Source organism: Quercus robur, chromosome 6 (assembly GCF_932294415.1).
Source record: "Quercus robur chromosome 6, dhQueRobu3.1, whole genome shotgun sequence".
NCBI lineage: Eukaryota > Viridiplantae > Streptophyta > Magnoliopsida > Fagales > Fagaceae > Quercus > Quercus robur.
In genome coordinates this window covers 35,640,594-35,784,772 of record NC_065539.1, presented here as the reverse complement: position 1 = coordinate 35,784,772, position 144,179 = coordinate 35,640,594, and the positions used below count along the sequence as shown (strand labels likewise).

The window sequence follows — 144,179 nt, the reverse complement described above, 5'->3', positions numbered from 1 at the left end:
CAGCCACCTGAAGTGCTTTTCCGATCATCTACACTGCCAGCCCAGTCAGCATTCGAATACCCAGCAAGACACGCATTTGAGTCTTTTGAATACCACAAACCATAGTTTGCAGTACCATTCACATATCGAATGATTCGCTTAGCAGCAGTCAGATGAGATTCCTTCGGATTAGCTTGGTACCTGGCGCAAACGCCCACACTGAAAGCAAAGTCCGGTCTACTTGCTGTAAGGTAGAGCAAACTTCCTATGATGCTCCTATACAATGTAGGACTTACTTCAACTCCTGATGAATCCACATTCAGTTTAGTGGAAGAGCTCATGGGAGTGGAGGCATGTTTTTTGGAGTCTAGGCCAAACTTCTTGACAATATTTCTGGCATACTTCTCTTGAGATACAAATATACCCTCCTTCTGTTGTTTGACTTGAAGACCCAAAAAGAATGTGAGCTCCCCCACCATGCTCATCTCAAACTCCTTCTTCATCTCCTCAGAAAATTCAGTAGCACGATCTTCGATAGTTGCTCCAAACACTATGTCATCAACATAGACTTGTGCCACAAGGAGATAATCTTCATCATTTTTGACAAATAGAGTTCGATCGGCGTACCCTCTCTTGAAACCTTTATCTAGAAGATAATGTGTAAGACGATTGTACCAGGCTCTAGGCGCTTGTTTTAAACCATATAGTGCTTTCTTCAATCTTAATACATGATCTGGAAAATGAGGATCCTCAAATCCTTTTGGTTGCTCAACAAAAACCTCTTCATTTAGATATCCATTCAGAAAAGCACACTTAACATCCATTTGATAAAGTTTGAACTTCAAAGTGCACGCAATGGACATGAGGATTCGAATGGATTCGAGTCTTGCCACCTGAGCAAATGATTCATCAAAATCCACCCCTTCTACTTGTGTGTATCCTTGAGCCACCAACCGAGACTTGTTTCGAATTATCTCTCCATCTTCATCAGTTTTGTTTTTAAAAATCCACTTTGTGCCTATAACATGAACGTTCTCAGGCCGTGGAGCAAGTTCCCACACGTCATTCCTCACAAACTGATTCAGCTCTTCATGCATTGACTCAACCCAATTCTCATCTTGAAGAGCCTCTTCAACCCTTTTTATGAACAGCACATCTTTCAACAGAGGCAAACCGGGTATCTCAATGGTTCCTTTGCCTAGGACTTGAGCATGGCTTCCATCCCCAAAGGTCACATAGTCACCTACCTTTTCTTTGAGTGACTTAAACAGTGACTTATCCCCTGTCATATGGCGAGAACACCCACTATCAAGATACCACAAACATGCATTAAACACCTTTAATGAGGTATGCACAAATAGGTTCACATGTGACAGACAATCTTGACCTTCAAACACAAACTCATCATCAGGTTTCATGCTACTTTTAGATTGATTTTTCATTTTCAGATTCTCAATCATCTCACACAACATTCTATTCTTTCTTTTATATTTCTTAATCAATGATTTTGATTCAGATATGCTACTGTGTAAGACAAGATTCTGATTCTCAAGATATTTTAGCATGTGAACAAAAACTCTAGCATGTTTCTTAGTTTTTAATAACTCTACAAGATCATCAGTAAGACACCTTTCAGACATATGCATAGAGACATTTTCACAAACACTTGAGCTACAATTCATCATGGTATAAATGAAAACAACAACCACAGCTCAGGGGTCTAGGATCACACTGAGGTAATAAAACCAACAGCAGTGTACCCGCTCTGATACCAATTGAAAGTTCAAAAACGTGTACAAAAACACTTTTGAACGTTTAGACCCCCAAAAACCAACTTAACCAACACAAGCAATATGTCAAACAACAAGTGTGCGGAAACTTAACATATGCTATAATATGAAATTGGTTAAACAACTATCTAAGCCATAACAAAATAAATCACAGCAGATAATGTAAAGGCAGAGATAGAGAGGAAGGAAGATGCAAACACAAAGATAACACCCGATGTGTTATCGAAGAGGAAACCGAAGACCTCGGCGAAAAACCTCTCCGCCGCCCTCCAAGCGGTAATCAATCCACTAGAAAATACAGTTGGGATACAAGGACAGCAATAGACCCTCCAAGCCTAATCTACCCAGTGCACCTAAGCCCTCCAAGCTTCTTGCTCCAACGAGGTTGCGCCGAACCTTTTTCTTTTCTAGCTTCCCGGATTCCGCTACTAGACCGTAGCATCAACCAATGAATATTGGCTCCTTCCTAACTGCTTCCCAGAACTCCAAAGGACTGTCTCACTGAGATGATAATGGTGAGAACCAGGTTTGGTATAATGCCTCTCAAGGATTTGACAATGGAGAGGAAGAGAGTGAGGGAATTTGATGAGACTCTAAGGTAGGGATTGTGTGTGAAACAATCTTGTTTTTCTTTAGGGTTTCTCTCTCAAAATTCTCTCTGGAAGCTCTCTTTCAATCGTGGGTTAAAGGGGTATTTATACTGAAGTGGAGAGGAATGTGAAACGTCAGGTTTTTCCAAAACAGGGGTGGCTCGCGGCTTGACCTCGCGGCTTGACCAAGTCACGAGATCCAGTCGCGAGTTAACCGTATGGCCAGTTGTCCTGTTTTGTCCTGTAGTGCTCCAGCTAGCATGACTGTTCATCTTCCAGCATGCTTGGCACGTGTGCAGCTTCTGGCGACTTGCAGCCGCGAGTCCACCCGCGAGTCCCAGCCGCGACACTCTGTTTTCTTGCACACTCTTGAGCAATCTTCACTCTATCTCACTCACTACCCTTACAACAATCCCACCTAAATACAGGGTTACTAAATGCTGAATTACAAGCAAATTTGGCACGGAATAAAGCCAATTAGATGGTTGAATAAATTCAACCTTACAGTTGTGTTCTTTATTTTCCACACTGTTTCAATGATATGATTTATTTGTGTTAACCTAGATCTGTTTGTGTTTAAGGGGTCTAAAAACGTACAAGTGGTATCAGAGCGGGTTAACTCTAGTATTTAGATCCTTTGATCTAAGAGTTGATCCTTGACCCCTGTTGTCATGGAACATGGTCACTTTCTTGTGATCTCACCTCACTTTGACAGGAACAACTATGCCTACTGGAAAGTAAGGAAGAAAACATTCCTGAAATCTATTGATGAGAGAGTTTGGAATTCCGTCGAATATGGATGGGAGAAGCCCACTACTCCAGTTAGTGAGTGGCAAACTTTTCAGAAAGAAGCAGCCGCTTTTAATAGCAAAGCCATAAATGTTGATTTTAATATTGTTTCTATGGAGGAATTCAAGAGTGTCTCTAATGTTGAGGTTACTCATACTACATGGAATATTCTCCAAACTGTCCATGAAGGCACAAAGGCAGTTAAGATTAACAAACTGCAACAGCTAACTACTAGATTTGAGAGTATTAGAATGTCTAATAATGAATGTTTTGATGAATTCTATGCTAAATTGAATGATATTGTTAACTCTACTTATAATTTGGGTGAAATCTATGATCAACCTAAGATTGTTAGGAAGATACTTAGATCTTTGACTGAGGATTTTAGATCCAAAGTGGCAGCCATCACTAAAAGCAAAGATATGGACTCCATCCCTGTTGATGAACTTGTAAGATCTCTTCAGTCTTATGAGTTGGACCTACCTAAGACAAAAAAATTCAAATCAATGGCTCTTAAGTCTGTTGATGATGTTGATAGGAATGGATTTGATGATGAGCTCTCTACTACAAAGATTGCATATCTTGCCAAGAATTTTAGAAACTTTCTTAAGAACAATAACTAAAGGGCAAGAGGTAAAAACAATGCTGAACCTAGAAATTTTAGGAGGAATGACCCCACTAAGGTGAATAATACTGAAAAACCTAAAGAGAAAGTAGATCAAACCTTTAATAATTCTATAGGTCAACAATGTTTTGGTTGTCAAGGGTATGGTCATGTGAAATCAAGAATGTCCTACATTCTTGAGATCAAAGGGTAAGGCTATGGCTGTAACCCTTAGTGATGGTGAAGTTTCTGATAATGAGTCTGGTAGTGATGAGGATGGAAACTTCATTGCTTTCACAGCTACTGCTGTAGTTGATGAAAGTGTTGTGGTTGATGAGAACCCTTCTGATGGGGAACTCTCTGAGAATGCTGATTTGCAAGAAGCCTATAATAAGCTTTGCAAGGTTACTGCAAAGGATGCCATGAATGTTGATTTAGACTTACAGAAAATTGTTTCTCTTGAACTTGATAAGAAGAATTTGCTCTTGAAATAGTTTGATGCTAATGAATTGCTTGATAAGGTGAAGATTGAGAAAATGTTGTTGCTTGACAAAGTTAAAAATTTGGAACTTGAATTATCTGTTGCTAGAAAACAAAAAAATAGGTCTACTAGTTCTAAACTTGAACACATGTTGAGTATTCAAAAGTCTCCATTAGACAAAACTAATCTAGGTTTTGAAGATAGCATCTCTGTACCTAAGAATCATTCCACAAACATTGTTTCTTCTTCTAAGCCTCCCGTGAGTGAGATTGTCAAACCAGCAAAAGTTACACCTCCTAGGAAGATTAGGGCTGATCTCAAAGAGTCTAAACCTAAGACTCCTAACCCTCCTAAGGACAAGTTGCATGATAGACCTGTATGGGTTTGTCATTTTTGTCGAAAGTCTGGGCACATTCGTCCAAACTGTTTTAAGTTGCAAGCTACTAAGCGAGCAAATAAGCCAAAAGTACCTGTGCCTCAAGCACAAGATCCTACGGTACTTATTGGTGAATTGGTAAAGGCTTTAAACCTTTATTCCAATCCAGGAGTTGCTTAGCATTCTAATATGAATAATAACTCCAATGCAAAAGTTGCATCTAAAAAGTTTTGGATGCAAAAAGCTCGATCTAATTGAGTCTTTCTGACAAGGTCCTTGTGCTTTATCTCTCTATTCTTTGTGACCATTCCTCTTTGTTATTTTGCTTTCTATGTTTTCTTCTAGGATTTGCATTGCATAACATTCATGCATTCCATACTAGGTTGTCTTTATTATTCCTTTTTATAATAATAATAAAAAATAGGAAAAGGGAAGAAAAATGTGTTTTTGCGTTATTTTTCTTAGATTTTAAATTAAGGTTGGTCATATTATCTTTACATAACATGTTTATGTACCTTGTTTAGCTTGGATGAGCTTATTTTATTGCACTTTACTAGTTTGAGCTTTGTAGTGCATGTTGTGTGGGAGTTGTTTATAGTTTTTGATCACATGATCTTGATTTTGAAGTCACATGCCTTTGATTGTTGGACTTGAACTTAATGAGAAAGGCTTAAATAACCATCTCACCACTGTTTACTAGCCAATCATGAACACCTTAGTGCATATCATAAGATTTTGTGCTCAAAAAATTGTAGCACATGCACAAAAAGAATATAAGGTGTAGCCTCGGATTAAATGCTAAAATTGGTGTGTACATTATTGGGCTATAATTACTTCACAATCAAATAAAATTGGTGTGTACATTATCTTGGCTATTTTAATAAGTTTCAAATCAAATAAAATTGGTATGTTCATTATGAGGCAAATCAAGAAACTTACATAATTGCAAGCTTTTATTCTAGGAGATGTGAGAGTTATATGATGTACCTCTTTAGGTGATAGTCTCTTTCAAATTTATGTGATGAATTTTGTAGAAATTGTGATTGATCACTATTTACTTATCACCTCACATGTATCTCAAGTTTTTGCTAGTTGCACACACTACGTAAGTTACTCTTTGCTAAACTTGGTACATTATATTGTGTGATCTTGTTGTGGTCATCCAAGATTAAAAGTTCCTTGATTTTAATGTAAAATGTGTTTAAAGTTTGAGATTTGAGGACAAATTAATTGAAAATCTTGTTTTTGGAAGATCTGGATTAAATTCAAGGGTTTTTGAAAAACTTTTTATCTCATACTCATGCATTTTATTTATAAAACATTGTACTTTGAGGAGTTTCTGCATTAAAATGCTCTATTTTTCAAAATTTTGATTTTTCCATATTTTCAATTGATCGAACCTGTTGCTCGATCGATCGAAATTGCGATTAAAAATTTGGTTTGAATCTGCCTGGCTCGATCGCTGCTCGATTGATGCTGGATTGATCGAATGTGATTTTCGATCAATCGAACCTATTTTTTGACCGAACGAAAATCATTCAGAGAGTTTTTTAAAAACATAAGCTTTTCACATGTTCTTCACTATTTCAAAACTTCTCAAAAAGCTTTTTGGCTCTCTCTCTTCGACTGATTCAAGTCAAGCAAATTTTTGTCGTTTTCCCTCAATTTTTTCTCAAGGTTTTTGTCGTCTAGCACTGGTAAGACCTTTTTAGCCTTTCCTTTTTAGTTTAATTTCATTTTTCATGCATTTAAGGGAAAATTTCGAACCTATAGGAATTTGGGGTTTTTTATTTTTGAGATGTTTTTTGTCCAAATTGATCAATGGGTTTTTGTTCTAAAATGATGAAAACAGGTTTTTAATGGTTTAATTTGATCAATTTGATGAATTGGGAAGTTTTGAAATTCTAGGGCTTGAAACAACCCAAATTGGGGATTTTGTTCAATTAAGCTTAATATGGTGAAATTGGCTTGTGTTATTGATTCATTTTGTCATTATATACTGCTATCTAACTTGAATAATGATAAATGGATCAATTTGTTGGTTTTTTTTTTTTTTTTTTAAGTGGGTTTTCAAAATTTGGGGGTTTTGTTATAAACTCTATGTTCAAGCCAATTCTTTGTTTTTAAAGTCTAATTGAGCTATTCTCAATGCATTAGAGCATGCATTATGTGGTTATTCTGTTCATGCATCATATAGATTGTTCGTTTCTATTTGTTTTGTTCTCTAACCATGTCTGATGCAGTCTGCCCTTGGTTTTTTCTTTTTTTCTTTTGTCTCTTTTCTGTCTACCCTTTCCAATCCTTAGCATTATGGTTAGGAAGACTAGATCCCATAGGACATCCACCTCCTCTTCTACTCCAGCTTTTGATAGTGAGAGATTTCTCAATGAGAAAAACCAGGAGACATGAGAAGTTGAACATTCTTAGATCTGTGTGGGCTAAGAGAAAAGTTGTTTTAGATGAGCTTGACCCGGAAATTAGGAGAAATTTTGAGCATAGGGGCTTATTGCCTTTGATGGATATAGACCATCGTCCTCCTACTACCTTGATTAGAGAGTTCTTCTCAAACCTCTTTGTCCACTCCAATGATTCCAACACTCAGTTTGTGAAAAGTTGGATACGGGGTGAAGAGTATGTCATTACTCCTCCAGTAGTGGCCTCTGCTCTTGGGGTGCCTAAGGTACAGCAGCCTGTGTATCCTTATGATAAGTCACCTCCACTTGATGACATTATGTCATATCTGACTGGTACTTCCATTCAGTGGGGTACTGATCCTCAAATCACTTCTCATGAGTTGACCGAAATTCATTACTTGTTTTTTCAGATTTCTTGTCATTCTCTCTGGCCCATCTCTCACTTGCACACCATTCCTATCGAGAGATGTGAATTTTTGTATGCCCTTGTCACTGATGCTCCTATAAGTTTTCCTCATCTTTTCATTTGATCCTTGGTTGAGGTTCATAGGAGTAGTTCTTCTGCTCATGCTCTTTTCTTCCCAGTTTTTATTCATCGGATTTTATTGCATTTAGGTTTAAATGTGTTTCTTGCTTCTGAGCCTGTACACATTATAGCTCCTATAGGTGCCACATTCCTTAAGCAGAGAGCTACTCATATGCGAGCTAGCTCTAAATGCCCTAGAGTTGAGTCTTCTTTGGGTGTTGCACCTCCTCCTCCTCCTTCTTCAGGTGATCCGACTACTGATGAGTATGTTGATCCGACTACTGCTACTGCTCCTCCACCTTCTACTTCAGATGATTCTAGCATTTGTCGTATGTTGGACACTGTCATGACCGTTCAAGCGGCTCATGGTCAACTTTTGGTGGACGTACTCACGGAGCTTCAAGCTTTGCATGCAGATTTAGCGAGCTTTAGACGGTCACCTCCGCCACCTCCTTTTGATGATGAGTCTTGATTTCCCTTTGGCAATTCATCACAAAAAGGGAGATTACATATGGATGGAGATAGGGGGAAGATATATATATATATATATATATATTTTTTTTTTTTTTTGAGCTTTGGAGCTTTAGATTGTATCTAGGTGCTTCACTTTGTACTTACTTTTTTGACTCATGATGTATTTATTTTGATGTCTTTATTTTTTTATGAGTTGTATATGATAGGGGGAGACATTATGTCTTATTTCTGTTTCTTGTTTCACATTGTGCTACATTGGCTATTGATTTATATTTATGAGGTTATTCATGATATATGTTTTTTATTTTATGTTATGTGAAATCAAGAATTTATTTTGTTTTACTTGTATTTTCCACACATGAGTTTATGTGTTTGTTGAGTGTTTCAGGAATATACAGGTTGATTCAGTCGTGCTGCTGTCTACACTTGCAACTGATAGATAGTAGTTAGGCTAAATTGTTTTTGGTTGGGCAATTATATTGTAATGGGCTGTTTTTGTAACTTTGAGCATTTTATTTTATTTTGTGTTTTGTCACGGATTGCCAAAGGAGGAGTTTGTTAGGTTCTAAGGATTTAGGATCTAAATGTATTAGAACTTCAATGTGTAATGTTAACAAACCATGATCAAAACTTAGAGTCTAGAATTAAGTTGCTCAAAGTATGTTTATTGTAAAGTTGGAATCAAGTAATTGTAGAAAATTACTGTTCACTTTCTGCAAGGCTCGATCGATCGAAAATTAGACTCAATCGATCGAAGCTCGTGTAGATTGTTTTTCTGCAGATTTTTCCAACTCAGCCCAAGCCCATATGACGTGTAGGATTTTATATTTTGCCTTAAGTATAAAAGGAAAAACCCTAGCCACGTTTTATTATTGTTGTTTATGCTGTGTGTATGAATCTCTTGTGAGATCTAGAGGTGTTTGCAATCATACATACTTAGGATTATCAAGATTAAGATTGATGTCGAGAGCTTGGTGATCGTTTCAATTGCTGCATAAAGAGCCTAAAGAGAAACAGAAATGGGAGTACTTGTGGTTGCTGTGAATCCAAGAAAGAAGTAGTCTATGGACTCGAAGCTGTCACGTGGTCATGGTAGTAAGTTTTCTACTCGAGGTAGCAATAGGATGTTAATGGTCTAAGTCGCTATTGTAAAACTTCAATTCTTTCATAGTGGATCTGTTTTACTTTGAGGATTGCTAGGTTAAATCCTCCCCAGGTTTTTTACCAATTTGGTTTTCCTAGGTTATCATATCATTGTGTTCTTTATTTTCCGCACTGTTTCAATGATATGATTTATTTGTATTAACCTAGATCTGTATAATTTACCTATGTTAATCACTTGGCTAAATAACTAGGTTAATTTGTTTGTGTTTAAGGGGTCTAAAAACGTACAAAGGTGATACGTAGATAGTAATCAATCACAATTTCTACAAAATTCATCACATAAGTTTGAAAGAGACTATCACCTAAAGAGCTACATCATATAACTCTCACATCTCCTAGAAAACAAGCTTGCAATCATGGATATTTCTTGTTTTGCCTCATAATGTACACACCAATTTTATTTCATTGTGAATTTATTGTAGCCCAATAATATACACACCAATTTTAGCATTAATCTAAGGCTACACTTTATGTTCTTTTTGTGCATGTGCTACACTTTCTCGAGCATAAATCTTATGATATGCACTAAGGTGTTCATGATTAGCTAGTAAACAGTGGTGAGATGGTTATTTATGCCTTTATCTTAAGATTTTTTAGTCCTTACAATCAAAAGCATGCGACTTTAAAATTAAGATCATGTGATCAAAAACTATAAACAATTCCCACACAACATGCACTATATAGCCAAAACTAGCAAAGTACAGTAAAATAAGTTCATCCAAGCTAAACAAGGTACATAAGCATGTTATGTAAAGATAATATGGCCAGCCTTGATTACAAGTCCAAGAGAAATAATGCAAAACACATTTTTCCTTCCTTTCTCCTTTTTTTTTTTTTTTTTAATTTATAAAAGGAATAACAAAAACAACCTATCATGAAATGCATGAATGTTATGCAATGCAAATCCTAAAAACAAAAACCAAAACAACAAAAAGATAATGGTCACACAGAATATAGATATGAAGAACAAGGACCATGTCAGAAAAACTCAATTAGATTGAGCTTTTTGCATCCAAAACCTTTTAGATGTAACTCTTGCATTGAATTTATTATTCATATTAGAATGATGAGCAACTCCAGGATTGGAATAAAGGTTCAACGCCTTTACCAACTCACCAATAAGTACCATAGGATCTTGTACTTGAGGCGCAGGTACTTTTGGCTTAAAGCAGTATAGCACACAAAATTATCATCACAAGGACCATGTCAAAGAAATTCAATTAGATTGAGCTTTTTGCATCCAAAACCTTTTAGATGTAACTCTTGCATTGAAGTTATTATTCATATTAGAATGATGAGCAACTCTAGGATTGGAATAAAGGTTTAACGCCTTTACCAACTCACCAATAAGTACCATAGGGTCTTGTGCTTGAGGCACAGGTACTTTTGGCTTAAAGCAGTATAGCACATAAAATTATCATCACATGTAATTATACCAAGATACTCAAGGAAAGACTTAACACATGCAACAAGAGACACAAACCAAAAATAGACAAGTTGGAGTTTTAGCGATAAGAACTTCAAAGAATCTATGACAACAGGGGTCAAGGATCTAAATACAAGAGCTAACCTGTTCTGATACCACTTATACGTTTTTAAACCCCTTAAAACACAAGTTGATTAACCAAGCTATTTAGCCAAGTGATTACATAAATAAATTATTCAAATATAGTTTAACACATTCAAATCATATCTTGTAAATAATGCGAAAATATAAAGAACACATGATAAGGTAACCCAGTAAAACCAAACCGGTAAAAAACTTGGAAATGATTTAACCTAACTATCCTGAAGGTAAAATAGATCCACTATGAAAGAATTGAAGTTTCTACAATAGAACTTAGACCACTAACATCCTATTACTACCTCGTGTAGAAAACTTACTGCCACGACCACATGACAACTCCGAGTCCACGGACTACTTCTTTCTTTGATCCATTGCAACCACAAGCACTCCCACTTGTGACCTTGAGACTTCACTTAAAGGTTTCAAATATTCTTTAAATTCTTTATGCAGCAACTGAAGCGATCACCAAGTTCTTTACATAATCTTGATCTTGATAACCCTAAATGTTTATGAAGGTAAACACATCTAGATCTCACAAGAGATTCAACACAGAGCACATCAAAGACTTCTAAAACGTAGCTAGGATTTTTCTTTTTATACTTGGAGTAAAAAATAAAACTCAACACGTTAGACCAGGCTTGGCCTGAGTTGGAAATTCTGCAAAAAAAAATAATCTGCACAAGGATCGATCAATCGAGTCTAATTTTTTATCGATCAAGCCTTGTAGATTTAGTCCAATAAATCCTGCATTCACTCGATTCCAACTTTACAAATAAATACACTTTGAGCAGCCCAAATCTAAACTCTAAGTTTTGATCATGGTTTGCCAACACATTACAAATTGAAGTTCTAATACATTTAGTTCCTAAAGTCTTAGAACCTAACATGAATTCTTTGAAATTGAAATTCCCAGCGTGTAACTTTAGACAGAGAGATGTGGAAAATAAATTAGTTTTTATTTTAATTGATTTGAAGAAGGTATTTTAGTCTTTTAAGTTTGTTACACCTAAGCAAAAAATATGTGCTTGTCATATGCAATAGAATTATGTCAAACATAATAGAAAAAGTAATACTGGAGTGCAAAGTGTAATAAGTGTGATAGTTTAGAGTGCAAAGTGTGCATTCGGATAATTTAGGATGCAAAATGTAATCTGGTGCATAGTTAAAGGTGATAAAATGTAATTTCCCCTAATTTTAAAGTTTTAAACAAACTCAACTTTTACTTTTAAAAAAGACACTAACAAGACAAACTTAATTATTAACTTTAAACAAATTTCAAATCCTATTTGCACAAAAAGACAAAATTCAATTCATAGAGCATAACACATGGTTGGATATCAAGTTATCAATCCACCACTAGTCACTTCTACTATTTTTTTTTTTTTTAAGTTATTGTTTAAGTCTCTTAAAAGAGAAAGAACTCTCTGTCTCTCTTTGTCTTTTATTTCAGACAGTTTAAGAGACTCTTTTTTTTGCTCGTTGCTCACTTGCTCATATGAGAGAGAGAGAGATACTAGATTTGGTGAGTCTGGGCTAGGGGCAGGGTTCGCTGCTCTGCTGCTGCCATGTTGTTGCTGCCTCTCCCTTCACTGTTTCAGTTTAGCCATTCAACCTCTGAGTCTCTTGGTTAGGCTTAGGGTTTTGTTTATCTGTGTGGTTTTTTTTTTTTTTTTTTTTTTTTTTTTTTTTTTTTTTTTTTTTCTCCTTAGCTAGAAAGATATGTGGCCATGAAACAGAGATTAAGCAATACAAAATTGATTGGAAATGATAGATTAGTTTTGTTTTAAAATTTTGAAAGGTCGGCTTTTTTTTTTTTTTTTTTTTTATAGAATTTGGTTGATTGGGTTAAATTTTCTTTAGCTTTGATATTTATGATTTTTGTTGTTGTGCTAAATTTTTTGGGCTTGCTAAATTTTCTTTTAGGTTAGATCCATAAATTGTTTTCTGTTGCCTTTTAGAGTGCCAATAATATTGTTAAGAGGGATAAGTGTAATTTTATTGAACTAAATTGGTAAAATTAATACATAAATATATATATATATATATATGAATTTTTTTTTTTTAATTTTGGTGGGGGGGGGGGGGGGGGGGGGCACTGCCCCCCGCGTCTAACAATAGCTCCATCCCTGGTTCGTGTCATATTCAGGCTGACATGATTGACCCATTTAATAAACGAGTTAAGTTAGTGCCCATCACATAGAACCTGTTTGACCCGTTTAATTAAATGACATTTTACCAATGTACCCTTCAAACACTAAATTTATAAACTTATTAGCTGTTGTAGTTTATTTTCTTTGACACATTATGATTGATTATTTGTGATGCAGTTACTTGTTAGTTCTGAATTTTATATTAAAAATATTTTTTTTATTTGGTTTTTCATAATTCATATCAATTTGGTTAATACTAATTTTTTTTTTTTAAGATAAAATCTGATAAACAAGTCGATATGACTGACCCGTTTAATAGATGGTTTGTGTTAGGATTAAAGAATCTTGACCTGTTTAATAAATATGCCAAGTTAGTGTTGACCTATAAAGTCGAAAACTTATGAGTCAACACAACACTCGAATACGAATTGCCACGACCACCTATATATTAGGATACTTTCAAATTGTTCCCATGTTTCCTTAGTGGTCAAGTTAGTCCTCATATTTTTAAACTTGCAGTCAAGCTGGCATTTTTTTGTTATTGAAATGATGACATGAACTAAAGTGACTGCAAGTTAAAAAAATAGGAGGACCAACTAAACTGTGAGAAAACACGAAATCAATTTGAAAGTACCCCAAAATATAGGAACAAAAAAGATATTTATGCTTTTTTGTTTTCTAAGTTATGTGGTGGAACGTGTGTGAGCTGGCAGCAGCACCAGGTAGACCTCGTTGTAAATTGTTTCAAAATGTGTTATGTCACTAGCTTTAGTGTTCTAAGAAATGCGTAGTTAATATAAAAAAAATGAAGAATTACTATTACAACATGAAGAAAAATATAAACAACCGTTAATTTCTCCTGTGAGTACGTAAAAACTTTATTTTGTCTCTTGCACCCAATCTCAGTCCCTTTTTCATAATATATGGCCCAATAATCCTAGTGTCGTGCATGCATTGCACTTTAATTTAATAGTACATGACAAATGTCTTATTCTCTCCAACCACTAAAATTGAAGATTTCAAATCCTTGCACTTTCAAAAATTATATAAGGCTTTAATGCCGTCAATATCATCCTTATGCAAACCTTGGATCACTCCTGAACGTACTTTAGGCCACATGATGGCCCCTTCAATTGAGCTATGCTCAAGCCCAAGAAGGTGCCCAATTTCATGCAAGGCAACCGTCTCGTAGCTAACAACACCTGGAGTTGCTTCGACACTCCATTGTTCATCTGCATCATAATGGAATCTCCCATCAGTTGGTGAGAAAGCATGGGCGATGCTCCCACCAGCTCCATTGAAAGGATAGCCGTCTCCGTGATCCCCCTTATGGAAACTAATTTTGAGATCTGCATTTGTGTAATCTTGAGTTCGCGAGAAAGTGAAGTGTGTGTTGGCAGTCCATGTTTGGAAAGCTTGTGCAACGGGGTTCATGGCTTCAACAGGGGTGCTAGGGAGAAATCCATAGGTGAGGTGGTACTTAGAAGCTGGCCACTTGGGATTTCCTTGGAAGAAAGAATAGTGAGAGACGGTCCGAAAAGAACCATGGTGGTGGTGATGTTTCCTCTTGCTTGAGTGCATCCAATTCGTCCCGTTGGCGATATCTGCCACCCCACAACGAGGCATCATCATTGATGATACTGTTTTGGCATCCATAGTCCCAGTGGCGTTGAGATGGTAGTTTAGTTGGTAAGTTTTAATGGCGGATTCCAAGAATTCATCGAAATCATCACCATTGGTATGAGTTTGATTTTTGGACTGGCTATAGCTCAAGTAACCAAAATTTTCAAGGTAGGCTTTGAGGTTATGGATACCTTTGACCTTGTCTCCCTTATGACATCCCTGAAGGTGTTTGAGAAACTCAAAGGGTGACAATTTCTTTTCATGGGAATTTTGTGAAGTTGCATGAGAATGGAGAGGAAGGAGGAGGAGAAGCAGGAGAGTGAATGAAAATAGAGAAAAGGAAGCCATAACTGAGAAAGTATGAAGTTAGGCTAGAACTTTTTTTTTTTTTTTTTTTTTTTTTGGGAGAAAAAAAAGTTAGGGTAGAACTTAATGCTGCAAAAGTGTTATAGTTTGGTTACTATTTATAGATTATGAGGTAAAGTCTATAACTTACGTTATGTAAGTCATCTGTAAAGCTGGCTGACAATTCTTTTGCCAAGTCTTTAAGCTTTTTTGAGAAGGTTCTTTAGCCAAGTCAGTGGTATGTGTGTACATTCATACATTGTATATGGCTATTTTTTTTTTTCTTTCTGAAAATTAATGTACATGACTTTTAAGTTTTACCATATTAGAGTACACGTTATTCAGCATTAGATTATAGACCGATTCTCCACGCGAATATAAGTTAACGAGCATTACATACATGACTTTAAGTTTTACCATATGAGAGTATACGTTATTCAGCATTAGATTATAGACCGATTCTCCACGCGAATATATGTTAATGAGTATGAGAATATTAAAAGGAAACCAGGAGTTTAGCAAAAAATTTAAAAAAATGGAGACCAGGAGACTTATTCTTTACTTTGATCTTAATGTAATACTCTTGGTCTTACCTCTTTTCTTATTTACATGATAGTTTCCAAATTTGCATCTCAAAAAATAAAAAGGAAAAATTACATTTCAAATTTTCCACCTTAAACTATAGTTCATATTACACTTTGCTATTTTTTGTACCATAAACTATAACCCTTATTACACTTTGTACCCTGATGTTAAGTTTGCTATTAATTTGGATAGAAAAATATGACACTACGTGAAAAGACCTAATTGCCCCTCTTCTCAACGCTTTAAAAACAAAAGATAAATTACACTTTACTACCCTAAACTATACTCCTTATTACACTTTGCACCCTAAACTTTGAATTTTCATCCAAGTTAACTGTAAACTTAACAGCAAGGTGCAAAGTGTAATAGGAGTCATAATTTAGGGTGCAAAACGTGTATTCAAAAAGTTTAAGGTGTAAAGTGTAACATGAGGTATAGTTTATGGTAGTAAAATGTAATTTCGAAAAAAAAAAAAAAAAATCAGTTTCCAAATATAGGACAAAATGATTAGCGGAAATTGCCAGTTGGGAGAAGGTGTGTAAAGTATGCAATGTGGCTACCACGGAAACAAATATAATTTGGCTCCAAATATATTTAGAGCTATATTTTCCAACTGTAACAATTTATAAACTATTCATGAAGAGTATAGAAAAAAAGAAAAAAAAGGATATGATATCATGTTGCACAATTGTCAAAAAATTTAAGCTGGGCTTCGGTATTTCAGGTGATTTCAAAAATTGACAAATCTAAACCACATATATATAATACTAGCCTCATCACACGCATTTTGTGCGTGCAATGAGACACTTCTTTATTTTTTATTTTGGGTTTAGTATTATAATGTTTAAAAGTGGGATTGAGATAGTTTCATAATTTTTAGGATTTTTCTCTACATAAGAGTTGATAAAAGTTTGAAAATTTAAATTTAAAATAAAAAGTGGTAATTCAAATTGGAGAAGAGAAAGGAAAAGACCTAAAACTTAGGATCTTCTTAAAAAAAATTAAATTACTCTTTTAACCAGCCCGTGTTTTTAGATTTAAAACTATTTAAATAAAAGATAGGGGTATTATAGAGAGTTTAAAAATTTGTATGAGAATATTTTAGTAAGTAAAATAATAAAACCTAAACAGAAAATCCTGTTATTAGTAGCATGGACAAGAAGACTACGAACTTTTTTTTTTTTTTTAAAAGAGAAATAAGACTGTGAACGTGACTTGCAATAACTACTATCTAGCTGCATCAGCTTTTCACTTCACTCCATAATGGGTCAAAAAAAATTTCCTTTGACCCATTAGTTAGGTTCAAGCTGGGGCTGTAGTGAAACGATTCACTCAAATCCGGGCCTGTAATTGTACAAAAGCCCAATATAGCTCATGATCCCTCTTCCCCACTGGACCCTTTTTTTAGTTGGATCTTATTGGACTTCCTCAACTAATTGTTTGAAGTGAACACACTGGTAAAGTGGAAGAGAATAATTACAGAGAGAGAGAGAGGCTAATCTGTTGTCTTTTAAAGCAATGGTTGACGTTGCACCACCAAAGCTACACTTGCACAACACTACATTTAGTTACTACTTTTTTTTTTTTGGGTCAAGCTCATGTAGGGCTGTAAATGAACCAAACCGTTCATAAACAGTTCGGGTTTGAACAAGCCAAGTTTAAGCTTTAGTTTTAGGCTTGTTTATTAAATGAGCCAAGCCCAAGTAATAAGTATTGTTTATGAACAAGTTCGTGAACACCAAGACTCGATACAAAAGTAACAAAATAAATTGAACATAAGCTTATTTATGAGTTTGGTAATAAAATTGATATGAGCTTGTCAAGTAAACTCTTTTATATCCTTCTAAGACTTTAATTAATTTTAAGTTGAGACCACTCATCCAAACCAAATAGGCTAGATAATAAACTTGATATATGCTTGATATTATACTTGTGTTGAATCTCAAGTTCAAAAGCATGATATTGAACTTAAGTTTGGGCTTGATATTGAGCTCAACTTGGCTTGACTAATGAATCAAGCCAAGCCAAGCTGAGCTCAAGCTTTTATACTTTATAACGAGCTCAAGCTTGAACAATATTTTTAGGCTCGTATCAAACTAACCAGGCTTGAACATTCTACTTTTGCTGTCAAGCCAAGATTGAACATTCACTACTCAACAAAACTCGACTCGTTTACAGCCCTAGGCCCAAGCCGTTTTGGACCCTCCCTTGGCTCTGTATCTACATTCATGTGTATTATTTAAATAAGACTTGTTAACAAAGTCATATTACTAAAATTATATATGAATGGTATCTCCAATGACCACTTAGTAAGATGGAAAAAGATACCTCCAAAGATATTTGGAGTCAAAAGTTCTACCATATAAAGTGCTAAATGTGAGAAAATAGCTTATCAACATTAACTTTGTACAACTCTTGAGCTGGTGCCCTCCATTTTGTATCCAACATCCTCTCTTGGTTAGGAAGTTCCTATGAGTAGCTTGGAATGACTCATGAGCACTCCTTAGAATCTCCTCATAGATCTCACTAGACATGGAAAAACGGGTCATAATTTATTGACCCGACCTGAAAATACCCATCCAAACTCAAATTTTCTTAACCCAAAGTAAAAATAGGCTGACTCGTGACCTGACACTTTTTTTTGCAGTCAACTCAAGACTCGAACCATTTTTTAAAAACTTTTGATTTAGTAAAAAAAATAATAAAATTAAGACAATATTGGTTTAATCATTTGTTGTGAGTTTTAAGGAAACAATTGAGACATTTACATAACTGTATGCAAATAAATTGAAAGATGAATGGTTGAGGCATTCTGTAATGAGTAAAGATTTTAAATATCAAATAACAATGTACATTCTAAGATAATCTGGTTACAGTAGAGTTAAAAACATATATTTAAAATTATAGATATGTATGAGAAATATTCATAAGTGTGAAAAGAGTGAAACCAAAGTATCAATGAAATTAGCATAAATTATGAATGCTTAGGCCTATTTTTTAACAATTCATGTCCAAAATAAATGACTTTTTAAAATAAATTATGATATTTCCTAGAGTATGTATTACTTAACAATGACATGATTTTCATAAAAGAGACTATGTATAAAATAAAGTGTCAACCACAATTGATAATAGATTATAAAATTAGTTTTTAAGATTGTAATTTCTTATATGTTTTTATTCTTTGTCAAATTATTTATCCAATAAGGGATTTGTAAATTTGTTTTATGTTTTGGAATGTTGATATTGTGTAGAAATCAAACTTTTTTATTTGTTATACTTATCCTTTGTGCTATTTTGTTTTAGTTAGAGCATTCATAGCGAAGTTCTCAAAAAATATAGCTTTTAGCAACTCAAAAACCTACTTTATCTATTTTAACAACTCACTTTACAATACATCCAACATCAAATGTTCTATTTTAACATACAACACATTAAAATAATATAAACAATACAATATAATAATACATCCCAATACAATATACAATAGCCACATCCAATTTCAATTTAAAAAAAAAAAAAGAAAAGAAAAAGAAAAAAGGCCACAACCAGCCAGGGTCAGCCGCAACAACCACCACCTTTACCACCGCTCCATCAACCACAATCACCACTATGGCAACCACAACCTACTACAGAAAAACAAAAAATAAAAAATAAAACCTCAACCCAGCCACCGCTAACAACCAGTCAATCACCATCACAATCACAAAATCCAACAACTTCCTCTTCCACCACCATATAAAATAAAAAAATTAAAAAAAATCCCACCACCTTCCTCTTCCACTACCATCACAAAACCCAACCACCTTGCTCTTCCACAACCATTACAAAACCCAAACCACTGTCACAAGCACAAGCACCACCATCTTCAACAATTCACAGCAAACCCATTAAAATCCACACAACCACTGCCACAACCCCAACATACTCACAACGAAAATGATAGTGAAGACAACCCACAACTATACAACCCAACAAAGCTAGAGATCTCACTCACACAAACCCACACCGGCGGCGGCAACAACACCCAACCCGCAACTTGATTGCCACGTCTAGACCTCACTCCACCATGGTGCACTCCAAATAGCCCAGTAAATTGTTAGGAATAGCTCCAACTCCATCTCTGTCGAATCACCTCAAAGGAAAAACCCTCATACCAAATCAACAAAATCCCCACTGTGAAGGATATGCCCCATCCACCTAGACCCAAGTGTCCTCCACATTTTCTTGGCCCAGTTACATCCCATAGTACATGTAATGTTGTTTCCGGCTCATCTCCACATTCTTCACATATAACATCCTGTATTATGTGTCGCCACACCAAATTGGTTTTGTGGGGAGAATATTTTTACATGCTCTCCAAGTGAAGCTTTTGATTTTATTTGGAAATGGGCATTTGGAGTTTCCACAATGTCTTCCATAACTGTCTTCATGGCTTTGAAAGTTTTGGTTCACAAGCTCTGTTTTCTATAAGCATATATTAGAATCTGTTAGTTTACTAAACTTCAACATATGGGTCACACCCCTGAACTTTTTCTTTTAGCCAATTTGCTCCTTAAACTTTACACATTTGCCAAATCAGTAATTCTGCTAGACAGCTACTAAAAAACTAACGCCCCCCGCATGGAAAACAAAATTACCAAGATCAATTCACTAAAAAGTAAACAACAAGGAGAGAAGAGAGAGAAATTGTCATCCCAGTCACAATAGTTACCATTGGTCAACATCCATCACCGGAGTTTTAAGCTTTTCATGCCCTTGGAACATATGCTAGTAAGCACGACACACCTAAAAGAAAAAAGTTATTTTCTTGCTTTGATGGGTTTAATTTATAAAAAATTTAGTAGAAAATAACGTAGCTTTGTCCTTGCATTTGTTGCAAATATCATATTCTTAGTCCACTGGTGTAATTCAAGTCTGTAACGGCACTATTCATATAAATTCAACCACTCGATGATTAAAATTGTGAAACTTTGTTATTTATTTGATAAAGTAAAAAACTTGTTTACAAGGTGGATACACAATACACAGCAACTCTGACCCCAACCCCGACCCCAAGCCCTATCCTCCATGTTCTTTAACACTTCCAAACCATATTCAATGCCCAGAAAAAGTAGTGAGGAAAAAAAAAAAAAAAAAAAGCTCAACGGAGGCAAGAACCCACACACGGCTATTTCGTGATGAAAACTGAATCCACAGCTAGACTGAGAACGATGGTGGCGAGTTCAAGCAATGGTCGACGACTCCAAAACCTAGATTCGCGACAAATCTATGAGTTACGGTGATGTTGCAGCTACATGTCTTTTTCAAAATTGAACCTATCTAGGGATTCCGTTATTTTCTTTTGAATTTTCTCTACATCAGTTATTTATTATAAATTGGTTTTGGTAATTTTGTTTTCCACGTGAGAGTCATTTGTTTTTTAACGAAAAACTAGCAGAAATACTGATTTGGCACATAATAAAGTTTAAGTAAATTGACTAAAATAAAAGTTTAGGGGGGTGTGATGGAATTTTTCCATATTTGTAAATTGGCATTTGGAGTTTCCATAATGTCTTCCATAACCTAGAATGCACGGACGCGGCTGGGAGGGTGCCGCACCCGAGTCCGACGCGGCGCGACGCGGGACGCGGCGTCCAACGCGGTTGACTGCATGTCGGTGCCGCGTCTGTGTTTTTTTTTTTTTTTTTTTCTCAGATTCGCGCTGACACGGCTCGATTCGCGCCGAATCGGCTTCGATTCGCGCCGAATCGGCTTCGATTCGCGCCGAACCGGGCTGATTCGGCCAGAATCGGGCCGCATCGGCCATATCGACTGACGACCGATACGGCCGAAATAGGCCGGAAACAGTCGAAACAAGCCGAAATCGGCCTTGAAACTCGCCGGAGAAGCCGAAATTCTGACCTCAGATGCGTTTCTTGCCTTATTCTTTCTTTGTTTTGTGAATCAAATATATTAATATGTTTTTTAAGAATATTTTAATAGTAAAAATATATAGAAAATATAAATAAAAATATTTTTAATAATTTTTTAATCGCCGAGTCCCGCCACATCCGCACCCTACTTTTTCAAAAATTGCTGAGTCCCGCACCCGCACCCGAGTCCCGAAACGCACCCGTGCTTCATAGTCCATAACTGTCTTCGTGGCTTTGAAAATTTTGGTTCATAAGCTCTGTTTTCCATAAGCTTGTATCAGAATCTATTAATTCACATGACATATGCTTCCTTATGCAAGGTATTCTAAAGTGAGACTACTCGGTACGCAGATGGAGTGGGAGTCCACTTGTCTTGCCAAAGTTTAATGCTTTCTCATTGTCTAGTCACATTTCATGCCCCATGACACTATCTCTAGGGTAGCCATTACACTTCTACAAGCATATGATGGTTTATACCCTAACAACAAACAAAAACACACAGGAACAAATTTAATTAATGATAACAAAGAGGGGAGGAGGAACAATTTCAATGTGAGATGGGTTTTGTTCCTGTGAATAAAGATGTAGATCGTTGAAGATTACTTGATATTTTCAACGTTAAGTTCTTAAGGGATTGAACGAGAGTGGAAAATTTGGGGCTTTTTGATTTTCACAGTGAGAGGATAGGTAGAGAGAGATGAATTTGATTTTTAGGTTGGGGAGAGTGAAAGAGAGTAGTAGGTTGAGAGAGAGAGACCATATTATGTTTCTGGGTTTTAGTCATTTAGTTTCTGTGGAACTCGATGATTAGCATATCGAGTTTCACTTTATTTAAAAAAAAAATTTGCAAAGAACTCAATTTTCAATATATTAAGTTTTACATCGTATTTTTTAATTGAAAAAAGCCACATCATCAAGAGCTACCATGGAAATTTACTAATGGAACTCAATATCTGTAAAATCAAGTTCTATGTAGAACTTATTTTCATAAAATTGAGTTCCAAAAGGGTGGCATTCTACTACATATTTTGCAAATAATGCTATTTTGCTTAAAATTTTGGTCATGTGTGATACTAGTAGTTAACCCGTGCAATGCACGGAAGAGTTGAGCAAAAATTTTAAATTTTCACTTTGCTTAAAGTTATGATCACTTGTGGGCACAACGCGCGGTTAGGCCTTTTTGGGGGGAGTACGTCTCAATCGAGTGGACCGGGTGGAGAAAACACAAGGAGTTTCCACATAGTTTTATAGTCTAAGAACCATGAATATAGCGCTCTTACATGAAAGGACTAGTCTTGGGAAAGTGTTAGACACCCAAAACCGCCCAACCCGTGGGTCAACTTTCACTCATTATGTCCTATTTTTTAATCCTATTAAAGGCACATTCAACATTGCATCTTAACACGCATATACACACACACACTAACATACATCTAAGCATACAACATGGCATTTCATCCTAAACCTAACATTCATCTATTATGCTCATCAACCAACCCTAGCATTCATCTATCATGGCATTTCATATCACATCATCCAAGGTAGCAAAACAAATCATGGCAGGAAGGTAGGCATGGCAATATTCAAATAAACATATGATTGTATCCAAAGTAAATTATTCAAATGAACATGGTCATATTTATCATCAAACGTGTGTTCATGTGAATGCATGACTTACCTCACTTACCTTACTGCATCTCAGTACCTATGCATCAATGAATGGACATATGAATGTATGTTCATGGTATTAAAGCAAGGAAAGGAAAGAAACCCTAATCTAGCATTTTAAAGCAAATGAACATACAAACAAAGAAGCAGAGACTCAAACAGCATAAAAAGAAATCAAATAAAGGTATATCATATGAAAGGAACAAGGAAACATTAGCAAAAAACTCAGATTAGGGTTTTTGGGCTTAAGTACGTGTACGCATACATAGGCCCGCGTACACAGGCCAGTTGTATGCATATGCATACTTCGAGCCTGCATACACATGCAGAAGCATGCGCACGCAAACACACCCTGAAGAACCCTAACCGAGAAAGCATGAACAGAAACTAAAGAACAACAAATCTAGCAAGCTAGCATGCTTTAAAACATAAAAACAACTAAAACCTAAACTAAGCAAACATGTTAACATAAAAAGAAGGCAATAAAATAGATCAAAACACTATTAAAATGAAGAAATGGAAAGAAAAGTTTTAGAACTCAATACCTCAAACAAAAAGCTTTTTAAGCTTGATTTTGACTGTTCCCCTTAGTCAAATCTATTCACAACCAAACAAAAATTATTAGTAAATTACAAAATTCAAGGATCAAGACCAGAAAAGGTCCCAATCAACATAAAATTGACTTGAGAATATTCTCTGAAAAACTCCCTCTTTGATTCACTATTTCTAATGAATCTTAGGTTTTCCCTTAGGATTTTAAGTGTGTTTTGAAAAGGTGTCATGTATGGCTTTATATAGTGAGAAAATAGGGGTTTGAAATGGCTCCTAAATGATGTGGGATTCGTTTCAAACCACAATATCAATGCAAAAAACTTGTCTTTTATAGGTTTCTGAAACCCTAGCTACGTGTGCAAGTTCGTGCTTGCGTACGCATGCATCAAACCTACGTACACAAGTTTTGGCATGTGTATGCAAACCGAGGGTTTTCTTGACCTTTTATTTTCTAAAAATAGATTTATTTTCTCATAAAAAGTTATATCTTTCATTTCAACACCACTCAAGTCAATTTGTAATCTGATTGAGCCCTAAACCAATCTTGGGCCTTAGAATTTTAGCATCATTGGAGAACGGGAGCTCGAGTCGTAAGATGTACAAAATACGGTGTCTACATCACTTGAAAATAAAAGTTACAATTTAAGAGGGGAAAAAAATTCTAACACCAATGATAATTCCAACACTAATAATAATTTGGTATTTCTTTGCTATCAGTAATAATTTGTTATACCTAAAATTTATGCTAAAGATGACATTGATTAATAATTATTCCCAATACCTAGAAATCATACGCAATAGGAACAATATTTTTAAAAAAAGAATAAAGAAATTGCTAACAAACATGGAGTAGCAGTAATTAAGTTTGCAGCTCTTTGTCTAAAGTTGAAAGTAGGGCCTGAAAAATAATTTTTATAAGTTATTAAAATGTAAAGGGAATAATGTAGATAATCTAATATAACTCAACTTATTTTATAATTAAAAAAATCAATCAATGAGAACCGCTGAAGTCCAATCCTTCCTCTTTTTTTCCTTTCTCCACCATTTTTTTAAGGACAAAGTTTAGCTACAAAAATGGTTGTAGCCTTAGGCTATAACCTTACTTAATAAAATAAACATTACAACATATTTTGTAAATCTAACCATTAAATTGCATGTTTTTTATGCTCTTAATACATATGTTAACTTTTGTGTTAATTAGATATTATTTACTATATAATTTATAATCTTATACTTTGGGTGTGCATGTTTTATGGGACTGTGATGTGGCTAAGGACGTGTGGGTTGGTTGTTGCATCAGGCTACAGAAATGCTCTCATGGACAAGTGGATATACTTCAGCTTTTTAAATACCTGCTAGGTAGGCTCTCGGTTAAGGAATTTGAGGTGTTCCTGGTCCATGCTTGGATTATTTGGAATCAAAAGAATGCAATTATACATTTGGGGGGGGGGGGGGGGGGTCTTAAAGGGGTGAGGTAATGGCTGCCATGTCCATCTAAGGTCCACTAGTGATTGATAGTGAAGAAGCGGAAATCTTAGCTTGCAGGAGAGCTATGGAATTTGCTGTTGATGCTAGGTTCTCTGAGCTAGTAGTTGAGGGGGATAATGTCAATGTCATGAAGAAAATCTGTTCCCCAACTCCTAATTTATCTCTGCTTGGAAATTTTGTTGAAGATGTTCAGAGTCTGATCCATGGTCTACATTGGTTTTCTGTCAAATGTGTTAGGAGAAGTGGAAATAAAGTGGCGCATGCCCTTGCTCCCTATGCTAGGAATATTATAGATGAAATTTACTGGATGGAGGACACACCCCCACCAGTTATGGATGCCTTTTACCAGGATTTTATTACTTTGTTTAATTGAATGCATGAAAGTTTCAGGTTAAAAAAATAAATAAAAAATAAAAACTTGTAATTTAAACAATTTATTGATGACATAGCTATTGATATTTAAATTTCTAGAAATTTTGCAAGTACGGGGATATAAGAAGAAAAAGTAATCGATAGTGGATTTGTCAAAATTCACCTCCAATAAAAAGATATTGAGGCTATAACTAATTTTGTAGCTTAACTTTGTCCTTTTTTGTATTATTATTTTTTTTTTAATTCTCTCATCTTTATCTCTTTGTTATGTTTTTTTACTCTTATTTTGAATTGTTCTCATCTACACTTTTTTTTTTTTTACAAAAGATTTTGCAGAAGTATTCATGTCATGGTTTGACAGATCTCATGGTGGTTGAGGCTTCAACAATAGTGATAAGGTGCTGTGCTTGTGAGCATGTAAAATACTACATTAAAAAAAAACAAAAAACAAAAACAAAAATCTTCCCTTTTTTTTTAAGAACGGTTTTTTTATTCTCATGTTTTCTTTTCCCAACATCAGATCTTTTGTTATCCTTATCTTATAGAACTGCTCTTTTTTATAATGATCTAAGTTTCAACATAGTGAGCATATTAGGGGCATTTCAATTCTTTGAGTTTTTATTACAAATATTGTAATACGTTAACTTAATATATCCTATTGTCACCTTAATACTCCTGAATTTAATACATAATTTTTCTTTACCATACATTTCAGAAAAGGTATCTAACCTTTAAATTTGCTTTGACTCTTTGCTGGCCGGTGTACTAAAAAGGGAAGTCCTTGGTAATAGGAGAATACTTTTTTGGAGAAATTTGTTTGAAAGTTGTCCACAGGAAATAAATTTCGGAGAGAGGGAGAGAGAGGGAAAGAAGAGCATACAAAGATAAAGATATAAGGAAGAAGTGATGCTTATTTTATAACTACTATCTACTTTGTGTCTATAGTTTAGTATAGGCAGTTGGGTTTGTAAGGGGTGTGTATATAAGTTCAAAAAGAGTCAAAATATTTTGTAAGTACAGTCCAAGAGACAAAACATTGTGTCTCTAATTTATTATAGATGATTGAACACAATGGTTCTTAAAAGTGAAAGTATCACTAAAACTTCAACCAAACGAAAAGGCACAATGTTTTGATATTTTTAAATGTATATGTGGTATTAATTTGTGTAGCCACGTGACGCAATGAGGAGTGGTAAACAAAAAGTCAAACTATTCGCTTTTATATTATACTAGTCGCTAACTCGTGCAATGCACGAGAATAGCTACTAAATGAGGTTCAGGAAAAAAAAAATTTTGATATTGAAAGAAATAACACAGTTTTATTAGTTTGGCAGAATAAAACAATGTTTTTTTATTTGTTAGTTTTTTGTGGGAAGGAATAAGAGACAGAATGTTGCGTCTTTAGTTTAGTTTGGGTTGTATATATAGGTATATATAAGATAGGTTGTAATAAATATGTCAAAAAGTGCCTATTGGCTAAAAGTGTGTCTATTGAATGAAAATGTGCCTATTGACCGAGAAAATGCCTATTGAATGAAAATGTGCCTACCAAAAGGTATCTATTGAAATGTCATAACCCTTTATATTGGATATACCAAAATGTGTCTATTGATCGAAAATGTGCATATTGGTTGAAAAGGTGTCTATTAAATAAAATTGTGTCTATTGGCCGAAAATGTGTCTATTGAATGAAAAGGTGCCTACCAAAAGGTGTCTATTGAAAAGTCATAACCCTTCATATTGGATATACCAAAAGGTGCCTATTGACCAGAAAGGTGTCAATTAGCCGAAAAAGTGTCTATTGAATGAAAATGTGCCTATTGACTGAAAGGTGTCCATTGATAAAAAATGTGCCTATTGAAAATGATAAGTCCCAACTGTTCGATGTTTTTAAATGTATAAGTGGCAATAATTTACGTAGTCATGTGGCGTAATAAAAAGCGGTCAACAAATAGTCAAATGTTTCGGTTTTATATTATATAAATATAAATATATAGATATAGATATAGATTTAAATTGTTTTGAAACCAGACCGTTCAATAAACCATAAAAAGAAGAGGTTTAAGGGTTTTAAGGTCGAACTGAGGTCAAACCATTAGGGTTGTCCATCCAATCCGACGACCCGATCCATCCAAAGGTTCCGACCAGATCCGACCCGAAAACCGGCCGACCCGATCAAGTCACCGGTCGGCGGCGGGTCATTTGTTCCAAAAACCGACTCCGACAGGTCGGTCTCGGTTTTCCTCCCCAAAACCCGAAAAAACTCGATCCGACCAATGTACTAAGAAATTTTAGCAAAAAATTTCCATATTCCGGCAGAAATTTCCGAATTCCGGCGAGATTTTGTAGATTCCGGCTTCAAATTTCCAGATTCCGACTTCAAATTTTCAGATTCTAGTAACAAATTTTCATATTTCGGCGACTTATCAAGTAGATCTAGTGATATTTCATCCAAATCTAGTGAAATCTCACCGGATCTAGTGAGATCTCACCAAATCCGATAAGATCTCCGCCGGATTTGGCATTTTTTCGCCTAAAATCAACTATTTTTGCTGGATTTTTACCGTGGATGGTTCCGACCGAATCAACCGTGTTTCCGGCACAAAACCGATCGCGCCGATTCGACTCCCTCGCCGGTCGGTGGCGGGTCAAGATTTCCTCAACCCGATTCTATCGGGTCGGTTCGGGTTGGGCACAAACCCGACCCGAACCGACCCGTGGACACCCCTACAAACCATGATGACGCAATTATTAATTTAATATTAAAATAAATAAAATAAACATGTAAAATTAGCAAACTTCAAAGATTAGGTAGATATTTCTTCTATTATTTCAATTGTTTTAGAACAATTGTACAACATAAGAAAATTGCAAAAGTGTTATAGTTTGGTGGCTGTTTATTGATTATCAAGTAGAATCTATAACTTTATGTGATCATGTGAAGCAGGTTGATTAATCTTTGGGAATAAGTCAGTCGTATATTAATTAATATGATTTGTACTTGCTAAATTTTAAGTTTGAAAGGCTTCCAATTCTTCGGTCATAGTATAAGTTGATCTTAGAATAATTATAGGCCAAGTCTCCCCCCCCCCCCCCCCTTCGACGCAAGGAGACCAATTCTCTAATATTTGGGTCTTAAAGAATGGGTCAGACTTAGATCTAATGTCCAGTAGTACTGAACTCGTTGAGTTGATGACATGTGTCCACTTTTGGACACGTATCATCATCTGACCGGGTCTAATGCACGCACTAGATGCATTGGACCTAAACCAAGTCTTTACCCTTGGACTGGACTCAAGTGCCATACATTATATATAGTCTCCAAATTAATTGGGACAAAAAATTATTAGCGTAAACTGCGGATTGGGAGAGTGTGTAAAATATGCAGCGCAGTTGACTAAAGGAAAACTTTCTTAAAATTCCATTGTTTTTTTTTATTATATATTTTTTCTGCTTTACAAAATTTTAGTTATATTGACAGGAAATTGCTACATGAAATTAAAAACAAATTTAAAAATTGAGCTGCCATATTGTAATCCAACTTTATACAATGATTGAGCACTAATTTCTCTTCATAAGCTTTAGACAACCTAACAATAAGGAATGCAATGAAAATATGGTTAAAACCAAGAAATTTGCTACCCAAAAAAAAAAAAAAAAAAAAAAAAAAAAAAGAAAAAAGTACTACATCATTTTAAAACAAAATTTATTTTCTTCAATCCGAGCTCGAATTTATTTCGAAGAAGTGGTCGGATATTGGTCAAACTACAGTCAAGCCTAGGTTGGCAGTAGTCAAACTTGGTCCAAGTTGGTAAAATCATTTGGAAATATTATTTTTGATGTAAAAAGGTAGAAAATTAGTATTTTGGTGAAACATTGCACTTATCAGGGGTAATTATGTCCTTCTGACAAGGCTAGGGACACGTGTCACCCCCTGATTTGAGGAGCCAAGCGTAGCGATGCTTCATTTTCCATGCTAGACCATCCTATTCAATGCTGTTATTGTCCTCATTATTTGAACATTTTCCATTCCTAATCCTTGAGCTCATCCATCGGCACTCCTTCGTCGATTTTTATACATTTTTCCTTTCTTAGGTATGCTTCGTCGGTCTCTCTTTTTTTCTTTTTTCTTTTTTTGTTCTTTTTCCATTGCTAGTTACATACTTAAGAGGTAGAGTAGAATCTTAGTTTTCATTTGTCGCTTGTAGGTAAGAAATGTTTGAAGATAGTGAAGCGACGAGTGATCGTACCCTGTCAATCTGCATGGGTTCGAACGACAACTTGTCTAGTCATTCTAGGCTTGAGTACATGTCAGAGGATTCGTCGGTTTTTGATAGGGAGTCAATGTCCAATCCCCCTTCAAAGGAAGCTAGTCCCTCTAGGCAATGTCCTAGGGAGGTTGTCCTTCCTAACGATTGGTCAATTCATGACTTTCCAGTTGACATGAGCGATGAAGTCCTTAGTAGGTTGAGGCCTCGCTTCCAAATACTCGACGATGTGCCCATCAGGAAGGGTGATATAGGGGAGAAATGTTATACAGAGCGGTCATCGAATGTGGGCTTTGATGAGACTGCCTTTATAGCTGGGCTTCGTCTATCCTTATCCTCCCTGCAACATCGGTTGGCCACTTACATAGGCGTATTTGTTAGTTAGATTGCCCCCTATGCTTGGAGGATATTCATTGGGGCCGAAGTGCTATAGGGTCAGCTTAGTGGGGGTTGTCGATCCCTAACTTTAAAGGAGTTTTTCCACTTTTACAAACCCCAAGAAACCCCTTGATCTAAGGGCTTTTATAATTTTGTGTGTCGTTGGGTTGCTGTAAGATTGATATCTGATATGCCCGACTCCAACCATTAGTAGAAGGCTAGATTCTTCTTCGTGCAAGGGGTCAACTAAGTGTGTCATCCCGATGAATGGGATAGCATAGGGTCCTTTTATGACCACTCTTGGGGGCTTCTAAACAAGTCAGGTGAGTCGTCGAGATTATATAGGTCATCAATCTGTACTTTTTATTTAACTAATGCAATCTTATTGTTTGTTTCAGCCACAGTTTGCCCGACGATCCTTCTTGAGCAAGAAGCCTTCTTGGAAAGGGTCTTTAAGATACCTTTGGAGGAGAGGTCCTAGAAGAAGCTTGTTAATTTGGACACTCTTCACGCCTTCTGTGGTGGACCCGTCCCTTTTGAGGAAGCCCGATGACTAGATCGCGTCTTGAGAGTTTGTAAGTGCTTTTACTCATCGCTTTTACTTTACTTTAGCTTGATCTTGTACACTTTATAACTGAGTCATCGGTTTCAGAGATGGATTCTCTGAAGAACAAGCAGGCTGCAAAGAATAGCAATGAGGAGATCAAGAAGGCTGCTGCATTGAGGGCTCAATGTGGGGGATCGTCGGCCTTGCCCCCTCATGTCTCCAAAAAGAGGAAGTACGCTTTCAATGTTCAATTGTCGGGTAAAGGCGCCAGTGGCTCTTCCACTCGTCGAGAGACACGCAAGGTTGTTGCTGGCTCTCCTCGCCATAGGGTTGGGAAAGATCTTATGACTTCCCAAGGCCTCGTCGCCCCTCCTCCTCTTCCTTTACTGATGAAGGATAAGGAGTATGTCGTGGACACTGTCAATTCCATTGTCCAGGATGCTGATCTAGATAAGTGCTCGGAGCATGAAACTGACCCTTTAGGTGACTCTGGTTTCCATGACGTGATGAGGGTATGTTGCATTTTTTTGAAGTATACTTGTCCTTTTATATAAATTCGTCCCTTTATTTTATTAATTTCTTGTTGATATTAATTCTACCCTTCTCTATCAGGGTGTGGTAAGGATGCGAGCTTTGCAAATCTGTTGTGCATCTCGCGAGGAGTCAATCATGCGCCTGAAGGATTGTCTGGAGTCTGAAGTAGATGCCTTGAGGAAGTTCAAGGAATCTTCTCAAACTCTTGGTCAAGAGGTGATTGATTTGAAGGCCAAGCTGAGTGGGATGACCCTCCAAATCGACGAGCTGGCGAAGGAGAATACAAATCTGAAGTCTGAGGTGGCAGCGCTTCACGAGCACATGGACAAGGTGAATGAGGAGGCTATTGAGGAGTACCAAGTGTCCCAACCCTATTTCAATGAAATAGGGGTTTACTATGGGGATGGCTTCGAGGACTTCCGTAAGCAAGCTGTCTGTTTACCTCATAATGGTGGTGCCATGTTTTAGACATGAGTTACTTTTTGCCTTTAGTTTGGGTTGATGTTTATACTTTTCAGCAACTTTATAAAGCTTTCTGTTTACCTCATAATTTTTCTTTTGCATTTTATACAAGTGTTCATGTTCATTGGTTTTCCTTATATCACATCAGTGTTTATTTAATCGTTGGTTTGGAGGGTTTATCTTAGTGTTGGGCACTTAGAGGGCTATGATTCATTGGTTACTTCACCCCTACCCTCCTTTCTTTGAGTTTTTGGTTTACCTTTTGGGTAGGGTTTTGAGTTTTGATAAGGATCAAGAGCACGAGGGCTTCCTTGATTGTATGTCCATCCCTTAGGTAGGACTTAGGGTTTGATCAGGTGCATAAGGACATCCTTGATTATCAGTTTGCCGTTTAAGTAGGGCTTCACTTTCTATTAAGTCTTTCTTCATTGTAGATAATAATAATTCCATTTGAAAATAAACTAAATAAAAATGTTGATAACTTATTGTTTGATCAACCAAAAAACTGGTCTGTCAACTACTTAAACAAAAACTTAGAGAAAAGCGATAACATAAGCGATAACACAAGATGTTGCTGGTGCACTACTGATAGCATCTTTTAAGGTGCTCAGCATTCCAAGGATGGTGCAGCCTTTGCCCATCAAGCGCTCCCAAGTAGTAGGTACCCTTCCTATTGTAACCAATTATTTTGTATGGACCTTCCTAGTTGGGTCCTAACTTCCCTTGCGTGGGATCTTTGATGGCCATGGTCACTTTCCATAAGAAGAGGTCCCCGATGCTGAAGTGTCGAGGCTTCACCTTGGCATTATAGTGTTTAGCCATAAGGTTTTGGTATCAGGTCATTTGCTGTTCAACAACCGCCCTTACCTCATCTAGCAAATCCAAGTGTAGACGAATCCCCTCTTCGTTCTTCCCTTCCTCATGGTGGGCTATCTTGTAGCTTGCTATTCCCACCTTCACGGGGATGACAGCCTCACTCCCAAATGCTAGACGAAACAATGTTTCTCCTGTAGGTGTTCAAGCGGTTGTTCTATATGCCCATAAGGTGCTTGGTAGCTCATCTAGCCATATCCCCTTTGCCCCATCAAGTCGAGTCTTGATTAGTTTAAGCAAGGATCAGTTTGTAACCTCAACTTGTCCATTAGCCTACGAGTGGGTGAGTGAAGAGTAATGGTTTTTGATCCCCAATTGCTTGCAAAAGTCTCTAAATGCATCGTTGTCGAACTATTTGCCATTGTCAGAGATGAGGACCCTAGGAATCTTGAATTGGCAGATGATGCTCTTCCAGACGAAGCTATGGACATTTTTCTCCATGATGGTTGCTAGTGGTTCTATTTCTACCCATTTGGTGAAGTAGTCAATCCCAACAACAAGGAACTTAAGTTGTTGTATTGCCATCAGAAAGGGTCCTATGATGTCCAATCCCCATTGAGCAAAAGGCCATTGGGTGTTCATCGGGGTGAGTGGTTCTAATAATTGCCTTACGACATTACTGAAGCGTTGGCACTTGTCACATGCCTTCACATAGGATTGGGCATCCTTCTACATTGTAGGCCAATAGTATCCTGCTCGTATGAGCTTATGGAACAATGATCACGCCCTTGAGTGGTTTCTACACACCCCCTCATGGACTTCTCTCATGACATAGTCTGCTTTGCCGGGGATCAAACACTTTAGGTATGGTCGGGAGAAGCCTCTCTTGTATGACACTTTCACTATCAACACAAGGCGTACTGCCTGGACCTTCAGTCATTTGGCCTCATCGTGGTTCTCGAGAAGTGTCCCATTCTTGAGGTAAGGAATGATTGGAGTCGTCCAATCAACACCCTTTGGTATCATTTGTATCTCCAATTCCTCAATGGTGGGGGATTGCTGAATGAAGAATAGGACCTGTTGACCGACCATCATGTGTTCTGTAGATGCGGCTTTGGCCAATCGATCAACATGCTCATTTTCTTCCTTTAGGACTTGTATGAATTCTACCATAAATGCTTTACTCATCCATCTCTTAATAAGGTTGAGATGCTTTTTCATGCGTTCTCCCTTGGCTTTGTAATCCTCATTGATATGTCCAATAACAACCTAAGAGTCGCTATGAAGGACAAGTGATGAAGCCCCAACTGCTTTGACCAAATCGAGCCCTGTGAGGATGGCTTTGTATTCGGCCTCATTATTCGTCGTTAGGAATTGGAGTCGGACGACACATTCAAGGATGTCCCCTTCGGGGGATTGAAGGACCACCCTGATTCCTCTAGCATGTTTGTTGGATAACCTGTTCATTTGAACCTTCTAAGGGGTTGCCTGCCAGTTGTTGATTTCGCCCGTCATAAATTCTATGATGAAGTCAGCTAAGGTGTTAAGACATATGTATTTCACTTGTTAAGAACATATGTCATGATTTTATGTAATTGGTTTATCCTTTGACAACACGTACTTTACTTGTATTTGGGTAGATTTAGGATGTATTTAAATACTTCAAGAAACCTTGTTTCAAGATCAAGTATTGAAGCCTTCAAGTCTGTTCAAGAAAACAAGTTCAGAGTGCAAAATCATTAAAACTCGACAGCTGTCTCGACAGTTGCATCTATCGAGCTTAAGGAAGCTGTTCTACACTCGGTGCTCAACACTTGGTCGACAGCTGCTCGACACCTACTATTTGTCGAGGTTTAAGATTTTCAGAATTCCAATTTTATTTTCTTGGGATCCGTGAATTTGTCTTTGGGCTTTCTTTTCTCCTAACCCTAGACATATAAAAGGATCAATTTAAGGGCCGTCAAAGAGTTCACAAGTTGCACAAGTTTTAAGCAAACTATGTTCAAGCAAATTGTGACCGGAGACGAAGTTCTTGTCCTGGTTCATCTCTTTCTCTTGAAGAAGTTGCTGTGTATGTGCACCGTAGGGTTTTGTGACCAAGCATCTTCTTGATCTTCATCGTGTGGATGAACTGAAGAACTTTGCAACCAACAACCTTCTTAGTTGGTGATTGAAGTCGCGTACTAGGATCCACGCAATTGGTTAGTCACGTACTTGGAAGTCGTGCATCGAAAGGAGAACTGTCACTACAGAACAAGTCCAATTGGGTATTGGGGTAAGGGTTCAACTGTAGGTTGGTAAGGTACTTGGATTCCTTTCTTGTAACTGCTTGTTGTGATAATAGTGGAGTTTCGGGAGTGGTGACCTGAAAATCACCCGGTGGAGTTTTTGCCGTTAGGTTTTTCCCATTTGTAAACAAATCACCGTGTTATTTATTTTCCGCTGCATAATTAGTTTATTGGTGATTTGTTTGTGCTACCACGCGTTTGCATGATAAATTGATTAATTAATAACTTGGCTAATTAATTAATTAATTTCTATCATAAGGGGTCATTCAGTTTGTGGCCTATCATAAGGCTTGGGCCTTGATCGCGGTCCTTGGGCAGTAGTGTATGTTGAACTCACTCAGCCCTATTGCCTACAATACCAATCGTCCAGCAGCCTCCAGATTATCCATTGTTCTTTGGAGGGGTTCGTCTGTTTGAACCACTATGGTGTGTGCTTGTAAGTATGGCCTAAGCTTGCAGGCTACTGTGACCAAAGCGAAGGCTAACTTTTCCATGGGGGATATCTCTTTTCTGCTCCCTTTAGTGCTTGGTTGGTGTAGTACATGGGTAATTGCACGCATTCTTCCTCTCAGATCATAGCTGAACTAACGGCTGTAGGGGATACGGCCAAGTATAGGAAAAGTTTTTCATCGGGTTTGGATGGACTTAGGAGCGGTGGGGATGCTAGGTATGCCTTTAATTCTTCAAATGCCTTCTAACATTCGTTGGTCCATTCAAAAGCTTTCTTCAGGATTCTGAAGAATGGCAAGCATTTGTCCGTTACCCATAAGACAAATCTGTTAAGTGCCACGACTCTTCTGTTTAGGCTTTGTACCTCTTTGAAATTCTTCAGGGGGCTCATCTCTAGGATTGCTTGGATCTTATCGAGGTTAGCTTTGACACCCTGTTGGGATACCATGAAGCCAAGAAACTTTCCCGATGATACCCCAAACACACATTTGCTAGGATTGAGCTTCATTCCATAAAGGTGAAAATTTTCGAATGTCTCCCTAAGATCATTCAGGTGGTGATCCTCTTCTTTGCTCTTCACTAACATGTCATCCACGTATACCTCTACATTCCGTCCAATCTGTCGGATGAACGTCTTATTTACAAGCCTTTGGTATGTTGCCCCCGCATTCTTCAATCCGAATGGCATATCCTTGTAGCAAAAAAGGCCTTGGCTTGTGACGAACAACGTCTTCTCTTGGTCAGACTCCTCAAGCTCGATCTGGTTGTAACTAGAGAAAGCATCCATGAAGCTCAACAACTAGTGTCCAGCCGTCGAGTCTACAAGGAGGTCGATCCATGGGAAGGGATAGCTATCCTTTGGACAGGCTTTGTTTAGGTCGGTGAAGTCCACACACATTCTCCACTTCCCATTTGCCTTCTTAACCATTACTACGTTGGCCAACCATTCAGGATAGTAGACCTTTCTAATGAAGCCCGTGTCCAACAGCTTATGAACTTCTTCGGCTATGGCCTTGTCTCTTTCTTATGCAAAGATCCTCTTTCTTTGTCAGACGGGTGGAAAGGATGGGGAGACATTGAGCTGATGGACCATGATATTTGGATTGATCCTGGGCATGTCCTCATGGCCCCAGGCAAAGATGTCCAGGTTGTCCCTTAGGAAAAGGATCAGCCTATTTCGGACCAAAGGGCTGGCTTGCGTGTCAATGTGAGTGATCCGATCTATGTGTTCATTGTCCAGGGAGACAGTTTCTAATCCGTCCATCGGTTCTACATTCACTCATTGCTCCTCGATGTTCATGGTTGTCATTTGTTCGTCCATCTCCAACATGGCTACACAGCATTCCTGGGCCACCATCTGATCTCTGCGAGCCTCTCCTATCCCACACTCCATAAAGAACTTCAGTAGTAAGTGATACATGGATGTGGCTACCTTGCACGCGTTAAGCGTCAGTCACTCGATGATGGCATTGTAGGATGATGAGCAATCCACTACCAAGAAGGTGACATCCTTGGTGATTTATTGAGGATAGATGCCGATGGTGATCGACAACATAACAGATCCAACGAGCATGACCTTTGTTCCGCTAAAGCCAACTAGAGGGACGTCTAATGGCAAGACTCGTTCCTTACCAATCCTCATTTGTTGGTAGGTTGGATGGTAGAGGATGTCGGCTAAACTTCCATTGTCCATCGAGACTCATCGGGTATTGAAGTCTACTATGGTCAAATTGATCACCAAGGCATCGTCATGGGGGTGGTGGACTCATCAGGCATCCTCCTCAATGAAGCTGATCACTAGGTCATCCATCTGAGTAAGCTTGGGCGGATGACCGGTGAGCTAGACATTTTGCACCATCTATAGGTAGGTCTTCCTCAAGGATCTGACCATCGTGCTCCCCCCGACGATCACTCTTATCTCTCCAAGTGGGGCCTAGGTCATTCCTCGACTCATCAGTTTGGCTCTTGGTCCCTTGGTGGGTTTTCTCCTACTCTTTCTCACCCTATAAACCGTTGCAATTTTCCTTGTCTAATAAGGGCTTCTATCTGTTGCTTTAGGTCATAGCAATTGGAGGTGTCATGCCCATTGTTGCGGCGGAAGCGACAATACTTATTCTTCGGCCTTTTGTTTGGGTCGTCCTTTAGCTTATCGGGCCACGTCAAGGCGGCGTCGTCCTTAATCTACATCAAGACTTGATCGAATGGAGCCTTAAGTGAAGTGAAGTTGGCCATTCATCCTAGCGAGGGCCTTGACCTTTATTCATCCCTCCTATCGCTCGTTCGGACTGCCTTTCTTCCCCTTTCTAGACGAGGATCGTCATGCTTTTCTCACTTCTTCGGCCCTCCCCCCCTAGCAGTCACGGCATCCTCGGCATTCATGTGCCCCCTTGATCATCTTTATGTTTCTCGGGTGAAGTTCTATAGCTTCTTGTACCATTTTTCAATCATGACAAAAAGGGGGAGAAAATGTGGTTTCTTTTTTAAGATTCTACATGTTAAGGGGAGAAATACATGCCTTTGTAAGGGGGAGTTGTGTTTCATCTTGTTAGGGGGAGTGTTTACCTCCTTGTTGTTTTAGGAGCTTCTATTACCTTCTTGTACACCGGTTTTATGACTATTTTTACATACATTGTGCTTATCTTTGATATATATATGATGATGATGATGTATGTCTTCTTCACCTATCTTTACATGTGTTGTTTCTTCTCTATCTTTATACGCATGTTTTTTATGTATGTAATCTTTATTTCTATTTCACACATGATACCATGATGAGTTTTGTTTAAGTGTTTCAGAAAGTAAGTTTTGAAAGTCTATCATGCCGTGAACTCTTTTCTTGCAAAGTTTTTCAAGAGTTTGTAGTAGGGATAGATTTATTTTGTAATACAACAAGTGATTATGAGTTAAGTAATTTAAGACTTCTCTCATGATTAGTTGTTTTGTTGTGGTTTTGTCACCGATTGCCAAAGGGGAAGATTGTTAAGGACATATTTTATGTAATTGGCTAATCTTTTGACAAAAATGCACTTTACTTATAATTGGATAGATCTAGGATGGGCTTAATACTTCAAGAAACAAAAGTTCAAGTCAAGTATTAAAGCCATGAAGATTGGACCAAGAAACAAGTGAAGAAAAGCTGTTCGTTAAAGCTCAACAGATACCTCGACAGAAACAGTGTCTATTGAGATTTAAGAATGAAGCTTGATAGAAGTTGAATCTGTCGAGATCTAGGAAATCAAAATTTCCAGATCTGATTTTTGGCCCTAGCTAACATGTATGTGTAGGGTTTCTTTTCTCACAACCCTAGACATATATAAGACTTATTTTTAAGGTCGTTATACATGGAGAACACATGCAGAAAGTGACCTAGTGCCTTATTCTCTCTGTAAGAAGTTACTGTGTCTTTTGCGCCTTAGGGTTTTGTAACCAAGTACTTCTTGATCTTCATTGTTGATGAAGTGAAGAACTTTGCAACCAACAACATCTTCAAGTTCCTGGAGTTAGTCATGTACTGGGATCCATGCAAAAGGGTGGCATTCATATATTGAAGAGTTCAGAGGTTCTGAAGCGGTAGAAGGTTTCTACTGTAAGTTCATTTACGGGAATTGTAGGGTCTAGGGACAAAAGTTTTATACTAGATCTGAAACTTATCTTTACTATAGTGAATTTCTTTTCGGGAAGGTTTCCCCTCAGGTTTTTTACTGTGAAACTAGTTTGTTTCATTGGTTTTCCCGAGTCAGTATATCTTGTCTTATTTACTATTCTATTGTGCATGATATTGACATGATATTGATGTTTGTTTATTTTAACAAGGTTTATTCATAATAAATCTAATTAAAAACTTAGGTTTAAAACTTTTTAATTCTATCAACCGGGATCTAAATTTCCTAACACAATTCGTGGTTCCGCTGAGTGAGCCGTTCAACCGCTGCAACAAGGGTTTGCACTTGCCTCTCCAATGCGTTGGGTGGGTTTCTGGTCTCTTGGTTGGTGGTGGCCATTGATCATGTCAAGACCATACAACTTTTTGTTTTTGAAATGACGATATGGCTTATCACTCGTTCCCACAGATGGTGCCAACTGATGATGCACAAAAATCGTCAATGAGTTAATCGTCCACACATGTGCCAATGGGTGTACCTGAAGAACAAAAGAAAAGAACCAATCAAAGGACATCAATGGGGTACCAATCTAGGACCCTCCGAAGGTTAAGTCAGTGATAGAAGAATCTCCAAGAACTCAAGAGTGCCAGAGCTAAGGATAATTCACATACCTCAAATGGGTTATGGTTTGTTGTTTATATAGTAGTCGAGAGCTAACTTGAATCCCTTGATGTGGGGGAATTTCCTTGTAGAGAGAAGGATCCTAAGATACTTGGGATCACCTTCCCATATATAGGAGATTTGATTGTGTGGTAGGATCTTTGAGTGGACTCCATGTATGGACATCAGGATGCACAAGTAATTTCCATGTATGGACATATGAGTGGACTCCATGCATGTTCCATGAGAAACCCTAAGGTGATAGGTCATCAGGATTCGGGGTTGGGTTGTCAACCTAGGTCCGACGGCCTATGGGGTCGGTCATCCCTTTAGGACCAATTCAAGTGTAAGGCCGATGATCAGATGAGGAAGGTTTGGCGTGAGAGGAAGGTTCAGCACGTAAGGAAGGTTCAGCACCCCGTGTTAATCAATCAAAAATTATCCTCATTAGCTGTCAACTTTTGGGTAGTTTGGTAAGGCTATTCAGTCAAGAAGTAGGGTGGTTCACATGGGAAATCTTCAAAAGTGGTTTTTTATTGTTCTTGTACAAGCAATATCTACATATAAAGAGATGATCTTGAGATGCCGTTTTATTTCTTTTAAGATGTAGATAATTGCTCCTAGTTTATGAAATTATCAACTTTTTGGATCAACCATGGGTGAGTTGTCACAAATTTGTGCGCAAAAAGGGCACCCTAACTTGAATTGGACCAAATTTTGTGGGTTTTGCATGATTTTTTTCCCATCTTTGCAAACATACTTTTAGGCCTTTTTGATCTCTATTTAGCTCAAACAATGTGTTTTTGGAAAGCTTGTAACATCTTCTTTCTAAAGATACAAACTTTGTAGCCTTTCTTTTCAAATTTTATAAGCTAGAAGTTTGGGAAAGTAGCATTGAACTCAAGTTTTTGTCCAAAAATTTCCACTTTGGTATTTTCTCGAATTCTTTTTGTTTGAGCGGAATTTTTGTGATTTGAACTTTCCGAATTGACTCATAAGACCTTTTCAATGACCCCTTGCACCAAGCCAATGTTGATTGATCATATTTTAATTGAGATTTAACCTCGATTAATCATGATCAAGTTTTATGTCACTTTATCCAAAAATGACCACGTATATGGTTAATTTTCAATACCTTGCTCATTTTACTTCGAATGTGGGCTTGCAAGTAATCATTTTAAAGGAAATTACTTAATATTTTATATAAGCATGAATTTATCCTAATTGAACGATTAAAGTTTTTGTAATACCTCGATTTTATTTTATGATCATCACCGTCATCGGTGTGCATAGTAAGATGAGAGTAGACAATTTTGTGGTGCTATAAAATTGGTGAGAAAATTAAAGTTTTAGTGCATACATTTTAGTACGGCAGTTAAAATAATAAATAAATAAAAGAGGAAGATGTAACGTGGAGTGTTACTTTATGGGTTATTCATATAAAACTTTTGGTCTCCTTATCAGTTAGGGAAAAAGATTAGAAAAGTTTATATAGCTTAAATCTTAATGGCCCATAAATATATTTTGTTAGTAACCGTAGCCCACTACCCCACCAAGCAGACATCTCTAATGCATTAAATACAGGGTAGAGAAAGAGATAAATTAGGGTTTTCATAGGAAGGGTTTCATCAGTAAAGAGGCTAGGAGTTGTATTTTTCCTTGGAGTTTAGAAGAAATACAATTGAGGAGGCAACCAATTGTTCTAGGTATGATTTTTCTCATTGTTAGAAACAAAGAATTAAAGGGTTAGAATTTTATCATGGAAACGTTAGTGGTGTGTAGATTGTTAAAAGGGGTATTTTCCTAGGATATGATATACGCTATTACATTAGTGCTTAAATCCTAGGTTGCCCACTGTGTTTTCATTTGGAATTATATATATAAAATCCTTGGTTGCCACTGTGTGTTCTACAACAAAAGCCATGGTTTTAAATCTTAATTCTTTGGCTTTTACGTTTTCTTTGGGATATATATATACTAAAGGTCAGTTTGGATTCATGTCCACGTTTGCATTTGGGGCCTTTTTTTTTCTTTTTCTTTTTTTTTTTTAAACCAGTGTGTTATGCACTATTCATTGGCCATGAACAGTGCCAAACAGTAAAAAAAATTATTTTTTTATTGTTTTCAGTTTTCAGCAAAATAAGTTATATCCAAACGCACACTAAGTCCTAGATTGCCCACTGCCCCGTGTGTCCCTAGAATAGGTGAATATTGCCATCACGTTTTCTTTCGGATTTGTATATATTAAGTCATATTAGATTTGCCACATCTTCATTTGGTTATATATATTAGGATGGGTTAATGTTTTGATTGGTTACATATATTAGGATGGTTTAACGTTTTCATTGGTTATATATATTAGGATGGTTTAGCGTTTTCTTTAGGGTTATATGTATTAACTTAAATCCTAGGTTTGCCCATAGTGTGTATTTTAGAACAAAGTCTTGGTTATAGAGCCTAATTCATGTTTAAGGTTTTACTTTTTGCTTAGGACATATATTAAATCCTAAAGTATTGGCTACTGCCTCTCAGTTTTGATAAATTCAAGGAAACATATTTTTGGGTAGAGATGCTTTGCATCAGTGTTAAGAGTGTTTTGCATCAGTGTTATCATTTAGTTCAGCAAAGTAATTTCCCAATGAGTCAGTTTGTATAATTCGATAAACTTTATATTTTGTGGAGGATATTGATTATAGGTCCTATTTAAGAGTGTTTTGAGACTATTTGGAGGGTGTTTTGGCTGTACTTTTAGAGTGATTTAAGTGCTGTAAGTAATTATGCATAATATGCACAATTTTGTTCATTAGGTTCTTAGAAGTCAAAGGTTTTCAAAAGTTACGTTTTTAAGAATACATTTTCTAAAGTTTATCAAAAGCATTTTTACATCATTGAAAGATTAATTTTGACTTTTAAATAATGTTTTAAAGAGAAACCTCAAATTGTAAATAACGTTTTGAACGTCCGAATCTCATTTAAAAGATGATTTCTAAACTAAACTATTTTAATAAAATAATTGAGTTTCAAAGTAAGTTTTCTAAAAAGGTTCTTGATCTTTAAATTTGTTTAAAAACAAGTGATTTCAAATTCATATTCCTATTTTCCAAATGGTATTTAAAACATTTCTTTTAGCAAATTGAATTTTCAGACTTATTCATGAATTGTAAAATACTTACATAAACTTCTCAGTTCCTATTTATTCTTTAAGAGAGTCAAGAAAGCATCCTTTGATTTATGTTTCAATTCGATATTGTGATATTCGATATGCCTTTATATTTGGAATAATTCTTAATATTAAGAAAATTATTCTATTTTGTATAATCTTTACTTTTGTGATATGTGACTTAAAATAAGTGTTTTTAGAATTGATCACATATATGTGTAAGCTTGCTCATAGGGTTGTATGTGATAATAAGAGTTGATCCCTCACTAGCAGGGTTTAGATGTTGGTATCTGCTCACAGGATTGTATGTGAGAATATGTAATATGTGTATATGTGACACTGTGCTCTGATCAATTATTTGTATGTGTTTTCGATTGATTTTAAGATTTTATTACATATGTATTAAGTGGTTCATTATATGTTTTGGAATAATTATATTTGATATCATTGAGTGAGTTTGTGAAAAATCAAAATACTCGTGCTCTGTTTGACTCTATTCTGTTGTGTATTGTGTATAATTGCTTACTAGATGTGTGGCTCACCCCATCAATTACAATTTTCATATTAAAGTTTAATTGGGAAACAAAAACTTTGGATCTTTTCATAAGGTGCAAGGTAGAGCGTGAGAGTTTCTAGGCAACGTCAATAATGCTTGAAGCCTTAAAGGATTTTTAGTTATTTTTATTTAACTTAAGATTTTACAGTATCTGGAGATTAATTCTAAATTGTGGATTTTAGATATTGTAAGAGGTTTATTAAGAGCATTGTTTATTTGGAGTTTTATTTAATTATGGAATTAATTATGTTTATTGAGTTCTGCAAGATTAGTAAGTTTGTCATGCATCTAAATTCATATTTCATGGACTTGGGTCGTGACAATTTTCTTAATTTTTGGTTTCCCGTGGTTAAACTTAGTGATGATAAGAAACATGTTATGGGAGATGTATTTTGGTGTGATATGATAGAATTTGGTGATCAGATGATTTTTTCTTATTCGTTTGACTGTTGGTCAAGGTTTGATCAACTAGGGGTATTTTGGTCATTTGGGCTCTTAATTCTTGAATTTGGTTAATTTGACAATCAATTGGTCAAATTAACTTAATTTTTTCGACTCCTTTGATCTGAAGGAAAAAAAAATTAAACAATTTTTTTTGAAATTTTATCAACATAATTAGTTGAGAACATACAAAATGAGGTATCAATAAAGGACACTTGTGGTGTGCTAGTGGGTGAGATTTTAGGGCTTGTTTTCATAAGTGGCCTAGATCTAGGTTTATGATCGTTACTCTTGTAAATTTAGGAAACATGTTTCAAGAATCACATTTTGTATCCCACAAACTCATCTTTTGTCTCCTTTGTTTTTTCACTCATTGAGTTCTACATGAGGTTTTTGTTGGGGTTTATGCCCTAAAATCCAATTTATTGGCATATCCTAAATAATTAAATTGTTTAATTATATGAGACTATTTATAAATGAACTAATTAGACATTATCATAGTCCTTGAGATGCATTGTATGTGATTTATGTAATTTAGTTACAGAAAATATAAATCACAAGCTCCTTGTAAACTAAAGATATAATTCATAGTCGATGATGAAATTGGGTGTTTCATCTGCGAAGACTATAACACATCAACTAAGATGGTTTGTCTTGATCATGGAAGTGGAGACTTCTAGTTGATGTGTCTTGAGTGTTAAGACATATTGAACTGGATCGCTGTGAGATTAACTATTCAATCAACAATTGTCACCAGAATGATTAATCTCACGACTTCTAATTTCATAGACTCTTAATCCTGAGAGGATAGTGAACCCGATCATGAAATGTTGGTCACTTTGATATATCAGGAGTGAGATCTAATATTGACTATCAAAACCTTAATATGTTAGGTAACCACACGTAGTGTTGAGGGAACATATTCTCAAGATGGAATCCATAATCTCTTTTTATAGAGACACGAAATATCCCCTTGAGATAAGTTTAATGGTAATTGGTTATTCAGGACGCCCACTTTAGTAAGGAGTTACTAAAGTTTATATTTATTGAAATCGGATTTCAATAAATATGAATAAATAAAAGAATAAACTGGGTACTCAAGGATAAAATAGTTGTTTACAAAGTAACAGTTCGTTATAACTTTGTTCACTATAGATATTTCATAGAGGGCTAAAATGATATCATTAGAGTCTTGGGATATAATTTATTAATAAGGTCTAGAGTGCAATTATATTTATATAGTGGTATTAAATATAATTAATGGTAAATTTGAACTTGTCAAGAGTTGACATATAAACCCAAGGCCCATTGGAGCTAGAATCTTATTTGTTCCCTTTGGTCCCATCACAAGCCACAAACTAAAGCCCAAAAAGCTAACCCAATTAGACAATCAATTTTTATTTAACAAGAGTTATTAAATAAAGTAATTACCAAGGTAGTTAGAATGTATGTATGATGAAAAGAAAAGAAAACAGTTTTTCTCTACAATAAGAAGAAGAAGAACATCTTTTGGATTAGAACTTTTCTTTTGAGAATCAATGTACATAAAGACTAATTGAGAGACCACTCATCTTGGGCACCATGTGGAATTTGGATGTTTATTAGAGGTATTCTCAAGTCTTAGTTTTGAATTTCACTGTATCAAGGTATGCTTTCTATTCTTTGTTCTAGAATTCAAGGTTACATGTTATCTCTCATGAATGAAGTAGATTTGTGTTTGTTGCTTCGGCTATGTGTTTTGTATGAGATGCAAAACCAATTTTTCCAACAGTTTTCTATTCACAATGGTTCAATGGATGAGGATCTTAGACAAATACATTTTTATCCATATTAATTTTAAAAGCTTTATTAGTAAGATGACTACTTTAACTATTATCCTATTTTTGAAAGTACCAAATTTTATAAGACATTTGTATCGAAAGTCAATCATAAAAAGTCCTAAAATATTTGGTTATTATAGTTAAAATGAAATTAAAAATTTTTATTTATTACATCATACAAATTTCCAAGTTGTATAATTCCATGATGGTTTAAAAATGAAGCATTATTATTTTACTTTATTTTTATGATTTGATAATTGGGGTGGAAGGATTTGAACATTGGACATCTTTGTTGTAAATATCAAGAGATATCAGTTAAACTACAAAACTGTTGAAAAAAACGAAATAGTATTATTACAACATGAAGTAAAATACAATCAAGCATCACTTTCTACCATGAGTTGGTTAAAAATTATTTTCTCTCTTTGTTTCTCTACTTATATGGTCCAATAGTTCTAGTGCCATGCATTTGCACTATGCTTTATTCTCTACCCGCTAATAATTGCATATTGCAAATCCTTGAACACTTAAAAATTATATAAGGCTTTAATGCCATCAATATCGTCCCTATGTAAACCTTGGGTCACTCCTGAACGTATGGCAGGCCACATGATGGCCCCTTCAACTTCGCTATGCCCTAACCCAAGAAGGTGCCCAATTTCATGCAAGGCAACTGTCTCCAAGTCATATGAACCTGGGACTGCTCCCACACTCCATTTTTCATCTGCATCATAATGAAATCGCCCATTAGTCGGTGAAAAAGCATGGGCTAGGGTTCCACCAGCTCCATCGAAAGGGGCCCCATCTCCATGGTCCCCCCTATGGAAACCAATTTTGAGATCTGCATTTGTTTGATCTTGAGCCCTTGAGAACTTGAAGTGTGTGTTTGCAGCCCACGTTTCAAAAGCTTTTGCGATGGGACTTATTGCTTCAGTTGGGGTGCCCGGGAGAAATCCATAGGTTAGATGGTACTTAGAAGTTGGCCACTTGGGATTTCCTTGGAAAAAAGAATAGTGAGAGACAGTATGAAAAGAGCCATGGTGGTCGTGATGTTTCTTCTTGCCTGAGCGCATCCAATTTGTACCATTGGTGATATCTGCCACCCCACAACGAGGCATCATCATTGTTGATACTGTGTTGGCATCCATTGACCCTGTGGCGTTGAGATGGTAATTAAGTTGGTAAGTTTTAATGGCGGATTCCAAGAGCTCATCAAAATCATCATCATTGGTATGAGTTTGATTTTGAGAATGGTTATAGCTCAAATAACCAAATTTCTCAAGGTAGGCTTTGAGGTTATGGATGCCTTTGACCTTTTCTCCCTTGTGACATCCTTGAAGATGTTTGAGAAACTCAAACGGTGATAATTTTTTGTCATGGATGTTTCTTGAAGTTGCATGGGAATGGAGAGGAAGAAGGAGAAGAAGGAGGAGGGTGAATGAAAACAGAGAAAAAACTTTATAAGACATTGCTGAGAAAGTTTGAAATTAAGCTAGAAGCTAGAACTATATGGTGCAAAAGTGTTATAGTTTGGTTGCTATTTATAGATTATCAGGGAGACGGGGCAAATTGATAAATCTTTTGCCAAGTCAGTCGTATCACGTATGTACAATTGTACATGACTTTTACTAGCAAAATGAAAGACTTCATAGAAGTAATGCTATTGACCAATTAATTAAAGACCGTTACAATGAGCATTTTTTTTTTTTTTTTTAACAAGGAGCATTAGAATATTAAAAGGAGACCAATTCTGTAATATTGGGTCTTAGCAAATACTCTTGGACTGGCTTCGATCGGTCCAACACATTAGTCTCCAAACTTATAATTTGGGATAAAATGATTAGCGGAAATTGCGGGTTTGGGAGGGCAGACATTCTAGAAATTCCAGAAAATCATAGACAGAAGGGAATCGTTTTTTTAATAATTTTAAATTATTTAATAGATCATATATATAATTTAATACACGTGACGTGAATGGTCTTATATTGACGGCCACGTAATAGACCAATTTATAAGAAAACCTTTGAAACTTTTTTTTTTTTTTTCCTGTTTTCTCCTTTTAGCTGTTAAGAGTTAAGACCTTTGACCCTTTGGAATCTAAAAGGAATAAATTGGAGAGAAAGAGAAAGAGTGTATACCGAATAAATAGAATTTATACTACTACATTTTGGGGTTGTGACAGTTAAATATTAACACAATCACTTGGTATTTCAACTTATAAATCTAGGGTTCAAATCTTTTGTCCCTCAACTATCGAATTATCAAAAAAAAAAAAAAAAACTATTGGAGGAGTTTCTTTGTGAGAAATTTATACTATGTTGAGATTCTACTTAACTCAAAAGCTAAATAACATAATAATGAGTTTACGCTTAACATTGTCATATTAACCGCAATCACTTTTGTCATCATTGTTCAATGTCCGATACCATCACTTAACTAGTCAACCACATGGGTTCTAGACTTCTAGTTAGCTCAACTGAAAATGTTTCTGATGGTTAAATAAGAAATCTAGGGTTAAATCCTCGCTTATACAAAAAATTGATTGATGTCTTAATTTGATGATAAAAAACACAATAATCAGAAGAGGATGCCATAAGTTGAAACTCTATCAAAAAAAAAAAAAAACTAGTCAACCACTCACATTTTTTATATTCTAATAATACACTTAAGTATATTACTGCTACCTAGGAAAACTTTGAATATGATGTGATATTATGAGTTTGGATAAAATACACTTTACATCCGTTGAGTTTAGGGTTGATTCTTCATCGGTGCATCAACTTTCAAAACTTATAATTTACACTATTGATTTCCAAAACTTGCATCTTTCCTCCTTTATTATTATGATAATGTCAATTTTTTGTCCAAAACAACATTTTTGGATGAGCAAATGACAATAGGTGATAGTCTAGGGTGTGAATTATATGTTTTGAAAGTTGAATGACTTATTTATAAGAAACCCCAAATAGAAGTGTAAGTGAGTGTATTTTAACTATCAATCTTCCCTCAAAACAAAATTAAATTTTTTTTTTTGGTTTATCTCTCTCTCTTTTTATATCTAGATTTGAAATTTATAAATTAAAAAATTTACAAAAAATAAAAATAAAAGGCAAGACTTAGATACAATACTTATGTGTTGTTCCTTAGGTTCCCTTCTTAAGATTTTGCCATGTGGATTTTTTCTCATGGATGGAAATGTATTTTTTAGTTAAGTAATTGCATGGTTGGATCTTAAGATGGGAACCTAAGGAACAGCACCTAAGGTGCTGCACCTAAATTTTGTCCTAAAATATATATTACATACAATATTATTTATCTCTCTCTCCCCCCACCCCCCACCCCCCTCCCAAAAAAAAAAAAAAACTCTTCTACTACCCTTTCTAAGAAAGGAGAAGAAAAATAATTGCAAGAACAACACTTTGATTATATCTTTTTAATCGTAGTAAGTACTAAAAGAAAAGTGCTCTTCCCATTATAACAAGCACTACAAAAAACTAGTTTTATAGCCGCTTTTTTTTTATTAGAGGATTTAAAAAGCACCACTAAGTAGACCTAATACGGCACTTTTGGAAACTGCTACAATACCTATTACGGCATTTTAAAAACATTGCTATAGGTCCAGATTCTAAGAAAGTGTGCCTAGCTCATACAAGAAGGCTACGAAACACCCCTTAAACTTTGTCTTGTTTTAGGAATTGAATCAATTAATTTTCCTTTTGGAGAAGGAATTGAATCAATTAATATGATAAATGAGACTCACGCTAGGAGTCTCTTATAAATGCCGGTCTATTGGCTAATCAAAGTCATACAGGATATAGCCAGAACGAACGACTCAAAAAGGAAAATCAAGGTTTTTTTTTTTTTTTTTTTTTTTGAGAAACAAAAGGAATCGAGGTGCTTTCACAAGATAAAAGCACGTCGCACAATATATTCTCATTCGTATAGTCTATAAATGGCACACAAACTTTAAGACTTTTACACCATCCAACGACTGCTTAATTTGAAATTTCCGTAACCATGGCTTCAAAGTTCAGAAGCTTTTTTTTCCTCACGTGGTGGACTAAACACAATTTGAGGCTAAGCCGAAAACTTTTGATGGGCTTTTATGTATTTAAGTATCAATTATTAATATTTAATTTATTAAGAATTAATTTAATTGTTCCTACTATAGTCCTCCGCTCTACCAACGGAGCTAAGGTTGGACTTTGTGAGAGAGTGTAATTAAGTATGTGCGTTTATCAGTTAGTTTGCTTCAAAAAAAAAATTAATTTAAATTTTTTTGTATTATAATTTTTTATTTAAAATCAATTATTTCTTAATTTCTAATATGACTAATTTACTTGACTAATGCTAACTAGAGATGCTACAAACTAGTGTGTTAATATTCTATAGTGATATTTGTAATAGTTTTAGCATTTTTTATTTACTTAGTGGTGATTTGGTTGGATTTAAATTAATTTATGCCGAACAAACTATGGGCATACCAAACAACTCCTAGAAGGTTGACGGGTGAGACGCCTTTTTCCATGACCTACGATGCCGAAGCAGTTATACCGGTTGAAGTTAGTTTGTCAAGCTCAAAGGTTGTAGGCTTTACGCAAGGTCATAACGATGAGTGTATGGTCGGGAATCTAGATGCCTTAGGAGAGTGGAGAGACATGGTAGCCATGCGACTTGCTGATTATCAACAGAGGTTAGCTCGATGGTACAACAGAAGGGTCAGGCCTCAGGAGTTTGTGTTAGGAGATCTCATTTTGTCAAAGGCCATCGGGAGTGCGAAAGATCAAAGTGCTAGAAAGTTGGCCCTTAATTGGGAAGGACCCTACCGAGTAACAGCTACGGCCGAAGCAGGAGCCTATTACTTGCAAGACTTGGAAGAAAAACCCTTACCCCGATCATGGAACGTCTACAATCTAAAGAAGTATTACCAGTGAATGTAATACGATGTATGGAATTTGTAAGCTGATAAGGACAATGAAAGTAGATGAATTTCAGTTAACTAATCCTGTGTAAAGTAGGAGTGAACGATAAATCGTCTGTGCATGTACTTGATATTTATCCATAAGGACAGAAGTCTGGCCTTGGCCTAACTCCGATCACTAACCAGATGGAAACCTTAATGTCTTCACAAGACTAAAATCTGGCCTTGGCCTGACTCCAGTCACCAACCAAATGGAAACCTTAATGTCTTCACAAGGACAGAAATCTGGCCTCAGCCTGACTCCAGTCACCAACTAGATGGAAACCTTAATATCTCCCTAAGGATAAAGATGTGACCTTGGCCCAATCCCAACCACTAGCCACGCATAAACATCGACAACTATATTCAAATCAGAATATAAGTTATGACATAAACTTATCCTTCAATCGCCAAACATCCTAGTTTTTGACTAATGATCGGGGAATACCCCTACTTTTAGATGCGTGCCTGATATTAAATAGTAAAGGTGCATGAGGAGCAGTGTACCGTAAGTGATTGAAGTTACATACTACATTATCGAGGGATAACACTTAAGCGAATCACGGATGTTTCCACCAAACGCATAAATTATCTGTTGCTTTACCGAACGATAATACCCAATCAAGTTTTTAATGATTACTCTTGAATTTAATTCTGTTATTGAACACTCAGATTAGTGTGCCACCCAACGTTAACACTTAAGCAACTTTTGGTATGAATGTTAATAAGAGTTGGATGAAGGCAAGTGAATGGCATTGTCCCTTATCATACAATTACAATAGAATAAGGTGAAAGTTAGAACCATCCATCTTATATAAATTCAGAAAAGGGAAGATAGTTCAATACACGGGTACTGGCCCACATAGGGAAGCTTAAAAAAAATATGAAAAAATATAAAATAAAAAAAGAGACAGAAGAAAAAGAAAAACTAAATAACAAAATACAATTTTGTTTTTAACAAGTCTAAGCTCCGAAAGTATCGGTGGTCAGAGGAGTCAATGCAAGGGCTCCTTAATCAGCTGGAGGATTGTTGGGCGAAGGTTCCTTGGGGAGCCCGATGGCGTTGACTGCTGCCATCCAGCCTTACATGAACCGGAACTTTCGGGCCTAAAAGATCATGGGGCCAGCTGAGTTTTCTGCATCCCTAAAGCCCATTTTGTAAGTTTTCTTCCGAGCCTTTTCTCCGCCTTTGTAGTCGGTGAATTCCTTGTCTCGAGCAGAAAGGATGCTCACATTCTCTACAAGCTTAAGCTCGGTCTCCCAGAGCTTGCCCTGAGCCTCACTAGCCTTCTGCTCAGTTAGCTCCAGCGCTTTCTTGGCAGTTGTTGCTCGCTGCTTCATAACATTCAACCCTAGGGTCTTCTCTTTCAGGCTAGCCTCAGCTACCTGTTTTAGGGCTTTTTCTTTATTGATCTCCTCCCACGCATCTTTCAACCAACCCTCCACAACATGGGTCAATTGGGCGGCCTGAATTAGCAGAAAGCTAGAACTGGGTTATTCTTGTCCAATTAGTAACACTTGCGAATTGAGGGACATAAAAATTTAAAAAAAATAATAATAATAAGTATATATATTGATAATAGAAATTGGGTGGAGGTAAAATATACCGCTATAGTGTGCCATTTCAGCCTAAGCACCAAGTCGTCGTCTTGGCAGCCGGAATAATGCTCCATGTTAGCAGGAAGCAACAAAGCCTGCCCAAGTTAGTTCAATACATGGCCCCCCTCGCCACTCCTCCATGTCCGAAGGTAAAAGTTGGCGGGTAGGACCTTATCCCCTAGTTGGAAAGTGCACTCCTACCCGAGTAGAGCCCGAGGAAAAAGCCGCTACCTATGAGCCAATTATGATAGGTTGGCTCGGGGGTTGTGTTTCCTGGGGGGTCTTAGTGGTTAGTGGAACAGTCAACCAACCAAAACTTGAGTGGGTAGGTGGGCAACAAGAGGGGTGCTGTCCTCGACCACAACACCATCGATACCCTTCTGGCACTTCCTTTGCTGTTGGGGCACAGGAGGAGTGGTTTGTTGAGGGATGGACTGGGTAGAAGCTTGGCCCCCCGAAGCTTGTACGGCTAGACACCAGCGATCTAGGGCCATTGACCATTTTTTAACCATCCCTTCTGCTGGATCTGAAAGCACGGGATTCGTCTCTTCGGTGTCTGGACCCTCTTCATCAGAATCTCCTAAGATGAGAGCCTCCACAGGAATGTGTTATGCTCAGTCCTGGAAGACAGTGTCCCCCGAACTGTCTTGGATAGGTTTGAGAGAGTCTTGTCTGACCAATCGAGGACCTAAATCCCTGGCTTCCTCGAAAGTGAGTCCCTTAGGCAAGAACCCAGCAACCGAACGTCCAGATACGATAACAACGAGCTACCAACCGTCAGAGCACTTAATGAATTTTGGTAGCTTATGTAGGAGGGCACGCAACCCAAGATCAAGTGAAAGGCTCTTAGCTGACCGTCGTAATGCACGAATATCTCTAAGTGAAGGACGAAGTTGAGCTCTATGATGCGCACCACCCTTATGTCCAGCTGGAACTTCTTAGAAACTGTGGTCGGGAAAGGAGTATGTGTAAGTGAGAAACCGAAAAGGTAGTAAAATGGATGAGAAGCAAATAACAAAAAATAATAATATATATATAATAATAATAATTAAAAATTTTAAATTTAAAAAAAAAAAAAAAAATTCGAGAGAGAAGGGGGAAGGGGAACACGATTGGTGAATATTAGGAATCGGTAAAAGAAAATACCAACCTATCTGTTGAAGAGAGGTCGGGTTGGTCATCTCTCCATTCTGCCAGTTACCGGTCACTCTCACATATTCCCTCGCTAAGTTCCTGTTGGAATCGAGGAAGCAAGATATCAACCTTACTATGGTATTAAGGTTTGAAGGTAGTACCCGTTCTTTAGACTTCCCCAAATGGCGTACAAAAGTTAATGTCGTGATGGGTAAGGCTCAGGCCATACAAGCAGATGAGACGCCCTACGTAGTTAACTACCCCATAAAAATTCGGCAAACACTGATTGGGGCTAAGGCCATAAAAACTGAGGGTCTTAAGTAATAAGGGGTCTACAGGGAACCTAACCCTACCCTTAAGAATGGACATTAAGGGAAAAAACACGACTTAGGGAAGCCTCTGGTCTACTATCTCTCCTTCGTGACAGTATGAAATTTCAACATCACAAAGGATATTGTATCTAACTTTGAAGGATTCTACATCTTCCCTAGTTTTCAATAAGTATGCAAAAGGCATATTATCGAATCTAAGTAAGTTATAAGGAGATAGTCAAAGGGAAGAAGACTTACAAAGTGGTCTCTTGTGGAGGAGAGTGATCTCGTAGGGAGATTGAGGGCTCAGGAGCAAAGGAAGGCAATGTCTAGAACTTAACAAAAACTAAAGAAGATGAAAATGCAGATTATGGGTGGTATTTATAGAAACAACGGTCATTAATTGTAACTGTCCAACTGCAATAAATGCATACCATCATTTCAATTCACGCGCCTCAGTAAACGAAGTGTCAAATCACCTGGGTCGTCTGATATCTTAGATCCTGCCACGTCTTTCGAATGGAGCAAGTTGTCCAATCCGTTGCATTAAAAGGTGGACTGTTGGCCTTCCCAAGGTACAACCGTCAATCCTCTTGGGTGGGATAGAAGTAAATGTACCGATCACGGGGTAGCAGGACCTCGATCCTATCTCCACTATGTGGAAATAGGATTGTGGGGCGCTATTATGGGGGGCTGGGCCTAGGTGGCCATGTCAACCCAATTAAATAAAGCCTAGCGCGAAACCCGAGGCCCATCAAGCGATTTAAGCTTGATACGCACGGGGGGAGTTAGCCTTGGGCCTTATCACAATGGGTCCAACCTCGAGATAGGGACCATGGTTTAGGGGACAGCACTCGAAAGGTTCATAGGGGGTCGGTCAAACGTTGACCGATAACAAAGGTGGTCAGAGTGAGACAACCCCTGGCGAGATTGATAGCCGAAGACTAATAGTTCCAATGGAGATCCACTCTCGAACACTATTCGGCGTCTAGAACAAGTTCCAAGGGAATCCTCTAAATTCGTGAGGATCCCTTAGGATTATGATGAACATAGGAATATGTGTATAAGTTGGGAGATAATGATGACAACCCTACTAAGAGGAGACTATAAGAAGGAGCAGAAGGCAGAGGAATGGGGTTTGGAAAAAATCTGGGGGGTAAGAGTGTTAGAGTGTGAGAGAGGGAAAATACTGGGAAACACTGGGGGAACACAGAGGAATAAGTCGTAGAATTGAGAGTGATCAAACCAATAAATAAATTGTGACCCCATTACTTTGGTGAAGACCAATTTGGGTGCACACATCGACTATATAAGTCAGCACTAACTTGGCATGTTTATTAAACGGGTCAAGATTCCTTAACCCTAACACAAACCATCTATTAAATGAGTCAGTTGTATCAACCTATTTATCAGATTTTATAAATAAATAAATAAAAATTAGTACTAACCCAATTGATATGAATTATGAAAAACCAAACAAACAAATATTTTTAATATAAAATTCAGAACTAACGAGTAACTACATCACAAATAATCATTCAAAACTAAATCATATCTCAATATCACAAATAATCAATCACAATATGTCAAAGAAAATAAACCACAACAACTAATAAGTTTATATACCTAGTGTTTGAAGGGTATATTGGTAAAATGTCATTTAATTAAACAGTTCAGACAAGTCAAACTGATTCCATGTGATGGACACTAACCCAACCCGTTTATTTAACGGGTCAGTCATGTAAACCCAAATATGACACAAACCAAGGATAGAGCTATTATTAGACATGGGGGGCAATGCCCCCCCCCCCCCCCCCCAAAAAAAAAAATTTTAAAAAAAATCTTATATATATATTTATGTATTAATTTTACCGATTTAGTTCAATAAAATTACACTTACCCCTCTTAACAATATTATTGGCACTCTAAAAGGCCATGAGAAAAAATTTATGGATCTAACCTAAAAGAAAATTTAGCAAAACAAAACAAAACAAAAATCATAAATATCAAAGCTAAAGAAAATTTAACCCAATCAACCAAATTTTATCAAAAAGAAATAGCCCGACCTTTCAAAATTTTAAAACAAAACTAATCTGTCATTCCTAGTCAATTTTGTTCCGCTTAATCCCTATTTCATGGCCACATATCTTTCTGGCTAAGGAAAAACAAAAAAACAAAACAAAACAAAAACCACACAAACAAACAAAACCCTAAGCCTAACCCAGAGACTCAGAGGTTGAACAGCTGAACTGAAGCAATGAAGGGAGAGGCAGCAACAGCAGCAGCAACATGGCAGCAGCGGAGCAACCAACCTTGCCCCTAGCCTAGACTCACCAAATCTCTCTCTCTCTCTCTCTCTCTCTCTCTCTCTCTCTCTCTCTCTCATATGAGCAAGTGAGCAACAAGCAAAAAAAAGAGTCTCTTAAATTGTCTGTAACAAAAGACACAGAGACAGAGACAGAGACAGAGAGTTCTTTCTCTTTTTAAGAGACTTCAACAGTAACTCTAAAAAAAATAGTAGAGTGGTGAATTGATAACTTGATATCCACCCACGTGTTATGCTCTGTGAATTGAATTTTGTCTTTTTGTGCTTATATGAATTGAAATTTGTTTAATAGTTAATAATTAGGTTTGTCTTGTTAGTGTCTTTTTTAAAAGTAAAAGTTGAGTTTGTTTGAAACTTTAAAATTAATTGGGACTTGAGACATAATAAAGTTTTTTTTTTTTTTTTTTTTTGGAAAAACAAGCACACACACACAAGGGAGAGAGAAAGGAGTTCTAATACAAAGACATACCACAATTCCACTCAATAGCCATGGTTAGATATAATAAAGTTAGTAAATTGTATTTTGTTGTGTACATAGTGCGACGATGAATATTTTTTTTCTGTATGTGCATTTATTTCTTTGTTTACTATATATATATATATAAAGAAATAATGATTTTGTGATCTGTGTCTATATTCTTGTTGACCATTTATTAATATTTAATGGAAAATTTATCTAGAGTTTCATAATTAATATTTTTTTTTTTTTTGTTATACTTCGCCCCCTTTTATACCAAGCTCTAGCTCTGTCCCTAACACGAACTCATTAACTCTCAACCTATAATTTATTAATTTCATGTTGAGTTCGCGAGTCATGTCTAATTTTGCCACCCCTATAATATAGGGAAAAAAAGAGTATTTTTGCCAAATAAAAAAATCACACAAATCGGGAAAGGAGAAAAGAATAGAGTAGGAAAACTGAATGAGGAAAAAAATAGGTATGGGTTTTGATAGGAAAAGAACAAGGAGGCTCTACTTCCAATATTGGATTTTGACCATCCATTGTTGCCTTTCTATTGCCGTGGTGAGCCCACAGTTGTGCTCGTAGCTGCTTACTTCCAACCCTGCAAAACCATTACTACTGTGGATCAACAAGTGGATTTTCGGAAGGTCAAAACCCAATCGCCTACGTGACTTTACCTCTTTAGGGACAAACTCAGTCTCCTACTTCACTCTCGTTTCTCGTTCAATTTCACATAAGTTCTATTTAAGAAGTCAAATTATGAGGGATTAACTTCTGTATAGCATAAAAATCTAAGTAATGTGAGTTTGAAAAATTTTGTTTTGAAAGCCCACAGTTATATTTTAGAACAAAATTTTGTTCCAAACATATTTGAAACTATCATTTTCAACTCATTACGTAGCAATTTATAAAACTATCCATGTATATTATTTACAAGTTACATGACCCATTAAAAAAGCCATATAACTATTATTACACATGGATAATATGTTCAATTGCCACATAATAGGTTGAAGTAAAGTAATTTAAACATTTTTAGACCCAAACGTTTTCCAATATTATATCATCTTTCAATAAGAATAAATCACCGTACCTCTTACAATGATTAAGGTATATAAAAAATTTGCTAAAAAAATGTATATAAAACATCGGTAAAACCAAATTATAGTACACGTTCACAATTAACTACAACATAAATGTATATCTATTTTTCATTTTTCTTTTTCTCAATCTCTTCCTTCTTTTTTTTAGAACTTTTGTTTTTTGGGTATACTTTAATTGATTCACTCATAAAATGGCCACTTTTGTTGTTTTCATTGGATATTATTGGTACTTGTATGTGTCACATATTTTGTTAGATACACATGCACGGTCGTAATCTAGTTCTACACCCCCCCCCCCCACCCAACCTGCCCCCAAAAAAAAGATCGAACTAAATTGATGTCCATCTCCAATTTAGTTGAAGTTTTCCACGCATAATTTTGAATTGCTTTTGTGTACAAGACATGATTAGATATGCTAAAAACCAGCTGCAAAATATGGTTAAAAGTGTGAAGAAATTCTATACTTGTTGTCCAAGATGTACTTCCTCTAGTAGATCTCGTAAAGCATGGAAGCTGAAGTTGTGTACTACAACTTCAATATTGCCCTTAGTGCAAGATTGTTGAGAACGGTCGAATCCACAGGAAAATGGAGATGATTATCAAACCAAAAGATGAAATAAAATTTAAAATTATAAAATTTAATTGAAGAGAAACTATTACTGAGCTAGCTAGTGATGGAAATCTTTCTTGACTCATTGATAAGGGATGTATGATTCCCAAACCTTAACAAAAAGGATTGAGCTCCGTGCATCCCTTGATCTCCACCTAACCAAGGCTAGGCTAAGAAAAATTATATTGAGGGAAATAACAATATTTTAAAACACTGAGATTTATGGACCCCCATGCAACACATCTGTTGGTAATACTAATCATTGTATTTTATAACTCAACTAAAATTCATATGAAAGATGATCTTAGTCAGATGATTTAGCAATATGAACTCAAGAACTAATTTCCCAAAGTAGTTTTAAGAATTTGATTGATTTTAGACAAGACAAAGCTAGTGAAATAATTTGTAGGGAATCCTAAGCGTTTAACATGCCTAGAGTTTACACTAAATCAAATTATTATACAAAACTAAAAAAAATTCTAGATAAGTTAATCAATCAAAAAGACAATAACTTAAACATTAAAATTATAAAAGTATTGTTAAGAACATATCAATAGAAGGTTGGGTTTCACCGATGGTTTTAAAAATTGGAATGGTCAAAGGACCAAAAAGGGTTTGGTTCTTGGTTTTTACTTGTTTTAGCTGCTTTTACTAGACCAATTTAGAGTCTAGCACCCAATTTCTTGGTCAATTGAACCAGCCAATTCAAACCGGTTTTTAAAATCATGGTTTCACACCTTACCTTACCAAGACTTCTAGCAAGTCATTACACCAAAGAAAACTCTAAAAATTGAAAAGAAACTATTACAAAACCTAATTTTCATTTCAAAGCTATCACGCCCTTGAATTTTGACCAAAGAGCCTTTAAATTGACCAAGAAATCCTATTACAAGTAAAATTCCCATTTGAAAAAAATCTCTGATTTTCAAGCTTCACTTAACTAAATTTTTTTGGCCAATTAAAAGTCAAAATTTGTAATTTTAGTAAACTACAACGTTGTATCATTTAAAGTTAGCTTTTCATTCCAACTTGAATTATCACAATGATATATGAGCTGAAAGTTATGCCTAAATTACTAGCCAATTTAGTGTGACTTTCCTTTAATTCTTCTCATGCCCTTCTTACAAGAACCAATTCTTTATTCTCCTACCAAAGACATATTCATGCATTAAATTTAATTTTTAAGAACAAAATTAATTATTGAACATCATTCTAAAACCAAATATAATAAAATAAATATGAAAAATTAAGAATGATAATGCTTTCTAATAATAATATAAATATGAAAAATTAAGCTACTATCATTGTGGCTCTAGAAAGTAATGATGCTATTAGACCCTATGACAAGTCAATCGCCTATGTGATAGGGATGGCAATGGGGTAGGGCGTGGCCGAAGGATGGGGTCTTTGTCCCCGCCCCGCCCTACATGACGGAAAAAATTTTCTTACCCCATTCCCACTCCTTAGGGCCCCACAAAGCCCTGCCCCACCCTATAAAACTCTACTTTTTGTTAATTTACCCCACAGCTATTACAATTTTTTAAAAATAAAATTACCTGTTTCATTAATAAAAATATACCTTAAATTATAAATAAATTTATCCCATCAAGTCAAACTAACTTTTAGTAAAAACTTAATAATATTATCTTAGTATTTATCTAAATCTTTCTAAAATCTAATCTGGAAGTCCTTTTTTCATTTTTTCTTAAAATATCATTTTTCTTTATACTTTATAATGTGTGTGTGTGTGGGGCGAGGGGGGGAGGAGGAGGACAAGAATCCAAGAACAAAGGACAAATAAGAGGAGGCCAATATCAAAAGAACAAACCTCGGAAAGTACTAACAGCAAACCCTCAGGGCGAATATAACAACTCACCACAAGGCCAAGGAGACTATAATACCCAAGGATCCTAAGGATACTAGCACATCCTTGGGAGGGCCGAGGCCCAATTCTGAAGACCATCAGACACCAACCAAAGAAGAAAAGGAAGAATTGTCGTCAAGCAAGAAAAGGAAGAATGCAGAAAAAGAATTCATCACCTCCACATTCAATGCTCTAAACCCACTTAGCTAGCCGCATTAATAAGGAAATGACCCCTGAATAGTATCATCACAACTCATAACCTAGTGTAGAAACCTTCTAGTAAGGCCTTAATGGGACAAGTATCAAGGGGAATGAACCCTACCCCTCTAAATGGAAGGCCAAGATACAACTTGGGTGACTATATAAGGCAGAGAGGCCTCTGTGAAAGGTGGATGGGAAATCTGAACAAAAAGGAAAAGAAACATCATTGTAAACTAAGAACAAGTGTAAATTTGTACCTCAGACTAAACCCGAGGAACATAATTCAAGCAATCCGAGATTATTGTTAATCAATTCCCCTGTCTCATACTCATTCCTAGTACTCATCCTTTCATTTCAAGCTTGACTCACTTAAACAAGGGTAACAAAGGTTGATTGGCATCCCATCTCTATAAATTAATTATGTGAGGTAAAAAGTAAGCTTGAATTATTTTTCCCCGCCACAATATATATGTATGTGTATATATATTATTTTTATGAAAGAACTTTTATTTGTGAGTCATATATATATATATATATATCTACAAATACCCGTATTTTTATTTGTGAAACTAATCTGAAACTTTCATTTTTTTCTAACATATATATATATATATATATACAAAACATGCTATTATGTTTTTCCAATTTGTTCATGATAGAAAGAACTACAAATAACATGCTATGATGCTGGGAAAGAAATACAAATAACAGCCACACACAATAACACAAACACAAACCTACAAACCCGTACCTAATAAAAATAGAAAACATTTTATTATGTTCATGATGAAATCTATGTTGAGAAAGACACTGAATGGAATCAATAATTCAATAATATATAAATTTGTTTCTAATAAAGACAAAAGAAAATGTTAAAATTGGTACCTTATTTTCTAACTTTGCTAGAGAGAAAAAAGAGGCAGAGAGCCACATTGGGTAGAATAAAATAAGCTAATGATATATTTGTTTAAATAGTAGGGTTTTAGAATATGTAAAAATTACAATTTAACCTTTATCAACGCGGGGTGGGGATGAGGCGAGGTGGGTCTAAAAAGTGTAAACCCATCCCCGCCCTGCCCCATGGTATGTGTCTAAAATCTCACCCCATCCCCACTCCACCACCTTTGCAGGACGGAGAAAACCCATGCGGGGCGAAGCGGGGAAGGGCGGGTCAAGCGAGACAGGGCAAAATTGACATCCCTACTATGTGACTCTACCTCTTTAAGGATAAACAAGACTAAGTTACCACGTGCTGGATTGGAGGAATTTTCATTATTGTCATTTTTTTTTTTTTTTGTATAATAGATGGACTAAGAATGAAAAAATGCCTCAAAAAAAGAACCCTAATAACAATGGCCTGTATTATTTTGTTAGAATGAAACACAAGTTAGTCAAAATTTTATAAAACGATTGCAATATTTTTTCCCATATATATATATATATATATGAATATATGATAAATAAGGGTATTCAAATCTTTTCAAGTATCTGATTATTTCCTTTGGCATGTGCAGTCCCCCCATCCCACACACACCAGGTTATTACGGAGAGGAACGTCATGGAGGTGGCCCCAAGATGCTAGCAAGAAGTTTTGAACCTAAGATCTCATGAATATCATGAGGTTTTAAGAATCACTAAGCCAACCCCTTCGGATTATAAATAAATATATTTTTGAAAGCCTACCAAATAATTATTTCAAGCTTGAAAGCCTCCTAAATCGATTAGAGGGATTTAATTTACAATACAACCACTCCAAAGTTATAGCGAAGGCTACTCCTAACCTGATTACATTTCAACTACTCCTAAAGAACAGAAAAGGTTGTTAATTGTTATTTTTCAATTGTTTGCAACTTTACATAGATTTTTCATGCTCTCTTTAATTAGATTTAAATTTAAAAGGGTCTTTCAGGTTCCAAAACTCTTTTTCTTTCTATTGGTACAATGAATTCCTTCTGTCTGTGATCTTCACATATTATTTGAAACAATACTAAGAAAAGAATAAGAAAGAAGCTAGAAAATGCTATGCAGTTGACGCTATTTATGTTTTTCGAAAAACAATGCAATTGATTTAAAGTTTGATTACAATATTGGGGCTCTTGTTTTCGCTATTGGAATATCTAGAAAGTCTGCCCATAGTCAACTGCACTGCAAACATAATTTACACAATCTCTTCCATCCCGCAGTTTCCGCCAATTCATTTGTAGACTATAATGTATGGCACCGAGTATAGACCATAGGTATATACTAAGCAGTAGGCCAAAATGGCAAAATACCCCTTTCGCCCAATACAAGTAACAAAATGCCCATGTTCTGAAACTATTTAAGAATATATACCTGTTTTAAACTCGATTTTCTAAAAAACGAGTTTCAATGAAAAACTCGATTCACCCAAAATCAAGTTATAGGCAAAAAAGTTGCAAAAACTTACATGGAACTCGAGTTCCATGTAAGTTTTTGCAAGTGACTCAATTTTGGGTGAATCGAGTTTTTCATTGAAACTCAATTTTTAAAAAATTGAGTTTCAAAACAAAGGTATATCCCTAAATAGTTTTAAAACATGGGCATTTTGCTGAAACTTTTGAGCGAAATGGGTATTTTGCCATTTTGGCCCTAAGAAGTAAGACCTAAGTAGAGAATTGTTGAAAGCACATCCTTTTGACTCACTTTTTGTACTCTACATTATGTTCCACCAATTATGATATACAATTAAAAGAAATCACAATTACACGGTTCAAATTATACATTTTTCTATTTATATATTAAAAATGTTGAAATTATACATGGTATTAGCTTACATATTTTTTAAACCATAGATTTTTAAAATATGTAATGGTTTATCATACTATATATATATATATATATATATAATTTATAATTTAATTAGACTTAGATTCTTCGGTTTTTGCACCCAAATGAAATTCAATTTAGAATTTAATTGGATTTGAACTCCAAATGAAATCCAATTTAGAATATAATTGAATTTGATTTTTCAATTTTTACACTCAATAATTCACTTGACACATAAATTAAAAATTAGATGGGGCACATGGTGCACAATTGGACTCCGATTAAAATTCAATTTGGATTCTAATTTGATTTTCTTTGAACTTTAGCTTTTAATATATATAGATGATAGCATGCATTTGAATTGTTTTTCTATTTTAAAATTTAGTTATTTTATATTGGTAGAACATAACATAGAACACAAAAAGTGGTATCAAGAATTTATATTGGAATATAAAATCTAAGATTAACTTATACTCCAAGTGAAGAATTGATCTATTGCCCTACTTCTAGGAAGTTTGTCAATCTTAAATTATGGGCTAAAATATACTTTACACTCTTTTAAATTTTGGTTACTTATAAATCTATCCTTCAACTTTTGAAACATACAATTTTCACCCTTGACTATTACTTCTTGTCATTTGCCGAAGAAAAAACATCATTCTGGATAGAAAATTGACATCTTTGTAATAATAGAGCATGTAAATTGCAAGTTTGAAAGTCAATGTTGTAAATTACAAGTTTTGAAAATAGATGCACCAATTTAGAAGTGACCCTAGACTTAGAGGGTGTAAAGTGATGGTATTGCACATCAAGCAATGATGAAAAAAATGGTTGGTTAATTTAATAAAATTAAGCTTAAACTCATTAGGTTAAGCTTGTGTTTTAAGGGGTGTCCCAACTTGGTGAATAAATCTCCCACAAAGAAACTCCTCCAATTGTTAACATTTAAACTCTCCCAATCCCAAAATATAATACAAATTCTATCTGTGTACTTCCATTTATTTATCTCAAATTTATTCCTTTTAGATCCTAAAAGGGCAGAGGTTTTAGTAGCAAAAGGAGAAAAAAGAAGAAAGAAAAAATAATAATAATAGATGGACAAAACTTTCTTGTAAACTGGTTTGGAGATAAATATAAGTCATATGAATATAAAATAGATATGTGATTAAAAATACACGTAGATAGTCTTTTAACACTCCTTTTGCTGCGCAGTAAAATGTTATTTGGAAAATGTTTGACAATTTTAGTTGTTTGTTTGCTTGTAAAATGTGGTCAATAAACTTGCAAAATGTTTTTCATTGACCGAAAGTCTGTGTAAAAACTTGTAAATTGTTTTACTAAATTTTATGGTTGTAAAACGTTTTCCATTTGTTTCTAATTGAAGGATTTTTTTTTTTTTTTTTTTTTTTACAACAAAACAAACACCAAAAGGTGATTTCCAAAGCATTTTTAGGTATCCAACCAAACACTAGAAAAGAAAACGTTTTCATTGAAAGTGTTTCTAGTTGAAAACATTTTACAACTAAATGTTTTATAGCAAAACAATCAAAGCTAAGTTACCACATGGTGGATTGGAGGAATTTTCATTTTTTGGATTTTAATCTTTATTAAAACAATGAATTCCTTCTGTCTATGATCTTCACATATTTGGCTTAAGATAGCTTAACCCCAGTTAATTAATTCAATTACCCAAGTTGATTAATTAGGTCAAATTACATGCAAATCGTGGAGGCACCAACAAATCACCAAATAAACTAAATGCAGTGGAAATTTAATTGACATGGTGATTTGTTAACAAGTGGAAAAAAATTTTTGCAAGGTAAAAACCTCATCGGGTGAATTTAAGGTCACCACTCTCAAGAATCAACTAATCAATAATCAAGCAATTACAAGTATGAGGAATCTTACCACTACCCTGGCCTATCCCAAAATACCAACCTACAGTTGAACCTTTACTCCAATACCCAATTGGACTTGATCTTATAGTAGTCTTCTTTCCTTTGATACACAAATCTCCAATCTATTACTAACTCATTTGCACAGATCCCAATACGTAACTAATTCCAGCAACTTGAATGATTTTTGTTTGCTGCAAAGCTCTTCACTTCATAAACAATGAAGATCAAGAAGCACTTGATTGCAAAACCCTATGGCATACAAACTCAGTAGCTTCTCACCAAAAAAGAAAAAAAAAACTCTTTGTCTCTATATCCGTGTGTGATGGCTCTTAAAAAAAGGTTTATATATGTCTAAGGTTATGAGTAAAGAAACCCTAAACAAATACATCAGCATGGGCCAAATTTCAAATCTGGAAATTCTAAAATTGTAATTCTCGATAGATCAAACTTGTGTCGAGCTTCCCACTTAGTCTCAATAGCAGCTATCTGTCGAGCTATCTATCGAACTTTAATAAAATAGTTTTTCTTCACTTGTTTCTTGAATCAATCTTCATATCTCTAATACTAACACTTGATATGTTTGAACAACATATTTCTTGATGTATTAAACCTAATTTAAATTTACTCAATTACAAATAAAGTACGTTTTATCAAAAGATTAGTCAATTACATAAAAAATATGACCCTAACACATAATATTTGAAATAATGCTAAGAAAATAATAAGATAGATTCATGTTTTTCGGAAAACAATATATGTAGGAGGTATAAAGTTAGATTACAATATTGCAGCTTTGTTTTTCGAATTTGTTTTAATTTCATGTAGCAATTTCCTGTCAATATAACTAGAATTTTGTAAAGAAGAAAAAATATATAATTAATAAAAACAATGGAATTTCAAGAAAGTTTTCCCGTAATCAACTGCAATGCATATTTTACACACTCTCCCAACCCGCAGTTTACGCTAATCATTTTTTGTCCCAATCAATTTGGAGACTATATAATGTATAGCAGAGATTCCAGTCCAAGGGTATTCGTTAAGACCCAAATATTAGAGAATTGGCCTCCTTTTATTATTTTAATATAACGCTGACCAACGTATGCTTGCGTGGAGACTTGGCCTGTAATTAATATATGTAAGATCAACTAATACTTTGACCGAAGAATTGGAAGTCTTTCAATCTTAGGTGCCGTTTGGGCAGCTGAAACGCAGCGCGTTTTGCATCTGCGTTTCAGCCTTCTTCTTTTCTTTTCTTTTCTTTTCTTTTCTTTTCTTTTTTTTTTTTTTTTTTTTTGAGCGTATGTACAGTGCATTTAGCTTATAAACAGTAAACTGTATTGTTTATATATAGGATTACACTGTACAGGAGACATTATGCACTGTTTATGCACTGTTTACAAGACTCACAACCACTTTATTCAGAAAAAATATATATATTAAAAATGAGTCTCATGGTATTATTTACACATTTAAAAATTATTTTGTTACAGTATTTTCAATTTTCAACTATATCTAAATGTACTTTTAAATTTAATTAGCAAGTACAAGTCATACTGGTTAATACACGACTGACTTGGCAAAAGATTTATCAACCTGCATTCACACGATTACACACCGTCTTAGATTCCACTTGATAATCTATAAATAGCAACCAAACTATGACACTTTTGCAACATCAAGTTCTAGCTTAACATCTGCTCAAAAAAAAAGTTCTAGCTTAACTTCAAACTTTCTTAGTTATGGCTTATAATAAAGCTTTTTCTCTGTTTTCATTCACTCTCCTCCTCCTCCTCCTTCCTCTCCACTCGCATGCAACTTCACGAAACATCCATGACAAAAAATCATTACCCTTTGAGTTTCTCAAACATCTTCAGGGATGTCACAAGGGAGAACAGGTCAAAGGCATCCATAACCTCAAAGCCTACCTCGAAAATTTTGGTTATTTGAGCTATAACCATTCCAAAAATCACACTCATACCAATGATGATGATTTCGATGAACTCTTGGAATCTGCCATTAAAACATACCAACTAAACTACCATCTCAATGCCACTGGAACTTTGGATGCCAAAACAGTATCAACAATGATGATGCCTCGTTGTGGGGTGGCAGATATCTCCAATGGTACGAATTGGATGCGCTCAGGCAAGAAGAAACATCATCACCGCCATGGCTCTTTACATACCGTCTCTCACTATACTTTCTTCCAAGGAAATCCCAAGTGGCCATCTTCTAAGTACCATCTCACCTATGGATTTCTTCCTGGCACTCCAACTGAAGCAATGGGTCCCGTCGCAAAAGCTTTCGAAACATGGGCTGCCAACACACACTTCAAGTTCTCAAGAGCTCAGGACCACACAAATGCAAATATCAAAGTTAGTTTCCACAGGAGGGATCATGGAGATGGGCACGCTTTTGATGGAGCTGGTGGAATCTTAGCACATGCTTGGGCGCCAACTGATGGGAGATTCCATTATGATGCAGATGAGCAGTGGAGTGTTGGAGCTGCCCCAAATGCGTTTGACTTGGAGACTGTTGCATTGCATGAAATTGGGCATCTTCTTGGACTCGATCATAGCTCTGTTGAAGGGGCCATCATGTGGCCTAACATACGTCCAGGAGTGACCCAAGGTTTGCATAGGGACGATATTGATGGCATTAAAGCCTTATATAATTTTTGAGTGTGTAAGCCTAAATATAAGCGGGTAGAGAATAAAGCATTTGCTATCTACTAGTTATATTAAGTGCCAATGCATGGCGTTAGGGGTACTAGGGTATACATACTTCGAAAAAGGGCAAGAGATTATTGCAAGACGCATAATAAAGGTTTCACCGACTCACACGAGAAAGTGATGTTTGATTGTAATTTTCTTCATGCGGTAATAATAATGATTTCTTTATTGCGATGTGGTAAATAAAGCTTTTAAAAGTTTTTTCTAACTATAATAAAAAAATAATAATGATTTCTTTAGGATTTTTTATGATGGTGTTTCAACACGAAAACTAGTGATATAAAAAATCATCAGTTGGGTCACTCATCCAATCCAAAATTTTTGACGATTTCGTAGGATCTGTAAAATAAAGAGAACTAATCGAAGAGACCACCAAATTGTGCTCAGAGGAAGAGCTTCCAATGCTTGAGTCAGTATCAACTCATATTTTTTTATGTATAAATAGTAGTTTTGTAGTAGTTTTTTACATACTTTAGCAAGTGAGGTAGTTTGTCTCTTTTATAGGTGACTTAGGTAGCTGTTGGACATAATTATGGGTGATTATTACCTTGAATATAACAATTATTTTCTTGATGGGAGTTTAATACCTTTGAGTAATGGTCGTCAATGAATATATTGAATGTGATTGAGCGGTTATCTTTCTTCGATGGCTTGCTGATGACTTAACGTCGTCCATTGTGGTTGACAACCAATTGATTTTCTTAGACTCATCAAAAACTATTAAAAAATTTGGATCTTTTAAAAGTAGGATATTATGTAGGGCAAGTTATCAATTCATACTAATGAAGTATAAGGATAAGGATAAGGATGTATTCGTCTAGGATCCTCGTCCGGTGAGCCATTGTGGAAAAACGACCTCAATTAGAACTCTACAAACCAAAAAAATATGAGTCAACAAACGAGTATGACATATGTACTACCCCAAAAACCAAGGAAGGCCTCTTGATAGGGAAACATGATTCCCAAAACATATGATCTGAATTTACGAGAGTAATGGTCATAAATGGATAAACCTAGAATCTATGTAACCCAAGAATAAAACTCCTATATATAATCTCTCCCTTGAAGGCATGAAAAGAATCCTCCTCGGCCTAAATCATGATAGTTGATTGAATTACAAGACTGATTAAGCGACCCAAGAGCTCTATAAATATAGTTGAATTCCAATTTCTTGAGGTATGAGAAAATCACAAAAGTAATATTCTCACAATTGTGAATAGTGTGGGCATTAAGTCAAACATCAAAAATGTTTAGGTTGGCATCACACTTAAGGGTGTCAATTCAAGTTAGCGTGTCGTGTTCATGTTATGTCGAGGTATGGATATTCAGTAAAATGACTTAACCCATTTAATAATCATGTCATGACCCTTCAACGTTAACAAGAAATTTTAATGAAGTAGGTGAACATGACAAGACTTACTTGACACGCTTAATAAACGGGCCGTGTTGTGTAGGATTAACGCGAATGTAACACAACCTATTTTAACCTGCTTAATATTAAATAGGTTGGGTTGACACAAATTCAATTTATTTAACCCGCTTAAAAAAAGCACATGATTAATATTGTTATAAATTTAATAAACAACAGATTTAATACAAACTCACAACATAAAAATACCTATTAAGCATACAATTTGAAGGTAAATAATAACATCAAATACTTAAAACACATCATCTAAAAGTATAAAATAACATCAAAGTACTTAATAAATATTAAGTCCATAATGCAGTATTATCTATCTAGAGTGAGAGGAAGGGTTTAGGGTTTGAGAGTGAAAGGGAGTGAGGACTAGCAGAAATTTAAAAAATAAAATTAAATTAAATATTTATATGAAGGTTTAGAGATTTAGAGTTTGTAAAGTTCAAGGGCCTTGTAACTGAATTGACACCTCCCCATGCACAAAGTACTTAAGGATCTTAAGGGGAAAGAGTTTGTAAATTTTCAACTTACAATTATATCACTTATAATTTTTTGTAATTACTTTTTTTTTTTAAGTTAAAAAATATAGATTGGATATAAAAGGTATTTGAACAATCTTGTTAATACCTCGTTTTGCAACCTACATTTAACCTCACATGGAGGATAAAAGAGTAATTTCACCTTGAAAATAGGCATCTTAATTGTGGCTATTAGATCATTAATTTCATTTCATCAAAATGATCTTGATGTTGTAACGATCAAATTGACTGGTCATAAACCTTAATCAAACCATTAAATTGAAAGTTGTCATCAAATCAAGTTTGAATGGCCAAGATGTACTATCACAAATTGAGTATGACTATATGTGATTATAAACAATTGATTTTAATTGGTTATAATTATAATCAATTTAAAATCAATGAAATGTCATAATTTGATTGATTAGGACTACTTCTTATGGTAAGGTTGCACATACTTGATTAATTAGATAATCAAGTATTAATTATTCAATGAGTAATTTGTGTAATTATCTTTTTAATTGAGATAAATTTAGAATTGATTATGTCTAAAATAGAAGTTATTGGAGCATATTAATGTTAATTGGAAACTAATTTGGGGCTTATTAATATTAATTATGCTGAAACTATTTTCAAACAAATGACCTCTGCTCACCATTTCATTGATATCTCTCAAAATATTTTTAATCTGTAAGTGAGGTTAATTTTATTAGAAACTAGACATCTAGGGCTTCAATTTGAGCACAAGAATGAGGTAGAATTGATAAAGATATGATTTTTTAAAATTAGCTCTGAAAACTGTTATAGGAGCTACGAGAAAAACCGAGGTTTTAGACATTTTGCTTGCTCATCACTCGCACCAATCTCCAAATTTAATGCACCAACTTTCTCTAAATACTAAAATAGGGTCTAGGTTCATGATTCTCTTTGATCATTTGTTAACCCTCATTAAATGTTATTCCATTCATATTCTCTTTACCACTACTATATGTTAGGACATATGTAATTCACTTGTTAGGAACATATGTCACTACTTTATGTAATTGGCTAATCTTTTGACAAAATGCACTTTACTTGTATTTGAATAAATCTAGGATATGTTTAATACTTCAAGAAACTTTGTTTCAAGATTAAGTGTTAAAGCTATGCAAGTCTATACAAGATTCAAGCTAAAAAATGCCTATCATTAAAGCTCGATAGCTGGCCATCTATCGAGTTTAAAGAGCTGTTCAGCCTCGTGGCTTGACAACAGCTCAACAAATAGGGTATCTGTCAAGATTTATGAAAAACAAATTTTCAATTCTGTTTTGACTCTAATCCGTGATTATGTGTTTGGTCTTTCTTTTCTCACAACCCTAGACATATAAAATGATTATTTTAGGGGCTGTCAAAGAGTTCAACGTTTGCACAAGTGTTGAGTAAAAGTTTGTTCAAGCAAATTCTGACCGGAGATAGAATTTTCCCTAGTTCATCATTCTTGTGAAGAAGTTGCTGTGTTTGTGCACCATAAGGTTTTGTGACCAAGCATCTTCTTGATCTTCATCATTAGGATGAACTGAAGAATTTTGCAGCCAACAACCTTCTCTAGTTGGTGATTGAAGTCGTGTACTGGGATCCACACAATTGGTTAGTCATGTACTAGGAGCTATGCATCAAACGGAGAAATTGTCACTTCAGAACAAGTCCAATTAGGTATTGGGATAAGAATTCAACTGTAGGTTGGTATAAGGTACTGAGATTTCTTTACCTGTAACCGTTTGTTGTGATAATAGTGGAATTTCGAGAGTGGTGACCTTAAAATCACCCTGTGGATTTTTTGCCGTATTAGTTTTCTCCATTCGTAAACAAATCACCATGTCAATTTATTTTCCGCTACATACTTAGTTTATTGGTGATTTGTTTGTGCTACCACACGTTTGCATGTTAATTAACTTAATTAATTCACTTGTCTAAATTAATTGGTTAATTTATCACAAGGAGTTAATTCGTTTTTGGCCTATCAAATGGTATCAGAGCAGGCACACTCTGATTAGGGTTAATCTTTGTTGTGTTGATTTATTGACCCCTGTTTGTCATGGATAGAGGACAATCATTAATTATACCTTCTTTATTTGATAGCACTAACTATGCATACTGGAAAGTACGCATGAGAGTTTTCTTGCAGTCTCTAGATGAGAAGGTGTGGCAAGCTATAGAGATTGGCTAGACCAAGCCAAAGGAAGCACCGGTCGATTGGGATGATGCCAAGATCAAGGCGGCAAACTTCAACAGCAAGGCATTGAATGCTTTATTTAATGCAGTCACTAATGAGGAGTTCAAGAAGATATCCTCTACTGAAACTACTAAGGAGGCATGGATCATTCTCCAAACAACCTATGAGGGAACCAGGGCTATCAAAGATTCAAAGCTTCAAAAGCTCACTACAAGCTTTGAAGAAATTAAGATGAAGGAGGATGAGTCGTTCGATGAGTTCTATGCCAAGTTCAAGGACATAGTGAACTCAGCCTTCAATCTTGAGGAAACCATTCCTAAACCTAAGATTATGAGGAAAGTGCTCAGATCTCTACCCGAGAGATTCCATGCAAAGATCACAGCGATCGAGGAATAAAAGGATATTGACAAGATTTCTTTGACAAAGCTGGTTGGCAATCTACAAATTTATGAGCTAGGGTTAACTAGAATTGGCAAAACGGGTAAAGGCAAGAGCATGACACTAAAGGCCAAGAGCAGTGACACAGATGAGTCTTCAGACGATGAAGATTCTAAGATGAAGTCCTACATCACCAAGAAATTCAAGAAGTTCATGAAGAATGCCAATGGGAAAGGCTTCGACAAGGACTGTAGGCAATCCAGTTCTTCTCAATTCAAGAGCCAAGACAAAGGGAAGACTTTGAATATGATGTGATATTATGAGTTTAGCTAAAATACACTTTACATCCTTTGAGTTTAGAGTCGATTCTTCATCGGTGCATCAACTTTCAAAACTTATAATTTACACTATTAATTTCCAAAACTTGCATCTTACCTCCTTTATAATTATGAAATGTCAATTTTTTGTTCAAAACAACATTTTTGGATGAGCAAATGACAATAGGTGATAGTCAAGGGTGTGAATTATATGTTTTGAAAGTTGAATGACTGATTTATAAGAAACCCCGAATAGAAGTGTAATGCGAGTGTATTTTTACTATTAATCTTCCCTCAAAACAATTTTTTTTTTTTTGTTATCTCTCTCTCTTTTTTATATCTAGATTTGAAATTTATAAATTTACAAATTTACAAATAAAATAAATATTTCATACAATATTATATCTCCCTCTCCAACCCCCCCCCCCCCCCACAAAAAAAAAACTCTTCTACTACCCTTGCTAAGAAAGGAGAAGAAATTTTTTTTTTTTTTTTTTTTTTGGTTTAGATCTCTTTAAAATAGATTGTTTAACCTAATGATTAACCAAATAGTTACTTTGGTTAATTATGAGATCTAGGTTAAACAGTAGTATATCATATCATGCAATGCGGGAAAATAAATAAGACAACGATATGATTATCCAAGAAAACCAATAAAACCAATCCATTTCAAGATAAAAACCTGAAGAGAATTTGACTTAACTATCCTCAAGGTAAATAAATCCACTAGAAAGAATTGAAGTTTACAAAAGATTTAACTCCTAAACCTAATGCTTCCTACAGTAGAACTAACTAACACGACCACGTGTAGCTTCGACTCGACAGACTCTTCTCTCTTGGATTTGCTGAACGCAAGCTCCCATGCTTATGACTTTGAGATCCCACTTAAAGGTTTCAAATCACCAGTCATTGTTGATCTTATAGCAGCAACTTGATTCCACCAGTTCTTCACAGTAGATCTCTTGATCTGGCAGAAGCTTGTGGAGTTAGAAGGTACAAAACCATTTAGATCCCACAGAAGTAACTCACAAGACTTTCAAGAACCTCTAAAATGTAGTTAGAGTTATCCTTTTATACCAAGAAGTGTTTCACTTAAAACCCGAAACGTTTTTGTAGAGTTTGGATTAAAATAGAATTCTACATAAAAAATCCTAACTACAATTTTCAATTAGTCGAACCTCACTGAAATTAACTTCTCTTTTTTGCAGCTTGTAAGTTCTTGAATCCTGATTTGTACTATCATGAGTAATGTCTAATACATAATCTAGACATGTTTTGATCTCGGTTTGCCAACATACATAAAAATAGAAATCTAAATATTTAATCCTAAACATTTAGAACCTAACAAAAATAATTGCAAGAATGCAAGGTGAGTTTACCACTTTGATTATCTCTTTTTAATCATAGTAAGTTCTAAAAGAAAAGTGTTCTTCACGTTATAACAAGCACTACAAAAAATTGGTTCTACAGTCTTTTTATTTTTTTATTTTTTAGTTTTTTTTTCAAAAGTTTTTAAAACCACCACTAAGGAGACCTAATACGGCCTTTTACTGTTACAATAGGTTGACCTATTGGGGCGCTTTAAAAACACTGCTATATGTCCAGTTTTTGTAGTGAAGCATTTCATATAATCGCAGATTCTAAGAAAGTGTGCCTAGCTCATACAAGAAGGCTACGAAACACCCCTTAAACTTTGTCTTGTTTTAGGAATTGAATCAATTAATTTTTCTTTTGGAGAAGGAATTGAATCAATTAATATGATAAATGAGACTTGAGAATAACGCTAGGAGTCTCTTATAAATGCCGGTCTATTGGCTAATCAAAAGGAATCAAGATGCTTTCACAAGATAAGAGCACGTCACATAATATATTCTTATTCGTATAGTCTATAAATGGCACACAGACTTTTAGACTTTTACACCGTCCAACGACTGCTTAATTTCAAATTTCGGTAACCATGGCTTCAAAGCTCAGAAGCTTTTTTTACCTCACTTGGTAGACTAAACACAATTTGAGGCTAAGCCAAAAACTTTTGATGGGCTTTTATGTATTTAAATATCAATTATTAATAATTAATTTCTTAAGAATTAATTTAATTGTTCCTACTACAGTCCTCCGCTCTACCAACTGAGCTAAGGTTGAACTTTGTGAGAAAATGTAATTAAGTAGGCGTGTTTAGTGGTTAGTTTGTTTCTAAACAAAAAATTAATTATTTAAAATCATTTATTTCTTAATTTTTAATATGACTAATTTACTTGAACGATGCTAACTAGAGATGCTACAAATTTTACTATATATGCCTTACGAACAAGTGTGTTAATATTCTATAGTAATATTTGTAATAGTTTTAGCATTTTTTATTTACTTAATGGTGATTTGGTTGGATTTAAATTAATTTATATATATATATATATTTTTTTTTTTTTTTCTTTTTTTCTTTTTTTTGGTGGGAGAATACTAATGCTATTATAAATTTTACTATAAAATACTTACAAACTGATGTGAAAAATGGTATGATTGGTGACACTTTAATAAGACTAGTTAGGACAGCACGTGCAAGGCACGTGCTAGCCATGAAAAAGAAAGTAGTGATTAGGATCAATTCTAAATTTTATTTGTATCACAAAATAAAGATATAAATCATTTGATTTTTAAAGTACATAGAGATTTACATTAATCAAAAAATACATTAATTTTAATAATTTTGATAATTATGTTATAAAAAGTTAATCTCATTCGTATAAGACCGTAACGGATCCTAGTCCAATATTTTATTATTTTATTTTGACCTATAACTTACACCTCAATAGTTGTGAATATATTGTAATAACAACAATATGTCACGACATTTTTAGTTGTACTAAATTTCATTACAAAAATGGAATATGTTATTACATGATTCCTAAAACATATGATCTGAATTTACGAGAGTAACGGTCATAAACAGATAAACCTAGAATCTATGTAACCCAAGAATAAAACTCCTATATATGATCTCTCCCTTGATGGCATGAAAAGAATCCTCCTTGGCCTAAATCATGATAGTCGCTTGAATTACAAGACTGATTAAGTGACCCAAGAGCTCTATAAATGTAGTTGAATTCCAATTTCATGAGGTATGAGAAAATCACAACCGTAATATTCTCGCAATTGTGAAGAGTGTGGGCATTAAGTCAAGCATCAAAAAAGTTTAGGTTGGCATCACATTTAAGGGTGTCGATTCAAGTTAGTTTGTCATGTTCATGTTATGTCGAGGTATGGATATTCAGCAAAATGACTCAATCCATTTAATAATCATGTCATGACCCTTCAACCTTAACAAGAAATTTTAATGAAGTGGGTGAACATGACAAGACTTACTTGACACGCTTAATAAACGGGCCGTGTTGTGTAGGATTAACATGAATGTGACACAACCTATTTCAACCTGATTAATATTAGATAGGCTAGGTTGACACAAATTCAATTTATTTAACCCACTTAAAAAAAAGCACATGATTAGTACTGTTATAAATTTAATAAACAACAGATTTAATATAAACTCATAACATAAAAATACCTATTAAGCATACAATTTGAAAGTAAATAATAAAATCAAATACTTAAAACATATCATCTAAAAGTATAAAATAACATCAAATAACTTAATAAATATTAAGTCCATAATGCAGTACTATCTATCTAGAGTAAGGGGAAGGGTTTAGGGTTTGAGAGTGAAAGGGAGTGAGGACGGGCTGAAATTTTAAAAAAAAAAATCAAATTAAATATTTATATGAAGGTTTAGAGATTTAGAGTTTGTAAAGTTCAAGGGCTTTGTAACTAAATTGGCACCTCCCCATACACAAAGTACTTAGGGGTCTAAGGAGAAAGAGTTTGTAAATTTTCAACTTACAATTATATCACTTATAAGTTTTTGTAATTACCTTTTTTTTTAAGTTAAAAAATATAGATTGGATATAAAAGGTATTTGAACAATCTTGTTAACACCCCATTTTGCAACATACATTTAACCTCACATGGAGGATAAAAGAGTCATTTCACCTTGAAAATAGGCATCTTAATTGTAGCCATTAGATCTTTAATTTCATTTCATCAAAATGGTCTTAATGTTATAACGATCAAATTTACTGGTCATAAACCTTAATTGAACCATCATATTAAAAGTTGTCATTAAATCAAGTTTGAATGGCCAAGATATACTATCACAAATTGAGTCTGACTATATGTGATTATGAACAATTAATTTTAATTGGTTATAATTATAATTAATTTGAAATCAATGACATAATTTGATTGACTAGGACTACTTCTTATGGTAAGGTTGCACATACCTAATTAATTAGAATAATCAAACATTAATTATTCAATGAGTAATTTGTGTAATTATCTTTTTAATTGGGATAAATTTAGAATTGATTAAGTCTGAAATAGAAGTAATTGGAGCATATTAATGTTAATTGGAAGCTAATTTGGGGCCTATTAATATTAATTATACTGAAAATATTTTTAAACAAATGACCTCTGCTCACCATTTCATTAATATCTCTTAGAATATTTTTAATCTGTGAGTGAGGTTAATTTTGCTAGAAACTAGACATCTGGGGCTTCAATTTGAGCACAAGAATGAGGCAAAATTGAGAAAGATATGATTTTTTTTAAATTAGCTTTGAAAACTGTTATAGAAGCTACGGGAAAAACCAAGGTTTTAGACATTTTGCTTGCTCATCACTCCCACCAACCTCCAAATTTAATGCACCAACTTTCTCTAAATACTAAAATAGGGTCTAGGTTCATGATCTTTGATCATTTTTCAACCCTCATTAAATGTCATTCCATTCATATTCTCTCTATCACTACTATATAAACCCCTCCCCCCTCTCCTCCATTCCATAACACACAGAAACACCATCTCTTCTCCTCTCTTGAGTTCTACTGAAGTAGAGTAGTCATGTCATATCTTGATCTTCTTAAGACTCAAGGTATTAAGTGAGACTCACTCTCCCTTTCCTAGTTCTTCTTTTCTACTCCACTCTTAGGACCTCCACCAAGAGCCTCCTCCTCCACTATATGGATGTAGATCATGCATGAAGGTATAATCCCTTTCTCTAACCTGATTTTTATATTACTATGATGAGATTAAGATTAGAGCATGCTAGTTTTTATTTAAACTCCTTGAATATGTTTGAATGTTCTTAAATATTCATATGCGTTTTTCACATGTTCTTGGTTGTTCATCACATGTTTATGCATGGCATTGGCTTTGATCTTAAATTCACATCAAAAATATGAAAAAACATGTTAGTTTCATAATTCTCTTAAATCCTTGAATCTAGGCTATCGCCATCCACACACATTCACTAGAATTTATTTTTCAATCCAAATACAATGATTAATAAATGGAATTAGGGTTTATCACATGCACACATATTAAATTCAACATGCAAATTAATTGATAACATATTAAATGATATAATATGAATGTTGGCCACCATAGTCTAAAAGACTAGTTTCATTGGACAAGGTGGATGCCTCAGACTTTCCCATCTTGTAACATAGCCTCCGAACTTAGATCAAGGGTTGATAAATCAATGCTTATCCATGTAATTTTCACTAGGAAACAAAGCCATGTACTTTATCTTAGATTGTATCTAGGACCAAAGTCATATAATTTCCTATGATCAATGTACATTCATTCTTAAATCAACAAAATGATGAATTTTCAATTTTGGTTTTCTTATTTATTCCAATAATTAAGTAAGTGACGACTCCATTATAAAACCCTTAATCTAAAGGAAAAAATATAATCAATCGAACCTCCATTTTAAGAGACAATAACATAACTCTACCCATTCATGTGGGTTTGGCCCAAAACCAAAAACGGGTCGAGGGCACAATCTCTCACAAATCTAAAATAAAAGGAATATTTATTTGTTATACAACTTAATTGGGTTATGTTAAATTGGTCATTTCGAGTTGACACGAACAAATTGGCACATCAAATTTTTCAATTGCAGGTCACGCAAGTTGACACGCTTATTGACATGTTTATTATCTTGTTGCTTTTGAGTTGACTCATTTATGACCCACACCCGCTAAGGCCCAACCTTAACTTGTAAAAATCTGTGTTGTGTTCATGTCATTTTCGTGGGTCATATCAAAAATTGACACAACTAATCACACTCGTACTACTTGAATGATCAGATTTTCCTTTATGCAAGCAGTTTGTTGGGCCGTCCTAATCCCGAGTTAACCATATAATCACTTGTACTCCATCAATTGATGCCATCTGTGGCAACTTGAGGCCAATTACCAGTTTCCTAGAGAAAGTTTACATGGTCCACACTTGGTCAATGGATGCCAAACATACCAAAACTGTCAAAAGCTCACAAGCACTAGAAGTGACCACCATGGAACAACAACTCCACAACCTAATTTAAAGCATACAAGAGTTCACAATGTAGTTTTTTTTTTTTTTTGGTACTAAACAAATTTATCTTTTTTTTCAAGCTTGCTATAATTAATGTACATTGATGTCGTGAAAGTCTGAAGAAAGCACGTACAATACTCTCTTAGATGGAACAAAAATTAAACCATTAATTTTTGGTATTAAACCTCAAATCCACGAAAGGTTCCTTGAATCCATAAGATGATATGTCTGGAATCCATCAAAGAAAATGATAAAGAAAAACTTTGAATTTTATTAATAATAATCTGCTTTGCCTGTAGATGCTACAAAACATATAAATATTGAAAAGGTAAAACCCTAAGATGACTAGGAAACTCTCCAAAACCCTAATTCGCACTAATCATGAGGCAAAATACTAAATTTTACCAAAAATGGTAACATTGAGTTAAATGCAAAATCATAAACTACTGAACTTAAGGGGTTGTCACAAAACAAGCGAGACCTTATTATGACTTTTGAGCAAAAAGTTATTAAGGAAACCAAAATTATTAAAAATGGCAAAATCACTGTTTTTGGACCTAAACGAAGGAATTCACCAAAATTAAGGCACACCTCATAGCAAAGTGATGACTATTTATTAGAAGACCATTTTCATTCAGCCTGTCAAATTTCTTACAATTTCAACTTCGCCGCCCAAATGATTTCTACCAGTGCATTTTTATCTTGCAGCGCCGTGATTTCAGGCGCTTTTAATGTTCTAAGAAGGTCATTACTGTCTCTTCTACATCCTACATATTCCAAACAAGCTTTGGCATTTGGATGAGGAGATTGTCATAAAAAATAAATAAATAAAAACTTTCTATAAACGGGTGCTTAAATTTTTCGAACATCTTTTTAAGAAGAAATTCTACAATCCCATAAAAGACTCTCACTTTGACTACAACAAAGTGAATTCTACTCTACAATGGGAATCTCAAAGGCATTTTGCTCAATTTTATCTTCGATTATATTCCCAAAGATTATGTATTTATTAGATGAATACACAAAGGAAATACGTCATTTTCAATAAATCATTTTCCTTGAAGCTCTTATTGAGATTCTAAAGGTTATTCTAGATGAGAACTTAATTTGAAAAGCATGTATATTGACTTAATTTTTGATCGACATAAACGGGCATAAGAGATTGTTTGTTACATAAAACAGAAGGAACAGCATTAGAGTTAAGGAGTGGCTATTCTTAAAGAGTAACTATTCCATGGAATGAAGATGCAACTAAAGTCGACAACATGTGGCACGATTCAGCACCTGAAGTTGTTGGATTGAGTGCCGAGTGCACCCCAAACCCGATCCGACTTGACTCATGGACACCCAATATTAAACATGCCTTTAGTTACAATTTCTTAGATGCACTACATTAGATTCTCCAATTAAATTCAAACATATAACTACATTGAATTTAATTATTCTTGAAAAAGATAACATTATTTGTGCTTCATTAATCAATGCAATCATGAGTTTGAATTTAATTGAGAAACTTAAGATGCTACACCTAAGGAGCTATGCTTTGTATCGAAGGATTAATCAGATATTCTTAGTGGGCTTTGTCCCACATTGATAAGAAAGAGATTGGAGGTTGATTTTATAAGTTATCTTAAATATAGAGTACGACTTAACAAAAAAGAAAATTTATATTTACCAAAGTAATAGAACCTTAGAAACACATGGACGTTTAAAATTTTAGCTTGAAAATATTACTAGCCATTCCTGGGTACAAATGCATCAATGCGAACAGCTACCAGAGATATGATTGATGCCATTGCCTCTCATCTAAGCTAAAATATTTTCATCATCCAAAAAGAACAAATTGGAATGAGTAGTTCTAGCTTCTAAGTTACTACATCATTATGATCACCCTGCAAAACATAAACGCTTCACCGGATAACACAGAGTAATGAATACTACCCTTCACTATAGTCTATATGACTACTAATTGAAGGCCAAACCTTCGGCGCTGCAATAGCAAATACTCTAAAACAGCATTATGGCTTCACCATTAGGATAGTGGAGTTCTTTTGGATGTTGTAACTAGCCAAATTCCGATCATCCAGGAGCCTTTTTCCAGCAAACACAAGCCTCTGAGCATTATCTGGTGTACCCAACTTGTCAAAAATCCTTTTTTTTTTTACATCACGAATAATATCCGACCTCTGCACCTCAAGAACTATACTGCTCCCAGAATGTGGCTTGACAAATATCTGAATTTTAGCAGGCAACAACTCTAAGATTGATTTTTCCTCAATTCCATAATGGGCCAAAGTGTTCCAGGCCTCAAGTCGATTTTGAGCATAACTTAGATCCCAATCTTCAACAGGGGAACTCAGCAAGTTCCCAAGTATTGCTTTCACATCACAAACTTTGTGCAACAACTTAGCGAATCAGGCACTGTTGAGAGAGAAACTGAGAATAGTAAGAACCAACAAAACTACAAACCTAACAACTTAAATTAAGGGTCCACTAGCTATTTAGCTAATGTTTTTGGTTTATAGATGCAACAAACACAGTTAAATCTTATAAGGAAACCAAGCTGTCCAGAAATTCATTTTCTTTAATCAGTGAGCAATGTCTCAGGCACCATTTAAGATGCACCAGTTCTTCAAAAAACATGCCAAAAACCAATATCACATTTAAATGTGACTCAAAGGGTCACCTTTATGTATTCATCACATATAGTTTAAGATGAGGGGATGAGGCTTATAGGTATTATCCCCAAACTCACCTCAAAAGGAGAAGGTATCTTATTAATCCAACATATGCATCATCTTTTTGAGCATTCAATCGTGTGGGCTCTATGTGCAGTGCGAGATGATGAATATGCCAAATGCATTACATAATTATCCCTCAAAATGAGCACTCTAAGTCTCTAACCTCTAAGGTAGCTTAGAGGGTTATCTAAGGTAGCTTAGAGGGTTATAACTAAATTAACATCTTTACTCTCAAATTGGCAATGTGAGAGTGAGACTAAGTGGATGGTATTTGATCGCTAATGAGTAAGGATGTGTGCTTGTAAGTGTCTAAATTACCTTGTAGGTTAGAGTACTCCTTTCAAATGAATTTGGCACTAATACCTGAAGATGATAAAATATTGGGCCTGATGGGCTTACCTTAATGGACCTGACGGATTGGGTCTCTTGGGCCTGTGTAAAGATGGTCCCAGCTTTGAAGGCCCATCACTGACTGACACAGTAAGGGCCCATGATTCGAAACGTCCATAGCCCAGAAAAACCCTAAGATCCGGAAATGGGAATCCTTGCTCACCACGCTTAGAAGAATTGGGAGTAGAGTCCCACATTGAAAAGATGTGGAAACCAAAAAGGAAAAGTCAACCCTTTATCACTATAAAAGGCCTAATACCCACAGAAATCGAGGTACGCTTTAATGAACCCTCTCTAACGCACTAAGTAAAACAGAGGAATTCTAACTTGACCGTCGGAGAGCCTTTGGCCGGCACCACACCGGTGCTCTCTGAAGGATTCTTTCGATTGTTTCGTCGTGCAGGTTCGATTCAAGTCGAGAGTACGGTGTGACCCATTGGTGACAATTTTCGACGTCATCAGTTGGCGCCGTCTGTGGGAAACGGGTACGGTAACATTATCGCTTCCTAGACAAAAGAGTTACATGGTACTCACACGCTCGATGGCAACCACAAATGACGTCCAAGAAGAAGCCCCCACGACTGCCCTTGAGAGACAGGTCAAGACGCTCGCCGCAGCCGTGGAGCGCCTCACCAAACAAAACCACGACCTGGTAGAGCAGCTGAATCAAAAGAGTGTGGCGGTGAATAGCCAAGGAGAAGATCAAGAAGGGAACAGTGCGGAAAGGAGAAATAATGACGGACCACAAGAGAGTAACGCCCCAAGCAAACAAGTGCGACGGGACGCTAGCATCCCTTCAGTGACGGATACAGCTCCACAACCCATCGCGGAGATGCAGGCGATGAAGGAACAGATGGAAGTACTGATGAACGCTCTCAAGGGGCGAGTGTCCAGTGATCTTGACGACCTTGTCAACCGGACTGACTCGCCATTTACGGCATCCGTCAATTCCTTTCCCCTGCCAAGTAAATTCCGCATGCCAAGTATGGATAGTTATGACGGAATCAAGGACCCTCTCGATCACCTAGAGACCTTCAAGACCCTGATGCACCTTCAGGGAGTGGCAGCCGCAATTATGTGCAGGGCGTTCCCTACAACCCTAAAGGGCGCAGCAAGGATCTGGTTCAGCCGGCTAACACCAAACTCCATCGGCACCTTCAAGGAGCTGAGCGCTCAATTCACTACGCACTTCATCGGAGGACATCGGTATAAGAAATTCACGGCTTGTTTAATGAACATCAAGCAGAGAGAAGAGGAGACGTTACGGGCCTACATATCACGCTTCAATAAAGAAGCGCTCTCGATCGACGAAGCCGATGACAAGATACTAGTGGCAGCGTTCACGAACGGGCTGAAGGGGGGTAAGTTTTTGTTTTCCCTATACAAAAACGACCCAAAGACCATGTCGGAGGTGCTTTACAGGGCCACCAAGTATATGAATGCTGAAGACGCACTATTAGCCCGAGAAGACAGACCCAAGAAAAGAGACAAACAAGAGGACCCCCGACAGGACCAGGGGCGGAAGAAAGGACGGATGGGAGATCGGAGGGAGGAGAGACGTCCAAAACCAATGGGCGGAAGGTTCACAAGTTTCACTCCGTTGACCGCTCCGATAGACCAAGTCCTAATGAAGATTAAGGACGAAGGATCCCTGACGTTTCCGGGAAAGCTGAAGAGTGATCCCAACAAAAGGTCCAGAGACAAATATTGCCGCTTCCACCGTGACCATGGTCACGACACGGCCGATTGCTACGACTTGAAGCAACAAATCGAAGCCCTTATCCGACAAGGGAAGCTGAAGAAGTTCGTCAGCAAGGAGAGAACGGAGCAACACCCACAAGAACAACACCCCCGTCGAGAAAACGAGCGACCAAGGCCCCCATTAGGGGAAATAAGGATGATAATTGGAGGAACAGTCGCGGCCGGATCGTCGAAAAAGGCCCGCAAAACATACCTTCGGATGGTACAGAATGTCCAGTTGGCGGGTACAGTGCCAAAGATGGCAAGAAGGGAAGGCCCCATTATCGGGTTCTCGGAAGAGGATGCAAGACGCCTACACCATCCACACGACGATGCCCTCGTCGTCACCTTGCGGGCAAGCGACTACAACATCCACCGAGTGTTGGTCGACAACGGTAGTTCAGCCGACATCTTGTATTATCCGGCATTCCAACAAATGAGGATTGATAGGGAGCAGCTAATACCGAAAAATGCCCCGCTCGTTGGTTTCGGAGGGAGTAGAATATTCCCTTTAGGCGCAGTCACGTTATCGGTGACAGTAGGAGATTACCCCCAACAAATCACCAAGGACGTAACATTCTTGGTGGTCGATTGCTCGTCAGCCTACAATGCTATTATTGGACGACCCACGCTCAACTCGTGGAAGGCGGCAACATCAACTTACCACCTGATGATCAAGTTCCCAACGGAGTATGGGGTAGGAGAGCTACGCGGAAGTCAAATTGCCGCACGAGAATGCTACGTAGCTATGATGGAGGTGGAAGACCAGATCCAGGTCTTGAACATAGAAGAACACCGAACGACGGCAGAACCTACAGAGAAGCTAGAGGAGATAACTCTCGACAATTCCAATCCAGATCGAACCACCAAGATCGGAACGCTTGCCAAACCCGAAATCCGTCAAGAGCTCGTAGCATTCTTGAGGAGCAATAAGGATGTGTTCGCCTGGAGCCATGACGATATGCCAGGAATCGATCCCTCGGTCATGGTACACAAGTTGAATGTGTTGCCCTCGTTCCCACCCGTCCGACAAAAGAAGAGAGTATTCGCCCCGGAACGAGACCAAGCAATAGCGGAAGAGGTCCGCAAACTCCAAGAGGCAAGCTTCATCAGGGAAGTCTACTACCCCGATTGGCTGGCGAATGTGGTAATGGTGAAGAAAACGAGCGGCAAATGGCGGATGTGCGTGGACTTCACCGATCTTAACAAAGCATGCCCCAAAGATAGCTATCCCCTTCCAAGGGTCGACATCCTAGTAGACTCGACGACTCAACACCAATTGCTAAGCTTCATGGATGCTTTCTCGGGTTATAACTAGATCCGCATGCACGAGGACGATCAGGAGAAGACTTCGTTTGTAACCAGTCGAGGACTCTTCTGTTACAAAGTAATGTCATTCGGCCTGAAGAATGCAGGGGCAACATACCAGAGACTAATGAACAAGATGTTCGCACAGCAAATCTGGAGGAATGTCCAAGTCTATGTCAACGACATGCTGGTGAAGAGCCGGAAGGAGGAAGACCACTTGGAAGATCTCAAGGAAACATTCGGCACGCTTCGATCCTACAACATGAAACTCAATCCGGGAAAGTGCGCGTTCGGTGTAACGGCAGGCAAATTCCTAGAATTCATGGTATCTCAAAGGGGGATTGAAGCTAACCCGGACAAAATCCGAGCCATAATGGAGATGGCCCCCCCGAGAAACGTGAAGGAAGTACAGAGCCTTAACAGCAAGGTAGCGACATTGAATAGATTCGTGTCGAGAGCGACGGACAAGTGTTTACCCTTCTTTCGAACATTGAAAAAGTCGTTCGAGTGGACGGACGAGTGTCAGCAAGCCTTCGAGGAGTTAAAAACCTATCTATCTTCACCACCTCTACTGAGCCCCTCGCAACCAGGAGAAGAACCCTTCCTCTATTTGGCTGTCTCCCCGGTGGCCGTCAGCGCTGCCTTAATCAGAGAGGAGGACAGGGCACAGAAGCCCATGTACTACGCCAGTCGGGCGCTCCGCGGTGCCGAGGAAAGATACCAACCTATGGAGAAACTCGCCTTTGCGTTGGTCACGGTGGCTCGCAAGCTCAAGCCCTACTTTCAAGCCCATACCGTGAACGTAATGACCGACAAGCCCTTGCGAAAGGCACTGAGTAATCCTGAAGCCGCGGGTCGACTGACGTTGTGGGCAATAGAATTGAGTGAGTTTGACATCAAGTACCGACCACGTGTGGCCATTAAAGGACAAGCTATAGCCGACTTCATAGCAGAGTTTACGCGGGACGCGGACAAGGGGGCAGAAGAACCCCCCCAGTGGAACATCTACACCGACGGATCATCCAATAAGCGAGTCGGAGGAGCCGGCATAGTATTGCTGTCACCTGAAGGAGACAAGATTGAATGTATGGTCCGTCTCGACTTCCCCATTACCAACAATGAAGCAGAATACGAAGCGGTGGCAACAGGACTCGACATAGCCAAAGCCGCCGGAGCTGAAAGTGTGGTCGTGCATTGCGACTCTCAAGTCGTGACCAATCAAGTAAACGGAGATTATGAATGCAAAGGGGAAAGGTTGAAGAGATATCTTGATCAAGTAAGGGCGAGAGTCGACGGGCTAAAAGCAATGTTCGTCCAGATCCCCAGGGGAGAAAATGAGCTCGCCGATCTGCTAGCCAAATCCGCTTCAGCAGAACATATGACGGCACCGGGTAATGCACTTTCCTTTGTTCAAATCTTTCCGCTAATAGACCCCGACAACATGCAGGAGATACGCTCCGAAAGAAACTAGACTACGCAGATAACTTCATACTTAAAGGACGGGTTACTGCCAGAAGAAAAGGAGGCAGCAAGAAAGCTAAAAGTCCAAGCGGCGAGATTCGTCTTAATAAAGGATATTCTTTACAAAAGAGGTTTCTCCCGTCCTTATCTTAGATGCCTGGGGGCTGAAGAGGCAGACTACGTGATGAGGGAAGTACATGAAGGGATATGCAGGAACCATTCTGGATCGCGGTCGTTAGTGCACAAACTAGTACGAGCTGGGTATTACTGTCCAACCATGCAGAAGGATGCCGAATCCTACGTTAAAAGCTGCGACAAATGCCAGAGGTTCAGCAATTTTATCGGACAGCCAGCTGAAGAACTAACCCCTATAACGGCTCCATGGCCGTTCGCTCAGTGGGGACTAGACATCATGGGACCTTTCCCAACGGCGATAAGGCAGCTAAAGTTCTTGGTAGTGGGTATTGACTACTTCACAAAATGGATAGAAGCGGAAGCTTTGGCCACCATTACAGAAAAGAACATTAGAAGCTTTGTCTGGCGGAGCATCGTATGTAGGTTTGGTATTCCTAGAGTTCTTGTCTTAGATAACGGGAGGCAGTTCGACAACGGCCACTTCCGGGATTTCTGCACACAGCTAGGAATAAAAAACCACTACTCATCACCCGCCCATCCTCAGGCTAACGGCCAGGTTGAAGTCACGAACCGATCCCTGTTAAAGATTATCAAGACTCGGCTCGAAAGGGCAAAGGGTATATGGCTAGAAGAATTGCCGAGCATACTGTGGGCATACAGGACAACGGCGAGGACTCCGACAGGAGAGACGCCATTTCGACTGACATACGGGAGCGAGGCAGTCATCCCAGCAGAAGTTGGGCTCACAAGCTACAGGGTTCACAACCATGAAGAGAGCAGGAATGACGAATCCATGAGGCTACAGCTGGACCTGATAGATGAGGTTAGGTCGGCAGCAGAGCAAAGGATCGCTAGATACCAGGATCGCATGTCCAGAAATTTCAACTCCCGGGTCCGACACAGAAACTTCCAAGTAGGAGACCTCGTACTCAGGAGGGTCATGGGCGCAACTAGAGACCCTACACAGGGAAAACTCGGCCCCAACTGGGAAGGACCTTATAGATTTACGTCGTGGAAAAGGAAAGGAACATACCACCTGGAGACAACAGACGGAGAGAAGCTACCGCATCCATGGAATGCCGAGCATTTGAGGAAATATTACCAGTAATAGTGACACGACAACCAGTTTTTCTTTTAAGACTTTTTGGCATTATTAGCTTTTCTTTTAGCTGTTTAACTATTTTTGCTACAATCTTGTCGTGCCTTTTTAAGCCCGGGGGGGCAGGCACTTTTCCTTTACGCATTTCTATCAACTTTGATTTTCTACTTGGATGTCATTACAATTGCCCACAAAATAACTGAGGTCCACCAAATGTACGGATGCAAAATAAAGTCCATAAGATGGACGGATCCTTCTAAAGGATGATCACTTGAAGTCCACAAGATGGACGGATACAAAATCAAGTCCACAAGATGGACGGATAAGCCTATGAGGATTATCACTTTCAACAAGATGGACTGATACAAAAAGGAGTCCACAAAGTGGACGAATCACTAAGGTGATGAAATATAAGTCCACAAAGTGGACAGATCACTAAGGTGATGAAACATGAGTCCACAAAGTGGACGGATCACTAAGGTGATGATATAAATCCTAAAAGTGGACGGATCACTAAGGTGATGAAAAACTGTCTACAAAGTGGACGGATCACTAAGGTGATTGAAAAACTGTCCCCAAAGTGGACGGATCACTAAGGTGATGAAACATGAGTCCACAAAGTGGACGGATCACTAAGGTGATGATATAAATCCGAAAAGTGGACGGATCACTAAGGTGATGAAAAACTGTCTACAAAGTGGACGGATCACTAAGGTGATTGAAAAACTGTCCCCAAAGTGGACGGATCACTAAGATGTTGAAATACATGTCCACAAAACAGACGGAAATAATAGAAGAGCGTGTAAGCGAAGTGGACGGACAACTAGCTACGTTAAAATTTTCTACAAGTCCATTAAATACGCGATACATTTAAAAATGATGTACAACGCCACAAAGTGGACTGTCCTCATAATAAACCTCTCAAAACAGACGGAAAAGGAAAATCCTCACTGATGTAAATGCTCAATCAACACAAGATAACAAGTCTGCAATGTGGACGGAGTATCACAGATAAACAAATATTCTCACAAAAATCCTTCCTCAAGAAGGAGGACGGAGCTTTAAACAGAGTACCAAACAATTATAAAAAGCATATGTGAACATTAAGCCAAAAGCCCCAAAGGCAAATGTTTAATACAATTAAAAAGGACGGATTGTCTTGAAATGTGAATAAAAAAAAAAAATAAAAAAAAAAAGAGAATGGACGGATTGTCCACAAAATGAATTACATAGACGTTAATCTTCCTTTTGTTCAGCAACTTGGACATCCTTCGACGGGACGGACTCTCCGTCTCCTTGAGCAGCGCCGTCGCCAAAGAGGTCCTCCGTATTTTCGGAGGCGACGGGGAGGGCAGAAGTCTGGGCTTGGTCCTCAAGTTTGACCATTGACAAATCCAGCTCTGGATAGGCCTTCTTGACTTGACGGAGAGAATCATCGAAGCCTTGAAGGAAGGAGTCCGACAGCTCACCCAAACAGGACTCCGAGCATCGGTACTCCTCGACGGCTACCTCTTTCGCATGACGGATCTCTTCCTTGAGTTCTTTGATCTCCGCCTCTTTTTTCTCTATGGCCGTCAGCGCAGAGGCCGTCTTCTCCTCCAGCTCCTTCCTTACCTTCTCAGAAAGCTCCAGCTTCTTCTCCATCTTGGACCTCCATTTATGGAGTTGTCCGAGCTCTTCCTCCGTCTGCTCCGCCTTCGCGCGCACCCGGTCCAAGGTATTCTCACGGTTGAGACACCGGTCCAGTAGTCCCTTCATCATGACCAAGGACTGCGAATAGAAAAGAGACCGTCACATAATGTAAATAACAACGAAAAAGAAAAATAAACTTATTTGACGGACATAACCAACCTGAGCGACGGCAAAGAGGCCCGTCTCCCCCATGGCCTCCGTCGAATGGTTTCCAAGATCTTCATAGTCTTCCGCCGTGATGATGGACGACAGCTTCTCCAATGCATACTTGGAGTCGTCGCGGAGAAGGGAGGGAGGTCTCTCTTGCTTACCTTCTGGGGCCGTCATCAATCCTTTACCCGTCCCCTGCTTAGCTGGGGTGACGGTCTTGTTACCCTCAGCCATTAAACCGACCACAGGTTCGAGAGAGACCTTTGGTTGCTTAAATGGACGGTCGGATTTTGATGTCAGTTTCCTCTTAGGGGCTGAAGCCGACACCTTAGGTACCTCCTCGCCGGATTCCCTCTTCTTGACGGCTTGGGATTTGATCAAAGCTCTCCTTTTTGCGTCTTCCATCTCTGCAAATAATGACGGATGAAATTAAAACAAAATAAGGCCAGGTAAATGGCAAAATAAAGTTGACGGGCTTACGTCTATGAACTCGTTCGTCGTATCTAATTGCTTCTTGGGTGGGCTCAGGACCGTCGCAGTACCAATGTATGGTCCTCGGGTTCACCAACTTAGCCCAAGTCCTTTCCTCCGGCGTAGTTTTCCTGCAAACCTTTTCAAGGAAACTAAACTCCTCGAGGCTGACTTGTGGGCGCCGTCTACCTGCAGAGAGAGACGATCAAGATATACACATAAAAATGGACGGATATGAAAAGCTTTACAAAATTAAGACGAATGCATATACGATTGATTTATCACTACCCAAGTTGTGTCGACGAGCATGTAATCCGTCTCCCCTGGATGGCTCATCCACCTGTCACCCTCCAGGAAGAAGTAGCGACTCTTCCAGTCTCTATTTGAGTCTGGGGTCTTAAAGATCACCTTCAACAAGGGGCTCCGACTAGCAAAACTATACATCCCCCTTGATCCAGAAATCTCGTCTGGACGGTAGCAGTGAAGAAATTCACGGACCGTCAGTTTCCTTTCCCCACCTGACATTGCACCGTAAAGAATCTCCATGGCTATGAAGACCCTCCAGGCGTTAGGGGATATCTGGGTGACGGACAACCCCAGATACTGTAAAAGCTCCCTATGAAGTGTAGAAAGCGGGAATCGAAGTCCAGCCTTCAACACCTGCTCGTACACTCCGACACCGTCTACCCCTTCATAGTAACACTTCTCTGACGCGTATGGTAGACGGATGGAAACATAGTCAGGGATTTGGAAGTTGGTTCTGAAGGTGCTGAAGTGTTTCTCCCTGATGACGGATGTAAACCTATGCACCGTCCACTCTGGCAACATGATGAACTGCCTTAGTCCATCAGCGCCTACAACGGACTCCAGTGCTTGATCCCCGTCGTCATCAGAACCCTCTATTTCAACTATCTCCACATCCTCATTTGTTGAGGATGAAGAGGAGGCAGACGGACTCCTATCTTCGCCGGGGCTCTCTTGGTCTTTATGACCGGACGGGTATACATCCTCGTATTCCGTCCCATCACGAACCACCGACTAGTTACTTGACGCACTAGACATTTCCTACAATTGACAATGAAACCTAAGACCGACGGGTTTGAAAGTGTTGACGGGTATGGAAAGCCTAACAACAATGCATGGACGGAAATGTAACTTGACTATAGTAAATTAGAAGCACTTACCAAACTTAGCAGAGGATAGGTGACGGTTGGTGTAATCAGTAGATATTCGTCCTCGACGGATTACTCTGACAAGGTTGACGGCTTCGCTCTGACAAATGTTTTCTGAGTGAAAATTGAAAAATGAAAGAGTGAGGCGCCTTATATATATAGGAGGTGCACGGAAGACGAAGCGACACTTCGATCCTATACAACGACCATTCAGAGAGTGACACGTGGCATGCTTAATAAATGCTGACAACCTGTCAGTACGTACCAACAGATTTGTACCCGTCATGTAACCGTCAACTTGATGAATCTTCCTATGACGGGTTGATCCATCTGGAACCGTCATCCTATCTTGCATGAATCCGTCATAAAATGACCGTCATACCCATACGTAAGGACCGTCACCCCATTGATCCTTTGACCTAAAAGGTGACGGACCATTGGGGTGAAGGGGGCAACTGAAAATGATAAAATATTGGGCCTGATGGGCTTACCTTAATGGGCCTGACGGATTGGGTCTCTTGGGCCTGTGTAAAGATGGTCCCAGCTTTGAAGGCCCATCACTGACTGACACAGTAAGGGCCCATGATCCGAAACGTCCATAGCCCAGAAAAACCCTAAGATCCGGAAATGGGAATCCTTGCTCACCACGCTTAGAAGAATTGGGAGTAGAGTCCCACATTGAAAAGATGTGGAAACCAAAAAGGAAAAGTCAACCCTTTATCACTATAAAAGGCCTAATACCCACAGAAATCGAGGTACGCTTTAATGAACCCTCTCTAACGCACTAAGTAAAACAGAGGAATTCTAACTTGACCGTCGGAAAGCCTTTGGTCGGCACCACACCGGTGCTCTCTGAAGGATTCTTTCGATTGTTTCGTCGTGCAGGTTCGATTCGAGTCGCGAGTACGGTGTGACCCATTGGTGACAATTTTCAACGTCATCAATACCTTTAAATCCCACCAAGAGCCTTGTGATTTAGTGATATCATCTCGTTCTTCCCATGGGAAGAACCTATGTTTGAATGTCCCCTTCCCCCACATAGGGGGTGGTATACAGTATACACCCCATCTACTCCTCCCCTTGATTAGCAACAGAACTATCTTCCTATAAGAATCTTCTTAACTTAAAAATTGCATATAGAAGCAGAGCCAAACATAACGCTAGTTGATTCACAAAGCAATTCAATACATCAAATAGTGTCTAAACCCAAGATCGCCCCGACCAATTTGACCAACCAAGATATCCCAAAACAGATAATAGAATTCAGCAACCAAAGTTTTCGGAGACAATGATTATAGCTTCTTAACACATAAATGAGTTTAATCAAAAAAAAAAACCTCTTCATCGTGCGGGTTTAACTGGAGACTGTGTGATGAGTGCTGGTGACTACTCGGTGGTGCCATTGAGAGCGTATATAAAACCTTAAACACGTCTAACTGAGAAGTGCCGGCATGCAAAGAGTCGCTGAAGCCAAGAGAGATAAAAAGGTCCCTATCTTTCTTCTGCATAGGTTTTACTCATGACACGTTTAGTACACCGAAATGATTATTACATGAAAATAGGAATAAGTATTACAAGAAATACATTAAGTTAGAATATAATAAGTATTATTATTCATTAGTTTGGTGACCATTTAGAAATAGAATCCTGAATACGCATCCACAATTTAGTAAAGTATAAAAAGAAGATGTAATTAAATCATTTTTAAGTCAAATTTCCTAAAATACACTTATTTTAGAGTGTTCAAAATAGAGCTAATAATTAACAACAAGGAAAATTTGTTTTCTTTCCTTTTGAAGATGTGGCAACTAATGACTTTTTAGGAAATTTTTTTAATAAGTTATTACATAAGGTGAAGGAATAAATATTCAGTACTTTTGATAAGAAATAGTTATTCATCATTTTGAAGAATAGCTATTCATAAGGAATAACTATTCATTGTAATAAAAATATAACCAAACAATCGAATAGTTATGTCATAAGAATATCTATTATATTATAGTGTTTATTACAGTCTACTAAACGTGCCCTTAGTGGTGTGGTAGTTTTGATTTGGTTATAAGAAATTTTATTATTTGAACAAATTCTTTTTTTTTCTTTTTTCTTTTTTTGAGAAACAATTCGAAATCTCCTCTTTATCATTTTAGTTATATCCAATTTTATAAGATTAGTAACCAAAAATTCTATGTTACAAAAAAAATATAAATATAAAAAAGTCTTACAAATATTAATGAAATTGTCATCATGATAATTTTTAAGTCGTTTTAACTTATAAGTTTGTAAAATAGTTTGTCACTTTAGCATTTTATATTAATTAACTATGGTAATACATGTATATTTTGAGTCATTTGACATATTAATAATATGTAATGTGCCTATAAAAAAATATATATGTAATGTGCAATTTTTATCATATTAAATACCAAATTATGATTGATTATTAAAATAAATTTTATTATATTTTTTTATTATATTTTCAATTTTTTTTTATAGAATTTTAGTTGAAATAGAATTTTAAATTTCTTTTTTTTTAATGAGAAAGGAGTAGTATTTTAAATTTCTTAAAATTTAGATAATAAAGTTTTACATAAATTAAATTATCCTAACAATTAATAATATAATTATAGTTTTAGTTGGAGTATAATTTCAATTTTTTTTGAAACTTAGGATATAGAGTTTAGCTAAAATTAAACTATCTTAATAATTAATAATAAAAAAATGATAATTTAGCCACTTGTTATACTGAAAACAATCACTTGGCACAACTACACGGATTTGGATCCCGTAAATATTGCATAGGTTGCAATAGGATCTAATGCAATATGCCGCTAAGCCGTAGCTGAAACACTTTCCCCTCTAAACTCTCAAGTACTTAATGCTTGTGAGATGACAATTAAACTACAAATCCCTTGGCATTACAAAGAATAAGAGTACATTTGGTATACTAAATGAGGATTATGACAGAAATTGTAATCGTTATTACTATGAATAAAATGTGTTGTAATATAATAACTAAACATATTCATAAGTTTGGTTGTAAATTATAACATTAGAATAAAACTTAAGGCTAAAGGCCTTGTAGCTGAATTAGCACCCCCTCATGTATAAAGTGCTTAGGGGGTTTAGGGGGGAAATAGTTCAAGCTGCGGGGTTAGCAGCATGTTGTAATTATCTCTCAAAAAAAAAAAAAAACTTAAGATTTATTTTAGGAAATATCTTACTCATACAATTATATCTCCTTAAAAATTGTTATTTTTTTAATTTAAAAGAGATATGTGTTATATTTTATGATTTTTTTTATTTTTATAATTGTTAAATAGAAAGTTTGTTTATTTGGAAATATACTAAAGGTACGTTTGGTATGCTGTAATAGCTCCTGAAATAGAATAGTTATTCATGTGTAATAGTAATTCGGTCATTTGGTTACATCTTTATTACATGAATTAGTTATTACATTGGAATGACTATTCTTTAAATTGAAAAATAGCTATTCCTCTTTAAAATGGATGTAATAACTATTCCTTAATATATATAATAGATTTTAAAATTAATATATTTCCAAAAATATAAAGTTTCCTTATACATCATCTTTTACAAGCTTTCCATATATAAACAACCAAACTTATGAATAGTAATAGTTATTCCATTACAATGTTTTTTATTCCCAGTAATAAAGATTACTATTCCTAATGTAATCTACACTCATGTACCAAATGTACCCTAAGTTTTGAAATTATTACACTTACTAAGGAATAGCTAATACAACTCTTTTAACGAGGAATAGTTATTCCTTATTTTGAAAAATGAATATTCATAAGAAATAACTATTCCTTGTAATAAAAATATAATCAAACTAAAGAATAGCTAAACCATAAGAATAACTATTATATTATAATATCTATTATAGTCTACCAAACATGCCCTAAAAAAAAATTATTGTGTAAAACTTGTTAAAAAATAATAATAATAATAAAAAAAAAAAAACTGCTTTTTTTTAGACCATCAAACTAATAAGCACCTCAACTCCTTGTCTTCTTTTGGGACTTTCGTTTTTCTTTTTTCTTTTTAATGTTGTTAGGGATTTTGATAAAATTTAAACCGTTCCACTTACACACATTTTGGAAATGATATATACCACTCTGCTCATTTCATTTTTTTTTTTTTTTTTTAGTAAACAGTAATATTAGTATTTTAAATAAGGTATATAATACATTACATAACCAGAGTACAACTACAAAAGGGGTCATAAACAGCGGACACTAGACACATACAACCAATGTGAGATAAACATCCCTATTTTTTTTTTTTAAGTAAATAGTAATACTTATTAGATGTGACATTTTCTCAAACAAAAAAAAAAAGTTAGATGTGACCAACATTGAATTTCTTTACTTGCACATAAACTGTCGCAACCACACACCACAATTCAATTTCGAGTAACGTCAAGGACACATAAAATGGCACAATGTTTGGAAACCCTCCTCCCCCATTGTATATATCAAATTATCAGAAAAGAAAATGTGAGACACATGTTTGGAATCCCTAAATCCACCTCGCCAAAACCCTCATTAGGGATATAAATGAGTTAATCTATTTTTGAATGGCCCAAGCTCCATTTGGTAAAAGTTTATTTATGTTCGGTTATCTATCAAAAACAAGTTAAATTCAAGCCCAAATTTAGTCTCGACTACTAAATGAGTCAAGCTAAAAAATAACAATGTGTACTAGGCTTGTTTCAAGAATATATAATATTATATTTTTATATGTATATATGTATAAAAAAATATTATTATATATTTTTTATATTGGCTTATGTAAATTTGTAAATCAATTAATAAGATATCAAATCATTATTTGTCATTTATTGTTAGTATAATTTGTCATTTTCGCTGTACAATACAAGATTGATGAATCTAATTTTATTAAGTTTATAAGCAAATGTTGTCCTATCTAATTAACTCAAACAATATAAATTCAATTATAATTTATTTATTAAATATTAGCATAGATTTGTGAATAAATAATAAATCCTTTGAATCCTAGTGTTTATATTGAAAAAGAATAAGTTAATCAAGTAGTTCATAAACAAATTCAATTATGTTGGTAAAAAAATGAATCAAACTCAAATATGTAATATCATTTTTTGATGAGCTCAACATGAAAATTTCAAGTTGTAGTGAGGGAAATAGTCAACAACAATAAGAAGATAAGAGAGAGAGAGAGAGATTAAAAGGAAAATTGTATTACTGTATCCTTACTTCCATGAGACTAAATCATACGAATACAAGTATTTTACACAATTGTTTGACAAATACAAATTCTATTGTATAATGAATTTATTTTTGTAAGTGTCCATTGGGTTGGTACAATGCCTCAATTAAGAGGATTTTTGTAATGGGAGAGATTGCAATAAACATAATTGGAATGACATGCATAAAGTAAGTTGGATTGAAAACTAAGGAATTGTGACTAGCAACTAAAATTAAATGAACAATCCTAAACTTTTAATAATATGTTTAGTTCAACTCATTTACAACCCTACCTTTTATTATCTATTGTCTCATTTTATTTTTTGTATTAAATTTCTATTTCTAATTTGTATACATGTTTGTTTCTCAAAAAAAAAAAAAATTTGTATACATGTTTGGTTGTTGAGAAAATCATGCCATAGAAAAGAAGCATTGAAATATACACATGCAAAGTGCAAACCATTAGCTCTTTATTTAAAGGGTCTAAATTTGCTAGAGATGGGATATAAAACTCATGTTTTACACCATCCAATAAAAGATTGTCACAACAACTTTTTTTTATTTAAAACTCAATACATCCTATCACATCTAATAACATCTCAATAAACTCACAGTCAAGTTGGATTTTCAAAAGGTATCAGAATTGATTGAGTGTGTTGTGCCTATTTTTTAATATGTAATATGATGATGTGGCATGTTGAGATTGGAGGGGTAAAGCTTGGGTTTTACATCACATCCTTATTAAATTTAATCCCTTATTCAAATATAAGATTTTCTCAAACTCTACTTATGCATGGGTACAATTAAAAACAATCATAATTATATGGTTCAAATTATACATTTTTTATTAAAAGAGATCCAAATTATATGAGGTATTAGCTTACATGGTTCAAATTATATATATAATTTAATTAGTTTTAAACTCTTCGGTTTTTGCACTCAATAATTCACTTGCCACAAAAATTAAAAACTTAGATGGATATGTGGTGAAAAATTTGACTCTAATTAAAATCCAATTTAGAATCTAATTGGATTTAAACTCTTCTATTTTTTTGTACTCAACTAGTGTTTAAACTCGTACATATTAAAAACAATCAGAATTACATAGTTCAAATTTTTTTTTTATAGTAAATGTTGAAATTATACATAGTATTAGCTTACACATTTTTTAAACCATAGATTTCAAAAATATGTAATGGTTTCTCATTATTTATGTATGTGTGTATGTTTCTCTCTTTCTCTCTCTTTCCATATATATATATATATATATGTGTGTGTGTGTGTGTGTGTGTGTGTGTATGTGTGTATGATTTAGAATTTAATTAAATTTAGACTCTTCGATTTTTGCATCCAATAATACACTTGCCACAAAAATTAAAAAATTAGACAGACACGTAACGCAAAATTATACTCCAATTGAAATCCAATTTAGAATCTAATTAGAAAGGCTCTTCAATTTTTACACTCAATAATTCACTTAGCATAAAAATTAAAAGTTAGATGGGACACATGACGCACAATTGGACTCCAATTGAAATTCAATTTGGATTCTAATTAGATTTTCTCTGAACTTTAGCTTTTAAAAATAATCAAAATTATACGGTTCAAATTATACATTTTTTTTTAAGATGTTCAAATTATATATGGTATTAACTTACACTTTTTCTTTTTTTTTTTTTTGAATTGAAACTTACGCTTTTTTTAAATCATACATTTTTAAAATATGAAATGGTTTCTCATTTTTTATATATATACACATGGCGGAAAATTAGACTCCAATTGAAATCAAATTTTGAATCTAATTGGATTTGAACTCTTCGATTATTACACTCAATAATTCACTTGACACAAAATTAAAAATTAAATGAGACACGTGTGTGTCTGTATATATATATATATTTAGAATCGGCTATTAATATATATATATTTAAATGCTAAAGACAAAGTACTTTTTTCTGGTTGATTGATTTTTGTTACAGATTTTTCAGTTTAGGGATTTTTTTTTTTTTTTTTTTGATAGGCAAGTTTAGGGATCTTTTTCAATTAATTTGCATATGAAAGTGTTAAGTGTGTGTTTGTATTCAGCTTCTGCGTTTCCAAGCTGCGTTTTGCTCCTTTTTTTTTTTTTCACGCGTTTTGAGTATTGCGGTTACTGTTCATTGAACAGTAACCGCAAAAGTTGACTTTCTACAGTGAACCGTGCACTGTTTATGGACCCAAAAATTTCATTTTTTATCAATTTTTTCATTAAAAATGGGTCCCACAGCACTATTCACACATTTAAAAATTATTTTACTACAGTATTTTCAGTTTTCAGTTTTCAGTTTCAGCAAAATAAGTTCTATCCAAACACACCCTAAATGTACATACTCAAACTTGAGTTTTTGTCTTTGGTTGCTGTACTAAAATGATGAGAAATAAAGGAATTTTAAATATCTAACCTTATTTGCAATTTGGTTTATCCGGAAATTTACAACAGCATAAATAAAGTAGAGGAACCAGGTAAAAAGTAAGCAAAATTACTCTTCTTTTTTCTTTTTCTTTTTTTTTTCTTTTTTCTAGACTCGTTATTATTTAATTAGTTCTTTTAATGATAAACGAAGCGCAAAGTACGGCAGGCCTTAATTTCCACAAGTGTAACTGTGTAATTACTCTGTCTCCTTTCTGCTTTGTTAAAATAGTTTTATCTGTTTTTACTGTTTTGGGATGCAGGGATGCCATGATAGGAGCTTGTAGAAAGATGCCATAATTGAACAGTTTAATAGAACGGTAATAAAAGAGTCTGCTGACCTACATAAATTCTTAGTCAGAGCAGTACAAACGTGGGAAGGAAGAACAGGATCAAGAATGAAATAATACCAGTTAAGGATCCCAAGAATGATGAATATCAAGGTAAGTAATCGGTTTTACTTTTATATATCAAATCATACCTTATATTTCAAATGTTGGGAGATCTTCTTTTATAAGTATACATGTGTATGTGAATTTTGAGAGAATCTCCTTAAGTAAATGGATTACATAACATTTAGTTAAGGACACTCTCTCAACAGCTAATGCATATGTATAGTAGCAGTTATAAAAGGGGTTCAATCAAATTAAAACAGATATGGAAGTATGTCTTTAAAAAACAAGTCACATATATGTTATGAGGTGCATCTGCTAAATGGGTAACTGATTATGAATCTAAGATATGGAATCATAATATCCTATTGATCCATAACGAAAAAAGTGGAACTAAGTCCTCTAAAAACCAGATAATAATAAAAGCACATATATGTTATGAGGTGCATCTGCTAAATGGGTAACACTGATTGAATCTAGGATATGGAATCATAATATCCTATTGATCCATAATGAAGAAAGTTGTACTATGCACACACTGATCGATCCATGACAAAGAGAAAGAAACAAATTAATTACAATATTTCCAATACAAAAGTATGCGGCACCACTCAAATGTTCAAACATAACCTTGTTCAAACTACCTGCGAGAAGCATGAATTTGGAGCGAGTGGTAGTTTGTTTTCCAGCGGCCTCAATGGGAGTGGAGTTAGTGGGAGATGAGTCTGACTAGGGTACTGCATTCCCTTTGCAGGTCTCAAGCAAGCTAAGTGGCCATTCGACTGGTTGTTGCAAAGAGGAAGTTTAATGGCCTGTACCATTCCTTCCTTCTCCTTTGGAACTGGAGCTCCAGTAGGGTCCTATATACATACACATCCATCCCACACAAGTACAAGTTCATATTATACATCAGCAAAAGAGAGTTTCTCAATATTTATTTATCATAGAGAAAAATTATTCAAAAAATTCTATCTTAAGTTTGAAATTGCTCTATCTTAAGTTTGAAATTGAGTAAAGATTAACATACCCCAAGCACAAGAAAAGTGAATGCTTGATTGTCTGCACCAAGATGGATTTCTATCAGCTTCCTCAGGTCAGCAAGGCTTGCATCCTTTACGACCTTGAGGGTTGTAATGAACTTCCCAGGATTTTCCTTTGAAGCCTCCCATTTCAAGTGCACATCTATTAGTGAATCAGCACCATCATGTGAAGGGTTGTAGTTCTCCTTTGAAGCCAATGCCATCTCATTGTATACTCTGTTCTTGTAGATCTGTGTTTCTGTCAGTTTCTGATCTTTTACTTCTTTAACAGATGCAAGTGGATCCACAATAAGTGCGGGACTTGAGGCTCCAAACTCTGGAACAGGCATATCTTTCTGGACCACCAAATTTTCCTTGTTGAAATTTTTCACAACAGAATCATCCCCATTTTTCATTACCGGAGATAACTGAGGATCAATGGTTCCTGACTTCTTTTTTGGCGGTACTGGGGTTCTGATGTGTTGAGAGAGCTCTCTGTGATTCCCACAAAGTGTGAATATATTTTGGATTCTCAACCGTCTAGAAGATCCTGTTTCCTTAGCATTTTCTGGTTCATCTATCAATCCTGATCCCATGAGCTCTAATCTTTCCTTCAAAAATTCTTCTCTCATTGGACTTCTGCTAGGCAGAAACGGTGTTTGTTCAAATCTGTTTATGGGGCTACACTGATCAACCATACAGACCCTCTTATCCTCTACAATTTCTTTCTCCACGTCTTCATCTAGCACTTTCTCTTCATGTTCATCATCCCCTTCTACTTCTTCTTCCTCAAATACAGTGCTCAGACCAACCCTGTCACCAAATTTTGGTGCAAAAATATTATGATCCACAAGATTATCGAAAACACCTTGGATGCCAGTAGTATGAACAATCCCACCAACGTGTTTCACCTCACGAACAACTGGTTCTTGATCATCCATGTCCAAATCCATCGATTTCACCATTCCAGGATCCTCATTGTTGTACATCCCCAATAGCCTTTTGGCAAACCTGCTTCCCTCCACGTCCTTTGATGCACTTTCATCAACACTTCCATCCCTTGAACAGCACAGCTCAAACTCAATCTCCTCCAATCTCTGTCGCAGCATTTCAACTTCCTGTTGTTGCTGCAATATCCTTTCTTCCATTCTTCTCCTCTCAATTTCAACAAACTCATTGGCCATTCTCTGGCACTCATCCAACTTCTTTTCCAGCTCACGTTTGAGAATCTGAGTTTGCTCATTCACCTTTAAGTTGATCTCCTCCTCACTTGCCCCAGTTCCCTTCCCTTCCATAAGCTCAAGTCTAGCTCTTAGTGCAGTAACTTCTTCTTCTTTCTTTAGCAGTTCTTTGTGTGCTTCATTTCGCTCTTTCTCTTTAAGTTTGCTCTCCCTTTGTAGCTTAAAAATAAATTCGTCCATGGCAGCAATCCTTGATCCTAAAATGACTGCAGAAGAAGAGTCTTCAGCACCAATTTTATCCTTATTTGGTGTATGAGGACCACGAACAATGCATTTCGCCTTTGCTCCATATTCAAGGGTACAAATCGTCTTGTGTATCTCCTTAGGATCTGGGCTTGCACACAGTATCATTAAAATTTTTGACTTATCATCCTCAAAAGAATCCTTCACAGAAAGAACACAAAACCTCATAAATCAAACTTCATATGAATAATCTAAACCACCATGACTGACATTAATATGAAGAGTAATTACCTGCAGAAGCATGGTCAATTTGCTGTCTCTAAATGGCACATGAGAATCACCATTGGCAATTGATTCAACCACCCTTTTCAATGCAATGTTTCCCTGGTTGATCTTTGCTGTCTGAGATTTGAATGGAAGTTTAAAAATTAGAAAATGAACAGCAAACACGGAGGGCACAAAAACATAGGTGTTGACAAATCATACCTGCATTTTGGCCTCAAATCCAATTTGACCAGCTTGCTCTATATTTTCAGACCCAGCCATGTCTACAAGCATCAGGCGCCCTCCCACTGTTGGTACATCCAGAATTATCTGTACAGATTTGCAAAGCATGTAATTTCCAGCCACTTACAAGAATCCAGCAGAACTATTAGCTCTAAGTAAAATCTAAAGGAATTATACCATGCAGTGGCTTCGAGAACTTCGCTCATTACATAAGGTGCTTTTAACAATCCTTCGCTTCTCCACCTTTTGTATCTCTTTGGAAATTTTTCCTGCTTCATTTCCAGATATATAGGTGGCATTCTTTGCTTTCTTTCCCATTACTTCAAGTTTAACCTATAAATGCAATTCGCACATTCGAATTACTAATAGAGAACATAGTGCCCAACCAGAATTGACACACTTTAAATGCACAGAACAATGAGAATAAACACTTTAAATGGAACATTCAGATATGCACATTTGCTCAGTTTGTGATTTCAGCTCAAGAAAACAGGTCTTTTGCATATATTATACACTTGGTTTCCTTTCCTCACTTATCAGGATGCCAATTTCCACAAAAGAAGATGCACAGAACTGACCTATTAACTTAACATGTTGCAAATTCTTAAAGAAACTAAAATTCTACTAAGACACAGACCTAAGTTTATGGACACGCATTTAATTCCTGATTACATACCCTTGTAAAACAAAGGAAGCTTCAGAAATTACCCTCTAAAGAAACCAACTGCAATATTCAGAAAATCAAACGACAGTTTTTACTTAATTGGCTAACTGGGCAGTATAAAGACAACCATATTATCCCATCTACTTAATTGGAATACCATCGATTGTGAGTAAACCCAATAAAAACACCCAAAAATCCAGACATGTTGCTTTCAAGAATCAGATAGACAGATACAAAAGAACAGGAGCTTTCTAAGAGAGTACATAGTGCCCAACCAGAATCAACACAATTTAGATGCACACAACTATGAGAACAAGCACTTTTGGTTGAATTATAATTTCAAGAAATAACAATAAAGATAAACATTAGTTGATTGGCAAACTTGGCACTATAAAGACAATCATATTATCCCATTTCCAGAAAATTAACCAAAAATAACAAAAATTGTGATGCTTTCAAGAATCAGATAGATAGCTACAACAACAAATTATTCTAAATTGATAATCAGGTAAGAGCAAAAAAAAAAAAAAAAAAGTGAGCAAACCACAAAATTACCTTGGATGCACTGCCTTTAGGCCATCCAAGGCCTAATCCTCCTCCACCATTGCTTGACAAAAGGTCATAAATCTCCTCATTGTATATCTCCAAGACTGTAACTTGCACAAACGTTCCAACCCTCACAATCTCGCTTTTGCCATCACTTTCTTCCTCACCACCACCAAGAATATCCCTCAAAGACCTGTACACAATCCCCGGCTGCTTCGAGCACCCGAACATGTTGTGACTCTTGCCCGAACCCGTTGGACCGTACATCATAATGGTGCATTTTTCTCCTAACTTCACGCTGTGGATTCTTGACTCCACGAACGTCTTGTAGAAGAGATCAAGGTCTTGGTCTTCGGAAAGAGAAACCCCATCTAGGCTAAAGTCCCGGTAGCCAAAATCGGCTCGAACCCGAATGGAATGGTTGTTTGAATTAACATTCAAAACCGAAGTGGGTTTTTCTTTCCGATCTGGGTAGTCTCGTATCCGAGCGATTACTTCGACCGGGTGTTCTTGTGGGTGTGGGGTTTCTTTGGCCGGTGTGTTTGGATTCGAAGATGGGTTTGGTTTGTTTGCATTGTTGTAATGCAAACGAAGCTTGGATTGTGGTGTTTTGATCTGTGTAGGGTGGGCTTGATTTACTTTTGAAGATGGCGTGGGAGCCATTAGAATGAAAACCAAGAATTTCAAGATTGAGTTTAAAGAAGACTCCAAGAGAGACGGAGAGAGAGAAAGAGAGAAACCCAGAAAGCTGTATATGGAATTATGGATTAGAGATTTGCAGAGAGAGAGAGAGAGGTTTTGGTATTCTTGAAAAAGGAAAGAGAAAGAGAAGAGTAGGAATAGCCGAAATTGAAATGAGGGTTTTTGTTTTTTGAAGTTTAAAATAAAATCTAGCCGTTACGTTTTGCAACGACTAGTTTCTTTTGTATCAAATGGTAGGGGATGCATCATCAGATTAGATACATCAGGATTTCTATTTTTTCAAATTTGACTTTGATTTGATTAGAATGGGTTTTAATAAGTTCAACTTTTTCTACCTTTTCAAATTGACCTTCTTGTCCTGTCCCAGTTCAAGTCCAACCAAAAAAACAAATTTTCCTAGTTAAAGCATAAAGATTGGTCCGACGTGATGATGTGGGCCACACAGGTCAAAATCAGGCCCACTTGTATATTATATACAAATGACACTATTATTTAGAAGGAGCCTCTTTTTGTTTTGGGGGGGGGGGGGGGGGGGGGGGGTTGTGGGGGGTGATGCGCTAATAAATGAACATTGTGGAGTTGGTACCAATTCATTAATGAATAACAGCAGTTAGAGAAAAAATTAGCTTCCATTATATATTTTACTAGTCGCTAACCCGTGCGATGCACGGGAAAACTATTAGAAAATAATAAAGCATGCATATATTAAAAGATAATTTAAGTTCATGTGTGCTTGCAAGGGATACATACCTAAATAGTTCTTGCGGTAGAAATAAAAGCCTTATCAAATTAAAAAAAAAAAAAAAAAAAAAAAAACATAAAACTGATGTCATGGGAAATTCAGCCACATAGTAGTAATATATAAATCTCTTAAAACCTAAACCTAAACGTAAGGACTAAATATTTATGCGCCTTCTCTTGCTTTCCTGATGTATTTGGTTAAAAACATAAAACTGATGTCACGGGAAATTCAGCCACATAGTAGTAATATATAAATCTCTTAAAACCTAAACCTAAACCTAAACCTAAACATAAGGACTAAATATATAAACAAACTAACCTTACAAAAGTTGAACTTTATAAGCTAAAATTTATACCGTGAGTTGTAGATCTTGAATGCTATACCGTGCGTTTAGGGCTTCCTACATCTGGAGAGAGAGAGAGTTTGCAGAAACCAAAGAAAATCTCTCTATAGCTTAAGAAACACAATATAGTAAAATTAAAAAGATAAAATTTTCAGAGGACAAAATATTATAGATAATTTAAAAGAATTTTGGTTTAATTCTTGAACACCGCAACTCCATAAAATTCATACTAATAATAATATTTTATGATAGCGCAGTTAGAATTTTGGTTTAATTCTTGAACACTAAATTGGAAATTGATTATATGAGTATTCAATGGTGAACAAAATACTATGTATTAATTAATATATAAACAAAACTAACCTTACAAAAGCTGAACTTTATAAGCTAAAATCTATACCGTGCGTTGTAGATCTTGAATGCTTTAGGGCTTCCTATGTCTGGAGAGAGAAAGTTTGCAGAAACCGTGGCTTTATATTTCTTAACTTGAGAGAATGGTAAGGTTGCTAGGGTTTTGTAGATCTTAAATGCATTAGGGCTTCCTACGTCTGGAGAAAGAGAGAGTTTGCAGAAACCGTGGTTTTATATTTCTTAACTTGAGAGAGGGGTAAGGTTGTTAGGGTTTTGAGGAATTATAATTTTTATTTATTTTTTATTTTTTAAATATTGTGGTTTTTTAAATATTGTGCTGACGTGGAAAATTGTGGTGTCAGCAAAGGCTTCGGTTTTATATATATATATAGATTATAATTATAAGTGAGCACTAAAAATTAAGATCTATGAAGTATAAATATTCCATTTTTCAGGCAGAGGAAGGATTTAATTCTTTGCATGGAGAAAAGATTGGTAAGATTATAATTTACATTACCTCTTCATCTCATAAGTTAAAGCTTTGGAATTAATTCTTGCTAATAACTGGGCACAGATTGACCAAATCAAGCAGCAGAGATATTGGGCTTAAATACAAGTTTAGCCTAATTAAACCATGCAGCTTGCGGTTCCTCAACATCATTTGAAAATTTATGTTGACTGCACTTTACAGGCACTGCACATTTTGTGAAGAAACAGTTTCATATTATAGATTATAACTTTACAGTTTCATATTAGATCGTTCGTCACTAAACAGTATTTCTTGTGGTCAATTCGTGTATGTAAAATTTAAGATTAACATATTGAAGCAGTAACTGTGAATGCTACACATGAATCTTGAATATCGAGGCATCGTAGAGAAACCACAAATGCCAAGGTCTTATGAGATAACAAAAACCCTAAGCTCGTCTCTGTCTCCTCTGGTGACGCGGATATCTGTGTCAAGATAGGTTACTTCAAATTCACCACTGCCTGGATTCGATGGAGGCCTTAAAGCATCTGGAATTCGTGGTAATTCTAATGGTGGCAGTTGTGATAAGTTTCCAGTGGTCTTTACAGTTGTCTTCTCGAATGTGATTTTTATCTTTGCAGATCCTATTCTCAGTAAAAATGGAAGCTTAATCAGGCTGATCGTTTTCTTCTTTACCACTCAGATAATCATAAAGAAGTAGAGATAAATCAATTGCAAGATATGAGCTTGGAAAGGGAACCAACCTATGACTTCAAATTTGTGGGCTAATGTGGCAGTCACTTCAACAGGTGGCAGAGGCCATGGAGCACCTAATTCAAGCTCTGCTATATTATCAAAATCTTTACTTAAGATGTCAATCCGTTGAAAAACCTAATTACAACAGAAAACATACATTTAGATGGTAGGTCCATAATAAATTTTTAGAAATCTATAAAAGGTTAATCTTAAGTGTGATGCCTGGATGTATGCAATATGAACCCAAGAAAAAAGTAGGTTAGGTTTATATGTTAGAATTTTAACATGGTCAGAAGCATTTGGAACATCCAAGTTGAGCAACTAGCACTCGGCTGATTCAATTATTTGTTTCCAGAACATGCTAGAAGTCTCCAGCTTGGATTATCTAAAATTGAAGATAATGAAGAAGAGGAAATATCTCTTCAAATTATTTACTCTTAATTGATTGCCATACATCCATGTAAGGCACTTGAAAACTCTGTTCCTCAAGTCTAAAGTAATTCATAATATAGCCTTCAAAATGGCATTGCTATGTTCATCCTCAGTCATAAATATAATACTAATAACAAATATAATAATAATACCACAGTACATGAGAATATAATAGAGCAGTTTTGGTAGCACACCTGACCAAGAGTTACAGGAAGTAGCCTTCCTGTGGGCAGTCCAGGACGGCTTCCACCAAGAGTACGAGATGAGAATGCACTGCTATATATCAGTTTCCATCTCCCTTGCAACATATCAAGATCAACTGAGAGGTCCACCAGCCCTCCAGCATCTTCAAGCTCCTTGGCAGCAGCATCTGCCTTTCGCAGATCATCCTCATCTGCAGCAAGACCTCTATTCAGCCCAGAAACAGCACTCTGCATTATATCACCCATACATGTTAAGGAATTTGGAAGGTTTCTTTCCACTATCAAATAGGAAATTCGTTCCATCATAAAAGTATTTACCATGATATAATTTCTCTACGTGCACTTCAATGTTTATATGTTACCACTTTCAAAAAAGTGTCTCCAATTCTAAAGATAGGCTTTATATGAAGCACTAAAATTAACTGTACTCCAGGGAAGATACAATTGAACATGTTAGAAGGCATCTCTTATTTCCAACATCTTAGAAGGGTTTTAGGAATTTGATGCAGGAAGCACAGCCAAAATAATTTCAGACTTTGCTATTTCAGATTTTCTTCCAGATTACTATTTGAATTTTGAACTAGATTTATTTTTAAATTTTGAATTTGGCTTTAATGTTGTTGAGGGTTTTTTGGGATGTAATTGTGCTTTAATGTAAATGTTGAAGCCGGTTAAAAAGAGGCTCTAGTATGGTTTGAAGTAATGCAATTTGAATAAAAATTTTCTCGTCAAAGATGTTTCTCTAAGCTTAGTGGTAATTCCAAGCACCCTAGAGTTTCACGCAGATTCTAGAAGGTCAAGCCTAGGATTTGACAAAATACCTGATCAATCTTTATCGGAAATTAAAGAAACTAAGTAGCGAAAATGATTTTTAAACCAAGTGATAGCGCCCAAATGATTTGTATGAAATAGGATCATGTCAACCTAATTAGATCGTTCAAAGTTCAAACCGATTAATCGACATCAATGAACAGTGACATAATACATAGCAGAAAGCAAGGAAACCAGTAATACCCAATTCACAATTTTCATCAATTCAAAAAAGCATAACTGAGCACATAACATCAAAACCAATAACGGGCATAAGCAATAGAACCAAGTTAAACAATGCTGCCCCTACAATTAATCAGGATACAAAGTTACAAACCCATTTCAACTAAATTCCAAAAAAAAAAAAAAAAAAAAAAAAAAAAAGCACAACAAGATCCAATAAAATACGAAGTACCCAAGTGATTATTTATAAGTATAAACGCAAAACTAAGCAGAAAACAACTATATGAAGAGAAAAACAAACAAAACTCACAAATGGTTAATCTGTTATTAAACGAATTACCAGTAATTTGAGCTTCAAAGACTCATTGAGCTCAGACTTGGGTTCTGATGGTGGAGGTGGAGGTGGAGGGTCAATTACAGAAACCTCGTCCAGAGTTGATCTTGGGACAAGGCTTCGCTTAGCTGAACGAGACCATCTTGGAGAATGGACTGTGACAGTGTGAATTCTGCTGGGACTAAAACATGTAACAGAAGAAGAAGGTGATAACGATGGCGATGGTGAGAGAGAGAGAAACGTTGGCAGAAGAGAAAGAGAGGCCATGGGTGATGGGTATGTGGGTTTTGCTTGCACAGTGCGTGTGAGTGTGTGCTTGTGGCTTGAAAGCTTTTTGTTTTTGTTTTTTGAAGACTTGTGGCTTGAAAGTTAGAGAGTTGAGAAGAAGAAAGAAGACAAGTTAGGAACCAATGGTATGAGAAGAAACGATTTCAGTTTTATCTGTCATCGTTTGGATGGTCTGTGACCATTTTTGTCATGAGTAGAATCTTCTGTTTAGATCCCGTCACTATTCTATCTTTTATGTGTCGGTTGGCATGGATAATGTTTTAAGATTTTTAAGAATATTTAAAAATTATCATATCTTGTTGCAAATCACACTAGAAAATGAGATGCCACGAGAATCTGGATTTTTCTTTTAAATCTCTCTCAGTGAGAAATGTGGATTCCCTTAAAACAGGTGGGTATCGAGATTCTCAAACTTAAAGAAAATTGTATTTTTTATAAATTGACAATTTTAACCATTTTTCCTTATCATTTAAGTAATTGTATTTAAAGAATCTTAAAAGATTCCCAATGAAATCAAACATAAGAATTGTTACATTCTTAGGCATCTAGATTGCAAGGAATCACATTCTTAGAAATCTGGATGCTAGGAGTAATGTGGATTCTCTCGTACCAAACGTCGCCTTATGGGTTGTGTTAATGGGCACCGTAAGTTGCCGTTAACAACAACTTTTTACACTTTCTTTTTTTAATTTTTGTAACTTTTTGTCATTTTTAGTAATTTTTTTATTTATTTTTTAAAATGGTCACTGTTTATTTATTGTGATGAAATGGTATTTTCAAACTATGTTACTTTAAATAATTCAATATTAAAAAATATACTCTTATTTTGCAAATTTTGTCGTGGCTAATAGGCTAACCTGGATTCCTTTTTTTAATTGATTTATTTTATAATTCATATTAAATATTATAAATTTAAATGTATATTCATTTAAAACTTTAAATGACATTACACCATCAAATCTATGAAATAAAATTTTAATTAAGAGCATTTTCATCAGGCGTTGTAAAATAATGTTTTTTTAACATATCAAAAAGTTACTTTTTTTTATTTTAAGACACCACTTTACAATACACCATATATAAGATATTCTTTTTTTTTTCCACTTTATTTAAATATTCTTTCTTAATTCTTATTTTATTCTTTCTTTATTTTTTGTTCCTATCTGTCATATTTTCAAATATTCGTCTTATTCTAACGGTAACATTTTCAAATAAACGTCTTATTCTAATGGTCATATTTTTAAAAGTCCATATTTTCATAACAAGCATTTTAAATATATATATATATATATATATATTATAATGATCATACTTCTAGAAATCCATTTTTTCGTGACAACAATGTTTTTGGATTTTTTTTTTTTTTTTCCTTAACAATCACATGAATTTTTTGAAGAGAATGATAGATGCAATGGAAACTCATATCTACTTTAAATGAACTAAACTATCAATCTGTGAAAAACTATATTCATAAAATATAAACTAAACTCTGAACCGGTTATGACTCATATCAAAAGCTGAAAACATATTTATAAATGCAATCTAAAAGCCAACCTATCAAGTTGAAGCTGTTTCTATTAAACTAAACCACCAGTGTAGTCCATAGAAAACTTACACACATAACTCATATCCAATAACATTGACTCACACAGAAAACCCATTGAATTCAACAAAGTTAAGCTTGCCACTTCCTTGATGACAAATGGTACTTAAACTTAACACAACAAAACAATTGACCGGTACTTAAACTTAACACAACAAATCAACATAGCCAATGAGTTTTAATGGTAGCTTCATAAACAAAATGAAACAAATAAACCAAATCAAAAGTTTTAATGGCAACTTCATAAAGAAGAGGAGACAAATAAACAAAACCAAAAGTTTTCACAACTCTCCTTGTAACTGCCATAAATGTTCAACGAGATTCATTTGGAGTTGAGAATGAACTTCTTGGTCCCTATTCCTAATGCATCGACGAACTTGAATGAACTCCATAAATTCATTTGTTGGCTCACGTGACATTGGTGTACACGAAATCTCATCACTTTGTTCATAATCTAAGTCCACTGCTTTAGCTTCATCTCACTCATCTTCAATAATCATGTTGTGGAGAATTATGCATGCTTTCATAATGTCTTGTAGCATTTCATGATAGAAAAACCATGTAGGTCCATGTGCAATTGCAAATCGTGCTTAAAGCACTCCAAATGCACGCTCTACATCCTTCATATATGCCTCCTGAGCTTTTGCAAATAATTTTCTTTTTTGTCCTAGTGGAGCTAGGATTGTCTTCACAAATGTTAACCACTTTGGATATATGCCATTGGCAAGATAGTATCCCATTGTGTAATCATGACCATTGATTGAGTAATTAACTGTAGGAGTACGTCCTTGTGCAAGCTCAAAAAATATGTGAGACCGCTCCAACACATTAATATCATTATTTGACCTAGGTAACCCAAAAAATGAGTGACATATCCAAAGATCATATGAAGCCACTGCTTCCAAAATAATAGTTGGCTCACGAATATGACCACAATACATCCCTTTCCATGCAGCTGGACAATTTTTCCATTTCCAATGCATGCAATCAATACTTCCTGACATGCTTGGAAATCCACGGTTTTGGCCATGGGCTAACAATTTAGCAATATCTTCATTATTTGGTGACCTCAAGTATTCCTCTGAGAAAATAGCAACCACCGTTGCAACAAATTTTTTCAAACTCATCATTGCAATGCTTTTTGCTATTCTCACATATTCATCCATAAAATTAGCTGTTACTCCATAAGCAAGTATCCAAAGTGCAACGGTCATCTTTTGAAGGGGAGATAGACCAAACTTTTTGGCATTATTTCTTTTTTGGATAAAGTAAGGTTTATGAGCTTCTACCTTAGATAGGATTCGGAGCAGAAGAGAACGTCTCATTCGAAATCTCCTTCGAAATACTTTGGGAGGATATACAAGTACTTCGGCAAAGTAGTCATCATAAAGCCTTTTATGGCTAGCCAAATGATTACGGTTGATATACCGATAACGTTTACGTTGTGATGTCGAACCCATAAGAAGTTGTATAATTATCTCATCTTCATATGAGTCATCATCAAGCAATTCACAAAAAAAGAATGACCCATGGAGATAAACTAGAAGAAAATATTGGAAAACAATTATCAATATAGATGCAAGAAACATAATATGAAATGAAATTGATAACTTTAAAAGAAGATTTGATCATTATGTATAGAATATAAAAATTTTCTTTAAATAAAAACGCGGCCTAAGATGAAATCCTTTCCTATCTTTTTCTAGCACTAAGAATTGTAAACCAATGGATACATTTCAAAAACAATTAGAAAAGCCCAACAGTCAAGACAAGCATAGAAACTATAAGAAAATATAACCAAAAAAATGTATATAGTATATAATCTATGTAGGTGTATACTTTGCAAACATGCATATATGGAACAGACTTATCAAGACATGGCTCAGTCTTCAGTGATATAAAAGTATCTATAAGATTATCTCTTATCCAATGCTAACATAGATATATTCCATAATACTGATATAGTGCATCCATTCTCTACACAATCACAATCTCATGCATATGCTTCAAGATTGGAACCCTCGAACTTGCTCAAACTAGCACTTCCATTTTTCAATGCACACACCAATAATAATGATTCATTATTTTAAACCACACACCAATAATAATGATTCATTATTATTAAACCAAATAAGGCCAAAATTTCCTCATTTTAAAAGTACTTAGAATAGTTATTGATGATAATTTAAGATTTATAACTAGAAAATACATAATTATAGGCAACACAAATTCTATAGTAATATAAAATTAAACATAGAAAATACACGACATTTTATATAAGCTAAAATGATAGGATTACTTAGATGCCAGTGGCCTTATAGAATCTACAACGAAATTACATAATAAAAGAGTCAACACCTTTTGCTAAGATCACAAAATACATATCAAGGCCTAAAATAAGCTACTACCAAAATAAGGTTGAAACAAAACATCACCAACATCATCTCAACCCAACGAACGACTTGAATTTTGTTTTGCAAGGATTTCCTTTTGGAGTGCATCATAAAAAGTTCTTTGGTCTTCGTTCATGACACTTGTGTCTAGCATCATAATTCTTTCATTCTCTTTTAACTCTTGCAAGTGAACATTTTCCACTTTGATACGTACTTTCTTTTTTTCATGTGCACAGGATTCTTCAAGAATTTTCATTTTCTTTTTCAAATATTCTGTTGCTAAATCTTTCCCATCATCTCTCTTTATTGATTAGCATTTTCAACTTTTCTACTTATTGGCCTCTCAAAATCCAGTGTCATCAACCCTCCCTCCTTGATCTATTGAATCTAGAGTTTGAGGCAATTCTTTTCTTGAATCTTCCCTAGGCATGGTATGTACACACTTGGGAAAATCCTTCAACAATAGCCAACGATGTTCATGTTGAAAAAAGTAACCATGAATTCCTTTAAACAATTCCCTTGCTTTCTCTATCTAAAAATAAATAAATAAATATAACAAAATTAGTTTCTTCAAAAAATTCATTTGTGTTGTAAATCTAAAAAAATTAAAGACGATTGCAAAATTTATACCTTCATTTCAGCAGTGGTTCCACTTTCATTCTTTGCTTCAATTTTAGCTAAGGACCCACAAAATTTAACTGTTTCCTTATTAATCACTCCCCATCAGCTTGTTAGGAATGAAATATTACATGTAGAATCAATCTTGTGGTTCTTTAATTATTTTGCAACTTTGCTACAAAATGTTGTTTTATGTTGCTCATTACCATACATAGGATCGACACTGGTATTGAGGCATGTTGCTACAAGCAACTTATCTTCCTCAGGACTGAAGTTGATACCGCGTGTTTTTTTTTTTTTAGAAGTGGCAACTTCATCATTCAATGGAGAATCTTGGAATAACATGGGACTATTTTCAAATTCACTAAAAAGTTACTCTTCAAGATTAATATCCCCCTATAAGACATCAGTGTACAATGAATAATCTCTTAAGTCCATGCTCTAAATAGATATTTAGATAAAAATAATTTAGGTAGTCCAAAGAGAGTCCCCAAAAATAAAAAATCAAATGCATATATGAATGCACAAAAACAAGAATTATTGCAAAATATTTATTATCATTCTAAATTCTAAATGTGGGAATTAGATCTTTGGTACATATGGTTTTATTCTCAGAATTAAATTCCTAAATGTAAAACCATTTTGAGAGATATGATTTTAGCCTAAATTCTGGAATTAATCAAAGAAATATATTATCATTCTAAATGTTGGAATTAGAATTTAGAATCCGTAGTACCTCATAGTTTGCATCCAAGTAATTCAGTAATGCAAAAGAATTGAAAAAAAAAATAGCACATATGAACTAAGAAAATAGAGAGAATAGAAGTATACACCGAAATACTAAGAGAATCACAGAGAAGACAGAGAACTTACCTGTATGCAGTAGAAGTAGAACGAATCGATGAAACCTTCAGAGAAACGACAAATTGATGAAACCTTTAGATAATTGGAGAATTGGTAAAACTTTCAGAGAATTGGTGAAACTGAGATTAAACCGACGATACCGAGATTGAATTGGCGATACCTTCAATGAATCAGTGACTCCAAAATACAAATCCAATAAGCTAAGATGCTAGACAAAACAATAATGCTTTACTTTGAGATGAACTAAACCAAACCAAGTAGATTCGGTGTATGAGATAGAATAGAGAGGAGAGAGTGAACAAAAGGAAAAACAAAATGGTGAAGGAGATTTTATAGATTAGTGATGATGGAATTTGTGAGATAGTAGAGAGGAAATTAGTGGTGGCTTATGATTCATGAATGGGAAGAGAAGAAAGCAAAAGGGAAGAGGGGAAAACAGAAGAGTTTGGGAGAATGGAGATGGAGGAGCGAATGTGTGGCTGAAAGTGTAGATGAAGAGATATTTTATTTGAGATGAGAGAGAAAGATGAATAAAAAATAATAAAAACCAAATGCCATTTTCATCCGTACCATGCCAAAGATGTGATTGTACTGTAGCATGTCTCAAAAAATTTTGGCATTTAACACACCTCATGATGGTCTATATTGGGTGTTTGGTATGCTAAATGCCAAATATTTGGCAGTTGGCGCACTTGATAGGAATGCTCTAATAAATTGACTCCCTCCATTCCAAATAAATTGAAAAGAATCATGTTATCAAGTCATAATGTGTCATTTTTGTGACACAAATCAAGTTTAGGAAGGAGGGGAAAAAATTTGTTTTTCTTTTTAAGTAAATTCATACAAATCCTTCCTTATGATTAAGGATAATCTCTTTTCATCCATCAAATTTCTCACATTTGGGTAGTTTATACTAAATGGAGCATATCACTTACAATAGGGTAATATGCAATCGCTACAATGTAGTTAGCTCACATAATAGTAAAATGTCAAGTTAAGGAAAAAAAAAAAAAAAAAAACCATATGTGTTAAACAAATTGGTAAATTACATTGACACCTCCAAGATATATTGAAATTAGACTCATTATATTTTATTTTAAAAAAATGTCACTCCACCCTCAAATAATTAAAATTATTGACAATCATCCTTTTTCACCCTCAATTAATCAAAATAATTAACACCCTCCCTCCCCCCCCCCCAAAAAAAAAATTCAAAAAGAGGGGATGGCTTGTCAATTATTTTGATCATTTGGGAGTGAAGTATCATTTCTTATAAATCAGGTCTAATTTCACTATACCTAAGGGTTGGTTTGGTTGGGATGAAAACAAAGGGGAAGAATCTATAAGTGTAAAGCAGAAATTCCATTAATGAGAAAAGGAAACAAAGAATAGTATTGAATCATATTCTCAAGTGGTCTCTCCTCTAATGGTCTCTCCTTAATACTCATGTAAGACATCACCAAAAATTGCAAAGAAACAAGCTCAAATGGTTGAAATGCTTAAGAGGCAAATTGACATTTTTCAATTTGAAATTGATAGCAACAACAAGTATAAGGCAATAAAATGATATTGCCAAAGATGGACTTGTAATTATAAAGTAAGGACATGTGATTACTAAGGAGGAATTCGCTATCATGGAGAGAGGATGCCCATGTTGTTATTCTAAGAAATAAGTATTTTTAAAATTATTAAAAATAGGAGTACCAGAGAACATCTAACTTCATGCTATGCTATTCCGATTAAGGACCCAACAAAAGTGAGAACATTGTTTTGGTGTTCCACCTGATCAATTACACTTGAAAATATTATTCAAGATGATGGATGGGTAATACTCCTTAGAGGATGGATAATTTTTTTTTTGTTAAGACTTTAGAAAACTAACTTTTAGGTAGAAAGCAAGCATATATGGATACTGTTAATTAATATCATATGAAATGAATTACTTTTTACTTAATATCATGTTGGAGGAACAAAACAATGAAAATAAGCCTAATCAAATATTTAGTTCTCATTCTTTCACAAATATGTCTAAAAAATGTTTTGAAGAATTCAATGATGCCATTGAAAAAAGTTACATCAAGAATCACATAAAAACCTTAAAAGCTAGATTCCACGCATGTCTTGACCTCTTTAAAAATTTGAGTAGATTTACAACGAATCCAATTACTTTTAACTTTTAACCTTTTATAGAGGTTAGTTACTTTTATTTTAACGTCATGGATATATTTTTAGAACAAGTGAGTACATTTTATTGCTATTTGTTATAATAATAATGATAATATTAATAAATGTGTATTGTATTCCTTTAAGCACACCCAAATGCTGGGAAATGGCGATATACTCAAATTCAACATTATGTGAAGTTGTTATATTTGTATGATAAAGATAGGGCAAATGATGAAGGTTCTATAAGTGCAAATGAGAAATTTCATCAATGAAAAAAGGAAATAGAGGATAGTGTAAACTTGAAAGAAAATGTTGACGACTTTGAAGTATAACATATCAAATGATGAATTATATTCTCCAATCATCTCTCGTTCGTACGCATGTGAAACGTCATAAAAAAAGGGCAAAGAAACCAACTAAAATGGTTGAAACTCTTGATAAATAAATAGACATTTTTAATGTTGTAGCAAGTGTAAGGTAAAGAAATGACATTGCTAAAGATGGGTGTGGACATAGTGGATGGAGTGGCCACCTAGTTTTTGTAATAGTCCAAGAACCATATATATAGCATCCTTTCGAGGAAGGACCATTGATCTTACTACCAGAGTATAGGTTCAGAATTAAAGTACGCTCTTGGGAAGGTGTTAAGCACCCAAGATCGCCAACCCTAAGGTTGGCCTCCCATCATTGTGTCTTATGTCTTAACCCTATTAAAAACTAACTCAACACTTATATCCTAGACTCACACACACACACTAACATGCATCTAACACACAACATGACATCTTTATCTCTAAACAAGCATTCTTATCCATCCACAAAGCAAAAGAAAGCCAAACACAAAAAAAAAAACCTAGCATTCATCTAGCATGTGAAAACCCTAGCATACATCTAAGCATGCTCCATCATATCATCAAAATAAACCATAACACAAATGCATGAACATTTTTAATGCATGACTAACCCTTTACTTACCTTGTAACAACACAACACCTATAGCATTGATGCATGGAAATGTGAATTAATGGCTTGACATCAAAGCAAGAAACAAACATAAAACCCCTAATTTAAACATGTTAAAGACAAAAAAAAAAAACATACAAGACAAAGGCACAAATACGTATAAACATATGAAAAAGGCTTTAAAATGAGACAAAACATGTGAAACAAACGATCCAAACAACAAGAAATCTGGATTAGGGTTTTTGGGCAAGTGCTAGAATGCGTAACCAAAGGCCTGTGTACGCATGCTCATAGCATGCGTGCGTGGGACTTGTTCAAGACCCTAACCCAGAAACGAACAAGGCAAAAAACAGAGCATGAAATAAAACCCTAATTCTAACAAACAAACATGCATTTTAAACATACAAAAATTTAAACCTAACCTAGAAAAGCATGTTAAAACATATTCTAACAACAAACAAAACAAACAGGAGGATTTAAAGACAGAAAATAAAAGAAAGGAAAAAGACAAGTTTAAAAAAATACCTCACACAAAGAGCTTTTCTAAACTTTATCTTATACTTTTGAAACCCTAGCTGCATACGCATGCTTTGGTCCATGTACATAGGCCACAGTCCATGTACGCAGGCCCAAGGCCACTTTGGTTATTTTATTTACAAAAATAGATTTTTGCTCATTTAAAAGGTTATATTTTTCATTTTTACACTACTCAAGTCAATTTGATATTTGATTGGGCTTTAAACAAGTCTTGGGCCTTAGAGTTTGAGCATCATTAGGGAACAGGGGCTCGAGTCGTAAGGGGTACAAAATGTAGTGTCTACAATAGGCATGCTATTATGAACCAAATACATGAGATTGCTAAGGAGAGACTTGCTATCATGGAGAGAGGACGACTATATTGTTATTGTAAAGATGAAATATTTTTAGAATTAGTGAAGATGGGCGTACTCGAGAACATCCAACATGATGCTATGTTATTCATGATTAATGATCCAACAAAAATAAGAGTATTTTTTGGTGTTCCAACTGATCAGTTACATCAACAAATATTGTTCAAGATGATATATGGATAATGCTTCTTAGAGGGTGAATAATGTTTTTGTTAAGGCTTTAGAAAATTGACTTTGGGTAGGAAGCAAACATGTATGGATAATGCTTCTTAATATTTTGTTGACTTTTGATGGACTGAAAGTAATATATTATGGTCTTAATGTAATATTTGATGAATTTGTATTTGGTTAAGACTTAAACAATAGAAGAAAATGTAATATTTTTCTTTATATGAAATTAATGAATATGATCAATATTGGAAGTTCAACATGCTTTCTTTGGCCACCTATTGGAAGGTTTTTTTTTTTTTTGAGAAACAGGCGAATAGTTTGTTAATACATATTTGTTTATATATTGGCCACCTATTGCTGAATTCTAACATACTTGCTTTCGCCATGTATTTGTTGGCATTATTGTTCATTTGGAGAATTCTATATTGGCTTCAAAACTAAGCTTTCTCATTCAACAGATTGAAGTGCAGTTGAACATGTGTGACATTTAACCATAACCATGACCATTTACATTTGATTACTTGACTAATATCAATTTCTTGAATCGATTTGTTACACTATAAATATATATATATATATATATATATGAGAGCATTGCTATATTAATAAATATATTTTATCAAACTTATCAGTTACATGTATTAATTATCCCACATTACTTAAGAGAGTGTTGAAGTTTGATGATAAAGTGATATCTTGCATACTTTTTGGCTTTAGAATACAAAGTTTGGCTACAAGCTTTGAGGTCTTTAAAAGACAAAGACGATCATAAATCAAGGTATAGTTTTTTATGAGAATGAAAACTTGAAATATAGTTAAGAAATCTGAAAAGTCAAAGCATGTTGTTGAAGTTGTTTTTGAGCTCACACCTATCACCTTTTCCACAAATAGTGTCACATATAGAGAATAAGTATGATGATCTAATGGAATGTTGTCTAAAACAGAGATAGTGTAACTTTGTTGGGTTTAGAATGAAATGGAGAAGGTGAGTGGGCATCGAGACTTTAGCTTAGTTGTTGCTTCAGTCTACAAGAGAGAGAAAGTGTTGTTAATGTATTTAAGAGCATTTACGCTAACTTGCGTAAAACTTTTGGTCTTATTTAACATAAGAATCTACTTTTTTCTATTTTACATACTTACTTTTTAAAATACCCCACATCAGATTATCTATATTACACTACATTTCATTAAAATATCAAATTTTCTTATTTTTTAAATTGTTTATCTTTATTAACATACAACAACTACTATCCACTCTTTTCTTTTATTTCTCAGGGGATACGTAAAGAAAGAATAAAAAAACTAAATGCAAAATAAATAGTATTAGTGTAAATTTACACTATTATTGTAGAAAATTTGTAAATTTACACAATTATATATTGATTGATGTGTGTCATTTTTAGGCAAAATTGTGCAAATTTTACACTTTTTTTTTTTCTATTATGCATCCATTGATGTGAGTGCTCTAAGTTGATGTATACAACAATTTGTTGTGGGCTCACAGTCTTCATAATTATTACTAGATTACCACTCAATTTAGTTTTTTGTTTTAAGAAAGCACCTAAGAGCCGTTTTCATAAAGCTAGATTGCACAATAAAATGTAAATCTAGTTTTCTAAAATATTAAAAAAAAAAAAAAAAAAAAAAAAAAAAACCAAACGATAATACGCTATGTAAGGTCCACAGTCTTTTAAGTTTTGGGGGAAAAAAAAACCTTGAAAACAAGCTCTAAAGTTGCCTAAATGTTAACTGTGTCTTGACTTAGAGCATCTCCAATAAGCTCTCTAAAGCCAATTTTGGAGAGCAAACACACCAAAAATTCACTCCAACAACTTCTCTATCTCTATATTTTGGAATGGAGTTGCTACAGTACCTCTCTTGAAATAGAGAACACTGTAGCATTTACTGTAGCACCTTCAAAAATTTTTATCTATTAAAATAATCACTTGGTTGAATAAAAAATAATTTTTTTTCTCTTTCCTCCGTTTCTTTTTCTTCCTTGCTCTCTCTTTCACTTCTCATCATAAAAAACTCTCTCTCTTCTCATCAGAAAACAAAGATAGAGGAAGGCCAACTCTCTCTACCGACTGTCTGTGTGAGTGAAGTGAGATGAAGAAGAAAGAAAATAAAAAACAAAAATGCAAACATAGAGGATAAGTCAAAAGATCATGGTCGGTTATGTGTGTGTGAAGTGAGCTGAAAAGGAAAGAAAATAAAAACAAAAAGGTAAGCACAGAAGAGGAGGAGAAATCGAAGAATGGGATTCATGTGTGGAGAAGAAACAAAAAAGTAGATACGTAGGAGAAGAGTGGGTATGTGTGTGGAGGAAAAAAAACAAAAAGGAAAAAGAAAAAGAAAAAAAAGATAGAGATGATTCTAGAAAGTGAAATGTATGAATGATAAAAAAAAAAAAAAAAAAGGGAAAAAAATTATTAAGAAAAAGGGTGAAATATTATGTCACAATATTTTTATATAATTGAGAAATATTACCATTTGAAAAATATAGCCCTTAAAAAAAAGGCTATTGAGAAAATATAATTGTTAGAAAATTTGAAAACGTTACCATTGGGAAATTTAAAAACATAGCTATTAGGAATTTGAAAAATATAGTTGTTGGAAATGAATAAAAAAAGATTAAAGAAAGATTAAAAAAAGAATGAAGAAATAATATTTAAATGAGATAGAGAAATGATAGAGAGTATGTTGAAAAGTGTATTTCAAAAAGTAGGTAAGTAAAAGGTAAATATCACTGTTCACTTTTCAAATAGTACAAAAATTTAAGGAGGCTGCAGGAGATGCTCTTATGTTGTTTTTGATTAGGTGGAATAGCTAGGATATAAATTTGTTGATTGGGATGGTTTTTTGTTCTCACCTCTCCAAATGTAGTGCAGTAAAAACTTTACTAAAAGTCTGTTTAGCTAAATCCTTAAGCTTTTTTCTTAGTTTATATATATATATAAATAATTATAATAAGTTTTTTTGTTGTTAAAAATAATAATTTCTAGATTTTTTACTTGACCAATATCAATTGCTTGAATCGATTTGTTATACTATATATATGAGAGCATTGATATTAATAAATATATTTTATCAAACTTATCAATTACATGTATTAAATAGCAATAACATATTTATTCTCTCTTGTGTGTGTGTTTGTTTCTAATAAAAAAGAATGGGTAATTGTCTCACACTACTTAAGAGAGTGTTGGAAGTTTGATGATAAAGTGATATCTTACATACTTTTGGGTTTCAGAATGCAAAGTTTGGCTACAAGCTTTGAGATCTTTAAAAGACAAAGACGATCATAAGTCAAGGTATAGTGTCCATTAGATCATCATACTTACTAACTTGTTATGTGACATAGACACTATCTAAAAAGCCAAAGCGTGTTGTTGAAGTTGTTTTTCACCTTACACCTACCACCTCTTCCTCAAATAGTGTTACATATAGAGAATAATTACAAGTTAGTAAGTATGATGATCTAATGGAATGTTGTCTAAAATAGAGATAATGTGACTTTGTTGGTTTTAAAATGAAATGGAGAAAGTGAGTGTTGAGACTTTAGCTTAGCTGTTGCTTCAGTCTACAAGAGAGAAAAAGTGTTGTTAATGTATTTAAGAGCATTCACATTAACTTATGTAAAAATTCATGTCTTATTTAGCTTAAGAATCTACTTTTTTTAATTTATAGACTTACTTTTAAAATACCTTACATTAGATTATCTATATTACACTACATTTAAAATATCAATTTTTCTTGAATTTTTTAATTGTTTATCTTTATTTACATACAACAACCAATATTCACCATTTTCTTTTATTTCTTGGGAGATATGTAAAGAAAGAATAAAAAAATTAAATGCAAAATGAATAGTATCAGTGTAAATTTACATTGTTATTGTAGAAAATTTGTAAATTTACATAATTATATATTGACTGATGTGGGTCATTTTTAAGCAAAATTGTGTAAATTTTACACATTTTTTCTATTATGCATCCATTGATGTGAGATACTCTAAATTGATATATACAACAATTTGTTGTGGGCCCATAGTTTTCATAATTATTATTAGATTACTACTCAATTTAGTTTTTTGTTTTAAGAAAACACCTAAGAGCTGTTTTCATAAAGCTGGATTGCACAATAAAATGTGAATCTAGTTTTCTAAATGTAGAAAAAAATTTACCAAAACGAGATTTTGTTCCCACCTCTTCAAATGTAATGTAGTAAAAATTTATCCTTAAGTGTTTTGTCTTAGTTTATATATATAAAAAATTATAATAAGTTTTTTTGTTGTTAGAAATAATAACTTTTAAATTTTTGTCATACATTTAGGATACGTTTGGTACACTGAATGGGAATTATGATAGGAATTGTAATCTTTATTACTAGGAATAAAATGTGTTGTAATGTAATAACTAAACTTATTCATTAGTTTGGTTGTAAGTTATAACATTAGAATGAAACTTAATATTTATTTTAGGAAATTTCTTACTCATACAATTATATTTCCTTAAAAATTGTTATTTTTAAATTTATAAGAGATATGTATTATTTTTTATGATTTTTTATTTTTATAATTATTAGATGTATATGAAAAGTTTATATAACGACCTAAGGAAAAGTGCTAGCCACATCTGCGCTATACCTCAAAAGGACTAGTCACAATTAAGGCTCCTTGTAGTTGTTAATAAAGCCCAGATCTACCTAGTAAATACCCGATGTGAGACTCATCACACACCCACACACATCACACAATCAATCAAATTGGGGCATCACAATCTCCCCCACTTAAATCCCTAACGTTCTCGTTAGGGCCCACTTTGTGGGGTAGTGTCTCTGAGCCCACATAGGATTACCGGGCCGGCTCTGATACCATATGTAACGACCCAAGGAAAAACGCTAGCCACATCTACGCTAACCTCAAAAGGACTAATCACAATTGAGGCTCATTGCAGTTGTTATTAAAGCCCAGTTCAACCCAGTAAATACCCGATGTGGGACTCATCACACACCCACACACATCACACAATCAATCAAATTGGGGTATCACAATCTCCACCACTTAAATCCCTAACGTCCTCATTAGGGCCCACTTTGTGGGGTAGTGTCTCTGAGCCCACATGAGATTACGATTGAAGGCTTATTCCGAGGTAGTAGAAACTGCAAAAGTTGTTGAAAAGGAATGTGAAGACTGTCAGAGAATTCGAGATCAAAATAAAAAGAGATCCAAGCCTGAAGAATCTCAAAAAGAAAATGAAAATGACAAACCATTCAAAAAGAAGACGACAATAGAACTAGAGCCTAAGGTGGTGCAATAAGTAATAGAGAATTGTTCAAAGTGTGGTAGAAAGCATAACGGTGTTTGCTATCGTGAAAGTGGGGCATGTTTTAAGTGTGGAAAAATGGGTCATCGTATCAAAGATTGCCCAGCTTTGAAGAGTGAGCCGATGGTTAAGCCTAATGATGTGAATCAAAGGCCAAAAATCCAAGGACGGGTGTTTGCTATTACTGGGCAAAGTGATGAGGAAACTAAGTCAGGTACCATCTCCTTATTTATTTATTTTTTCTCTTATAAAAAAAAAAAAAAAATGGTTGTTGAGTTTATGTAAGTATTGTATGGTTATGATAGTAGACAAGGAAGTAATGGCTGACTTTTTCTCTTTAAGATTTGAGACTTTGATATTACATAATGTAGATTGGTTATCATGATATTTTTTGAGTTCTAGATAAGGGTTGTAATCAATAATGTATTTTCTTATGGAAAGGATATTATGCATTGACAATAGGTTATGGAATAGGATGACTGTGAGGAATAAATATCGATTACCCAAGATTGTCCTTAAATCAGGTTACCGTCAACTCAAGTTAAGAAGGAAGATTTTTTTTTTTTTTTAGATTGCCATTCATACATGTTATGGACAGTATTGAGTTTTAGTGATGCTAATTGGTTGACTAATCTATATATATATATAAAACCGAAACCTTTGAAACTCCCACAATTTTCCACATCATCATTTTAATTTAAAAAAATTTTAATTTTTAAAACTAAATAGTGAGAGAGTCCTAACAGGAGTCTCTTATATATATATATATATATATATATATATATATATATAAGACAAAATCTTTGAAAACCCTAAAGCAATCTCCTCTGTTCGTCTCCACTAAGAGAGAAAACCCTAAGCTTCAATTTCTTTGGTACGCTTGCTATTACTTTTTCTCTTTTTTGTGAATTAGTTTTTTTTGCTTTTGTTTTGTATGGAGTAGTATTTTACAATATATTTAAAAAAATTTTAATTTTTAAAACTAAATAGTGAGAGAGTCCTAACAGGAGTCTCTTATATATATATATATAAGACAAAATCTTTGAAAACCCTAAAGCAATCTCCTCTGTTCGTCTCCACTAAGAGAGAAAACCCTAAGCTTCAATTTCTTTGGTACGCTTGCTATTACTTTTTCTCTTTTTTGTGAATTAGTTTTTTTTGCTTTTGTTTTGTATGGAGTAGTATTTTACAATATATAGTATAACTACAAGTATTGTAGTAAGTTTGCTAACTTTTTGTGTGATTCAAAGATGCTATATTCTATATTATTTTAGATTATATAACCTTAAGTTTTACCTTATGGAGACGTATGTACAAGTTTTCAATTCCTTTTGTGTGAATATTTTCTCATAGCTGTGGAGTAAGGTATATGCACTATATGTTATCTTATGTTTTCTCTTATGGTGTCATGCTCTTTGTTTATTAATTAAAGATTATGTTGGAAGCCTATATTATTTTCACCTTCAATGTGTTCGACAATGTTTGAACCAAATTTTTCATCAATTAGGAAGAATTGGATAAAAAAAACTTAGAAAAGCTTTCCATCCTTACTGAAATTGTCTCACAATAATAATAATAATTTTTTTTTTTTTTTTTTTTTTAATTTGTAAGTTCTGAATGTTTTAATTTTTAATTTTATTGTATTTTGAAAGTTTGACCACCTAAATTTTTGGGTTCAATTTTTTGCAATATTTGAAACAGTTTAGCAAATTTCAACTGTTATAACTATGAATTATTCTCTTGAAGGTAATCTATCTTTCTCTTATATTTCTCTATTTGGTAGTCATATATATTTTGTTTTATTTCAATAATTTCTAGGTAGTGCCAGTAAATTTTCTAATTTTTTTTCCCCTTTCGAACGTTTTAACATCAGAACTTTTTAGTTATTTTTTTTTTCAATATCTAAATTTGGCTTATTCATCAAATTGTAACTCAAAAAGATAGGAACAATTCACGTAATAGTATAGTTTCATAATCAATTTAAAATTTTATAAAATTATTTTAGTCTATTATAAATAGGTAAGTTCCCGTGCGTTGCACGGGTTTCCGACTAGTATCTCTCTATGTTCAAGGACTAAGGTATGTCAAGTTTAGAGGACTAAACTTATGTTAAGGGGGGAAGAGTGTAATACCCCAAATTTTGATTTTATGATTATCATTGTACCTTGTCAATTTTAATATAGAGTTGAGGTACCATATGTGTGTGCACAGTAAGATGGGAGTCGACAATTTTGTGGTGCTACAAATAGATGAGAAAATTAAAGTTTTAGTGTATACGATTTAGTGGGGCAATTAAAATAAATAAATAAAAAGGAAAAGAGGAAGATGTTTTATGGACTCCTTGCAAAATAAAGTGATAAGTTCAAGTGGGTTTTAAAATCCAGCCCACTACCCCACCAAGCCCACATCTCTTTTGTGTTAAAATATAAGTTGGAGGAAAAAATAATTAGGGTTTTGGGATAAGAAGGGTTTCATCACTAAGGAGGCTAGGGTTTTATCAAAGAGGCTAAGAGGTTTTTCCTTGGAGTTTAGAAGAGATACATTTGAAGAGGCAACCAATTGTTCCAGGTATGATTTTCTCACTGTTAGAAACAAAGAATTAAAGATTTAGAATTTTATCATGGAAATGTTAGTGGTGTGTAGATTGTTAAATGGGGTATTTTCCTAGTATACGATTTACATTACTAAGTTAGTTGCCTACGGTTTGTATTCAAGAACAAAAGTCATGGTTTTAAATCTCAATTCATGTAGATGGCTTTTTACGTTTTCATTAGGATAGATATATTAAATCCAAAGCTTGCCACACCATGTATTCATGAATGAAGGTTATATATTTAGGCGTTATTCACGAAGAGATCCGATTGTTATACTCCTAAGTTTATGGTAGTTTTGTATTTAATATTGGTTACCTGTTGAAATCGAGGGCCTTGGGTCTAACAAAGCATGATATATATATATATATATATATATGATTAAATCTTTAATAGTCAGTACATGATCTCATTAAGTTGCCTACAGACTTCAAGATTATAACTTTTAATTTTAAAGGTGGCTCTATATCCTTACGCTTTCAATGGTAATGTTAAATCTAAGGTCTAGAATATTTCGGCTACTGCTTCTCTAATGGTAATACGAGATTTGAACCAATGCAAGGAAGCATAATTGGCCTAGAATATCAATTGTGGTTATAAAGATTTGTTTGAACTCCTTTAGTACAGATTAGTTTTGGGGATATATTGTTGCGGTGGGACGTTGATAAGGAATAATAAATTGCTTAATTTAATGGTATATATGAAAGTAGTTTTCATACCTGATTTCTGTAGGATAGTAGGAAAGGATTAGATTTCATGCTTACTGATTAAAGCATTCTTTTGTTTAGAGCTTACGGAAGATTAAAGTGTTCAACTGTGTTCAGAAGTATTAGCAAGAGAGGTAAGTAATTATGCAAAATATGCACAAGTTTTGTCATTTAGGTTCTTAGATGTCAAGGTTTTTCAAAAGTCATTTTTTTGAGTTAAAGTTTCCTAAAGTTTATTGAAAGCATTTTTATATCATTAAAAGAGAAATTTCGAATTTTAATTAATGTTTTGAATGTCCGAATCTCATTTAAAAGATGATTTCTAAACTAAACTCTTTTTAGAAAATAATTGAGTTTCAATGTAAGTTTCCAAAATGGTGTTTGTTCTTTAAAGTTGTTAAAACCAAGTGATTTTAAGGTTATATTCCTATTCTCCAAATGGTATTTAAAATTTTTCTTTTAGCAAATTTAATTTTCATATTTACTAAAGAATTGTAATATATTTACATAAACTCCTCAGTCGCTATTCGTTTCCCAAGAGAGTCAAGCATCCTTTGATTTATATTCTATTCAATATTGTGATCTTTGATATGCCTCTGTATTTGAAAATAAATTGTTAATATCAAGTAAATTATTTTATTTTGTATAAACTTTGCTTCGTGATATGTGACTTAAAATAAATGTTTTTAGAATTGATCAGATATATCAGATATGTGTGTAAATCTGCTCACAGGATTGTATGTGAGAATATGTGTTGATCCCTCACCAACAGGGGTTAGATGTTGGTATCCGCTCACAGGATTGTATGTGAGAATATGTGATGTGTATATGTGACACTGTGCTCTGATCAATTATCTGTATGTGTTTTCGAATAACTTTAAGATTTGATTATATACATGTGTTTAGTGGTTCTTTATACGTTTGGAAAACTATATCGAATATTTTGAGTGAAATTGTGAAATCAAACTCGTGCTTTGCTTGACTCTATTCTATTGTATATTGTGTATAATTGCTTACTGGATGTGTGGCTCATCTCATCAATTACAATTTTCAGATTAAAGTTTAGTTGGAGGAACAGAACCTTTGGATTGCTTCGTAAGGTGCAAGGTAGAGCGTGGGAGTTTTAGGCAACGTTAGTATTACTTGAAGCCTTAAAGGATTTTAGTTACCCTTAATTTGTAATTCATGTTTTTGTTATGGTGGAGATTAATTTTCCGTTTGTGGAGTTTAGATTTTTTTTGTAAGAGATTTTTAAAAGTACTATTTCTTTGGAGTATTGAATTATTTTGGATTAATTATGCTTGATAAGTCATGTAAGATTAGCAAGTTAGTCATGTATCTAAATTCATGTTCCATGGATTTGGGTCGTGACAGTTTATTTACTTGGAAATATATTAAGTTTTGAAATTATTGCACTTACTAAGGAATAACTAATACAACATTTTAAAAAAGAATAGTTATTTCTCATTTTGAAGAATAGCTATTCATAAGGAATTATTATTCCTTGTAATAAAAACATAATCAAACTAAAGAATAACTAAACCGTAGGAATAACTATTACATTACAGCGCCTATTACAATCTACCAAACATACCCTTAGTATAAAAGTTACCAAAAACTACGATACTAAATATGGAATATCTTTAGAATGGAACTATGGATATCTTCCATGTGTCCAAGTTTTAAAGATAAAATGATCATAATAATCTTCATGAATCATGAGTAAATAAGTTTTATTAGAGCACTTGCATCAATGCTTGTATAGTAGAAAAAAAAAATCACATTTTAGTCAACCAAACCTAAAATTTGACTAAAATTTACCTACATTAGGCTATGTAAAGTTTTTGTAAAATACATGGTTGCTACAGTAATTGTGTAAATTTTTATTGATACTATTCATTTAATTTTTTATTTTTTCTTTATGTATTTTGAAGATGAAGGAAAAAAAGTGAATGATGGTTGTTGTGCACTTGTGTGTAAAGAAAGATAAAAAATTAAAAAAAAAATTTAAGAAAAATTAATATTTTAATAAAATATAATGTAAAATAGATAATATAATATAAATTGTTTTGAAAAATTAAGTACATAAAAAAGAAAATTTTTTTTGTACCAAACGATGCCAATGCTTTAAATTAAAAAAAAAAAAAAAAAAAACTCCGAAAAGGGTAAATAATAATACTGTAATAAAGAAAAAGAAAGAAACAAAGGCTGACCGAGGCAAACGTGGCACAAAAAAAAAAAAAAAAAACAGCACTCAGGCACAGCCCTCCAAAAAAATTCAAAACTCAAAAACCAAATAAATTCCCGCCCAAAACCCACCCAAATCTTCTCAGTTCTCTCTTTCTCATTTTATTATTAACATTGTAGATTTGTAAAGTCAAAACTCAAACAAACAGCTTCAAACTCAAACCCATAAAAGCTTTTCAGTTTCACCAACATACATTACAAACAAATTCATTAACTTATACTTATACTACTAGCAGTACTAAATTAATGTCCGCCTCATCAACTCGCCGCCTCAAAGACCACGGCGTCGGAGGCGGCGCAACCAAACCCGCCGCAAAAACCTTAACCCCAATCTCCGCCACCAAACCCAAAAACCCTACTTTACAGAAATCTGCCTCCGGCAAAGAGAACCCCAGGCCCACCACCCTTACTTCTCGGTCCCAAAAGCCCACTCTCCGCCCAGTTCCTCGCGTCGACAAGACCGTGTCCATGTCTCTCTCCAACGACGGCGCCGATTCGCGTGTCCGGTGGTCCACGTCATCTGCCCCTAGAGGTAGGAGCTCTAGTCCTTCTGATCCCATTAGGGTTTTCTCAGATCGTAGGGTTTCGAATCCTGTGGGTGGTACTAGGCAGAAAAAGGGGTCTAGGGATTTGAGTGCAACTCGGACTAGGGCTTCTAGGGATTGCATAGAAAGTGTGGAATTGGAAAAAAAGAGTGGGCTTTGTGAAAAATTTAAAATGGGAGGAGTGGAAAGTGGGAAGAAATTGAATGGGATTAGGGTTTTGGAAAATTGTAACGGGAAGCTTAATTTAAGCTCAGATTCGATGAATTTTGATGAAAAAGTTGGACTTGGTGTTAGTGTTGGGGTTGATAAGGTTTTCAAGTCGAATGAGGAAGTTGTGAAGGTTGGAAATGGTTTTGAGAAGTCTTTGAATGATTCGAAGAATGAGAAGGGCTTAGTTGAAGATGGGTTGGGTGGTCAGGTCAGTAACAAGTATCCGAGCAAACTTCATGAAAAGCTTGCGTTTTTGGAAGGGAAAGTGAAGAGGATTGCGTCGGATATTAAGAGAACAAAGGAGATGTTAGATATGAATAACCCCGACACATCAAAGGTGATACTTTCAGATATTCAGAGCAAGATTTCAGGGATTGAGAAGGCGATGGTTATTGTTGGAGGCGATTCAGATGGGAAAGTTGGGGTGTTGAAAGGAAATGGTGAGCGTGAGGATGGGGTGGTTGAGAAGGGAAAGAGTGTGGAAGGGGATAGTGCTAAAAGTTCGGTTAAAGGGTTGAATTGTGAGGAACTGGAAGCTAGACTCTTTCCTCATCATAAGTTGCTCAGAAATCGGACGACTTTGAAAGTAACATCAGGTGGTACTCAAATTCATGACCCACATGTTGTAGGATCTAATTGTGAATCAAAGGTGGAGGGGAAATTGTTTAGCCCTATTGATGAGAACCCAATAGCAGTTGAGTTCTTGGCTTCCTTGAATACCGAGCAAGCTAAAGTCACCACGAGGGACCAGCAAGCTGGTTTAGAATATTGTGAAGTTCAAGAAATGGATGGCGCTGCCTCTACAGGAGCTCAAGATTCTTCAAATATTTTCAATGATAAGCGTGATTTTGAGCTCAAGCTCACAACTGATGAGAGACTTGATGAGTTTGATGATCAGGAGAATATAGAGAATGCAATAATTGGTGAGGAGATAGAAGATACTTGCATTGATCAGCTGAATGAAATTGGCTGTAAGACCTCAACAGGAGGATGGTTTGTCTCTGAGGGGGAGGCAGTGCTACTCACCCATATAGATGGTTGTTGCTCATTTTATGATATTGCTAATTCTGAGGTATGCACTCTAGTTATCTAATTGGCGGTGCATTCCTATCAAGTGTTTATGTAGTTATGTATTGTGATATTTAATTTGCCAATCTCTTTTCCCCTGAAATGATTTTGTCCATTTTTAATGAAAAATAGTAGTACAAATACTTTAGATCACTTCTACTTGCATTATGTCAATGATGTGCTTTGGATGGATTGTTCTGTTCGATTCTTAATTTAATGATTTTTACTCTATATAATTATCTCTCTTTTTGCTAAACTGGAAGTATGTTTAAATCAATGAACTATATTACATGTTTTAATGGTGGTATGAATTGCTTGTTGCATTAATAGATATCAACCCAAAAACTAGCACTGCGTTTTTAGATTTGTTTTGTCCACTGATGGTCCATCTTGGTTTCAGGAGAAGGCTGAGTACAAGCCTCCATCTGGAGTCTCATCTGGTATATGGAGGGATTGTTGGATAATTCGTGCTCCTGGTGCGGATGGCTGCTCGGGAAGATATGTTGTGGCTGCATCTGCTGGGAATGCCATGGATTCAGGATTTTGCTCCTGGGATTTCTACACCAAAGATGTGCGAGCTTTCCAAATTGAGGAAGGTACAATTTCTTCCAGAACAGTACTTGGTCCCTTATCCAATAACTTTGTACATAGAAGAACTTCTGTTCATAGTATTCTGGCCCCGGAAACTCGGCAATGGTGGTATAGACCCTGTGGACCTCTCATAATCTCAACTGCCAGCTGTCAGAAGGGTGTGAGAATTTTTGATATTCGTGATGGGGAGCAAATTATGAAATGGGATGTGCAGAAGCCTGTGTTGACAATGGACTATTCAAGCCCAGTGCAGTGGAGAAACAGAGGAAAAGTAGTTGTTGCTGAAGCAGAGACAATTTCAGTGTGGGATGTGAATTCTCTCAGTCCTCAAGCACTAGTATCTGTGTCTTTGTCTGGTCGAAAAGTTTCTGCTCTTCATGTGAACAATACTGATGCTGAATTGGGTGGTGGGGTTCGTCAAAGGTGAGTGCCTGCATTTTCATTTTGCTTTTTTTTTCACTATTTGCCTTTTGTTCTAGTACTCTTCTTGTTGGCTGGTTCACCATATTTTCTTGCTTTAGCACTTTAGTTTGGTGAATTTGTTTACCCCAAATAGAGTTTAGCTTTATTTATTTTTTTCATGATTAATAGAGTTTGGTGAATTTGTTTCCTCCAAAATCTTAGTATCATTGTGAAATGATCATTTTCTGCTTCTGATATTGCTTGCTTCTCTTAGGAAAATGATTTTTGATATATAGCATGTTCTAAGGCTACCCGCCTGTAAATATACATGGGATTTGAAATGTTCTTGTTGTAGTAATCAAATACTTTTTTAAAGATGTTACCAAATTTCTTGTACCTGCTCTGAAATAATTGATGTGGAATGCAGAGTAAGTTCAGCGGAAGCAGAAGGAAATGATGGTGTATTCTGCACCATGGATTCTATCAATATTTTGGACTTTCGCCACCCATCTGGGGTAGGTCTTAAGATACCAAAACTTGGTGTCAGTGTACAGTCAGTTTTCTCTCGAGGAGATTCTATCTTCCTTGGCTGCTCTAGTTTAAGGTCAGTAGGGGGAAAGCAGTCTTCTTCACAGGTGCAACAGTACTCATTGCGCAAACAAAGGCTATACAGCACTTATGATTTCCCAGAATCCAATGCACACTTCCACCACACAGCAATAACACAAGTTTGGGGAAATTCAAACCTTATAATGGGTGCCTGTGGGTTGGGGCTATTTGTATTTGATGCCATGAGGGATGATGGGTTGCAGTCTCTCACCATTGATTCTGGGAACACTCAAAAAGTTATAGATACCATTGGTCCAAATGACTTGTGTTCCCCTTCCTTTGATTACTTGTCATCTCGTGCTCTCCTTATATCAAGAGATCGCCCAGCAGTGTGGAGGCGCTTATCAGAGGTATGAGACATGCTTGAAACCTGTTTAGCCTGATTTGCCTAGGAAAGGACTATAAGCAAAAGAATGTGCCGCTGTTTGTGTTCTATTATCTCATGCTATGTAACATGTTTGAAATAATATGTGCTATATTTATTGAAGTTGAACTTGTTATATAGAACTTGGTATAGGCATCAGATCAATTTTGTGTATATATATATGATATTATGCTTTAGAATATTTTTCAAGTGCCGAGGACAGGTTTAACTTAGTAATACCAGAAACCAAATAAAATAAAATGGGAAAAAAGGTTGGGAGAGCTCGGTCACATCAGTTATATAACTATAAGCCTTTCGCTAGAATTAGCCTTTTAAATCATGGGTACTTTCTGTTTCACTTTCCATTAGTCGACTTGATTTTATAGGCAAATCCAAGATTTTCGTTTTGAAACCAGTAGAAATAAGAAGACCATGTTGTTTATAAAATTTCCTACACACTTCGGAGGGCTTTGATTTGAGCAAACTTTTGAAGAAAGCAATTTTCATTCCATTGCAACTGTAATTGGCCAAAGCACCAGAACTTGGTGTGGTTAGCACAATGCAATATAACAGGCTCTTCTCATGGGGCCAATTCCAAATTGCTACTGTTTCTGCTATTCATATATCTCTCTGCTTTTTTAAGAGAATTTAATTTTACGGGTTTAGTTAATAGATCTCTTTGATGTACTTGCTCACCTGCATCCATTGCTATTTCTTGTTAAAGAGGGAAGATCTTACTATGAATTAAGCAGTCCTCAAGTAGAATAAACGCTGAAGAAATCTATTAAATTTAATCTGTTTATGGTTAATCATTCAAATTACAAGTTTGCTTGGATTTTTTTTGGAAAAAGTTGTCATTTTAATCACTTCTCCGAAAAGCTCTATTGTATTGTATCAACAAGAGTAACAAAAAAGATTTCATTTTAATCTCGCACACACACAGAAGATTAGTTGATTCTTAAAAAATGTGATCAATTCGCCATTTCTAGCCAGTTTTAGCAAAAAAATGTATCAAAATGATATATTGGACAAAAAGAAAGAAGAGAAGAGGTAATAACCGGACCAAAACTTGGGTTGGTTGATGAGAGCAAGTTCTCACTTTTTAATGCATCACTGAAAACTTGTCACCTCAATAATTTGTGAAAAAGTGTCAAAAAATTGTGTACATAAATTTATTTTTATTAAAATGGAAATTTGATCAATTAATTTTGGTCTAGTTTCTAGAACACTGTTTGTCCTCACCTACTTGATTAAACTAGAGTTAGTGCAGGCCTGAATTCCTTGTAACTCTTGTTGAAGTCAGGTTTAAGAACACAGTTTACCATGGCCTACTTCTAGCAGTTTTAATTTCACTGAGTGGTAGGTTCTTGAATTCCTTGTATAGTTTTTTTTTTTTTTTTCAAATTTTTTTATGGGAAAATTTCTTGTACAGTTGTATATACTATATTAATATAATGTAGTTTGAATATAAAACTTTAAGGGCACGTTTGGTACACTGTAATAGATGTTGTAATGTAATAGTTATTTTTAAGGAGTAGCTATTCAATTGTTTGGTTATGCTTTTATTAGAGCATCCACAACAATAGAGTTAAAAATTTAGCTATTTAATATTACAAAAAATTACTTTATCTATTTTATCTACTCACTTTACAAAACATGCTGTAGCAATGGATCAATTTTAACTTTCAACAAAATAAAATAATATAAATATCACAATAAAATAATATATCTACTATAATAAAATAATATATCCACTACAATAAATAACAACCACAACCACCTGTAACCGCTACTGCTGCCACTACTGCCACTACTGCCGCTGCCACTGACTCTTCCACCGTCATCGTAATCGCTACCGTTGCCACCACCACCGTTGCCAATGCCACCGCAATCAGCTCACTATAGCTGATTGTTATAAAAAAATAATGTTAATTTATTTCTACACGCGTGCCTCTCTTCCTTTTTTGTGTCCTTTGCTTCTCCCTGTTTCTAAAATTTCTCATCACCCACGTGGCCACGCCTAATGCCTAGCCTCTCTTCCCTTCTCTCTCTCTCTCATATGAAATCAACCCTCTCACCCAAAATGCCTATCTTCTCCATCTTGCAGTTGAGCCCAAAATGTCTCCCTCTTGCCTAGCTTTTGATTTTCAGTGGTCTGTGCTTCAATGGCCAAGGGCATTTGGTGGTTTGATCTAGTTTTCAGTATCTATTCTTCATGGGTCCGATTGAGTGGTTGACAGTGACTGGTGTTTTTGTTTTTTTTTTTTCCTGGCTAATGGTGGTGATGCGGTTATGGGTTTGAGTTTGTGATTTGGTTTTGACTTTGTGATTTGTTTATGATTTTGGTGGTTGGGGGTTGAGGTTGTGGGTTTTGGTGATAGTGGTTGTGGCGGTGGTTGAGTGGGTTTCGTGGCTAGTGGGTTATGATTGGTGGTAGCTGGTGTTTTATTTTATTTTATTTTTTTATTTGTTTTCAATGGTGGTTGCCGGCGGAGAACGAAGAGATCAATCGGTGTTGTCAGTGTTGGGTAGGGGCTTGGGTCGGCGGTGAGTGGAGGAATTGAAGCTTACAATGGGAAGAAATGAAGAGTGTGAGGACCGACTGAGGGGAGAGAGGAGCAACGAGAAGAAATGGGGAAGGAGGAGAAAGAAAAAACAATTAAAATATTCTAACCATTAATGTGAACACAAAATAAAATAATATATATATTTTTTTACTTTTGAGCTACAGTGCACATCTATCTTTAGATGTGCACCGTAGTTGAGAAGCTACTTTTTTTTGCCATAGCTCCACTATTGTAGCTCCATTTTTGTGATTGGTGGTGTTAAAAATAGCAATATAGCTATTTAGCATCACTACTGTGAGTGCTCATTCCTAATGAATAGTTATTCTTTAAAATGAGGGATAACTATTTCTTATCAAAAGCTATGTAATAACTATTTCTTAACCTATTCAGTACTCTTTTAAAAGAAAATGCCTAAAATGCCCACACAAAATATGTGGCTGATTTCCACCTATTAAACTTAAAATTTCCAACAAAATATGTTCATTTTGCAAAGATCACCCACAGTGGATTAACATCGATGAATTTCCAAAACAATATATATATATATATATATCAATCAAAATTCAAGTCTCCAAAATGCTTTAAAACTATCCATATTTGTATGATAAGCAATTATTCTTGGTAGATTCTAGAACTCTTATTTGCCAAACCCTCTATAAAATCAAAACCCAGTCCTATAAAATAGTTCAAGACTATTATAGTTCCATACCGAATAAAAAAATAATAGTCTGAAACTTTGTTATCATATCATGAACATTATGCTATTTAAATATTTATGGAGTTATAAATTTTGAACAAAGGAGACGTATATTATTTAATTTTTTTTCTTCAATTTATTCATAATAAATTGTTAAGCTAGAGCTATAAAAAGTGTAAATATAAATTTATAAATAAGGGCAATTTAGTAAATTGGATTTAAATATAATTTCATTTAAGGTTTCATTCATGTGTTGTCATCAAACAAATGAATAGTAATAGTCATTCCGTTAGACCTTATTGTATTCCTTCTAACACTAATTCCTAATACATTGTAATCATCATTACATTGTACCAAAAGTGTCCTAAGGATATTGTTTGGTAACGCAATAACTTATCAAATTGTTTTTTTTTTTTTTTGAGAAGAAGATTAAATTGGGTATAATTGACACTGTTTTTATTTATCCCAATTACAATTTACAGCATACTAATACTATATCGGTTGTGATTTATTTATTTTTAATTTTATCAATAGATTTTTTTTTTTTTTTTTTTTTGGGAGAAGATTGTAAATAGATTTGTTGTGTATGAATGTAACTGTACCCAGTATGTTTAATTGTTGGTCCATGGTACATAAATGTCTTGAACCTATACCATAGATCATGGGTCCGATTTAATTTTAATGTTGGACTACATTAGTTGGGCTAGAGCCCACATACTTAATTTTCAGGGGACTTGATGTCCTGGCTGAAATGAAGAACTTTGATGCCTCGACCTGGTTTAATTAGAGCATCTCTAATAAGTTCTCTAAACCCAAAATTTAGAGAGTAAACTCATAAAATAGTGCTCCAACAGTCTCTCTAAATTACTGTTCATTAGTGAAAAATTGTTCGCCAATGAACTGTCACTTTCTTGGTTTGATGACCTACTGTCATGAGCAAAACAATTAATTGTAGTAAAAAATTCAAACCACCAAATAAAATATTCAATTTTACTTGAGTTCACAACGGCTAAGTGCAAACATCTCAACCATTCCAGAATTTTCTCTCTCAAACATCTCTATTTAAACTCAATCACAATTAAAATACAAACTTAAATCACAATCTTAAAACTAATCAAATTAGAACACAAAAAAAAAAAAAAAAAACAACAACAACAACAAAAAAGCAAATCTGACGCATTTGAGCTGCGGTGGTGAGAGGACGAGTAGTGGTGGAGCAGACAAGGCTGCATGTAGGGACGGACCCAAGATTTCAAGTTGGGGGGGGGGGAAGATAAGCAAAAAAAAAAAAATTCAAAAATTATCATCCATATAGTATTAATAAACTATCAACCAAGACAAATATCCAAAAATCATTGTTTCATAATATATTAAGATACAATCATTTACCAACAAAAACAAAAGACACGAAACACTATTGTTTCTTAATACAATCATCTATGAAAAGGGAACTCGATGTTCTTTCAAATCTTCAAAATCATCTACGATTGAATCCAAACTAAATTTCAAAACTATATCCTTTTCAATGTATAACATCAAAGAGTTCGTCAAAAAATCATTTTCCATTTTGTTTCGAAGGTTAGTTTTGACCAATGTTATGAATACCGTTTCGGTACTCATTTCGGTTTGTCTATTAGAATAAAATATTTCAGTATCGGATTGTTTCGGCATACTATTTCGAAGTTATCTTTTTTATACTTTTTATTTATTTATAATTTTATATACTTATATTTCCTTATATATTATTAGTCAAAATCCATATAATTTATTGAGTCTTAAAACTATAAGTCCATATTTCAACTACTATGTCAATTTCAAGTCTAAAACTCTACTCAATGATTATAATAATACTATTGATTCTCAAAAGAAAAAAAAAATACTATTAAAATATTCTAAAAAGAATTACTATTAAAAAACCGAAATATAAAAGCTCAAGTTAAATATTAAAATAGTTTTATTATTTATATATTACATGTGGACCCACATAAACAAAGCCTAAAACCTTTTTTCAAGTCTCTTTGTCATTTCCAACACCTAGTCACGTGCTAGGTTCACAAAACAAGAAAGAAAACACAAAATGAAAATTCAAAACAGAATTGAAGAAGGACCAGCGGACGAAAAGAAAGAAGAAGAAGAAGAAGAAAAAGAAGATGAAGCAGCAGTAGTAGCCGTCTCGCCTCGGCCTCTCTATCTCTCTGTGACTTTGTCTTGCCTCTACTAATTTTTTTTTTTTTTTCAGACTTTCACTTTCTCCGTTAGGTTTGCTGAGTTTTCTTTTTTCTTTTTAATTTTATTATTATTATTATTATTTATTTTTTTGATTTACATGGGTCATGGGCTTAGTTTTTCAACATATGTGTAAATATATGGGCTATAAATATACTTCATGAAGGGGGCCGGTTGGGCTAGGAATTCACGAGGGGGGCTTGAGCTAAAAACTAAGGGGGGGCCCAAGCTTATATATATATATATATATATTTGAAAATTTTAAGCTACTAATTTTTTTTTTTTTTTGGGGCCTAGGGGGGGCTCGGGTCCCCACCTGGGTCCATCCCTGGCTACATGTGTGAACGTCGATTTAAGGCTAACTCTCTCTTGCCGGAGATCTCTGTGTGTGTGTGTGTGTGTGTGTAAGTGAGAGAGAGAGAAAGAAAGAGCAAAAAAAGAGAGAGAGCTGAATGCCTGGAGGTAGAAACAAAGAATGAAAATGAAAATAGAGATAAGAAGTATAGGTGTGTGGAGGAGAAAAAAAGAAGAAAAAAAGAAAAGAAAAGAAAAGAAAAAACATATGGATGAAAAAAAAAGTATGGAGATAAGGGAAAAATAAAATAAAGAATAAGTAATTAAAATTGAGAAATGCTACTATAATATTTTCACAATATTTTTACAATAAATCTTAAATTGCAGGTTATTATTAGTTAATATTGGTGAGAAAAAATAATTTTTTCAAAAAGAGAAAAGTTAATTTTAATAGTATATTCAAATTAAAATCAGTATCAACTTATCACATATAATTTTTTGTGAAAGTATTGTAAAAATATTATGAATTTGACTTTTAAGAATGAAGGAAGGAAAATTAAAAGGAGAATAAAAAAATATTAAAGAAAGAACGAAGAAAGAATATTTAAATAGAATAAAGAAATAATAAAAAGTCGGTTAAAAATATATTTAAAAAAATAAATATGTAAAAGGTAAAATGTTCGGTTAGTTTTTAGAACAGTACAGTACAAGAATGTAAAGAGCAAACTGGAGATCCTCTTACTGAATGAAACAATCTATCGCCAATCTATTTAAGGAAAAAAAAAACACCTGGTTGAAGCAAAGAGCTGAGCCCTTGCTTTTCTTTAAGCGTCCTCCATGTGTTGCACTATTGCGAGGGCCTGGCGCACCCCACAAAAAAAGAAAAAAAAAATTCTCAACCAATCAATATAAGAAAATTAATGCAAACTACTTTGGCGGCGCAGCCCACAAGGCCACAACGAATATGAGAAAAGATACATAAAATTATTATAACTGTAAATTGCCAATTATATTTCAATAATCAGGGGTGTTTAAATTTTATATTCTTAAATTTTATAATTTTATTTTTATCTTCTAAAATTTGAGATTGTTTGAATTTTATATTATAAAGTTTTAAAATTTGGAATTTACCTTCTAAATTTTAGGGATATTTGGATTTTACTTCTCAAAATTTAGGTGTTTGGATTTTAAGCTTTGAAGTTTTGGATATGTTAAATTTAAACACTCTCAAACTTTAGGAGATAGAATCTAAATTCTGAAACGTTAGGGTGTAAAATCCAAACATTCCAAATTTTAGAAGGTAAAATTCAAATTTTAAAATTTCAGGGTATAAAATCTAAAAACCCCAAAACTTTAGGAGTGTAATTTGCAATTTACCCTTATTATAATTATCATTTTAACAATTAATTCAAAAGAGATATGAGGTTTGACCTTCGCTAATACCAAAAATCAATTGATGTTTTAGTATGATAACACTAAGGGTTCGTTTAGGATTTACTTATTTTGTTGAAATTGAAATTTTTTTGTTGAAAATACTGTTGATAAAGGTAAAAGTTAGTTGAAATAATACAGTGAGACCCATGAATAGTACTAAAAAGTGTAGTGGGACCCATGAATAGTAACAAAAATAAATTGAATAGTAAATTAAGTATGCATTTGGGAATAGCTGTAGTTTGCTTTTGCATTTTTTTTGGCTAGTCCCATGGCACTGTTCATGGACCAGCCAACACCAAAAACGCATGAACAGTGTATTTTGGCTTTTAAAAAATATTTTACTATAATGTTTTCAGAAATAAGTTTTCAGTTTTCAGTTTTTAGCAAAATTTTGGATACCATAAGTTGGCAAAAATAATTTTTTCCAAATAGACACTAAAAGAGATATGGGGTCATTTTGATGTCAGGAGCGGACGCTATAGCTATAGGTTGAAATATTCTAAAAAAAAAAAAAAAAAAAAAAAAAACTAGCATTTAATTGAGAGAGGAGAAAATGGTGCAATAAGTTTTATCTTTCGAATTATTTCCAATTTTCTATGGAATGAATTAAGGGGCCATTCTTGTCACATAAATGGTCCAAAAACACTTATTTGAGTGTGTTGGTGTTCTAAAATTTTATCCCATCAAACTAAGAATTTTATATATTTTAAATGACGTTATATACACTCTCAAACTCCTCTCTTTCTCCATAGACCACTATTGACAAGATGTTTAACCAAGTTTTAATTTTTTTTTTCAAAGTAATAGTATTTTCTTTGCTCAAACTAGCTCATTTCTCACTTGAATTTTTTGTGTAGATTTTGAATTTTGAGGCTCTTAAATGACCCAGACAATAGAAATGTTTTTCAATTTGGGTCTGTTTTCGTGAATTAAAGAATTTTTTTTTTCACGATTCCTCCACCACTAACTCATAAGTCATACCACATTCTAGTCAATATATCCTCAACGTTGTTGTATGATTCTATTTCTACCGTCTACGAGATTGACGATGAGAAGTGAGAACCCTAACATGATCACTCTTTTTGGGTAGTTTAGTTGGTTTTATGTTTCTGGGACTTTTCTGTTTTTCTGGATTTGGATTTTGTGGGCAGTTTGTTTTCTTGTGCATTTCAATTAATCATTGTGAAAAATTGTGCTCAGTTTATTGTCGGAAAATGACATTTGATCACTTATGTGATCATATCTCTTCAATCATCAGAAATTGTTGAGTGAAACTTGTTCTATTAGAAAGTATACATACATGGCTTCAATATGGACACACATTTGACTAGCTTGAATTTAAAATGAGTGAGATATAATTTTTTAAATTTGGAGTAGGATCGATGTCCATCTGTGAAAGCCGCATTTGTAACTTTTGAGACTGCATATGCATCTTGTGGTGGAAAACCCTCTCTAAAAAACTCGAAAATTGAGTTCTAAAAAATTTTTTGTTACGGGTATGTTTCATTGTTTTGCACCCAAAAAAAAAGTATCGAAAGTCTAAACACATATCCCACAAAGATGGGATGTGATTTTCAAGCCCAAACTTCTCCTATAAAAGTCCTACATCTTAGGCTGCGTTTGAATCGACTTCAAAGTAAATCCGGAAATGATTTTCCGGAAAATAGGTGTGTTTGGTTGGCCCGGAAAATTCTATTTTCCGGAAATTAAAATCCGTTGACTGAAAAAAAGAGGCTTTGACCACGGAAATGAATTTCCGTTCCTATATTCACTTCAAATGAATTCCGGAAAAAGGGAGAGAGCGAGCGCGCGTGAGGAAGGCGAGCTCCAGTCCAGTCTGATGATTGCCGGCGAACCCAGTCGAGCTCCAGTCCGCGCCGCCGATTGCTAAGCGTCGATCGCGATCTCGCCGCGTCGATCGCGATCGGCGCAGTGCTTCGCGAGATCGCGATCTCGCCGCGTCGATCGCGATCTCGGATCGCGATCGCGATCTCGCTGCGTCGATTGCGATCGCGGAGATCGCGATTGACACAGCGAGATCGCGATCTCGGATCGCGATCGCGCCGTGGATCGCGATCTCGGATCGCGATCGCGCCGTGGATCGCGATCTCGGATCGCGATCGCGCCGTGGATCGCGATCTCGGATCGCGATCGCGATCGACGCAGCGAGATCGCGATCTCGGATCGCGATCGCGCCGTGGATCGCGATCGACGGCGCGGTCGTCGGACTGAATTTGTCGCCGTGGATCGCGATTTTTTCCTGGGTTGTGGGTTGTGTTTTTCTGAATTTGTGTTTTCCTTTCTTTTCCAAACAGCAGAAAATATTTTCCGGAAAATTTTTTAAAGTGCAACCAAACACCATGAAAACATTTTCCTTTTCCGGAAATTAGCATTTCCGGAAAATATGTATTTTCCGGAAAACGTTTTCCAGCAACCAAACACAGCCTTAGAAAAACAAAGGAAATGATTTTCTAGAAATGATCCCCGATTTGTCTATATACATATATATATATATACATTGGACGTTAGGGGTTATTGTGAATTGTGATGCATCTATTACATGCAAAAGTGTAATACATTTTTCCTTCTTTTCCTTGCAAATTTATTTATACGAGCTATTTCATCTATTATCCTTGTCACCTAGGGGAGGGACTTGAAATAAAAATAGCTTAACATAAGAAATGAAGCTAACGAAACACAAGAAAAGGGGAAACAACTAACAAGAAAACAAATATAGAGATCATTCTAGAGTTTCCTCCCCCCACACAGAAGAAAAAATCTCGAGTGAGATGGGCGCATGCACCCATTGTCTCATTGACATGCGGGTCCCTCACACGTGAGACCCACATGTCAATGAGATAATGAATGCATGTGCCTGTCTCCCAAGATAACATCTCCACACAAAGACCTGTTAGAATAAAGACTAGAGTCTACTTTCTTCTATCTCTTCATTTACTATAACAAACTGATATTATTATTATTATTTATTATAAGATATATACAACCGGCAGTGGGACACCTAGTTGAGATCATTTATGCCATCATTTAACCATTTTGGTGAGCCACGTGTTCATGAACTACAACCCTTTCTTTTCATCTCCAACTAGGATAAAATAATTCCTTTGAAAAGATTGTGGGTCTATTTGAATACCATTTATGACTGAAAATTAAAAATTGAAAATTGAAAATACTGTAACAAAATAATTTTTAAACGTGTAAATAGTACTATGGGACCCAATTTTAAAATTGTTTTTCTGAAAAAAAAAGTACTTGCAGGTCTCATGAACAATGCACATTGTGGGGCTAGTGGATTCGCCGCCCAAACCCACTCTACATGGGGGCCTAGGCCCTACGGCCCACGCCGAGGAGAGCCATTGCCGAGGACAACCTTCTGCTCGGCACCTCACGAAATGCCTGAGAAAGGGGGGAAACTGAGTCCAGGGGCAGGGTAAGGAAAAAAACTACCAACATCATAATATCAAGCCCCGTATCTGACAAGTCCATGCTCTAAAACCATACCCTGTAACTTCCCCAGCGACCCCAAACCATACTGGAGTATGGGTTGACAGGATAGGTCTGCACCCCGAAAAAAGGGTGAGACTTACACGTGAGCTTGAAGTAAGAGAAGAAATGCGGATATAAAAGGAAGAACTCCCCAGAAAGTGAGGGGGACTCTCTCTCTCTTAGAAAAAAGAGGAGAGAGGGAAGGACACAAGGAT

At 35.2% G+C, this 144,179-nt stretch overlaps 8 protein-coding genes across 8 annotated transcripts; 2 read left to right on the top strand and 6 right to left on the bottom strand.

The window, feature by feature from the left end:
• Positions 1-13,703: 13,703 nt before the first annotated feature.
• LOC126688600 (metalloendoproteinase 2-MMP-like) lies at positions 13,704-14,913 on the bottom strand. Its single transcript, XM_050383356.1, has one exon. It carries the CDS (start codon positions 14,873-14,875, stop codon positions 13,940-13,942), a length of 936 nt encoding a protein of 311 aa, XP_050239313.1. The 5' UTR covers positions 14,876-14,913; the 3' UTR covers positions 13,704-13,939.
• Positions 14,914-45,762: 30,849 nt separating this feature from the next.
• Positions 45,763-46,935, bottom strand: LOC126688599 (metalloendoproteinase 2-MMP-like). Its single transcript, XM_050383355.1, has one exon. The coding sequence runs from the start codon at positions 46,898-46,900 to the stop codon at positions 45,959-45,961; it is 942 nt and encodes a 313-aa protein (XP_050239312.1). The 5' UTR covers positions 46,901-46,935; the 3' UTR covers positions 45,763-45,958.
• Positions 46,936-66,372: 19,437 nt separating this feature from the next.
• Positions 66,373-67,593, top strand: LOC126688598 (metalloendoproteinase 2-MMP-like). Its single transcript, XM_050383354.1, has one exon. The coding sequence runs from the start codon at positions 66,427-66,429 to the stop codon at positions 67,366-67,368; it is 942 nt and encodes a 313-aa protein (XP_050239311.1). The 5' UTR covers positions 66,373-66,426; the 3' UTR covers positions 67,369-67,593.
• Positions 67,594-88,074: 20,481 nt separating this feature from the next.
• Positions 88,075-90,067, bottom strand: LOC126689706 (uncharacterized). Its single transcript, XM_050384902.1, has 3 exons — positions 89,888-90,067; positions 89,417-89,814; positions 88,075-89,335 (listed from the first exon to the last, which is right to left on the bottom strand). The coding sequence occupies exons 2-3, from the start codon at positions 89,810-89,812 to the stop codon at positions 88,802-88,804; spliced, it is 930 nt and encodes a 309-aa protein (XP_050240859.1). The 5' UTR covers positions 89,813-89,814; positions 89,888-90,067; the 3' UTR covers positions 88,075-88,801.
• Positions 90,068-99,534: 9,467 nt separating this feature from the next.
• Positions 99,535-104,377, bottom strand: LOC126688597 (kinesin-like protein KIN-10A). Its single transcript, XM_050383353.1, has 6 exons — positions 103,310-104,377; positions 102,268-102,423; positions 102,070-102,177; positions 101,875-101,985; positions 100,168-101,784; positions 99,535-100,000 (listed from the first exon to the last, which is right to left on the bottom strand). Exons 1-6 carry the CDS (start codon positions 103,961-103,963, stop codon positions 99,776-99,778), a joined length of 2,871 nt encoding a protein of 956 aa, XP_050239310.1. The 5' UTR covers positions 103,964-104,377; the 3' UTR covers positions 99,535-99,775.
• A 1,762-nt stretch (positions 104,378-106,139) lies between these two features.
• On the bottom strand, positions 106,140-109,048 carry LOC126688596 (plastid-lipid-associated protein 6, chloroplastic). Its single transcript, XM_050383352.1, has 4 exons — positions 108,632-109,048; positions 107,290-107,526; positions 106,672-106,798; positions 106,140-106,551 (listed from the first exon to the last, which is right to left on the bottom strand). The coding sequence occupies exons 1-4, from the start codon at positions 108,890-108,892 to the stop codon at positions 106,337-106,339; spliced, it is 840 nt and encodes a 279-aa protein (XP_050239309.1). The 5' UTR covers positions 108,893-109,048; the 3' UTR covers positions 106,140-106,336.
• A 2,058-nt stretch (positions 109,049-111,106) lies between these two features.
• LOC126690134 (uncharacterized) lies at positions 111,107-111,730 on the bottom strand. Its single transcript, XM_050385267.1, has one exon. It carries the CDS (start codon positions 111,728-111,730, stop codon positions 111,107-111,109), a length of 624 nt encoding a protein of 207 aa, XP_050241224.1.
• A 17,840-nt stretch (positions 111,731-129,570) lies between these two features.
• LOC126688595 (KIN14B-interacting protein At4g14310) lies at positions 129,571-133,365 on the top strand. The gene is made up of 3 exons (XM_050383350.1): positions 129,571-131,280; positions 131,677-132,290; positions 132,697-133,365. The coding sequence occupies exons 1-3, from the start codon at positions 129,700-129,702 to the stop codon at positions 133,232-133,234; spliced, it is 2,733 nt and encodes a 910-aa protein (XP_050239307.1). The 5' UTR covers positions 129,571-129,699; the 3' UTR covers positions 133,235-133,365.
• Positions 133,366-144,179: the final 10,814 nt, after the last annotated feature.

Bases quoted from the DNA above. Each gene is read 5' to 3' on its own strand.
- LOC126688600 (XM_050383356.1), bottom strand. From the start codon at position 14,875: ATGGCTTCCTTTTCTCTATTTTCATTCACTCTCCTGCTTCTCCTCCTC.
- LOC126688599 (XM_050383355.1), bottom strand. From the start codon at position 46,900: ATGTCTTATAAAGTTTTTTCTCTGTTTTCATTCACCCTCCTCCTTCTT.
- LOC126688598 (XM_050383354.1), top strand. From the start codon at position 66,427: ATGGCTTATAATAAAGCTTTTTCTCTGTTTTCATTCACTCTCCTCCTC.
- LOC126689706 (XM_050384902.1), bottom strand. From the start codon at position 89,812: ATGGAAGACGCAAAAAGGAGAGCTTTGATCAAATCCCAAGCCGTCAAG. The intron at 89,336-89,416 runs GTTGGTTATGTC...TTCTATTCGCAG, and splicing joins GCCTCTTTGCCGTCGCTCAG to TCCTTGGTCATGATGAAGGG.
- LOC126688597 (XM_050383353.1), bottom strand. From the start codon at position 103,963: ATGGCTCCCACGCCATCTTCAAAAGTAAATCAAGCCCACCCTACACAG. The intron at 102,178-102,267 runs GTATAATTCCTT...AAATCTGTACAG, and splicing joins GTTCTCGAAGCCACTGCATG to ATAATTCTGGATGTACCAAC. The intron at 101,785-101,874 runs GTAATTACTCTT...CTTTCTGTGAAG, and splicing joins AATTGACCATGCTTCTGCAG to GATTCTTTTGAGGATGATAA.
- LOC126688596 (XM_050383352.1), bottom strand. From the start codon at position 108,892: ATGGCCTCTCTTTCTCTTCTGCCAACGTTTCTCTCTCTCTCACCATCG. The intron at 107,527-108,631 runs GTAATTCGTTTA...GATATAATGCAG, and splicing joins CTTTGAAGCTCAAATTACTG to AGTGCTGTTTCTGGGCTGAA. The intron at 106,799-107,289 runs GTGTGCTACCAA...TGTTGTAATTAG, and splicing joins TTCCTGTAACTCTTGGTCAG to GTTTTTCAACGGATTGACAT.
- LOC126690134 (XM_050385267.1), bottom strand. From the start codon at position 111,730: ATGACCGTTGCACTTTGGATACTTGCTTATGGAGTAACAGCTAATTTT.
- LOC126688595 (XM_050383350.1), top strand. From the start codon at position 129,700: ATGTCCGCCTCATCAACTCGCCGCCTCAAAGACCACGGCGTCGGAGGC. The intron at 131,281-131,676 runs GTATGCACTCTA...TCTTGGTTTCAG, and splicing joins ATGATATTGCTAATTCTGAG to GAGAAGGCTGAGTACAAGCC. The intron at 132,291-132,696 runs GTGAGTGCCTGC...TGTGGAATGCAG, and splicing joins GGTGGTGGGGTTCGTCAAAG to AGTAAGTTCAGCGGAAGCAG.